Genomic DNA, 144,179 nt, shown 5'->3' with positions numbered 1-144,179 from the left:
AGACGGGGGCGAACCTGCCACTGTGAGCCCAAAGCGAAAAGGGGGACTTTTGGAGGAGTGGTTAGGGCAGGAGGTAGGCGGGATGTGGGCCGGCCAAATTTAGTCAAATTTAGTCAAAGATTGACGAGGTTGCCTTGACGGAAATTATATGTTTTGAGATAGACCAAGTCAAAATAGGTATTAATTCCGGATCAGGCCACTAAGGTGAGCAGGAGAGTGGCGGCGGGTGTGGGCAGGAGGGACTGGGCATCCCTCCTGCCATTATCATTGCTGGGGGGAACACGGTTCCACAATTCTCTAACCGTACTTATGACAGATGGCAGTTAGAGAATTGTGGGTTTAGGTGAAGGACTGGTCCCTCCCATACCTAAAAGGTCTTGTTTTAGGCATTTGAGACTTGGGCAAATTTTTGGGCTTAAAGATAGACTTAGGGCTTAAAGGTAGACGTAGTGGTGGTCTGAGCGATTAAACACCTGAACATACAGGTAGACCATTCTCAAAAAAAAAACCCCACATTTTGGACGTTTTTTTCAAGAATGAACATTTCCCTCCTGCCTACTTTGGGTGTCTAGCACCTTAGGCCAATAAGGGACTTAGATGTTTTTTTCGATTATGCCCCTCCACGATACATGCAACCATTATGTATCAAAAAATTATGAATGGGGTCCAGCCTAAAGAGGCAAATAAGAGGGACATATCCCCGAAAATGCATTTTGAGACACCGGATGCGATAAACCACAGTGAATCATTTTAGAAATACATTTGGCTATTATTTGGTTCTGGAGGAACTGACACATTTCCAGAAAGGAACGTGCTATAAAATTGCATTTTGCTCTGGTTCCTTTTTTGGCAAGTGTCCCTTAAAGTGTGGGTGGGAAGCTTCTTCTTAAAAGAATAGGTTGGCCCTTGCTAATGGAACAGCATTGTGCACACTGTGAATGCTTTAATAATCATTTTCACGACCGAGCTAAATGAATTCCAGGGTTCTCTGGGAGGAGATGACAAACCTTGTTCAGTTTCCATCCTTGTCAATAATGCTCACTTTGATTGTCACATTTAGAGGTAGCTGAAAATGTATGCTAAATCCACTTCTGTGCATTCTGTCACATCCACTTTGTTCTGAGGCCACTGGGACTTTGCCTAATAGCTTTAGAAAATGCAGGCAGGGATGAGACTGGTACGTGGTATTAACAGTAACACAGAACTAAATGTGTGCCTTTAGTTTGAAGTTTACCTAGATACTTGGACCCTTTGAAGACAATTCTGACACGCAGGCACTAACATATTCTGTCTGTACATAAATGTATAGAATAATGTCATTTATTGCGTGTATGTGAACTATTCCCTCTAAGTAGAGAATGACACGGGGACATATTTTCCCCCATCCCCACGGGAACTCATTTTCCCGTCCCGTCCCCGCAAGTTCTTTTTCTGTCTCTGCCCCATGACAGCACGCTCTGTCCTCATCTGTACAAACCTCAATCACTTTAAAATTCTAGGCTTGTGCAATTAAGGCAGCGTTTACAGGAATGGAGCAGGGGCAGCAACAGTGACAAAACTCGCACGGACAAGATGGGGAAATTGGGTCCTCCAACTGCATAGCTACCAGTAGGGGGCGGTGCTTTAATACTGTGTTTTCAATTTCTGGGGACAGGCAAGTTCCCTGGAGTTCTGCGGAGCTCCCCTATCCCTTACTATGAAATACGTGATATCCCCTACTTTCAGGTTTCCCGCTCAGCTTACAGGAAACAGTGTATATGGGTGCAAATAAGAAAATAAGAATAGCCAATGGACCATGTAGTCTAGAATCCTGTTTCCAACAGTGGCCAATCCAGGTCACAAGTACCCGGCAGAAACCCAAATAGTAGCAAAACTCCATGCTACCGATCCAGTGCAAGCAGTGATTTCACCATGTCAATCTCAGCAGACTATGGACTTTTCCTCCAGGAACTTGTTCAAACCTTTTTTTAGACCCAGCTACTTTTACCACATCCTCTGGCAACTAATTCCAAATCTTAACTATTCTTTGGGTGAAAAAAATATTTCTTCCTATTTGTTTTAAAAATATGTCTATTTAACTTTATTGAGTATCCCATGGTCTTTGTACTTTTTGAAAGAGTGAAAAATCGATACATGCTTAACGTCCAAAATTTTATCCACCTAATTTACCTAGCGAATAAATGCAAGGGGGTGTACACCTGAGTAGAGCATGGGTGAGGCTAAAACTTAAGCACAAAACTGATTGAATACTGTAAGCTAAGGGCTCCTTTTATCAAGCTGTGCTAGCGGTTTAACACGTGTAATAGCGCACGTTAAACCGCCGGCCGCGCTAGCCGCTACCCGCCTCCCCTGAGCGGGCGGTAGTTTTTTGGCCAGCGCAGGGGTTAGCGCGTGATGAAACGTCGCGCGCGTTAACCCTGCTAGCGCGGCTTGATAAAAGGAGCCCTAAATGGTTCACTGAGGCATTTAGGCGATAAATCTTATGCCAGCTCTACGGGAGATTAACGCGGGCCCCTTCAGCCAGTGGCGTACCAAGGAGGGGGCGGGGGGGCGGTGCGCCCCGGGTGCCAGCCCTGAGGGGGTGCTCCCGGCCTTGCCGTTCAGTCCCCCCCCACCCCCGAAGGACCGCTCGCCCCACTGACCTTCCTGCACCACCTGTGAAGCAGCCCGCAGCAGGATCGCGACGTCAGCGATCCCTGAGCTGCTTGGGTGCTGCTTCCTGCGCTGCAGTCCCGCCCCTCCTCTGACGTCAGAGGAGGGGCGGGACCGAGGCGCAGGAAGCAGCGCCTAAGCAGCGCAGGGATCGCTGACGTCGCGATCCTGCTGCGGCTGCTTCATAGGTGGTGCGGAGAGGCCAGGGGGGCGAGCGGTCCTTCAGGGTGGGTCATGGCATCAGGCCTTCAGGGTGGGGCGGGCGGGCAGGCAGGCAGGCAGGCTTTCAAGGGGGAGGGGGGTGACAGACAGGCAGGCAGGCCTTCAGGGGGGGGACAGGCCTACAAGGGGGTGGGACAGGCCTTCAAGGAGGGGACAGGCCTTCGGTGGGAGGGGGTGCAGGCCTTTGGGGGGGGTGCAAGCCTTTGGGGGGGGTGTAGGCCTTTGGGGGGTGTAGACCTTCAAGGGGGTGCAGGCCTTCAAGGGGGGGACAGGCCTTCAAGGGGGGGAAAGGCAGGCAGGCCTTCAAGGGGGGGGGACAGGCCTACAAGGGGGGGGACAGGCATTCGGGGGAGGTGCAGGCCTTCAAGGGGGGAACAGGCCTTCAGGTGGGGTGCAGGCCTTTGGGGGGGTGTGCAGAACTTCAAGGGGGTGCAGGCCTTCAAGGGGGGGACAAGCAGGCAGGCCTTCAAGGGGGGACATGCCTACAAGGGGGGGGACAAGCTACAAGGGGGGGACAGGCCTTCAAGGGGGGACAGACCTTTGGGGGGGTGCAGGCCTTCGGGGGGGTGCAGACCTTCAAGGGGGTGCAGGCTTTCAAGGGGGGGACAGGCCTTCAAGGGGGGAAAGGCAGGCAGGCCTTCAAGGGGGGGGACAGGCCTACAAGGGTGGGGACAGGCCTACAAGGGGGTGGGACAGGCCTTCAAGGGGGGGGGACAGGCCCTCGGGGGGGTGCAGACTTTCAAGGGGGTTCAGGCCTTCAAGGGGGAGACAGGCCTTCGGGCGGGGTGCAGGCCTTCGGGGGGGGGTTCAGGCCTTTGGGGGGGTGCAGAACTTCAAGGGGGTGCAGGCCTTCAAGGGGGGGACAGGCCTTAAAGGGGGGGACAAGCTACAAGGGGGGGGGACAGGCCTTCGGGGGTGGTGCAGGCCTTCGGGGGGGTGCGGACCTTCAAGGGGATGCAGGCCTTCAAGGGGGGACTGGCAGGCAGGCCTTCAAGGGGGGACAGGCCTACAAGGGGGGGGGACAGGCCTTCAAGGGGGGACAGGCCTACAAGGGGGTGGGACAGGCCTTCAAGGGGGGACAGTCAGACCTTTAAGGGGGGACAGGTCTTTGGGGGGACCCTGGTTTAGAAGTACACGGAGGGGAAGGGGATGTTCAAAGAGACGTGCATATGCCAAACTTTGGGGGGGGGAAGAAATAATGGGTCTGAAAATAGAGGAGAGGGAGAGAGATGATGGACCATGGGATTTAGGGAGGGAAGGAACAGAAAGGGAGATAAATTGGACACAAGGGATGGTGTGGAGGAGGGATAGAGATACTGGATAGGAGGGTAATTAGGAAAAGAAAGGGAGAGATGGTGGACTCTGGGGAAGGAGGGAGAGATGCCGGATGAAAGGGTAAGAAAAGGTGGATCTGTGGAGGGAGATGAAAAAAAGGAAAGATACCAGACTTCCTGGGAAGGGAAGGGAAATGGAAAGGGAGAACAGAGTTGGCAGATGGATGGTTAGCATGCAGAAAGAAGGAGACCCTGGCAAGCAAGTTATCAGAAGAAAACCAGAGCCTTGGACCAACAAGATTTGAAATGTAACCAGACAACAAAAGGTAGAAAAATTAATTTTATTTTCTGTTTTGTGATTATAATATGTCAGATTTGAAATGTGTATCCTGCCAGAGCTGGTGTTGGACTGCAAACGTGAGCTAGGATTTAACAGAGAGAGGAAAAGTCCTTTTTGTTTCTTTATTTATTTACACCACAGCGCCAGTGTGGTTAGGAGAAGCCAAAGGGGGTGAAAAAGCTATAAAACCCACCAGGAGTTTTGAAAAAAATCACCCAACTGGGCAGGAAAATCGAATTGAAAAACCAATTCAATAGGCTGAATCGAATCAAAATTTTTTTTCCTGAATCTGGCAGCATTAGTTTGCGCTACTGTCTTAGACTTTAGGACCTGGGATTGGAGAGAGATGGCATCCTCAGTACTTTATAATGCAAGTGAAACGAGGATTTGGTCAGACTTTTGAAGGGTCTGCAGAAAAAAAATATTGTATAGGCCGGGGACATGAGACAGCAGGAAATGGGAACTTTTCTTCCTTCTATTTTTGTGAATGGAAAGGCTGAGGATGTCAGAGAGTTCAGTTAAAATATGTGCTTTATAAGAAAATATAATAATGTGTTTTATAAAGTTTATAGCATAGCTGGCCTACCCAGTGAGGTGTTCCTAGTGGTGATGGTGGCAGCGTGTCAATGTGTTGAGAGGAAAAGGTGGTCTGGGAAATTCTGCTGAGCAAACTCCGGGCCCATTTCCACCCCCCAGTTAGTCCACTCCACTCAACTGGTTCACACACTGAGTGGGTCTTTGGGTGTTGTTTTGGGATCTCTTCCAGTGGTTTATCAGTATCTCCTTCTGGTCCAAGGAAGGAAACTTTGTTATCCTTAGCATTGACCTACAGAATATGTTTGTAACAGCGCTTCTTGTGTGGCATTAGGCTATGTAGTGATCGAAAGAAAAAAACAGACCTTTGCACATTTTTGCACTATATGGTGGGTGTATGAGGAGATTCACATTTCCTGCATAGCTAAGTCCGTGTGAAGTTCCTTTGTGCTGTATTTGACATCTAGCAAAGTCTCTGTTTGGAAGGAAAGATCTAAGCTTAAAAATGAAGTGGCCAGAAGTTATGGTAAAAGCAGATAGCTTAGCTGGTTTTAAGAAAGATTTGGACAAATTCCTGGAGGAAAAGTCCATAATCTGTTATTAAGACATGGGGGAAGTGTCTGCTTGCCCTGGATCGGTAGCATGGAATGTTGCTACTTTTTGGGTTTTGACCAGGTATTAGTGTCCTGGATTGGCTACCATGAGAATGGGCTACTGGGCATGATGGACCATTGGTCTGACCCAGTTAGGCTATTCTTATGTTATGTTCTCATCTGTAGGGGCCTTTGTTTTCACTTCTTATTTTAATGTATTTTTTTTCTGGGAACTTATCAGTGTTTTTTAGAATGGGAACAAAAATGGAAGAGAATTAATGTGTGTGGGATGAGGGGGTAACTAATTTCTTCAGCTAAATAATTTAATCCACTTCAGACAGACATAGGAGAACTCACGCACCATTCACACACCCTCCAACCAAAAACGTCAAAAGAAAAAAAACTGTTCGACAACCTCCTAGCCATTCGAGCTGCAACACTCGACCCCCAACTCTACAACCATTTGACATCGACCACAGACTGCAAAACGTTCAAAAATAAATAAAAACCCTTCTATTCAAAAAACACATAAAACTGAACTAACACAATCAGAACTGTCCCAAGCATCACCTGCAACTACTCCATATGTACTTCTGATGTCATGACAATTCAGACATAATTTATGTTATGTTATGTTTGGAATATAAGAAAATTTTCACTGCCTGTTTCTATTCTGACCATTTATTCCATTTCATGGTCATTACAAAAAATATTTTTTTACATGGGGGGGGGTGTCAAAAAATGATGGGCCCCGGGTGCCACAAACCCTAGGTATGCCACTGCCTTCAGCATTGTAATAATAAGAACCTCATCAAGCTTTGAGATCTGAGACAGCTACACATTTGACTGTTCTGTCTTTACAGAAACTACCTTTAGGAGAAACCCACAAATGCGTGCTCTCGATTGCCGGGCCACTTTTGAGAAATCAAGTTCTGGAGCAGATGTGGACAATGCAAGATACATCACAATTTAACATAGTTTTGAAATGCCATCATTTTGTTCATACAAACAACTTCAGGCTATAGACTTTATCAATAAAACTCACTCAAGGCTAAATTCGTACATATCAAAAACAGGAAGCCGTAAGATATATCACTCATAGACCTCAGTAGTGCAGGCTAGTATGAGTATCAAACTTTTTCCCATACAGCATACCTAAATCGTCATAGGTCCCATTTTTAATCTTTTTAAAATATGCTTTAAATATATTTTTCTTTAAATAGTTTGAGTAGGAAAAAATACTTTTAGAGTAAAAAAATAATACTCATCTTAGTCTATGCAGATAGGGGTCAGTAACTCCAACATAGAACTATGAGTCGCCTACACAAGGCTTTATGATGGGTTGTATCTGTAGAGGTTTTGTCAGCAGGAAGTCAGAAGTCATAATGCCACTGTACAGATCCATGGTGAGACCTCATTTGGAATATTGTGTTCAATTCTGGAGACCACATTACCGGAAAGATGTGCTGAGAATTGAGTCGGTACAGTGGATGGCCACCAGGATGGTCTCGGGGCTCAAGGATCTCCCGTATGAAGTAAGGCTGAATAAATTGCAGCTGTACTCGCTTGAGGAATGAAGAGAGAGAGGGGACATGATTGAGACATTCAAATATATCACGGGCCGTATCGAGGTGGAAGAGGATATCTTCCGTCTTATAGGACCCTCATCCACCAGAGGACATCCGCTGAAAATCAGGGGAGGGAAATTTCATGGTGACTCCAGAAAGTATTTCTTCATCATTGGAACGAACTCCCACTGCAGGTGATTGAGACAAACAGCGTGGCAGATTTTAAAAATAAATGGGATATTCACGTGGGATCTCTAATGATGTAAAGGAGGGGGTGGGTCGGCAAAATCAGGGCGAAGGGTCACTGGAGTGGGCAGACTTGATGGGCTGTGGCCCTTTTCTGCCGTCATTTTTCTATGTTTCTATGTACATTAGCAGACTCATGTTCCTCGCGTTAGGCGTGAATCTGCTAATGTAAAGGGGGATTTCCTTGATAAAGCCTTGTGTAGGCGAAACATAGTTCTATTTCGGAGTACTAACCCCTATCCGCGAAGACTAAGATGAGTATTATTTTTTTACTCTAAAAGTATTTTTTCTACTCAAACTATTTAAGGTGCAGCCTCCAGAATTGTACACAATATTCTAAATGAGGTCTCACCAAAGTCTTATACAGGGGCATCAATACCTCCTTTTTCCTACTAGCCATACCTCTCCCTATGCAACCTAGCATCCTTCTAGCGTTTGCCATCACCTTTTCAACCTGTTTGGCCATCTTAAGATCATCACATATAATCACACCCAAGTCCTGCTCTTCTGTCATGCACTTAAGCTCATCACTCCCTAATCTATACCGTTCCCTCAGGTTTTTACAGCCCAAATGCATGCATTTTTCGGTAGCTGCAATTTTGTTAGCGGTGCCTACATGTGAATGACGCACAGCTGGTACCATTTTTGAAGGCGCTGGTTGATGTAGGCTCTGTTTACAGAATCTGGGCCACAGAGAATAGACGCACATGTTCGCTACTGGATTTCTGTGCATGATCCACAAAATATCTAAACTTGGGTTTATACTCTACAAAATACAAAAGTGGTGGAAATTAAACACGTTTCAATCAAAACTCTGATCTATTCAAGACTTTTTTCCTCCTTGAATAGATCAGAGCTTTGTTTGAAGTGTGTTTGATTTCAACCATATTTGGATTTTTTTTTTTTATCTACGAGAGTGGTGGTATCTCGCCTACTGTTTGTGTGTTAAACTTGGATTCAGTGGTGTAGTGAGAGTAGGATGTGCCCGGGCTGGTGGCGCCCCCGCACCCTCTTCTCCACCCCCCTTGCTTCTTCTGCGCCTCCCACACCACACTCGTGCCCATCCCTCTCCCCCGTACCTCTTTAACCCCCCCCACACACACACACACACACACACACACACTTTTCTAAAAGCACAGAAGAGATTTTTAGCGTTGGCCGGCATGCTGAATGCTCTGCACTGCTCTGACACTCATAGGAACTTTATGACTATCGTAGCAGCGTAGAGCATTCAGCGTGCCGGCCAACGCTAAAAATCTCTTCTGTGCTTTTGTGAAAAGGGGGCAAATCTTCACCAGCACGAGCAGATTCTCTGGCCTGCTGTTCGCACTGGCACTGACTTTCCCTCTGATGTCACTTCCTGGCCTGCAACCCAGATGTGATTTCAGAGGAAGCCAGGCCAGTGTGAGCAGCAGGCCAAAGGAGTTGTTTCCGCTAGCAAAGATTCATAGAGGTATGGGACTAGAAGGGAGGGCGCAAGCGTGGCTGGAGGGATGGAGAGGTGCTGGCGCCCCCTCCCCCCATTCCCCTTTACTATGTCACTGCTCAGATTTAGACATCATATTAAAAATAACCCTCTAGATTAAAGTACACTTCCCCCTCTGAATCCGTGGTTTCAGCATCCGTGGATTCGGTTATTCAACATTTTAAACCCAAAAAAAACATTTTAATTTTTCAGGCTATTTTAAGCCCTGTAAGCCCTCCCTTAAACCTTACCTGGTGGTCTAGCGGGGTTTCAGGGCAGAAGCAATCTTCCCACACTCCTGCCCCGTGCAGATCGCCCACAGGAAATGGCTCAAGAGACTACGGGAGCTCAAGGCAGCCATTTCCTGTGAGCGATCTGCACGAGGCAGGAGCGTGGGAAGATCGCTCCTGCCTCGACAACCTGCTAGACCACCAGGCAAGGCTTAAGGGAGGGTTTACAGGGCTTAAAATAGCCGGGGGTAAGGAGCAGAACCAGCCCGAATATTATTCGCGGTTTTTTAATATTTGCAGGCTGGCTCTGTCCCTAACCCCGTGGATACAGAGGGAGAAATGTAGATTAAAGCTTTAGGTAGGATCTGTCATTCTTTGGCATTTTCCCTTGTAAAAATTTGGAATGGTCTTCCTACAGAAATTAGACTTCTTCCTTCTCTGATAATCTTTTGGAAAACTTTAAAGACTTATCTATTTCAGAAATTTTTAACTGACAAATAAGGGATCGCAATTGATGACTTCCTTATCTAATTATTCACTTTCCTTGTCCTTTTAGTCAACGTTTGTGAAACGGATCAAGCCCCCGCGCTAGCCGAAAAACTACTGCCTGCTCAAGAGGAGGCGGTAGCGGCTAGCAAGGCCGGCAGTTTAGCGCGCGGTATTAAGCGTGATAAACCGCTAATGCAGCTTCGTAAAAGGAGACCTAAGGTTTGGATTGGATTGGATGCTGCCAAAATGCTCCCTTGGAATTTCTATATTTTATGGGTATTCATGGTGTACTGAATCCTTTCTGAAATCATCATTTAGACATTGATGTTGTTTCCACATGTAAATACCAGTATTTCTCTGTCAAAATTATAAATAAGACTTCTAAAATAACCCTGGGTTACTTTAAAAATTGTAGCATATAAGCATAATAATACTCGTGCATTTTCCCATCAAAGTTCAGCTGAGATCTTTCATCAATTTCACAGGACCTACAATAAAAAGTTGCTGCAAATATCGGTATTATTTTTTTATAGTCCATGCTGAAAAGAAATCACGATAGATGTTTCTAGGCCATAATATAGCATGAGAATGCAATTTGTATTACATTTTAAAGAGATTAACAACCTAACTTGTCACTGTCTCTGTTTTGCTGTTTATTATCTTGATTGAATTTCTCTATCAAAGCGTTATCTGCATCTCAAAGGTGCCGTCCAACAGCTGAGTAGTTTCTACAGCTGTGAGAAAAGAAAATGGGGGGCAGTCAGAGAAGTGAACTGTAACTGAAATATAGCAAGGAAAATGCAAAGGAGATTAAGTGCTCATCAAGTAGGAGGGCTTAAAAGAAATGAAAAAGAAAATAAGATAACTGTGTTATAAAGGTGAAACAATGCCCGGGAAAAAAAAGACCCTAAATAAAAACAATAACAAAAAGATGAAGAGAAAGGAGGCTTCTAAGGAAAATGAATGCAAAATAAGATACTTAACCACTGGCATAGTAAGGGGAGGGGGGCAAGGGGGACAGTCCACCCCAGGCACCATTTTGGTGGGGCACCAGCTTCCATCCTCTTCTCCACCCCTGCTCCACCCCCCCCCACTATGGCGTAAACGCCCCTTCCCATGAGCTGCAACCCCAACCTGCTGCTGAACCAGCGTTGGGTCTTCCTCTGATGTCACTTCCTGGACCCACGCCTAGGAAATGACATCAGAGGAAGAGCCAACGCTGGCTCAGCAGCAGGTCGGGGTTGATGCTCGTGCTGCAAATGTTAAAGAGGCACGGGGGAAGGGAAGGGGGAAGGAGGGCATGTGGGCATGTGGAAGGAGGGGGCAGGGAAGGAGCACATGGGGGTGGGGGCGGAGAAGAGGGCGTGGAGGGGCACCACCGCCCCAGACGCCTCTCACCCTAGCTACGCCACTTTACATGACTAACAGAAAAAAAATCAAAAGCCAAATTTTGGGAGAGTCTGGCTAAGTAGGATTACTGTCTTTTGTATAAGGATTCAGAAACAAATGGCGCTCTATAAATGGCGCTTTAAGTTAGGCGGAAGAAGGCATTGTACCTCCACCTAACTTAAGTGACCCACGTCCTTAAAACCTAATTAAAAGCCCATTTAAAACAATGTAGCTGCCTACTTGCAGCTCTCGAAACAGCACCTGAATTGTGGCTATGGAGGTGTCTACCGGTGCCTAAGGCCAACACTAGAAATGCTATTAGGTGCCTCTGTAGATGCAATTCATGTGAAAGGTAGGCACCAGACATGTAGGCCTTCAAAACCCTGGCCGACATGTCTGGTGCCAACCTTTCACACAAGTCACAATTCTACAAAAGGCGCTGTCGCATGATTGACATGTGATCAGTGGCCCTTTTGTAGGCGGCCACCGATAGTGGTGCCATTTGCAGAATTTTGGATACAGATCCAGAGATTAGGCAGGCCAGTCAGTTGACTCAGTGTTGATCTGATGCTTCTAGTTGATCACCTATTTGAAACAATGGCAAGGTGCATTGTCATCTCGGAATAGGAACTGGCCTGGAAACAGCTGCTAAGCTTATGACTCCGTGTGCTTTTGCTGTATTTGATCCCACTGACCATTCCATCTCATGATATGCAGATGTCCAATGCTACTGGAAGCCATGCAGCTCCAGAACATGATCTTCGAAGGATGTTTCACAGCAAGGTTGAGGCACTCAGGCTGAATTCCTTTCCAAGAAACCTCCTCATGTAGGTGTGGACCTGGTTACCAAAGAGGCAGAAGGTGCTTTCATTGCTGAAAAGCACCTTTTCCCACATTTCATATATCCAGCTTGAATGATTCTGCTCCCACTCAATCCAGTTGCACCTTTGCACATCAGCCTTCGATGGCTTGCTGCATGCTTTGCAACCCCACAGACCAAACTGCAGGCACTCGCGATGAATTGTTGATGAGATGACATTCATCTGACAACTCACACAGTAGCTGAGGTGAGGTCAACTTGCAATTGATCAATGAAATGCATTGAAGGGGAAAGTCTTGGCGTGATGTTGATATATGTTGATGACTGGAACGAGGCTTGTCTACTACTGAGCTCTTCACTTTCATCTTTTGTACAATCTTTGCTATCGTGCTGTGACTGCAGCTGACTTTGCTGGTGATCTAGTGACACGAAAATCCTTCCTTGCTCATCACTGACACATGAACATGTTCCTCCAATGTCATGTTCCGAGTCTTGTTCATGGTTGATACAGAAAGTGTATGAAACCCAAAAAGCCTACACTTTTTATAGCTGCCCCTTTACCTAGACATCTGAACTAGGATTGGCTAATGAAAGCAGCCTCCTGATTGGTCACAAATAAAGCATGCTGATTGGACAGTTTCAATCCAGTTTTGAAGCATGATCTATAAAAGTTATAGTAGCTATGTTCTAATTTCAACAAAATTGTAAAATTAGAAACAAGTGATCTTAAAAAGTTGATTCTAATAGCCAGATGTTAACCTCATAATGTGGTAAACAGACAAATCTATTTGGTTAACAAAGAAATTAAAATAAGAGGTCAGAAAGTTGAAAGAATGCAAAATTCATAAGTGGTTCCAGACTCTTGCACACCACTGTATGTTTCACATATATTTCACATGTGCGAAGGATATCTATTTGTGATGTTCTTTTTTCACAGAAAGGTTGGTAGATGCATAGAATAGTCTCCAGGTAGAGATGGTGGAGGTCAAGATTTTTCTGTGTCTGAATTCAAGAAAGTGTGAGACGGGTATGTGAGATCTCAGAGAGAGAGGATGCTGTAGATGGACCGACTGGGCCATTTGGCCTTTATCTGCTGACATGTTTCTCCGTTTCTATGTTCTGAGTTGGATGTCCTTCCTAAAATGCCACTCCACTTGTTCAGTTTAGGCCTGCTAAATAACAGGTCTAAACAAAATAGACAGTGCTGGCACAGAGATCATATTATCCACATATTGTACTTTGCTACCTACATGGATAGCAACACTGAATGTATGAATTAGTTCAAACACTTAAATTCATATATTTGCCAAGTTGGTTGAGAATCTGGCCCACTATAATAAGCTACCAACAGAAAGGCAGTAAAGATCATACGGTTCTCAGAGAGACTGTCAGTTGACCAAATTTAAACAAGCACACAAGTGATAGAAAATCAAGCAATGGTTAATTAATATAATTTAGTGGTGTAGTGCCCTCAGTGTGATAAGGCAGCGAAGGGAGCAATACTCCTACACTTTACATCTGAGACAAGGACCAACCAGTCCCTGCCCCCACACCATCATCGGGCACTGCCGTAGTGTGTGAAAAAATCAAACCGTGAAAGTGCAAAATAAAGCACAAAACGACAACATAAATGAGGTCAATCAAACAGTCTATCAGAGAACCACCCCCAGAGAACTCTCGATCAAATCAAAGCTGACTTAGCTGGATAAAAGCAGATGATGAGGCGGTCTCCCCAAAAGCAGGGAGCTCCGCAAGATGCCAGGTCCAACCAGGCTGGTTTCGGGAAAAATCCCTTCTTCAGGAACCCAGATTACAACGCAGGAACCATCGAGCCGGCTGCTATAATAAGCAGCAGACTTTTCTTCGTAAGTTCTTAAAATTGCATAAAATTACATACTTCATAACACTTTTTTTGGAATATGGTCATCCTGGTTCTTACGTCTAGTTTATAAATGTATATTTCATACATATTCATTATGGATATCTTGAAAATCAGGCTACTTAGGGCTCCTTTTACAAAGCTGCGCTAGCGGTTTTAGCGCACGCACTAGACGCTAATGCCAGCATTGAGCTGGCGTTAAGTCCTAGCCGTGTAGTGCGGGTTTAGCGCACGCTAAAATTCTGCGTGTGCTAAAAACACTATCGCAGCTTAGTAAAAGGAGCCCTTAGGGGGCTCCTAAGGACTGAGTTGATTAATATTGGTGTTATTTTTTTCTTCAGGGCTCAGTGTGGGACAGGATTTATCCCTTTCTTCGTGAATTAGCATCCCATAATATTGGTGACAATACACCCTTATTTGAAATGCAATACAGAAAAGGACTGGGGTTAGCAGGGATGAGTTAAGAAAGCTGAAACGGATTGATTAATCCAAGCCTGAGGCACGGTGATCCACTGAGCGGTTCACGGTCCATTGCTGGCATGTGTGAGAGAAGAGAACTTCAGTGTACTTAATTCTAGCCTCCTAAAAGTAATCCCATCCCTCTGTTCTTTAAATCATGGGAAAGAGATGTTTGGCAATTTGCTTATCATTCAACAGTAATACGCTTAAGCTCTGTAAATCACTTGTCTCTGCATTAAAAGGAAAAATCTTGACCTTAATCAGGATGGCAGAAATGTTTATTCTATTTCTGCACATAGATAGCTTTGTATTTTTAATCCTGGATTTGCTATATTAAGAAAATCTGTAAAAGAAATTACAATTCTTACATTGTTGGCTTTTATTGAAAACATTCTTTAAACTAGAATAAGGATTATTGTTAATGTTAATCAATGTCTTTGTCTGAGGTACAGGACAGCAAGGAACTGAGGACTGGCAACAGTAGTGTAAAAGCATAATAATAATAATAATTTTATTTCTTGTATACCGCTATACCGTGAGATTCAAAGCGGTTTACAGTATAGATACCATAAATATGCATTAAAAATTGAAATAAATGACAAAAGGTACTTAGAAATTCCCTAACTGTCCTGAAGGCTCACAATCTAGCTAAAGTACCCAAGAAAAATAATTATTAGATAAAGCAGATAGAAAAGATAAAGATATTGTTCAAGGAAGGTTTGGATAGGTTCCTGGAGGATAAGGGGATAGAGGGGTACAGATAGAACTTGAGGTAGGTTATAGAAGTGGTCAGAAACCACTTCACAGGTCACGGACCTGGTGGGCCGCCGCGGGAGCGGACCGCTGGGCGAGATGGACCTCTGGTCTGACCCAGTGGAGGCAACTTCTTATGTTCTTATATAGATACAATATATCAGAGATTATTTATGGATATGTTACATAGGAAATTATTTATGATTACATTTCATAAGAAATAACGTTACATAGGAATTTCATAACATAATAAATTACCTTTCATGGGAAAATTAATTCTGGTTACATTGCATAAAAGCTAATAGTCAATGGAGCTCTCAGCATTTCCTTGATAGGCGGTATATAAATTCCTAATAAACTTAAACTTAAACAGTTCTGGCACTATGTAAAGTTGTGGCCCATCAGGAATAGTACTGACATTCATGCAACCCTCTGTATATAAAAGTTGTCCACCCCTGCAATAGACAGTCGATTTGAACATTTGTTTGAAAGATTTAAGTCCATCCTTAAAGCGTATTATTTTAGGCATGCCTTGTGTGCTAATTGATTTACTTTTGCTTCCTCGTGACTTGGGGCTAGATTCACTAAGCCCACCGATCAAGTCCCGACCACTTAGCGACCCCATTTACTAACCTGTGTCCCGATCATCCTCCGATCAGCGCATACAAATGAGGGGGAACGGCATTCAAATGTAGGCAGGCAGCAATTCACTATACAAATCTGGAAAACACCGACTGGGGCTAGCCGATCAACAAAAGAAATGACTGCTGGGGACCAGTCGCTCACTGCTTTCTGACTGCATCTCCTGCTCTCTGCCTGGATTCTCCTGCTGCCCTGCCCCGACTCTCCTCTCCCGCCCTGCTCTCTGCCCTGACTCGCTGCCCTGCTCTCGCCCCGAATCTCTCCTGCCGCCCTGCTCTTGCCACGAATTTCTCCTGCCATCACGAATCTCTCCTGCCACCCTGCTCTTGCCACGAATCTCTCCTGCCACCCTGCTCTTGCCACGAATCTCTCCTGCCACCACGAATCTCTCCTGCTACCCTGCTCTTGCCCGGAATCTCTCCTGCCACCACGAATCTCTCCTGCCGCCCTGCTCTTGCCACGAATCTCTCCTGCCACCACAAATCTCTCCTGCCAACCTGCTCTTGCCACGAATCTCTCCTGCCACCACAAATCTCTCCTGCTGCCCTGCTCTTGCCACGAATCTCTCCTGCTACCACGAATCTCTCCTGCTGCCCTGCTCTTGCCACAAATCTCTCCTGCCACCACAAATCTCTCCTGCCACCCTGCTCTTGCCACGAATCTCTCCTGTCACCATGAATCTCTCCTGCTACCCTGCTCTTGCCATGAATCTCTCCTGCCACCACGAATCTCTCCTGCTGCTCCGAATCTCCTCCTCTCGTCGCCCCGACTCGCCTGCCATTCCCCGCACTGCAAGCCCATGGTTTTAACCCGTGGGTTTAAAGTGGGTTAAAACCACGGGCTCATGAAGAAAAAGAAAAGTAAAAAAATAAAAGGTCGCTGCTCTGTACGCATGGGCAGACCATCTACAGATGGTCTGTTCATGTGTGGGGATCGCTATTTAGCGATCCATGCAGTCGGTTGGGGGCGTGATTCCGAGCGTCCTCATTTGCATGAGGACGCGCCGTGAATCAGTCCCCCAGACCCAGATCGTATCCGGATCAGATCAGTAGGTCCGTTTAGTGAATCTAGGCTTTGGTGCTCTGCCCTTTTGGTAGCAGCTTCCCCTATTTGTCTCTGTCTGCTGTTTCTTAAGTTGCTCATTCCCTTTTCTAAGGTATCTTAGGTAGATTTGCGCCTCTTATAATCATCCTTTGTAACCTAAGCCTCCTAATTAGTCCTTTTCCTACTATTACTACTTATCATTTCTATAACGCTGCTAAATGTACACAACACTGTACATTAAACATGTAAGAGACAGCCCCTGCTCAATAGAGCTTACAATCTAATTAAAAAGACAAACAGGACAAATAGGGATTAGTAAATTTATCACAAAGGAAATGATAAAACAGATATGGGTACTTTACAGCTGGGTACTTTCCCCTTGGTTATAGCCCCAAAGTTAATGTAAACCACTTTAGAAAATTTATATTTTTATTTACGGTATATCAAATAAAGTCTGAGGAACAATGCGAGAGGCAGACAAGATCATGGAAAAGTGCACAACCTCCTTTTTCCACAGACTTTCTTTTGCAGTGGATACTTAGTGAAAGGAAGAATAGAAAAGGAAATCACAGTTTCACAGAGTTTGGCACATGAGTCGAGTCTCGTTCAGCTGAAAGGAAACTAGAATGAGGAGGCATAGGATGAACGTGAAAGGGATTTACTCAGATGTAAACACAGAAAATACCTTTTAATGGAAAGGGTGGTGGATGCGTGGAATGGTCTCCAGGTGGAGGTGGTAATAATAATAACTTTATTCTTTTATACCGCCATAACCAAAAGTTCTAGGTAGTTTACACTAAAAAGAGCTGGACAATCAGCAAAATACAATAATACAGTAAAAAATGCAAATATTTGTAAAATAGAATTTCAATAATAAAACTCACTAAGTAATAAACTTATCGAACAAAGTGGTCTTAATTAATTTCCAAAAAGTGCAATAGGTTAACATAGCTTGCTGAATACATTTACCTAACCAAGATTGTTGCCTACCAGCTTGAAATGCCAGGGTCCTATCTAAGAAGGTCTTATATCTACACCCATTAATTTTTGGATAAGCAAATAAGTAGAAGTTTCTAGTTTCTCTTGATGGTCTATGCAACACAAAATGAGGAAAAAGGCAAGCTGGAGACAATCCCGATATCAGCTTAAAGCAGGTACAGGAAAATTTGAATAATACTCTTGTCTCCAAAGGCAGCCAATGAAGTAAACGATAATATGGACTAACATGGTCGTTCTTTTTTAAACCAAAAATCAATCGAACAGCTGTATTCTGAATTATCCTTAAGATGAAAAATGTCCCTGAATTCAAGAAAGCTCAGGACAAGTACATTGGATCTTTAAAGGAGAGGAAGGAATAGTAGAAGACATGGATAAATAGGCCATATGGTCTTTAGGGGCCAGATTCTATAAACGGACCCTAACCTAGTAATCTAATCTAATCTAAACCTTAAGTTTATATACCGCATCATCTCCATGAGAATGGAGCTCGACACAGTTTACAAGAACTTAAAATAGTGGGTAGAGAAGAAGAAAAAGGATTACATGAACTTATGTGTAGAAGGGGGGAGAGAAAGGGGGGAAGGATAGAGCTACAATTTGCTGAAAAGCCAGGTTTTCAGTTGTTTGCGGAATAACTGAAGGGAGCTCAGGTTCCGCAGCGGGGTGGTGAGGTCGTTCCAAAGACCTGTGATTTAGAAAAGCGGCTCCTACCACATATCAATGAAATTTGGGCACTGTTTGTAGAATTGCGCCTAGCAGCACCTAAATTAACTTAGGCTCCAGTAGACATCATAATCTTAGGTACAAGTTAGAGAATGACACGGTGACAAAATTCATCACCGTCACCGTCCCCACTGATAAACGCGGGAAACAATCCTGTGTCTATCTCAACCTCAGTCCTTCTACTCCAACATTCTTCAATGCAAGGCTTAAGGGTCTGTTGGTTGGGCCCATTCATACTCTTGATTCTTCCCTCTCTCCTTGAATAATGACATCGAGATGGTTTCCCGCGGTTATCCGCGGGGACGGGAACGGTGATGAACTTTGTCACCATGTCGTTCTCTAGTACCAGTATATTAAGCCAGGGTTTTCTTGGCCTAATATACCAGTGTCTAAAGGAGACGCCTACCAGTGTGTAACTCAATCCAGACCTAAACTCTGCCCCTAACCATACCTACTTGATGTGTAGGCACCAGTAAGCACTTTGGTGTAGACACCTACTGCGAGGTGGTAGGTGCCTACCTGCTAATTAATTTTTTGAATTGTTTTTCAATCAGTTTATAATGGCACTTTCAACTAACAGTGCCATTTTAAAAAAAATAAGTTAGGCCCTGCTAACTTCAGGCATCATTTATAGAATCGGGGCCTATCTGACTTTATTTTTCTGTTTCTGTCTCTATCTCTCACTCCACTGCACTGCTGCCACTACGCTTTTAAGCCCAAGTAGCACAAGGTTGCTGGGCTGGTAAATGAGGAAGATAGCAGAAGCTTGAAGAGCTGTGAAATAGCAAACGATTTCTATCACACTTCCTGCGTAATGAAAGATCAGTTTCTTTATCCAAGGCTGTGTCCTCCATGTATCACAAGCAGTTCCTGAGAAACAGCGTGGGGACACTTCCAAAATATCAATTGCATACTCAGTGTATTCTCTCATTTGCTACGTACAGTACAAATACCGCTTCTTAGGCCCATTCAGTATTTTGCTGCAAACACATCTGTAAACAGACTACATGTTGCATGCTCAGTGATAGAGACATTGCTTCTATCTTTTTCTCTTTTTTTTTGACCCAACAGAGCACTGAGGACCTTTTGACATCTTTTATTTTGTTATCAATGTGCATCTGAAAAGCTCAAATCGTGCACTCAGCACTGTTGCTCTTACCCTTCATGGACTAGCGTGGAACAATGATGACACTCAGGCGTTTATCGACTCATGTGGAATTTATTTGGCCGCAGCCATGACAGCACAATTACATCAAACTGTTATCAACTGAACATAATAATCAAGCATGAATGGTGATGACCAGTACACTGTAACCGAACTTCTGACAATGGCATAACACGCAAGGTACATCACCAGGCAACATATAACCAACCGATGATCAGGCGCACAGCATATGCCTCTCTATCCCCGCACAATGTGGGGTGCCGTACAAGCAACCCAGGCTCACCGGACCCTTCCCGTTCAAGGAGGTGTCCCCTCGTCAGCGGTACGTAGCTGTGAAGATCATGGCCTGGCCTCCCTGCCGTCCAAGCAAGGCGACGTGCCCCATGTCTTAACCACTGTAAAGATGTATGCCTTCTATCCATATGCTGTGCTTACCTGCCAGACTGGCTGCGACAGTAGTGAAGGGTGGGCGGGAGGGAAGCCGCGTCTCTCTCTCGGGATCGCCGTATCGAAAAGGCAACCTCCCTTCCGCTCACCCCTGTCCCCTATCCCCCTCCCCCACTTCTTTGTTGATTGGCCCTTCCTTCTCCTCCCTTCCCCCTCCCCCCTCCCATCCTTTCGCTCCGGCTTCGGCCGATTTGGCCGCGCTCCTCCCTAGGCGGGATCGGAGCTTGTTCTTTGAGCTTATTTTTTGAAGATAGTTGGTCAAGAATGGAAAACAGAGCCATTCGCACTATTAAGTTCTTGCACTCCGAAATACTTCAAGTCATCATGAGCTCATCCAAATGACAAAGCAACCCCGTCAGACCCTCCTGCCACGCGCGTGCCAATTCCCTTCCCCCCGTTCCTCTGTAGCGTTCCTGGCGCGAGCAACAACCTCCAAGCTGCTGTTGTGCCAGCGTCGGCTCTTCTTCTGATGTCGCGTCCTAGGCACGGGTCCAGGAAGTGATGTCAGAGGAAGAGCCGATGTTGGCACGACAGCGGCTTGGGGATTGCCGCTCGCCTCAGGAACGTTACAGAGATATGGGTGGAAGGGAAGCAGTGCACACGTGCGACAATGGGGGGGGCGGGGAAGGAGCGGGTGCCTGCACCCTCACCAAGATGGCGCCCTGAGCCCAGTCTCACCTCAAGCTCTATTCAGCAAAAAAGGTCATGAGTGCCAAGTGAAGGTGTGTGATAAACTATGGAAATATACAAGATGACCTGAAGCTAGTGAAAATAATAAAAATGGAAGGCAAAAGTGTGGTTGAGAGATGACAGGCTGTGTTTAAAAAATTGCCTTTAAGATCCTGTCTTGTAGCTGCCGTAATCCAAAAGATCTCTGGCTGTGATGTCACAGTTGCCATTTGCCATTGTCAGCCTCTATGGATTTTCTACCGACACTGCAGGTCTCATTTATTGTGTAAATTAGACAATTAAAGCAATCTGCCAACTCCTAGTCTATAGCCTTGACTGTGAGGGTTGGCAGTTGCCATGACAAGTAATTTTCGCTACTTCCAGATGGAGAAGCGGGCGGATGCTTCATTCAGTAGTAACCCACTCCACAATTCTCTGCTATCGGCTCCTGTTTAAAGAGCCATGAATTGATTGCAGGTCAACCTGTTACCAATCATTACGTCTTCCGCAAATGGTAACTTTCAAGCTCTGTCAATGTCTGGGTAACAATATCGCTGGAAAGTGGAATAAAACATGTTGGCAAGTCCTGTGTTGTGCTTTCTGTGCAATTACTTTTGAATTCTGCCACTATTTCAGCACATCTTACCTTCCAGCAGAAATCATGAGCCAGAATAGAGGCCTAAGACCTTTGCATGGTGTCACACACTCTGCAGAGGAGATATGTCAGGGACAGGGAGTGAACACTCCCGGGCTATCTAGTATCTGTCACATGCTGTACTAACAGAGTAATGCAGGCTTGATGTGGGAGGTGGTAAGTGCTCCTGTGCTAATTTTCAGGTCTCGCAAGCTAATAATAACATTAGCACACGACCTGCAAATTATGAACAAGCCCTATAAAGTACTGTGTTAATTCTGGGCTTAAAGCACTGGAAAACACTACATTACGAGGGGGTGCTGAAAAGTTCTCAGCCCAACCAAGAAGAGAAGGATGTGGATATATGGTTCAATCAATGATCTGAAACGATGTCAAAAACATAGAATTTTATTTCTGCAAATTGGCACTTAGCGAAATAAGATAACACTGTTTTCAGCTATAGTGGCAAAATAACACTCAGAATTTAGGAAGTTGGTTGGTTGGGCTGAGAACTTTTCAGCACCCCCTCAAGTATGTATTACAAGTGAAGGACAGTCAAGCTATTGTGACATCACCAATGAGGTTGGCTCTTATTGGCAGAATGAGGCATTATGACATCATAATCTCAGCTCTGGGTACCAGAGACTGAAACTTTTTATACTGTGAGGGGGTGCTGAAAAGTTCTCAGCCCAACCAAGAAGAGAAGGATGTGGATATGGTTCAATCAATGATCTGAAACGATGTCAAAAACATAGAATTTTGTTTCTGCAAATTGGCACTTAGCGAAATAAGATAACACTCCTTTCGGCTTCAGTGGCAAAATAACGTTCAGCATTTAGGAAGTTGGATGGCTGGGCTGAGAAGTTTTCAGCACCCCCTCATAAAATATACTAAGCCCAAATTTTGCTACGCTTTAGTAAAAGGGGCCCCTAGCTTTGCACCTGAGACAATGGAGAGTTAGACAGTGAGCCCACTAGGGACAGAGAAAGTATTTGTATATAATCAATGTAAACCACGTAAATTTTACCACGGGAAAAAATAAAAACAGTATATCAATAGCAAATAATCCCCTCCCCCCCCTTTTTACAAAACTGCACTAGCGTATTTAGCGCCGACCACAGCAGTAACAGCGCCGATGCTCATAGAATTCTATGAATGTCGGAGCTGTTACCGCCATGGCTGGCACTAAAAACCACTCTACGGTTTTGTAAAAAAGGGGGAGGGCTAAGTAAAATGTCAGTTATGTCAGTCCTGCTGTGGTCTTTTACTTAGCCATCATAACCATTTGACCAATTGATTAAAGTTTGAATATTCAGAATATCAGCTTTTCACTAGTGTTTTCTTTTTAAAATATTCTCTGGATTCTCTTTAGGCCATGCCTGTAAAATGTCAAATGCTGGCTTTTAAAAAGCCGCGATAGGGGCTTCTACCATGGACTGGCAAGATAAATGCTCCGAAGCGCATAGAATGCCTCTGAGCATTAGATTATTTACCTTTCTGGCCCATGGTAGAAACCTCTACCATAGCTTTGTTAAAGGAGCCCTAAATTAGGTATATAACAGGAGCTTGTGAATACTTGGCATTTTTTTTTCCTTTTTACTGCACGATTCTCTTAGGGTCCCATTTACAAAGCCATGGTTAGGATTACCAGGAGAGAGGGGATATCATAGAGATGTTTAAATACCTACGTAACATAAATGTGCATGAGTCGAGACTCATTTGAAAGGAAACTCTGCAATGAGAGGGCATAGGATAAAGTTAAGAGGTGATAGGCTCCGGAATAATCTGAGGAAATACTTTTTTACAGGAAGGGTGGTAGATGCGTGGAACAGTCTCCCGGAAGAGGTGGTGGAGACAGAGACTGTGTCTGAATTCAAGAAAGCCTGGGATAGTCACATGGGATCTTTCAGAGAGAGAAAGAGATAATGGTTACTGCGGATGGGCAGCTCTATGACCTCACAATGCAGGTGCACAGAGCCTTAGCCTATAGGAAGAGGAGATGCAAATGTTAAGAGCCTTAGCCAATAGGGAGAGGAGGAGATAGTGGATGCTGCGGATGGGGAGACTAGATGGGACATTTGGCCTTTGTCTGCCATCATGTCTCTATGTTACTAAAGTTCTATGACATCGCAATGCAGGTGTAAAGAGTCTTAGCCAATAGGGAGAGGAGGATACTGTGGATGGGCAGACTGGATAGGCCATTTGGCCTTTATCTGCCATCATGTTGCTATTTTGTATCTGGTAAAGGAAGACACGTGGCCCCACTCCGTTCCGCCCTCGGGCCTGCCCTGTTTCGCCCCTAGGTCTGCCCCCTTCTACCCCCGGTCCCGCCCTGTTCCACCTACCAACCCCAGCCTCCCACAAACTTCATCTCTTCAGGCCGGGTCTGAAATGCATCTGTGCACGTCGCGCGCATACGTGCGACGTCACCGCGTCCACACCAGACATGGCCCTGATCTTATCAGCTTTTAAAACCCAGACAAGGTGCCGGGTTTTGAAAAGTCATCCGGACGCCCAGACAGTCCTCTGAAAAGAGGACATGTCCGGACAAATCTGGACGTATGGTAAACCCTAGCCATGGTAGCGAGTGTGCTGTGGCAAAGGCACCAAAGTCCATTCAATTCCTACGGGCTTCAGTGCATTTGCCGCGGAAGACTTACTACCACAGCTTTGTAAAAGGAGCCCAAAATGCATATGAAAGAGAGTTGTGATTACCTAGTTCCTTCTAAGTGTTTTTGAAGATTTCATTTTCAGGTATATTTGCCTCTAAAACTTGAAATGTGCTCCGCAATGGAATGTGATTCCTTAGATAGCTTTAAAAAGCCAAATCTATCTCAAATATTAATATTGTTTGAGCTGAGGATAGTGCAAAGCGTTTAACTTGGAAAGTAGTTCTCCTTTGGGTCTTGCTGTAATAAAGATTTAAATTACCTCCTTAAAATTACAGAAGATATTAGAAATGTAAACCTCTGGTTGGAAAATGATTACCTGCATAGAAGACAAACGTGGTCTATGCCAGTGGTTCCCAACCCTGTCCTGGAGGACCACCAAGCCACTCGGGTTTTCAGGATAGCCCTAATGAATATGCATGGAGAAGATTTGCATACCTGGCAGATCTCTCTCATGCATATTCATTAGGGCTATCCTGAAAACCTGATTGGCCTGGTGGTCCTCCAGGAGAGGGTTGGGAACCACTGGTCGTTAGAAAGGAAAAAGCTACAGCACAAGCTAAAAATAATCAACCCAGGGGAAGAAAAAGCCTCAGAAACACATCATCCCACCCCACAACAGTGGCTCAAGGTGAAAGAAGGTCCCAGCAGTGGCGTACCTAGGGGGGGGGCGGGGGGGCGGGCCGCCCCGGGTACCAGCCCTAAGGGGGTGTTCCCGGCCTTGCCGTTCAGTCCCCCGCCACCCCCGAAGGACCGCTCGCCCCACTGACCTTTCTGCACCATCTGTGAAGCAGCCCGCAGCAGGATCGCGAAGTCAGCGTCAGCATCCCTGCGCTGCTTCCTGCGCCTCGATCCCGCCCCACCCTGAAGGCCTGATGCCCCGACCCACCCCGAAGGACCGCTCGCCCCCCTGGCCTCCCCGCACCACCTATGAACAGCCGCAGCAGGATCGCGAAGTCAGCGTCAGCATCCCTGCACTGCTTCCTGCGCCGCGATCCCGCCCCTCCTCTGACGTCAGAGGAGGGGCGGGACCGTGGCGCAGGAAGCAGCGCAGGGTTCGCTGACGCTGACTTCGCGATCCTGCTGCGGCTGTTCATAGGTGGTGCGGGGAGGCCAGGGGGGCGAGCGGTCCTTCGGGGTGGGTCGGGGCATCAGGCCTTCAGGGTGGGGCGGGCGGGCAGGCAAGCAGGCTTTCAAGGGGGAGGGGGGTGACAGGCAGGCAGGCAGGCCTTCAAGGGGGGACAGGCCTTCGGGGGGGGGGGTGCAGGCTTTCAAGGGGGGCAGGCAGGCCTTCAGGGGGGTGCAGGCCTTCGGGGGGGGGTGTAGGCCTTTGGGGGGGTGCAGACCTTCAAGGGGGTGCAGGCCTTCAAGGGGGGAAAGGCAGGCAGGCCTTCAAGGGGGGGGCAGGCCTACAAGGGGGGGGGGCAGGCCTTCAAGGGGGGGTGCAGGCCTTCAAGGGGGGTGCAGGCCTTCAAGGGGGAGACAGGCCTTCAAGGGGGAGACAGGCCTTCAAGGGGGGGAAAGGCAGGCAGGCCTTCAAGGGGGGGACAGGCCTACAAGGGGGGGGACAGGCCTACAAGGGGGGGGGCAGGCCTTCAAGGGGGGTGCAGGCCTTCAAGGGGGAGACAGGCCTTCAAGGGGGGGAAAGGCAGGCAGGCCTTCAAGGGGGGGACAGGCCTACAAGGGGGGGAGAAGCTACAAGGGGGTGGTACAAGCCTTCAAGTGGGGGACAGGCCTTCGGGGGGGGGGGGTGCAGACCTTCAAGGGAGTGCAGGCCTTCGAGGGGGGTGGTGCAGGCCTTCAAGGGGGTGCAGGCCTTCAAGGGGGGACAGGCCTTCAAGGGGGGAAAGGCAGGCAGGCAGGCCTTCAAGGGGGGACAGGCCTACAAGGGGGGGGGAGGAGAGAAGCTACAAGGGGGTGGGACAGGCCTTGAAGTGGGGGACAGGCCTTCGGGGGGTGCAGGCCTTCGGGGGTGCAGACCTTCAAGGGGGGGACAGGCAGGCAGGCCTTCAAGGGGGGGACAGGCCTACAAGGGGAAGGGACAGGCCTTCAAGGGGGGTGCAGGCCTTCAAGGTGGGACAGGCAGACCTTTAAGGGGGGGACAGGCCTTTGGGGGGGGACCATGATTTAGAAGTACACAGAGGGAAGGGGGTGTTCAAAGAGACATGCATATGCCAAACTTTGGGGGGGGAAGAAATAATGGGTCTGAAAATAGAGGAGAGGGAGAGAGATGATGGACCATGGGATTTAGGGAGGGAAGGAACAGAAAGGGAGAGAAATTGGACACAAGGGATGGTGTGGAGGAGGGATAGAGATACTGGATAGGAGGGTAATTAGGAAAAGAAACGGAGAGATGGTGGACTCTGGGATGGTGGGGAAGGAGGGAGAGATGCCGGATGAAAGGGTATTTAAGAAAAGATGGATCTGTGGAGGGAGATGAAAAAAAGGAAAGATACCAGACTTCCTGGGAAGGGAAGGGAAATGGAAAGGGAGGACAGAGTTGGCAGATGGATGGTTAGCATGCAGAAAGAAGGAGACCCTGACAAGCAAGTTATCAGAAGAAAACCAGAGCCTTGGACCAACAAAATTTGAAATATAACCAGACAACAAAAGGTAGAAAAATTAATTTTATTTTCTGTTTTGTGATTATAACATGTCAGATTTGAAATGTGTATCCTGCCAGAGCTGGTGTTGGACTGCAAACGTGAGCTAGGATTTAACAGAAAGAGGAAAAGTCCTTTTTGTTTCTTTATTTTATTTACACCACAGCGCCAGTGTGGTTAGGAGAAGCCAAAGGGGGTGAAAAAGCTATAAAACCCACCAGGAGTTTTGAAAAAAATCACCCAACTGGGCAGGAAAATCGAATTGAAAAACCAATTCAATAGGGCTGAATCGAATCAAAATTTTTTTTTCCTGTATCTGGCAGCATTAGTTTGCGCTACTGTCTTAGACTTTAGGACCTGGGATCGGGGAGAGATGGCATCCTCAGTACTTTATAATGCAAGTGAAACGAGGATTTGGTCAGACTTTTGAAGGGTCTGCAGAAAAAAAATATTGTATAGGCCGGGGACATGAGACAGCAGGAAATGGGAACTTTTCTTCCTTCTATTTTTGTGAATGGAAAGGCTGAGGATGTCAGAGAGGTCAGTTAAAATATGTGCTTTATAAGAAAATATAATAATGTGTTTTATAAAGTTTATAGCATAGCTGGCCTACCCAGTGAGGTGTTCCTAGTGGTGATGGTGGCAGCGTGTCAATGTGTTGAGAGGAAGAGGTGGTCTGGGAAATTCTGCTGAGCAAACTACGGGCCCATTTCCACCCCCCAGTTAGTCCACTCCACTCAACTGATTCACACACTGAGTGGGTCTTTGGGTGTTGTTTTGGGATCTCTTCCAGTGGTTTATCTCCTTCTGGTCCAAGGAAGGAAACTTTGTTATCCTTAGCATTGACCTACAGAATATGTTTGTAACAGCGCTGCTTGTGTGGCATTAGGCTATGTAGTGATCGAAAGAAAAAAACAGACCTTTGCACATTTTTGCACTATATGGTGGGTGTATGAGGAGATTCACATTTCCTGCACAGCTAAGTCCATGTGAAGTTACCTTGTGCTGTATTTGACATCTAGCAAGGTCTCTGTTTGAAAGGAAACATCTAAACTTAAAAATGAAGTGGCCAGAAGTTATGGTAAAAGCAGATAGTGTAGCTGGTTTTAAGAAAGATTTGGACAAATTCCTGGAGGAAAAGTCCATAATCTGTTATTAAGACATGGGGGAAGTGTCTGCTTGCCCTGGATCGGTAGCATGGAATGTTGCTACTCTTTGGGTTTTGACCAGGTATTAGTGTCCTGGATTGGCTACCATGAGAATGGGCTACTGGGCATGATGGACCATTGGTCTGACCCAGTTAGGCTATTCTTATGTTATGTTCTCATCTGTAGGGGCCTTTGTTTTCACTTCTTATTTTAATGTATTTTTTTTCTGGGAACTTATCAGTGTTTTTTATAATGGGAACAAAAATGGAAGAGAATTAATGTGTGTGGAATGGGGGGTAACTAATTTCTTCAGCTAAATAATTCAATCCACTTCAAACAGACATAGGAGAACTTGTGCACCATTCACACACCCTCCAACCAAAAACGTCAAAAGAAAAAAACTGTTCGACAACCTCCTAGCCATTCGAGCTGCAACACTCGACCCCCAACTCTACAACCAATTGATATCAACCACAGACTGCAAAACCTTCAAAAAGAAATAAAAACCCTTCTATTCAAAAAACACATAAAACCGAACTAACACAATCAGAACTGTCCCAAGCATCACCTGCAACTACTCCATATGTACTTCTAATGTCATGACAATTTAGACATAATTTATGTTATGTTATGTTTGGAATAATGGTTACATATATGAGGTTCAATAAAAGAAAATTTTCACTGCCTGTTTCTATTCTGACCATTTATTCCATTTCATGGTTATTGCAAAAAAAAAAAAAAAAAATTTTTTTTACATGGGGGGGGGGTGTCAAAAAATGATGGGCCCCGGGTGCCACATACCCTAGGTACGCCACTGGGTCCCAGGCCTCAAAGTAAAATGGTGCAGCCAAAGAAGAGGCACAGGAGATGTCTAAACCAACCTTCAGTTGCACGTGCTTTATTAAAGGCATATCCCAGGCATGTTTAACTTCGAACAGGGCATGATCTTACATTACATTACATTAGTGACTTCTATTCCGCCTGTACCTTGCAGTTCTAGGCAGATTACAACAGAAGAAAACTGGACATTTCCAGGAAAAATTACACACTAGGGGCTGGTTACATAGTTGAGTCTTGGAGGAGAGGTTACAAGATGGGTAGCGAGCAGAGGAGCAATTACAATATGAGTAGAAATCAGGAGACAACTGGCTGGTTATAGAATTATAACAATTTAGGGGCTGGTTTCGTAGTTGAAACTTTGAGGAGAAAATGCAAGATGAGTATCAATTTGAGTTATTTTGAGGGGGGGAAAGACATGGGGAGAGTTAGAAAGGAAAAAGCTACAGCACAAGCTAAAAATAATCAACCCAGGGGAGGAAAAATGCCGGTGATCTACCACCATGAAAATTAAGTTTCAAATTAAATTTTAATCCAATAAAGTTGGAGGATTTCCACCCCCCCTCCCCCCATTTTTAATGAACCTTCTATCATTTACTTGGATGTGATCAGCTGTTAAGCAAATTAAGCAAAAACAAAACAGAGAGACGAAGATCCAGTAAGAACTGTGAGGGGAAATGGAAGGTACATTTTTTCTTAAAGTTTTATTGAGTAATAACTTTCTTTAACTTTTATTGAGTAATTTGTGTTCCATTTAGGTCGAGTATTGATCCAGGCTGATCTTGCACAACCTTTAATATTTGGCTCTTGCTCATTAGTGAGACGTCTGAGCCTCCATTTCATCCACCAGCTTTCTGAAGTTGGGTGAATATTGCATGAGGACCAGTCTCAGGGAATCCTGGAGATGTTCATCTGTCATGATGGAACATTGTGTACTCTTTGCAGTGGCGTACCTAGCATATGTGACACCCGGAGCCCATCGTTTTTTGACACCCCCCCCCCCCCATCTGTACAGAAAACATGATTTTTACATTACATTAGTGATTTCTATTCCGCCTGTGCCTTGCGGTTCTAGGCGGATTACAAATTAGAAGAGATCTGGACATTACCGAGAGAATTACGTAACAATTATTACCGAGAGAATTACATAACAGTGATTCATGTACTTTACATGGTGTGGTAGAGGATTATAAATTATAAGAGATCTGGATTTTTCCGAAAGAATTTCATAGTAGAGAATCAAGTGATAACAGGGTACAGTGGAGAATATCAGTATATACTGGTTACAGAAGAAAAATTACCTAACAATGAAGGAGGAAGTTTGTTGGATACTGAAGGTAGATGCTTATTTAGGAATCAGAATATTTTTGGAAGGTAAGGTTCTAGGAGTTGACTAATGTGTTATTCACTTGAGGGAGAGCTTGTGCGAAGGGGGAGGAGATTAGTTAGTGGGGACGTGTTTTTTAAATAGAAATGTTTTCTGTTTTGATTTCTTTTCAAAACACTTTGATGTCTGTTGTTTTGATCATCAGTGTGGTGATGGTGGGGTCAATTTTCGCTGCCTGTGTCGCTAGAAGGCTATCGTATAGTTTCTTACATCGGGTACCATTGTGAGGGGGGAAGGTGAATAGGTTTTGAGTTCTCCTTGATCTGGGTGAGTGGTAGCGGTATAGGCGGTTGTTTAGATAATAGGGGGCAGTACCATGGGTTACTTTAAATAGTAGACAATAGAACTTGAATTGAGTTCTTGCTTTTATCGGAAGCCAGTGAGAGTCTACATAGGCGGGGGTGATGTGGTCAAATTTGCTGAGACAGTAGATGAGTCTGATGGCTGTGTTCTGAACGGTCTGTAGTTGTTTTATCATGTTGTTTGGGCATGGTAGGTAGAGGCTGTTGCAGTAATTTAAGGTACTAAGTGTGAGGGATTGTACAATGATCTTGTAGTGTTCTTTGGTAAAGAATTTTCTTAGGTTTCGCATGGTGAAGAAAGCTTTTTGTATGATTTTGTGTATTTGTGTTTGCATTGTGCAGCGTCTGTCTAATTGTATTCCCAGAATTTTGAGAGTGCTCTGTATAGGATATTTGATTGTGTTTACTTCCAGTTCTGTTAGTGATGGTTTTTGTTCCTTCTCTAGTAGTAGGAATTTGGTTTTCTCCGCATTCAGTTTCAGCTTATGGTTCATCATCCATTTTTCCACAGTTTCCAGTGTTGTTTTCAGGCGTCCATTGGAGATGGGGTCTTGGATGTCAAAGGGGAGGATGATGGTTATGTCATCTGCGTAGCTGAAAGAAGTTATATTTAGGGCGTCTAGGGCAGTGCCTAAGGAAGCTATGAAAGGTTGAATAGTATGGGCGATAGAGGGGATCCTTGTGGTACTCCGCAGGGGTTTGTCCAAGGGTCGGATAAAAGATCTTTTGACTTAACTCTGTATGATCTTGTTTGAAGGAATCCTTGGAACCAGTAGTGAACTTTACCTGATATTCCTATGGCATCTAGTATCTGGAGAAGTATGGGATGGTCTACTAAGTCAAATGCTGCTGAAAGATCGAGTTGGATGATTAGTAACTTGTTTCCTTTGCTGAGGTGCTGTCGGGCTATATCTAGTAAAGATACCAGTAGAGTTTCTGTGCTGTGATTAGCTCTGAAACCAGATTGAGTTGGATGCAGAATGTGGTGGTCTTCTAGGTAGTTGGATAGATATTGTGCTACTAGACCCTCTGTGAGTTTGATGTATAGTGGGATAGAAGCGATTGGTCTATAATTTGTTGGGTTGTCTATTGGGCCTTTGGGGTCTTTTAGTATGGGGGTGATTATGATTTCGCCAAGTTCCGGAGGGAACTGTCCTTCCCTGAGGGTGGTTTGCAACCATAGCGTGAGACAAGCTATGAATTTAGTGGATGCTGTGGCTAGTAAGTAAGGAGGACAGTTGTTCAAATCACAGGAGGATTTGCTGTATTTTTTATACAGCCGTTCCAGGTCTGACCATTGTGTCTTTGGGAAGTTGGTCCAGGTCCTATCTGCTGAGATGGCTTCGTCTATTGTGGGTTTTATTAGTATCTCTTCTATGATATTTTGTGAGTTGTTGAATGTGGCTCTGATTATGATGATTTTATTTTTGAAGTGGTCCGATAGTTGTGAAGCTGTCGGAGTCTGGGTTCCTTGGGTGGCGAGGAAGGGTTTGGTATCTGTGAGGTTTTTTACAATGCTGAAAAGTTTTTTGGTGTCTGGTTTTTCGGTGCCAATGAGTTTGGAGTAGTATTCTTTTCGTTTTTCTTTCAGTTTGATTTTGTATTGTTTGATTTGGGATCTCCATTCTGTTTTATTGTTGTCTTGTTTCTGTTTTTTCCATGCCCTTTCTAGTTGTCTGCATTGCCTTTTTAGGTGTAGGAGTTCGGCGTCAAACCATTTGTCTGATGGTCTGCATATTTTGTTTTTTGTTTTTAGTGGTGCTAGTTTGTTCAAAGTGGATTCACTAATGGAACGCCATGTGTTTATGAATTCCTTGGGGTTGTTTAAATCTATTGCTGGGTCTACTGTGTCCCAGAAGGTGGTAGGTTCGATTTTCTGTCTGGACTTGAAACTAGTTATGCTTGGAATAGGTTTGATGTTATTATGCACCCAGTTGATGGTGAAGGTGTACTTGTAGTGGTCGGACCATAAGGTAGGATGCCAGGAGCCGTTGATGATGTGGATGTTTTGTGTGTTGAGGTTGGGAGATGCGTAAGCGGCAATATCAAGTTGATGTCCCTTTTCATGCGTGGGTTCAGGATTGAGTATCTGGTAAGATAGGGTGTTGAGGAATGAAAGAATATCCGCTACTTGTTTGGAGGTGTGGTCTTCTAGATGGAGATTAATGTCTCCTAGGATCAGGTTATGTGTGGAAGATAGGGAATTCTGGAAGATAAATTCTTCGAGTTCTTGTTTAGAGGTGTTCCATTTTCCTGGTGTGACATAGCATAGAAGGCAGTTGAGAGTTCCTGTGAGAGAGTTGTCAGAGAGTTGGCAGGCTAGAAGGTCTAGGTGAGGGGTGGAGTGCTTGGTTAGGACTTTAATGTTGAGGTTGATTTTACAATGATTGCTAGACCTCCACCTCTTCTGTTTTCTCTGCAAACTAGCTCTAGTTTGTATCCGTTTGGGCAGAATTCAGTAATGCGAGGATCTGAGTCGGAAGTGAGCCAGGTTTCTGCTAGGAAGAGGCAGCCTAAATTATCTTTGATCAACCAATCTTTGATTAGTTCTGTCTTTGGGCTGATAGATCGTATATTCAAATATGTGCATGCAATTGATGTGAGTTTAGTGGGAGAGTGAGTAGTGTGAGTATTGATAAGTGTTCTGGATGATGTTTGAAGTTTTTGAGAGCTTGCCTTAGTTTTTGTTGGTGGTCTTTTTCCCCAAATTGCGGGAATGTTTTCGTGATTGGATGATGGACAAGGTATCAGGGTTCTGGGGGTTTGAAGTTTCCTATTGGGTTGAACCAGTCTGTGTGTTGTTATGAGGATGGGTATAGAATGAGTGTGGTATCCTGCTGTTTTCCATTTATCTATGAGAAGGGAGAGCAGTAGTAGGACTAGGCAGAATTTGGTTGTGAGTGTTGCCATTTTTTTGTGCATGGATAGGAGTGTTGTTTCTGGAGTTCTTTGCTGTGTTGGTGTTAGCTGTCTTTTTTGGAGGGCCTATGTCTGTAAGTAGGGTTCCTGTGGGAGTATTGAGAAGATGTGTGAGTGGGTGTTGGGACTTGTTCTTGGTGCTAATATATATGTTTAAACAGGATAGGGCAAGATGTCTATCAAGCAGAGAGAGTCAACAGTTAAATAAAACAAGGTATAACAACAGTTAAATATAGCCAGCAGTTAAGTATAACAAGGTATATCAAGGTATACCAACTATTAAAAATAACACGATATACTGCGGCAAGGTATACTGAACAACTATTAAAAATAACAAGGTATACTGCAGGCAAGGCAGTGCGCTGTTGAAGATCTCAAAATCAAGGAGACCCCGCTGGTTTCGGGGGGGGGGCGGACTGCCTCGTGCTCCCCCGCAGGATCGGGCTCCTCACTCTGTTTTTCCTGCCTTCCTGCTGGCTCACGTGCAGGCAAGGCAGAGCGCCGCCGAAGGTCCCAAAATCAAGGAGACCCCGCTGGTTTCGGGGGAGGGGTGGACTGCCTAGCGCTCCCCCGCAGGATCGGACTCCTCACTCTGTTTTTCCTGCCTTCCTGCTGGCTCACAGTGCAGGCAAGGCAGAGCGCCGCCGAAGGTCCCAAAATCAGGAGACCCCGCTGGTTTCGGGGGAGGGGCGGACTGCCTCGCGCTCCCCCGCAGGATCGGGCTCCTCTCTCTGCTTTTCCCGATGTAGGGCTCAAAATCCTGCAACAGTGACTTCCTGTTCCCACCTAGGAACAGGAAGTTACTGTTGCAGGAAGAGTTCTGGGGCAGGCCGAGGTTAGAAGTCTCCTCTGATGGATACAGCGCTTCGACTGCCATAACATTTAAAATAATAGCGATCGGGGGGGGGGGAGCAGGTGTGGAGAAGTCCAGAGCTGCAGGGACGGTGTTAGAGGCAGTGAGAACAGCCAGCTGTGCACCCCCCCAAGGTGTGCACCCGGGGCGGATCGCCCCCCCCTTGGTACGCCACTGACTCTTTGTCATTTTTAGATGGGAAAACGCAGATTCACACAAATAAGTTGAACCAAAACAGGAGTGTACAGCTTCACTGCATCTTCTCAAGTTGGGAAATTTGGCTCTAGGCCCTAGCTTCCAAAATGATTCTTGTTCAGCATGGGTCTTGAGAAAAATGTCATTTTTAAAGGTTAAGATTCCCGCAGGCAGGGGAAAAATACAGGCAAAGGATCAGCAGCAGCGGCAAGCCCTCGGCAGACGACCTGCCGGCACAAGCTCTCTCCTAGCAACAGGGCGAGCTGCTGGAGAGATGAAGCTAAGTGGGGCTGGTGATCTACTTCTGACCCCTCCGCGATCGACAGGTAGATCACAATCTACCTGTTGGACATGCCTGGTATATTCAATATTCAAAAACAAGTCCTTTACATACAATGTAAACATGGTCCCGAGTAAAATCCAAATTTTGGCGACTGCGTCACCTTCCTTTAAAAATGCCAAAGAGACAAAATTGACTATAGTGAAGAAACCATGCTCGAGAGCAGTGAGTAATCGGCCCCCTTACATGCAAAGTTCCACTTTCTATAACCTCCCCTAATTGGAAATTCCTATTTGGGCTAAAGGAGCCCACCCTTCCCAAGTTTCTATGGTAAGCTAGCTGAAAGGTCAGATAGGTCAAACTGCAGATGTTGTCTTTCAGGATTTCTTCAGGTTTAAAATATATAAAAATACAATTTTCAAAACCAATTCTCATGTTCAAACATCCATTCACACACATAATCAAACACATTCTCTTACACATTCGGGGCCCCAAAACATTCATAAACCATTCAATTCTTAAATACAAATCATATTCACTTTCTTCTATACCCAGCATTGGAATGCCAGGACCATCTGTTAATACTTAAGCCATGAGGTTTCATGACAATTCAGATCAAGGACACTAGAAACCCAGGCCTTTTTTAAGCAGGAAAACTTCAGTATTTTAGATAAAGAAAGATGAAAAAATGGAGTCAGATTAATACCTCTATATGATCTGGCTTAATCCAGCAAAATACATAAAGAGAATATTATTATATTTTTTCCTCTCCTGAAAGAAGCCCATTGGTTACCCATCACGCACAGTATCACTTATAAAACCTTAATGCTGGTTTTCAAAATTAAATTCTCACGTCTTTCATCTTTTCTCGACAAACTTATCATCCCTCTCTGTCCTTCTCGGACCCTAAGATCAGCAGATCAAAATTTACTGGCCGTTCCTTCCATCAAAGAATTCTACTACGCTAGGAAAATTAACTTCTCTGTAGTTGCTCCAACCTTATGGAACGCCATGCCACCTCAACTCCGTCATGAAAATCTTCTCGTTAAATTCAAGACCAAACTAAAAACATTCCTATTTCAAGATGCATATCATAACCTCTAAATACCTCCTTCCCCAAAACCAGTAAAATCTTCTCAACCACTTTTACAAAGCGACCCTATCCCTGATATCTTATCCCCCCTCCTCCCTTTCTTTTAAATTTCATTTTAATAATGTACTTATTGACCCTTCCTTCCCCTTATTACCCACAAATTCATGTAAGTTCTTGTTTATCATCTTTTAATGTTCACTCCCCCCTCATATATATATAATTATTATTTACCTTTTATTTCATTTTTTTTTAGCATTGTAAACCGGCCAGATACATGTTGATGGTCGGTATATTAAACACAATAAAACTTGAAACTTGAAACTTTTTCTGGTTTTGGCTGCAATCCATATTCAGATTTTTATTTTTGCATTTATGCACCAACTTTTCATAAGTTTCTATTGGGCGTGGCCTTAATTATCACATATGCATCTAACTAGATTTACCCAGAACCCTATGAAAGGCAGGTGTCATATGTAGAAAAATCTACAACATACTCCGCAAACATGTCTTGCACACTATCCATTCCATTACAGCATTATAGCGCCCCCTACCAGCCAGCCAGCGCCACTACTCACTTGACGGTCGGTATACCAATGGTAGCCAGCTTTCACAATTCTGCTGCCTTCGGGTGTGACCAATCCGATTGTGAACTTTAACATGGGACTCGTAAAACCCGTCTCCCTGTACGTTAAGATGCCTGAACACCTTGAGCCATTATTGTGGGGTGAGAGGGTTTGTTTCTGAGGCTTTTTCCTCCCCTGGGTTGATTATTTTAGACTTATGCTGTAGCTTTTTCCTCTACTGTGCATTGTCCTTGTGAAAGTGTTTTATATTGCTAATATTGGACTTTCACTGCATCTGTGTTATCTAGACTATGCATTATAAAGAACAGTTGCAAGGTCACTGCATCAGAGGCCCTTTTTCAGAAATTAGAAATACTGCTCAAACCTCTTTGAAAATAATTCAGGCCCCCCTTTTATGAAATCGCATTAGGCTTTTTTGCTGGCCAAAGCAGTATTAACTTTGACACTCATAGGAATTCTATGAGTGTATAAGCTTTTACCGCCGCAGCCGGCGATAAAAAGCCTAACGTGGCTTCATAAAAGAGGGAGGTTCAGTCTCACGACTCTGCTTTATTCACACAACTCGATTCGCTCAATGACTCGGCATGTACATGTTTCGACCAAACCGACCTGCATCAGGAGTCTCCAATAAAGAAGTTCAGGAAGGAATCCTCGGCGGTCATGAGAAACTTCGGTGGGGTGTGTGCTCAGATGTCCCACGGTATGTTTGGGCTCTGCGCACGCTTCCAATACACTAAAAAATAGAATGTATTTTTATTGTTCTTCTGGGGCATGTCTGGAGGCAGAGAATAAGTGTGTTCTCCGCTAATCAGTTAGTGTAGCTTCATGACCACATGCTAACCAATTAAGAGCATTAAAAATGGCTGCCAGTCACATGTCAATCATTGCAACAATTTCGTTCTAAGGTGCCTCTGTAGTCGGGATGGAGGTAACATTTTTATTTTAAAAGGGATTTTAATTTGCTTTTAAATGGCTTTACCTATTACCCCCCCCCCCCCTTTTTATCAAGCTGTGCTAGAAGTTTTAGGGTCAAACAATTTTAATAGATGCAAAAACAGCAAATACAACACCAGCGCACGCCAAAGGTGCACAGTACAAATAATAATGCATCATATACAATAATAGAACAAGCATATACAATAAAAGAGTAACATCAACCAAACTCCCTCCCCTTCCTTGTCTACATAGGGCAAGTGAGATTAATGAGGGTGGAAAGGTACTCCAAAGCCCTGTACTCTTATGAACCCCAAAAATGTAACACCACCCCTTCCCCCCACCTGAGCCACTTATCCTATCTTTGACTAATTGCCAGAACCTTCAATACTCCCCATTTCCCCTCCTCAAACCCCCTTCTCCTCCACCCCCCAATGATACTCTCCACCCCGCCCCACCAGTACTCACCATTACTCTCCCAACCCAACTAACTAACAAATTAGGACACCCATCTTAAAACCGCACTGCAACCCTTAGGATGTAAGACTTGCAGATAAGGCTCCCATATATTCAAAAACAACATCTCTCGTTTCCTAGACCCTCTGGCATCTCGCGCCTCCCAAATGACCAACTGATGCAATTGGTTCCGCCAATGGCAATATGCCGGAGGGTCCGGAACCATCCAGCACTGAAGAATACATTTCCTGGCCAGTAAACTCATCTTCCTACACACAGCTCAATGCCCCCTAGGTAAATGGCCAAAAGCCTCTGGCAAATCCAAGACAAAGTGATCTGGGTTACTGCGTAAGACTATCCCAATTAACCCTGATATATAAGAGATTATACGCCTCCAGAAGCGCTGATCTATCCCGCCTAAGTGCTGTGAAACATATTTTAAATGAAGCAGTATGAGGGCTGATATCTAGGCAAGCATTTTTGGCTCACCCTTACTTCAATGCTCACTAGGTTCCCTCCAACAAATGGCTGCCATTTATCATCTCCCTTTAATCACAGAAAGATAACAGAGTCATGCTGTCAGTGTCGTCAGTGATTTTGACCATGGGCCAATCTAAGATCCTATCTGAAAGGGGGCTATTCAAGTTTCCTGGACTATGTAGAGCCTTTTTGGCTAATTTTATAATCACAGAATGTGATCACTTTTTATTAAGCAAAGTTGACAATGCTAAAGCAATATTTCTGCAGGATTTTCTGTTCCTTTCCCCATAGACACAGAATGGAAGGAAAGGTTTAGTACAGCAGGCCCTTAGTCTAACTGAAATCAATAACCCCAGTGACTTTTAACCTCAGTTAAGTGCTGGCTAAAAAAAAGAAAACAAGCCAGATGCTTCAGATACGCAGCACTTGAAAATAATGAGGTTGGCGTTCAAAAGTTAACCTGACAAGGCTTCGCATTTTAATTAACCCGCCCCTCCTCCCCAAAAACCAGCTATTTTTTTACCTGAATTATTCAATGCCCAGCCAAAAAAAAATAACTGAACTAATTAAAAGGAGAAGGAATCTGATGTCTACTGAATAGCCCTTATATTTATCTCTATGTAGTTAAAAATAATTGGTTAAGAAGCCCTTTTGCAAAGCTGTGCTAAAACGGCCTGTACTATGACTTGCATAACAAAACATCGTGCTTCTTAACCGCGTAACCGTAAGTTCAACGCAGTTTACAAAAGATTATAAATGAAAATAACAAGAGAAATACAATAGAACCAATTGGCCAGGTATTTTGAGAAGAGATAAGTTTTCAGCTGGTTTCTAAAATGTTTATAAGAACAAGCTGTAAGCAACAACGATCGAAATTCTTTATCGTGGGAAGCTGCCTGAAATGTATGTTCAAGAAATTTCCTGCTTTTACAACCCTGAACAGATGGAAAAATGAACAGGGCATGAGATCTTCTACTATACTCAAAAAGATGCTTTAAGAAATCTGTCGGCCATATAGAACGGAGCAGTACCATACACGACCTTATAGCAGAGACAACCCAATTTAAACAAAACACGAGCTTCCATCGGGAACCAATGCAACTCACGGTAGAACGGTGTCACATGGTCACACTTCTTCAGGCCATAGATCAGTCTGACCGCCGTATTCTGAATCAATCTAAGTCTGGACATGTCAGGTAAACAATGTTGCAATAATCAAGGAAACTCAGCAACAGTGATTGAACCAGAAGTCTGAAAGCAGAAAACTAAAAATATGGTCCTATGTGGGTTTCCCATGTGCTGAGGCCACTTTTAGCACAGCCATAAAACAGTTGCATTTTTAGTTTCCTGTATTAATGGCCGCATGCTAATTTCCCTATTAGCATATGGCCATTAGCACGGGAGCCCTTACCATCCCCTACTTTCTAGAATCAGTGGTTCTTAAACCTGTCCTGGGAGACCCTCAGCCAGTCAGGTTTTCAAGATATCCCTAATGAATATGCATGAGTGAGACCTTAGCTAGGACTGCAGCAGAACGTGACTTAGGAGTGATCATTAGTGAAGACATGAAAACTGCCAATCAAGTGGAGAAAGCTTTATCCAAGGCTAGACAAATGATGGGTTGTATCCGTAGAAGTTTCGTCAGCCGGAAGCCCGAAGTCATAATGCTGTTGTACAGATCCATGGTGCTGAGAGCTGAATTGGTTCAGCGAATGGCCACCAGGATGGTCTCAGGACTCAAGGATCTCCCGTATGAGGAAAGGCTGAGTAAATTGCAGCTATACTCACTCGAGGAATGTAGAGAGAGGGGAGACATGATTGAGACGTTCAAATATATCACGGGCCGTATCGAGGTGGAAGATGATATCTTTTTTCTTAAAGGATCCATGGCCACAAGAGGGCATCCGCTGAAAATCAGGGGCGGGAAATTTCATGGTTGATCATTGGAATGAATTTCCACTGCAGGTAATTGAGGCCAGCAGTGTGACAGATTTTAAGAAAAAATGGGATAAGCATGTGGGATCTCTTAGGGGAAGAAGTTAGGGGGGGTGGATCATTAGAGTGGGCAGACTCAATGGGCCGTGTCCCTTTTCTGCCGTCATTTTCTATGTTTCTATGAGTGCCTATAAAGTAAGTAGTAGGCGGGCAAATTTATCTCATGTATATTCATTATTTATATACTTTTAAACATATTATTTTGTGAAAACTTTTTTATTCATAAATATTTCATCCATATCTAATCTATTTATATGAATCTTAAACAGCAACTCACTATCAGGTTAAAACATTAACCAAGTAAAAATAGGAACCCTATCATCCATGCACCCACTAATCATATAGGGCTCCTTTTACAAAGGTGCGTTAGGGCCTTAAAGCGCGGAATAGCGTGCGCTAGACCATAACGCCAGCATTGAGCTGGCGTTAGTTCTAGAAGCGTAGCACGGGTTTAGCGCGGCGGTGGCTCCTCTCATGATCCCCACCTGCGTCGGAAGTCCGACGCAGGCGGGGATCGTGAGAGGAGCCACCGCCGTATCTTTCAACTAAAAAATGCAATACGGCAGGGAGCAGGCCAGACCGAAAAACAGAACCGTAAGCCGCGCATGCGCACTTCCTATGGGTCGCTACAGCTCACGGAAAAGCGGCACACGCATAGGAAGTGCACATGCGCGGCTTACTGTTTTATTATATTAGATAAATATCCCTCAACAAAATCACAATTATCATATCCTTGAAAATACCTCCATTTATCATGAAGCAGCAGCATGGGAGAATTCATCTGCAGTATCTTTACAAGCCACTCCCACTTGATTATTTATACCTCCCTACCAATAAACCCAAATCATCCCTCCACGTGATTGTAATTACACTAATCTCCCTTATAAAGAATTCCACTCCACCTCCTTATTGGGCTCCTTGGTTCTATTATATTCCACTGATAAATTAATCGCTGTTCTTTTCTTCACAAAATTTCTGAAATATCCCCTCCTCTGACAATTTAATCTGAATCAAAACCACAAACCGCAAATCATCCATTTCATGCCGTTCCTCTACCCAATGTCTGACCAATGGGGCCTCAGTTTTAACCAATCGTAAATTGCTCAAATGCTGAGCGATACGATACTTTGGACTCCTTTTACTAAGGTGCACTACCGTTTTTAGCACACGCAGCAGATTAGCGTGCTACGCGGCTAGAACTAACGTCAACTCAGTGCTGGCATTAGCGTCTAGCATGCACGGCATTGTAGCGTGTGCTATTCCGCGCGTTAAAGCCCTAACGCAGCTTAGTGAAAGGAGCCCTTTATCGTACATTTGGTTTGCCCAATTTACCACAATTTATCACAAGGGCACACTATGCCATACATCACCTGAGTTGTATTGCAATCTGTATATGCTGTTAAATGAAACTGTTTTCCACTTACAGGAATCGTCACTGTCACCTTCCAATACAAATTTACAATAAACACAACCTGAACACCTAAAATGGTTAAAACTGAGGCCCCATTTTTTTAAAAAAAAACCACTTCCAAAAGAAAAACACACAAAAAAGCCATCGAGATGTAGGAGAGGCCAGCATTTTTAGTAGACTGGCCACATAGACATCCCAGCAGAGGACACCTTAGGTGGCATGACAGTGAACTTCACATAGAAAGTCTCAGGTACGCATCTCAACATAACCCCATTATAGTGTATGGGGAGCCCTTCAAAACCTACCCAAAACCTACTGGACCCAACTGTGTACCTCACCAATAGTCCTTATGCCTGCAGGTGTCACCTATATGTAGGTATAGTGGGATTAGGTTGGGGTTTGAAAGGCTCACATATTCCACCATAAGTGTTGTAGTTAGAGTTGGGTATGGACCTGAGTCCCCATCTCTATGGTTGACTACACCACCCACTAGGCTACTTCAGGAACATGCTTGCTGCTCTGTAGCACTGGGAATAACACCTGAAGCTATCATACAGGCAGGTGCGTACTGTTTCATTCAACTCTTTGGGGGTGGGAGGGGGGTCAGTGACCACTGGATGAGTGTAGGGGGGGTCATGCCTTCATCTCTCCAGTGGTCATCTGGTCAGTTTGGACACCTTTTTGACACTTATTTGTTGTTAAAACAGGTTTAGCCCCAAATATCCAAATTATCCTGGACAATGTTTGACTATTGTAGAAAACTCATAAGCCTTCTCTAATTCCACATAAAGCAGGTCTCCAACATGCCCCCTTGAGATTTAGATGTACTGCAGACAACCACCATAGAAACAGTGGTCTCAAACTCAATCCCTTTGCAGGGCCACATTTTGGATTTGTAGGTACTTGGAGGGCCTCAGAAAAAAAATAGTTAACATCTTATTCAAGAAATGACAATTTTACATGAGGTAAAACTCTTCATAGTTTATAAATCTTTCCTTTTGGCTAAGTCTTAACAATAATATTGTAATTTATAGCTAAAGAGACATATGATCAAGAAACTGTTTTATTTTACTTTTGTGATTCTGATAAACATAACAGGGCCTCAAAATAGTACCTGGCGGGCCGCATGTGGCCCCTGGGCTGCGAGGTTGAGACCACTGGTCTAGAACATGGGTTTTTGAAAATAGCGAATTGGAAGGTGTTTGGCGAGAAAAACATCCATTTATGCCATATTTTGGATGTTTTTTTTTTCTTTTTTTGAAAATGAGCCCCCATAGTCATGTTAGTCCTCTCTTTATTACTGAACACTGGCCTATAGAATTCCACACAAAATCCTGGCCTTATTACATCAAATACAGTCCTCCGGTTTTTCATCATTTTTGTCATTATCTTATTCCACAGGCCCCTTCAAGGACCCTTTGCTCTTCACCACAGCACCTCATTATTGTTCCCCCTTTCTGCCATGTATACCTTGAAAATAAAGGACCTCATGATTCAGTGTGGTTCCTCCTACACTCTGGAACAGGGGTGCCCAATACGTCGATCGCGATCGACCGGTAGTTCAGGAAGGCAACGTGAGTCGATCGCAGAGCCCATCCCGGGCTCCGTGATAGACTCGTGTTGCCGTCCCGATCTACCAAGCCTATCAATCTTCCTCTCAAAGACGCCAATGCCAGGCATCCACTTTAGGCTGTTTTTGTCATTTCGGGGGGGGGGGGGGGGCATGGCGGTGTGGCGGCAGCAGCAGCAGCAGCCTGAAAAGAAATCATCCTGGCCCGGGTCGGTGTCATGCTCCGGAACTTCTACCTCTTCTAGCAGCCCTATCCCTTCTACCTGCTTCCGGCCACACCCCCTGCTCCGCGGCTCTCTTCGGCAACTCAGCAGCAGCGATTGACACAAGCTTCTGACATCGGGGCCTACCCTCTGCGAGTCCCGCTTGTTTCAACTTCCTTTTTCCACAAAGGCAGGACTCGTAGAGGGAAGGCCTCGATGTCGGCAGCCTGTCTTGATCACTGCTGCTGACGAGTTGCTGAAGAGAGCCGCGGAGCAGGGGGTGTTGCCGGGTGCAGGTAGAAGGGAGAGGGCCAGATGCAGAACTCGTGGGTGAGGGAGGGGAAGAGAGAGAGAAAGAGAGAGGGGAGGGAAACAAAAGGAAATATTTCATACTGGGCTGGGCCGGAGTAGAGGGAGGTGGAAAGATTCTGGCTACAGGATGCATTAACAAAGGAAAAGGGGGGAAAGCTGAAAATGGAGATAGTGACACAAAGGGTAAGCAGGACCTACTGAATAAGGATAGAGATACAGAGGGGACATGAAGAGGAGGTGAAATAGAAGTAATGCTGAAAAAGTGGGGGGGGGGGAGATAAAGACATTGAAAGGGCAAATGGTGAACATGGGGTAAAGACAAGGACAAAGACAAAATGAAGATTCTGAAAAAGTGGTGAGATAGGAATATAGGTGAGATGGACACAAAGAAGGGGGATGCTGGAAAATAGGTGGAATGGTAATTCTGACAGACACAGAAGGGATGGGGCTCAGGCTGGATGGAATGGGGAGAAATGCTTTGTTGGCCCGGAACTTCCTCTCCTACGTCAGAATTGACGTCAGGGAGCGGAATGCTGGTCAGTGCGACGCTTCTGCAGGGAAAGCTTGGGACGGCGGTGGCTTGTGGGCTGTTCCCCGATGGCGGTGGCAGCAAACTGAGTGGCTTGGGGGAGGGCACGGAGAAAGAAAGAAAGGGGGCAGATTAGGGAGACAGAAAGAAGGGGGAACAGGGAGACAGAAAGAAAAAGTTGGGGGAGAGAATGAGGTCTGGAGGAGAGGAAACATACAGGAGGCTGAAAGAAAGGAAGAAAGATTGGATGCGCAGTCAGAAGAAGAAAGTGCAACCAGAGACTCATGAAATCACCAAACAACAAAGGTAGGAAAAATGATTTTATTTTCAATTTAGTGATCAAAATGTGTCTGTTTTGAGAATTTATATCTGCTGTCTATATTTTGCACTATGGCTCCCTTTTACTAAACCGCAATAACGTTTTTTAGCGCAGGGAGCCTATGAGCATTGAGAGCAGTGTGAGGCATTCGGCGTAACTCCCTGTGCTAAAACCTACTATCGTGGTTTAGTAAAAAGGGAGGGGGTATATTTGTCTATTTTTGTATTTTGTTACTGAGGTGACATTGCATAGAGTCATCTGCCGTGACCTCTTTGAAAAATCCCGAAATATGAATAATTAACATTTTCTCTGCCTTTCATTGTGCTTTGTGGTTTTTTTAAAAATTTTATTGTTGGTAGATCATTTTGACTTAGTCATTATAAAAGTAGCTCACAAGCCCATAAAGTGTGGGCACCCCTGCTCTAGAACAATGTCCCCTGTACCTTATTTAAAACATGTTTCTTTCCTCAGGACTTCTCATCTGCTTCATGGGATTATCCTCAAAAATACCTTATCTGTGTCTCCACCACTGATTGTGTTGATGACATGCGGGAAAAACAAGTGCAGAACCGGATTAGACTGCCTGCAGTTTGTGACCCCTCTCCCCCCCCATCTTGCTTTTCCTTATCATGAATTGTAAACTCTAGTTCTTAGACTCAATTTAATACTGATCCCTTTATTCTTTTAAGTGAATTGGTAATCCCCTTAGCTTTTTATTGGATTGGCAGTACTGTATATAAAATAAACTGAACTTCAACTTGAACTACAGATTCAAAACATAATGATTTCTTCACGTCAATCTTAGATCTGTAAAGTAATAATCAGAACTACGATTGGTCAGCCGCCATATTCATCTCCTTTATAGTGTTTATAACATGAAAATCTAATATACTTACTGCCTAGATGCTTTATCAAGTGTCGCTGAGCGTGTTTGGAACTACAGTATTATCAATCAAGTGTACACAGAAAAGATGAAAGCTTTAGCGACACGTGTGACTCATCGGCTTGGCGAAACTGTCAATCGCGCCAAATAGCAAATGAGCATTTCCCAAATATCTGACTGGAGACAAGCAGGGAGAGGTCATCAAGAATAACCTGGGATCATAAAAAGAGGAAAAAAAAAGATTATGGGGTCCTTTTAGTAAGGTGTGCTAACCAATTTAGCACGCGCTAAAGATTAGCGCATGCTAAAAGCTAAGGCATCCATTATATTCTATGGGTGCCTTAGCATTTAGCATATGCTGATTTTTAGCACACGCTGAATCGGCTTTTCTGCCTTAATAAAAGAACCCCTATATTTTCAACTTCTTAATTCAAAACAGTAGAAATATTGATTTAAATAATTTGAGAGGGGGGTGAATTTTGATTAGGTTATTCTTCTGTTTGATTAGGTTATTCTTTGGAGTGCTGATATTTAAATAAAATGGTCTTATTGACTATTCAAGGTAATAAGTCCAAAACTGAAATCATTCTGGTGAATATTCAGCATGTTTTTTGAATGCTGGCAATCACTAGCTAAGTTAGACCTGGATATTCAAGGCCGGGCCATGTCCGAACACCAGCATTGGACATCTGAGTCTGACTGGACAGCTGCTAGAGCTTATGTGGGTCTCAATCACTATTTAGTCAGGGCCTGATAAGATACTTTGGGGGGGGGGGGGTTCCTAGCTGAATATCAGCATGTCAGTTTCTTCTGCCTCCTTTCATGCTACTGATCCTCAAAGATAAGTAGTGGCTTTCCTCAGGAATTTCTCCAGAAATTTGTCCAAACCTTTTTTAGGCCCAGCTATATTAACTTCATTCACCAATGAGTTCCAGGGGTTTAACCACACTCTATTGTTATAGTCTCCTATTTGAACTTCATGGAGAGGGGTATTTTTGATGGGACGTCTAAGTCTGAATTTGGACGTTTTGGGAAAGACATCCAGAAATCCAGTAGAGAAAACGTTCATCCTCAAAACAGCAAGATGTCTTATCTTTTTTGTTTTGTTTTGTTTTTTTGAGAATGACCTATGTCAACGTTTTGATCCTTAGTACATCTATCTTTTGTGGCCATTCTCAAATATAAAGACGTCCACATGAAAAAAGCACAAAAGTTTTCCACCAGGCAGCCTGCATTCTTAGCAAACTGTTCAAACAGTAGGTAAGAAGCTTGGAATCTTGCCACCTTTGCCATTGTTGGAAGCAGGATACTGAGCTGGACTGACCTTTGGTGTGACACAGTATTAAAATTATTATTCTCTCTCTTTCTTTATACATAAAGCTTGGATGTAGAGTTTTATATGTGGCTGTATGTGTTCTTTATACCCAGCAGCACTGACTCCAACTATAGCACTATGGAATATACAGTATTACTAGTTTGAAACAGACCCAGAACGTTTTACTCAATTGACCTTCTTTTTATACATCTACAGTAAAACCTTGGATTGCAAGTAACTTGGCTTGCAAGAGTTTTGCAAGACAAGCAAAACATTTTATTAAATTTTAACTTGATATACAAGCAATGTTTTGCAATGCAAGTACATACAGTATACACACATCACAACTGAGCCATGGTTCTTCCCTCTCTGACGATGTGGGAGTGTAGTGACTGTTCTAAACAAGCAAAGTCATTCAATACGAGTACATACAGTATACATGCATCACATCATCACGACTGGTTCTTTTCTCTCTGACGCTGCAGGAGTATAGTGATTGTTCTAAATAAGCGAGGTCTTGCACTACAAGTGCGTATAGTATTTTGTATTAAAGTTTTTGGGTTATGGAACGAATCGTCTGAGTTTCCATTATTTCTTATGGGGAAATTAGCTTTGATATACGAGTGCTTTGGATTACATGCCTGCTTCTGGAATGAATTATGCTCGCAAACCAAGGTTTGACTGTATTATTTACTGGGATTTATTAACCCCCCTTTATGAAAAGATTCGCCCTAGGCAGTGTACAGCAAGTACAATTTAACATCAAGCTTACAATAGCGTAACAGCAGTAAAAAGATCAAATATAAACATAGGGCTCCTTTTACAAAGGTGCGCTAGCGTTTTTAGCACATGCACCGGATTAGCGCGTGCTATCCAAAAAACTACCGCCTGCTCAAGAGGAGGCGGTAGCGGCTAGTGCGAGTGGCACTTTAGCGTGCATTGTTCTGCGCGTTAAGGCCCTAACGCGCCTTTGTAAAAGGAGCCCCTAAATACAATGAATGAGGTAAACTCAAAATCTGCACATTGAAACGTAATTAAAGATCTGCTATGAAACAGATTTAGTTACAGTGTGTGTAGCAAGCAAGTCCTGGCGCACAATGAATGAGTAGTCACTCATCCTATGTATTAAAGGTTTGGGAGAACAGCCAGGCTTTCACTTGCTCCTTGAAGTAGAGGTACTCTGGAGTTAGACGTAGCCCCTCTGGGAGTAAACTCCAGAGCGTAGGGGCTACTCTTTAGAAGGCTTACTGGCGGGTATCACATCGTACAATACCTTCTGATGCGGGTACAGATAATGATGCTCCACGAGAGGGCTTTAGAGGTCTTAAAGGCAATTATGGGTTAGAACATAAGAATTGCCGCTGTTGGGTCAGACCAGTGGTCCATCGTGCCCAGCTGTCTGTTCACGCAGCAGCCCCCAGGTCAAAGACCAGTACCCTAACTGAGACTAGCCCTACCAGCGCACTTCTTGTTCAGCAGGAACCTGTCCAACCCTGTCTTGAATCCCTGGAGGGTGCTCTCCCCTACGACAGACATCCGTAAGAGCGTTCCAGTTTTCCACCACTCTCTGGGTGAAAAAGAACTTGCTTACGTTTGTACGGAATCTATCCCCTTTCAACTTTAGAGAGTGCCCTCTCGTTCTCCCTACCTTGGAGAAGGTGAACAACCTGTCCTTATCTACTAAGTCTATCCCCTTAAGTACCTTGAATGTTTCGATCATGTCCCCTCTCAATCTCCTCTGTTAGAAGGAGAAGAGGCCCAGTTTCTGGCTTACACTTCCGGCGCCTCTCTTTGATAAGAATCACATCTATAGAGACTAAGGTCATTTCTGGCATAAACTAGGCCTACTTTGACCCTATACGCTCTTAAGTGTCTCTGTAGATGCAATTACAGCATCCTTTTTTTGCAGGTGTCTCCAGGCACCTACATTTTTCAAATCACTTTTTCATTGGTTTTAGATGGCACAGTCAATTACCATGCCAATTAACACCAGTTAAAACAATTAAGTTAGACAATAGTAGGGTACCTATCGCCACCTAACCAACGGCGCAGTTTTGAGAATTTGGGCCATACTGTAGACATGTCTAATTTATACTATTAAATATGTATGATGCTAGTATTTAGATTTTCTTTCATTGCAATTGAAGAAGCTAGAATAGCAATTAATGTTGTTGTTGTTTTTTTAATGCCTGCCTAAAGCTGGTGGCGAGGAGGGATGTTACATTTTTTTCTATGTTGTTTTTTATTACTCCTTTCCATTATTCTTCTGCTAGTAGAGTCAGCTAATCCTTGATACAGCGTGACAGGCTTTTAAGTTCAGTCTCCTTCACTTTATGCTCAGGAATGAAATAAAATACTTTTTTGTAGGATTCATGTCTTCTCTCTGTGGTGTATGTCCCAAATATCAGGAGCACATCCCCATAATAATTATTTTCTTCCCTGACAAGGCAGAAGATTGTAAACATCCAGAGAACATCTACACCTGTTACACGGTGAGAAGTAATACCTGCGTCTGTGCATCACGTATCTCTTGAGCCCTGATGATTTCCAGGCACACTGTGAATCTTGGTTCAGATCTATTTCATTTTCTTTCCGGGCTGCTTGCGAATTTCTGGTTTTCTGGCACATTTTAGCAAATCCATTTCTTTTTGTCACACAGTTGCTCTTTTCTGTCAGCTGTGCACAAGATACGCCTGCCGCGGCGTGCTTGGGTCAGTAAATAGAGCCAACGGTTTTGCTGACAAGAAGCGCCACAGATATCCAATTAAAAAACGAAACAAACAAGATCTCGTTCAGAAATCTTATCACATTTTTTAGAGACACTCACCAGTATCTCTTTTTCTTTTTTTTTTCCCAATTATCTTTATTAGCAATTGCAAAAGGGAACATACAATCAAAAGGAAATCAAATAGAAACAGTACAAACAAGCATGTATCACAGCAGGAGGCAGAACATACCAACAAGAAGACAGAGAACTGTAAAACCGTTTGAAATGCCAAGGTGACAAAAACTTCCAATTAGTTAACTCATCAAAGCTTAGTTACCACCACCAATGTTATAACCTTTCACACCATGTTCCTCAGAATGCCACACAAGTGATAGTGTGGTGGCCGTCCTCATAGGAACCTTGTACGGTGTAGCTTTTTCAATAAATAAACCAATAATTTCATTTGGATGTGCTAAAGTCTTTAGTCATCTCTGTTTATAGTCATTTATAAAGTGCCAGTGCTCCTATTTAAATAGATAGTCTTAACTACCAAATGTATATGCAAAAATGCCACTTAGCCTCAATTGAGGCAGAGTTAGGCTAAGTGGCATTTCTGGACGGCCACCACACTTTCACTTTGTGTGGCATTCTGAGGAACATGGTGTGAAAGGTTATAACATTGGTGGTGGTAACTAAGCTTTGATGAGTTAACTAATTGGAAGTTTTTGTGCATTATTGGAGATCGTGAGTTTTCAAAAGGTGACAAAAAGGCAGTATAAAAGTCTCCATTCCCTTTCCCTATCTTTAGACACCAGCATTAATGCTAGCTCAGTGGCTGGTGTAAATGCATGTGCTCAACCACTGGTTGTTAGGTGTGTAACTGATAGTAGCCCATGTGCGCAAGTGCTAGGGATGCCCCTGGCCTTCCCACACCCCTCTTGCAGTTGGGTGCTTTAGACTTTGAACACACAATTTGTAGAATGCTGATGAAGGGCAATGGCAAGCTTAACTGCTAATTAACATGAATTATAGCCAATTATTGGTTGTGAATGCTAATTAAAAAATTAAGTTATCCCTGTAACTGACATTAGTCTATAACAGGGGTGGACAACTCCGGTCTTCGAGGGCCGGAATCCAGTCGGGTTTTCAGGATTTCCCCAATGCATATGCATTGAAAGCAAATAGAACTCATGCATATGCATTGGGGAAATCCTGAAAACCCGACTGGATTCCGGCCCTCGAGGACCAGTTGCCCACCCCCGGTCTATAAGTTGTGTGACAACTTTGCATGCTAAGCAATAAAATTGGGCCTGCAAGATTATGGAATTGGGAAAATGATTGTGCAGGAGGGGGAAAATTAAGAACTACAGAGGGAATAAAGGGGGGGGGGGGGGGGAGTTAAAGAGAGAAAAAGAACAGATTAGGAGAATGTAAGAGGATAGGGAGAAATGATACATAATAAGAACATAAGCAATGCCTCTGCTGGGTCAGACCAGAGGTCCATCGCGCCCAGCAGTCCGCTCACGCGGCGGCCCATCTTGTCCAGGACCTGTATAGTAGTTCTCTATCTATACCCTTCAATCCCCTTTTCCTTTGGAAAATCATCCAATCCCTTCTTGAACCCCAATCACACCCTCTGGAAGTACGTTCCAGGTGTCCACCACTCTTTGGGTGAAGAAGAACTTCCTAGAATTGGTTCTGAATCTGTCCCCACTTAATTTTTCCAAATGCTCTCTCGTTCTTGTAGTTTTCGAAAGCTTAAAGAATCTGTCCCTCTCCACTTTCTCTATGCCCTTCATGATCTTGTAAGTCTCTATCATGTCCTCTCTAAACCTCCGTTTCTCCAGGGAGAAGAGCCCCAGTCTCTCTAATCTTTCAGCATATAAAAGGTTTTCCATACCCTTTATCAGTCATGTCGCTCTCCTCTGCACCCTCTCGAGTATCGCCATATCCTTCTAATAATAATAATAATAGAAATGATAAATAGTAGTAATAGTGTAAGGAGACGAGAACAGAGTCAGGTTGGGATGAGAGAGTGTGGTATAGATAAACTGATGGGGGAGAAAGGGAGATTGATGGGAGACTCAAGAGCAATGTAAGGAAATTTTTCTTTACGGAGAGGGTGGTGGATGCCTGGAATGCGATACCAAGAGAGGTGGGGGGAGATGAAAATGGTGACAGTTCAAAAACACATGGGATGAACACAGAGGATCGAGAATCAGAAAATAATAGTAAATATTGAAGAGCTAAGGCCAGGATTGGGCAGACTTGCACGGTCTGTGTCTGTATATGGTCGTTTGGTAGAGGATGGGCTGGGGAGGGCTTCAATGGCTGGGAGGGTGTAGATGGACTGGAGTGAGCTTTGACGGAGACTTCAGTAGTTGGAGCCTAAGAACAGTACCGGGCAGAGCTTTGAATTCTTGCCCAGAAATAGCTAAGGAGAAGAAGTTAAAAAAAAAAAAAAACACAAATTTTTAAATTGAATCAGGTTGGGCAGACTAGATGGACCATTCGGGTCTTTATCTGCCGTCATCTACTATGTTACTATGACTTGCTGAGGAGAGGGGTGGTATGGATGAGCTGAAAGAAAAGAAAGAGAGAGCATGTGGTAAGGAGATGCAGCAGGGGGAGAAGAGGAGAGACTGCTGGGTATGGATTGGAGGTTACAGAAAAGAACGCTGGCGAGACTTTGATTTAGCCACAGGTCTTCCCCATGTCTACATTCGCTTTTTCACTCTTGCCATTTAGCCACATTCTCAAACTGCCATGCTTTCTAGAGGATGTGCCAAAACAAGACTTGCCTTTGTTTTATTAATAATAATAACTTTATTTATATCCCGTCATACCTTTTCAGTTCAAACGGTATACAGCAGTGGATAAGTACAGAGTAGATATTGAACCTTTTCAGTTCTAGACAGTATATAATATTGGATGGTTAAAAAGTGGGATTGTGAGAAAAGGTATCGAAATAGGTAAGGGGGCAAGGAGTAGAGGGAAGGAGAGAGAGAGGTGGATGCAGAGGGGGAGGAAAGGGCGAGAGAAGTGGGAAGTGAGGGGTGGAGGGGTGTTAAGAATGGGTCAGGGGCTTGGAGGATCAGACAAATTTGTCAAATAAATGGGTTTTCAGTGCTCCTCGGAGAGCTTGGTATGTTGGGGAATTCAAGAGGAGATTTAGGGTGTTGTTCCAAATGCCTGCCTGGAAGGATAATGTTCTATCAAGGAATCTTTTGTAGTGGCAGCTCTTGGGAGTTGGGAATGAGAATTCATATGGTTTTATTTCATGTTTCTTTTCCACAAATTTCTATTTTTGCACAGATTCTATGGGCGGTGGAATTCATCAATGTATGCTGCTGTTAAGATGGGTTATTTTACCACAAGTCAAGCGATTTTAGCACTGGGTCCCATTTTATCCAATGAGACCTTGCACTAAAATAGCACAACTTGTGGTAAAAATAACCTATTTTAACAATAGCATGCATCGATGAACCCCCCACCCCCATGTGTGCAAGAATATTTTGCATGTGCAAATCAATTGGTCTAATTGCATACAAAAGATTTACACCCATATTAACTGAGGGCTCCTTTTACTAAAGAGCACTAGACGTTTTTAGCACGGGACAGCGAGGTAAATGCTCTGACGCTCCTAGAATTCCTAGGAGCGTCAGAAGACTTACCTCGCCGGCGCACCCTAAAACCTCTAGCGCCATTTAGTAAAAACCAGTGTGAAAACGCACTTGTGAATGCACATCAAGGTTTATTAAAAATTTCTTATACCGCTTAATCTAAAATTCAAAGCCGTGTACAATAAAATCTATTATCAGCATGAAAACAGAAGATTAAAACAGAAGATTAAAAACAAAACTTATCATTACTGGTGATTGGTCAGTGAAAACAAAAATACATACACCAGACAAACAAACTAAAACAAGAGGAAAAAGGTAGGAAGTACAATAAGTAAAGAAAAGAACAATTAAGGAAAGAGCAACAAGGAGAGGGATAACCTGAAAAACAACAATGGGATTATTGCCCTTACGAGGGCAGTTATATATCAAACGCGTCTAAGAATAGGAAAGTTCTCAATTTTATCTTAAAAGGGCCTACGGAAGTTTCTTCCCTGATGTAATTAGGAATGGAATTCCAAAGGGAAGGTGCAAAATTATTGGATCTTGAAGTGTTAATCTATTTTAAGGATGGAATGTCAAGGAGATTTTGAGCTGCAGAGCGGAGAGATCTGGATGGGCCGTATGGAATACGGAGTTTATCGATCTCATCTGGCTGGTTATTTAATCGGGTTTTGAAGGTTAAGAGGAGGGTTTTGTAACTAATTCGGTGCTCGCTGGGTAGCCAATATGCCTTATGCAGAAGGGGGGGTCGAGGGAGTTTTTGTTGGGCTGATAAGTACAGTGCCTCCAATCGTTTTCAAAAGTTGGCTCCCATGGTCAGGGAAATATACACATTTATGTAACTTTTTTTTTTTTTTTTTTTTTTAAACAACCTATACTGAATATGTTAAAGGGAATTACTGTAGCTTATAGCAGGATGTCTAAAAGCTTCATATGTGCCAGCTACTAATTGAAGTTCTGCTCACCTGAATGCAAAAATGGAAATAGAAAAGTGACTGCAGAGGATGATCAGTAAGATAATGGGAACCAAAGAACAGTTATCCGATGCCGTCTGAAAAGCTACATTGTCTGTCTAATGTTCTTTAGAAAAGAGGAGATTAAGATGCAAGTGAAGCAACCTATATGCAATTCTAAAGGGAATGGAGGAGATTGATGCAGGGAATTATTTAAAATACTGTTAAATTCAAGGGCAAATGAGAACACAAACACGGAGGGGAATTTTATAGTAGGGTTTCACCGTACTTGCACAATTTTTAAAATGTGTCTATTTTATTCCTACTTTATGCTAAATGATGGCAGATAACTACTACTATTTATCATTTCTATAGCACTGAAAGGCGTGCGCATACAATAGACAATCCCTGCTCAGAAGAGCTAACAATCTAATTTGACAGACAGGACATCTCAGGGGTAGGGAGATTGTGGTAGAAGAAATGATACAGTGGGTCTAGGTATCTGACAGCAGTGAGTGGGAGTTAAGAGTTGAAAGCGGTTTCAAAAGAGTGGTCCTGTAGCTTGGATTTGAATACTGCTAGGGATGGAGCATGACATATTGATTCAGACAGCCTGTTCCAGGCATAAGGTGCAGCAAGAAAGAAGGGACGGCGTCTGGAGTTGGCAGTGGAAGAGAAGGGTACAGATAAGAAGGGCCTGCCCGATGAATGGAGTTCATGGGGAGGATCATAGGGGGGAGATAAGTGAGATGGGGAGATAAGTTGAATAAGTGAGGGGCGCGATAAGTGAGGGGGGAGATAAGTTGAATGGGGAGTATCATAGGGGGGAGATAAGTGAAGAGAGATATTGGGGGGCTTCCGATAAAGACCCAAATGGTTCATCCAGTCTGCCCAAATATACACTCTCTATAATTTAATGATTTAATTTAAATTATAAAGACAAATTCAGAATTTCACACACTATATGACAAAAACTTAGCTGCCCTTTTACTAAAAAAAAAAAAGTTTGACCATACGTAGGTCGAGTCACTAGCATCTAGACTATTGGGGTGGGTCAGTGGAGTGGGCAGACTTGATGGGCTACAGCCCTTTTCTGCCGTCATCTTTCTATGTTTCTATGTTTCTAAAGCCCTTTTTACATGCAACTCCATTGGCTCCCTTTTAAAGCTAGAGTCATTTTTAAATTCAGCTGCATTTGTTATAAAGCACTCTTTGGATTACCACCATCATACTTATCCTCCCAATTAAATCTATTCGCATCAAGCAAGAACACAAGAAACTCAGGCATGTTCAAGTACCCTACTCCGAAAGCCTGCCTTTTTAAAAGTTTTTTAGACAAAACTCTAGCCTTTCAAGTGGGGAGAATGAACTCTTGGATGTGTTCTCTTATTGCCCACTCCCAATCTTGCTATGAGTTTAGAAAAATCACTGAAATTTCTATCTGTTTGGTAAATCTATGCGATGACTTTGCTTTGTATCACTCTACATCAGGGGTGTCAAAGTCCCTCCTCAAGGGCCGCAATCCAGTCGGGTTTTCAGGATTTCCCCAATGAACACGCCTGAGATCTATTTGCATGCACTGCTTTCATTGTATGCTAATAGATCTCATGCATATTCATTGAGGAAATCCTGAAAACCCATCTAGATTGCGGCCCTCGAGGAGGGACTTTGACACCCCTGCTCTACATTGTATCATGTTGTATTTTATTGTATTGTATGGCATTGTATTCAATTGATTTCTACTGTATCTTGCAACTTCACTGATATGCCTCAGTTCTTTTGTTGTGAACCGCTCGGAACTTCTGGTTGGGCGGTATATAAAAAATAAAATTATTATTATTAAAATAAACTAAAATCTAGATTTAATGCATTGTTAGGAGGATTTAACTGTGTGCTAATGCACCAATGTTTCGGTGGGGGGGGGTGTTCCCTCTACTTTTTAGACATTAATATAATCATCATTGTGCAGTTCCTGTAGGCTATTAATGCAGGACCACACACTGCCTCTTATCTAGGATGCACTGCTCCCATAGTAACACTGCCATAGCTAGTTACGGTGCGCTATGTTTTCAAGTTTTTATTAAGCATTGATATACTGCTTTAGAGGAATATAATAAATATGTAAAGGGATTACATCAAATACAGGACACACAGCGGGTGGAAGGTACAGCTCACACTTGCAAACATTTCAACAGGTACATGGGGGGTGGGGAACAGTGATGCCACCGCCCTGGGCTCCAACCTCCCTTACTATGCCACTGATACTTCCCCGCCTCTTCTTCACCTGCTTGAACCACCCTTTCTTCCTCCAGATACTTCCGTATCTTTCTTTCTTCTAAGTTCATTTTATCCTCTCACATCTGTACTGTAAGAAACAGCTGCTTCCTATAGCGATGTGTTTACCATACTGGGGGCCCTCATAGTCTTAAAAATGATGTGATTTCCTCATTCTAATTCTTTGGAAGTTGCTGGTTGGACTTCACCTCATCTGTCTTGCTGGACTGTTTTGGGACTTTTGGGGGAGTTTGGGGGTCTTTTGGGGGGAGTTTTTGTTTGTTTTATTTAAATTGTTTTGTTTTTATTTCTTTTTTCTTATAATTTTTAATTGATATAATTAATATTTTTTATTATTGAATTTTGCTATATCTTTACTATTTAATAATTGTTACTCAGGTACTTTAACTAGATTGTGAGTCTTTGGGATGGATAGGGAAGTTCTAAGTACCTAATTTTATTTTATTGTAACCCATTCTGGGCTCCTGGGAGGACGGGCTATAAAAATGGACAAATAAATAGCCCCATGGCTTCAAGAATAACATTGATTCCAGTTTGATGGAAGGCTACAGGGAATTCAGGGAAGAAAATATAGCTTATAAGATTATATTTCAGATGAGTCATTTGGGCTGTTGAAGTGCATTTCCTAAATTGTACATAAATGATATCCTAATGTAATTTCAGTCATTTCTGATGGGCCAGTTAGATAAAGCTTAATTGTGCTTCATGTCATAGCAAAACAAGATGAGACTCATGAGCTGCTTCTTTCCATACCTATAATTTCTATCCATTTAAGGTGTATCTCATTCAACAAATACCTCTAAACAAGTAGTTCTCAATCCAGACCTCAGGATATACCGAGCTAGTCAAATTTTTAGGCTACCAAAAATGAATACTCAGAAGATATACAGTTCCCTCTCCGAATCTGCAGTTTCAGTACCCGCAAATTTGGTTATTCGTGATTTTTTTAAAAAAACAACAAAACTCTGCATCAGACCTTCCGCAGACCTTACTTGGTGGCCAAGCAGCAACGCAGCGCAGGATCGATTGTCCTACACTCCTGTCCCGTGCAGAGCCATCATCAAAATGGCTGCCGTGAGTTCCTGTTGTAGTCTCTGCACGGGGCGGGAGCATAGGACGATCAATCCTGCCCTGCTTGCCGCTGGACTACCAGGTAAGGCCTGGGGAAGGTCCGGGACTCAGGAGGGAGGCAGGAGTGGGTCAGAGCCGGCCCTAAAAATTATCCGTGATTTTTCAATATTCACAGACCAGCTCTGCCCTTAGCCCCTCCGAATATTGAGGTTCTGCTGTATTTGTATATATTTGTCTCCCTTGTATGCAGATCCATCTCATTAATATTAGGAGGAATTTAGCCCTAGAAGCCCTAAAATGTCTATAATTTTTTTTTTTAATACTGTAAAATGCCTACATTAAATGTGGAAAAATTAAACAAGAACCTGTTTATATTATATTTCTAGATTTAGCATATATAGCTTCTTTTACAAAGCCATGGTAGCAATGCTGCTAAGGTAAATACTCCGAAGCCCATAGGAAATGAATGGGCTTTGGGCATTTTCTGTGGCAACATCATAGTAACATAGTAGATGACGGCAGATAAAGACCCGAATGGTCCATCCAGTCTGCCCAACCTGATTCAATTTAAATTTTTATTATTTTTTTTTTTTTCTTCTTAGCTATTTCTGGGCGAGAATCCAAAGCTTTTCCCGGTACTGTGCTTGGGTTCCAACTGCCGAAATCTCTGTTAAGACTTACTCCAGCCCATCTACACCCTCCCAGCCATTGAAGCCCTCATTATCGCAGCTGTGTAAAAGGGCCCATAAAAAAGAAAACCTTCTTCATATTTGCTGGGTTTTTTTCCTATGTGCATATACCGTTCATGCTCTGCGTTTTACTGGGACAATACATTTTATTGATGGACAGTAGTACAGAATGAGTGCATTTCAAACAATGTCTAATAGAATGCATGACCACAAATCTAGGTACAATCCAGTGTGTTTCTCTAGCATCATTTGGCTCTAAAGTGTATCATTTGGGTCCTAAAGTGTATCATATACAAGTCTTTCGCTTATGCCCCGCACCGCTTAGGAGCTCACAAAGTTTGCTCAGTTGTTCACCAACACTGTTGATTCTAGTTGCTATCCATCAGGTTTCCTTGTATATGATACACTTTAGGAACCCTGAGGAAGGAGTGTTTTCTTCGAAATACGGACCATGTCGGTTCCGGGTTCATCAACCCTTTTGGATACAAACTGTTTTATGACTATATTTATTTTTGGGATTGTTTATTAAAGACTTGGCGTCTTGTACACCATTACTGCAGTTTTTGCTTTTGCTCTTCGATTCGATATTTTACTGCAGTTCTGTTAGACAATACAATGAAACCTTCCACCCAATGTGTGGGGGCAGCCAAAAAAGCAAACAAGATGCAATGAATTATTTAAAAAGGGATGGTTAACAAGACTAAGAATGTTATAATACCTCTGTATCGCTCAATGGTGTGACCTCACCTGGAGTATTCTGTTCAGGTCTGATCTCTTTATCTCAAGAAAGGATATAGCAGAACTAGAAATGCTTCAAAGAAGAGTGACCAAGAAGATAAAAGGGATGGAACTCCTCTCGTATGAAGAAAGACTAAAAAGGTTAAGGCTATTTAGCTTGGAAAAGAGACAGCTGAGGGAAGATATGATTGAAGTCTACAAAATCCTGCATGGTGTAGAACAGGTTCAAGTGGATCAGTGTTTTACTCCATCAAAAATTACAGACTAGGGGACACTCAATGAAGTTATAGGGGAATAGTTTTAAAACTAATAGGAGGAAATATTTTTTCACTCAGAAAATAAAGCTCTGGAAGGTGTTGCCAGAGGTTATGGTAAGAGTGGATAGCATTTCCGGTACTAGTGACCTGGATTGGCTACCGTAAGGATGGACTACTGGGCTAGATGGACCATTGGTCTGACCCACAAAGGCTATTCTTATGTTGTTAAGACCCACAGAGACAGGAATAGAAAGTGCCAGGTTTTGAAAAGCCGTCCAGACCCCCGGACATGTCCTCAAAAAGGAGAACATGTCCAGGGAAATCTGGACATCTGGTAAACCTACCCAGAACCAGTTTGGAAACCAATGCAGTAGGAACTTTGAGCACTGCCTGCCCAGCATCTAACATAGAAACATAAAAACATGACGGCAGATAAAGGCCAAATGGCCCATCCAGTCTCCCCATCTGCAGCATCCACTATCTCCTCCTCACCCTATTGGCTAAGGCTCTTAACATTTGCATCTCCTCTTCCTACAGGCTAAGGCTCTGTGCACCTGCATTGTGAGGTCATAGAACTGCCCATCCACAGTAACCATTATCTTTTTCTCTCTCTGAGAGATCCCACGTGCCTATCCCAGGCCCTTTTGAATTCAGACACAATCTCTGTTTCTACCACCTCTTCCAGGAGACTATTCCGCGCATCTACTACCCTTTCCGGAGCCTATCACCTCTTAACTTAGTCCTATGCCCTCTCATTGCAGAGTTTCCTTTCAAATTAAAGAGACTTGGAGGAAGTGACGTCACCGATGCGAACGGGAGCTTGATCTGAGAGCTCCGTTCGGGCCCGGCGATAAACTATCGAATTCGCTGAGTAAAACGAGTAAAAATTCTTTTTCGGGCGACGGTGTGGAGGGAGAGAGACACAAAGATCCCATGGCAACGCGCAAAAAATTGCCGCTAGAGAAAACCGGCCAGCGCACATTGGAGCAGGCGCTGAGCCGGACGGCACGTGGAGGAGTGGGCCTAGAAACCAGCAGCGGCGAGGCGGCGCACCTGAGTGGGGCTCTAGCGGCGGTAGCGGACATGCTGACTGAGCCGGTCCCGGAATGCTCCCCCGCGGAATCGCTCACGAAAAGTGACATGCAACGCTGGATCTCGGAAGTTAAAGCCGAGATTTCGGCTGTGGCGGTGCAGGTCCGAGAGGCGGTGCAGGAGTTACGCACAGACCTGGTGGAAGTGGGCACACGAGTGGAAGTTATGGAAATGCGTATGGATAATTGCGAGGAGAATGTGACCGGAGTGCAGCGCTCCTTGGAAAGTGCTGCTGCGGACCATCAGCTTCTTTTGGATAAGGTGGAGGACCTGGAGAACCGCACTCGGCGTAATAACCTGCGGGTGCGGGGTCTCCCTGACCTACCGGAATATAAAGATGTACAGGTTACCATTACTGCCTTACTCCGCTGGTTGCTACAGAATGACACCCTGGAGCCGGGTCTTGAGCGTGCCCGTCGAGCGCTGGGGCCACGCACCTCTGACCACCTTCAGAGCTTCGTGCTTAAAGAACAGATCTTCCGTCGAGCCAGAGAGTTGGGTACCGTGACCTGGGAAGGACATCGGCTGGAGTTCTATCAGGACCTGGAGGCTGGCATGCTCCAGAAGCGCCGGACGTTCCGTGAAGTGACTAAGGCTCTGCAGCATAGTAATTTGCGCTATCGTTGGACTTTTCTGTTTGGAGTGGTCATCACCATTAATGGAGTACATACTAGAGTTGCCACGGTTCGTGAAGCTCGGACCCTGCTGCAGCGAGCAGGTATTGAAGTTCCTGAAGAACCTGCTCCCCCTCTTAGTGCAGAGTCCATTCGAGGGGGACTTTCTGCTGCCTCCAGATGGCAACGAGCGGGTCGTGGCTCCCGGAGTGGGAGGGGAGGTCGTGGAGGGGGACCTTTACTTCAAGCTGTTGCTTCATCTTCGAGTGGTCTTCCTTGATGGTGGACTGACACCTTTTGCCTTAATGCACATTCCTTCCTCTACTATCCTGGGGGATATACCTCTTGGTGGGGCACTCTCCACCCCTGATGACTGTGCTCCTGAGTTCTGGTTGTGGTTTGGAGCTTCAGGGGGACTCGTGTGGACTGGGCAAGATATGGGGGGTGGGGAGGTATGGTGATGTGGGGAGGCCTGATGGAGCAGTGGGAGAGGTGGGGGGGGGAGAAGATGTTGAGTTGCTGTTGTGCTGTGGGGCTGGTGTGTTTGAGTCTGAGATTGTAGTGTTTGTTACTTTGATAGTTAATGTTTGGTTGTGGGATTCTGTGACAAGGGCTTCGGGGATTGTTATCTTCCTTGTATGTTGGTGAGAGATCTATGGACTCTCACATGGGAACTAGGGGGGAGGGGGGAGGAGGGGGGGAAGGGGGATACAGGGAGGCCAATGTTTGGGTAGGGTCTGCATCTAGTTGGTGGATTTTAAAATATGGGTGGGTTTAGGTTGGTCTCTTACAATGTCCGGGGTCTTAACTCTCCCAATAAGAGAAGGGCTTTCTATAGGGAATTGATCCGCTTGAAAGCCATTTGCTTTCAACCCATGAATATCTAGTCCGGGATTCCCGCTTTCCCCAGTCCTTTTGGGCCTCTAAGGTGGGCACGTCTAAGAGGGGTGGGGTGGGGATTCTACTACGTAAGGGGCTTCGGAGCGAAGTACAACGGGTAGTCAGGGATCCTCAGGGAAGGTATATTATGCTGGAAATTCTTATTGAGGGGTGTTTATATTCCATGGTTAATGTCTATGCCCCCAATGAGGGCCAGGGGGCCTTCTTTCGAGATCTGGTGCCTCGAATTCTTAGGTTTAAGGGGGGTGCCTTGGTTTTGGGTGGGGATTTTAATCTTACTGTTACCCCACGTTTGGATAATTCAGGGAGGGCAGATCATTATGGGGGGAGGAAGCGTAAGATGCTGAAGGAGGCGCTGACCGCTCTGAATGTGGTGGATGGGTGGCGCTGGCTACATCCTCTAGACAGGGATTACACGTATTTTTCGGGGTTGCACTCCACTTACTCAAGAATAGATGCTGTATTTGTGGAAAGGGGATTGCTCAGTCGGGTGGAGTCGGCGGGAATAGAGTCAATTACGTGGTCGGATCATGCCTCTGTTTGGACCAGGTTCCGTGGGGAGGGGGGTAGTTCGGGCCGGAAATTTTGGCGTTTTAATGACAGTCTCCTTGATGACCCAGAAGTTGTAGTACAGATTGAGGGGTGGTTACGGGAATATTTGGAGTTGAACTTGGAATGCGGGGCCTCGTAGGAGGCGGTTTGGGAGGGTTTGAAGGCTACCCTAAGGGGCAGATTGATTGCTTTGGCCTCTGCTCGGCAGCGTGCACGTAGGGCGGAGGCAGCGGCCTTGATACATACTATTGGGAGTTTGCAGAGTCTCCATAAGCGCCGACCTTGGGATATGATGCTGCGTGGCCGTTTGTTTCAGGCGCGTCGTGATCTCCAGGCGTTGGATCTGGAGCACTTGCGCTTCAATCTACAGCTACTGCAACAGAGATACTTCGAGTTCTCTAATAAGGCTAGCAGATTGGTAGCCCATCGTTTGAAAGTACGACAGACGCGCAATCAAATTTTGTCTGTTCGGGCGGCCTCTGGAGAGTTATTGCGTAAAGATGATGATATTCGAGCTCGTTTTGTAGAGTTTTACTCACACCTCTTTTCTCCGGAAGGGGCCGGGTCCGCGCATGATATCGACAGTTATTTAGCTTCGGCGGAGCTTCCTAGGATTGCGCTGGCGGATGTGGCCCGGTTGGATCGTTCCCTTACGTTGATCGAGGCTCGGGGCGCTCTGCGCTCAATGAAACTGGGCAAGTCGCCTGGGATGGATGGCTTTACAGTTCGCTATTATAAGCGGTTTCAGGATTTGTTATTACCTCCCCTGCTTGGCTTTCTTAATTCTATGGAGGGTGACTGTGCGCTTCCGTTTTTTATGCGCTTGGCTGGAGTTACAGTATTAGCTAAGGAGGGGAAGGATCCCCTGCATTGTGCATCCTATCGACCGATATCTTTGTTGGGGGTGGATACGAAGATCTTTACGCGGATTTTAGCGGACAGACTGATGAGCTGGATTCCTAGATTGATACATCCTGATCAATCGGGCTTTGTGGTGGGGAGACAGGTGGGGGATAATACACGTCGGGTTTGTAATTTGTTCGAGAGGGCTAGGGGTGGTGGTCGGGAAGCGGTATTCTTGTCGGTCGATGCCGAAAATCTTTTGACAGGGTTTCCTGGCCTTTTTTGTTTCGAGTTTTAGATTCTGTTGGTTTGGGATCTCGTATGCAGGAATGGATTCGCATCCTCTACACCAGTCCTGTGGGATGTATTAAGGTGAATGGGGGTTATTCTGATACTTTTTCTTTGGGCAGGGGGACGAGGCAGGGGTGTCCTCTTTTTCCGCTCCTCTTTGCATTGACAGTGGAACCTCTGGCACAGAGGGTGCGGATGAATCGGGATGTCAGGGGAATAACGGTACCGGGCAGTAGCTATAAGTTGTCTCTGTTTGCGGATGATCTTCTCTTCACGGTGGAGGATCCTGAGACCTCCCTGTGAGCTATCTTGCGGGAACTGGAGGAGTTCGGAAGGGTGTCGGGGTTTCGTGTTAATGTTGGGAAATCCGAGCTACTTAATGTTAATTTACCCCTGGATAGAGTGAATTATCTTCAGGCACGGTTTCCGTTTCGTTGGGTACAACAGTCTATGCGCTATCTTGGGGTTTATTTTGGCCCACCGGGAACGGGGATCTATGATCTTAATTTTCCCCCACTTTTTCGACGTATCCAGCGGGATTTGACAAGCTGGAAGGATCAATTTTTTTCTTGGTTAGGACGGGTGGAAATAGTGAAAATGATGATTTTGCCTCGTCTTCTGTTCTTATTCCAGGTGTTGCCTCTCTGGGTGAATAGGCGCATATTGGAGGGGGTGCAGCGGCACATTTTTGCTTTTATTTGGGCCAGTCGGAGGCCTCGTGTGAGTAGGTCGGTTATGTGCTTGGGTAGGAGCGATGGGGGTTTGGCTGTCCCTAATGTGGTGAAATATTATCAGGCTGCACAGTTGCGAGCCCTGTTGGAGTGGCAAGCGCAAGACCCGAAGCCGTGGGTGGAGCTTGAACAACGCATATCCGCTGGGGTGCCCCTGTTGCATCAGCCCTGGGTGCCTGAGAGGATTCGGCCCGAGCGAGTCCTATCATCAGTAGATACAGCCCTGCGGGTCTGGAATATGACCCGGAGAAGTTTGTTGCTGGGTAAGCGCCATTCTTGGTATACGCCGCTGCGTCATAATGTGGCCTTTGAGCCTGGTCGGGGAGAGGGTGTGTTTGCTAGGTGGGAGTCTCGTGGCTTGGTGTGTGTGGGTCAATTGTGGGATCCATTCTTGGGCAGTATTAGGTCTTTTGCTGAACTACAGGGCCGTTATGATCTTCTGGCTCGGGATCTGTTTCCCTACTTACAGGCTGTTCACTACTTGCGGCCTCGGGGGCCCTACGGGACTTACAGGCGGGTAAGACCCCCTTTGAGTTGTTGCTGGGCCCGACTCTCCGGAAGGGTGCTTTGTCTGCTATAAATCGGTGCCTTAATAGTTGGGGGGTTCGGCCCTTGCCTTATATGTTGGCTTGGGAAGGGGATTGGGAATCAGCTATCTCTTTAGATACTTGGGGCGACATCTGGAGAGAAGTTGCTTCGGCGGGCATTGCAGCATTGGTGGTTGAAAATGGGTATAAAGTTCTATTCCGGTGGTATTATACTCCTCAGGTTCTGGCTCGATGGCGTGGGGGGACGAGTGCTTCTTGTTGGAGGGGATGTGGGGAGGTGGGAACCTATATGCATATGTGGTGGTATTGTGGGAGGGTGAGCGATTTCTGGGTTGAGGTGTTCTCTCGAGTTTCCCGGATTCTCACTGTGCAGGTTCCGGTGGACTGGAGACATGCCCTGTTATTTTGGCACCAATTGGATCTTGATTGGGGTGACTCTTTATTTTGTAAGTTAGCCTTCACTGCTGCCCGGTTGGCCCTAGCATCTTTGTGGAATCAGGGGCAATCCCCCACTTGGCATATGGTGGAACAGCGCTTAATTACCTGGCAGCTCCTTTATCAGTTAACGGCTTTAAGACATGGCAAACATCATGGCTATGCTCATATTTGGCGTAGATTTCGGGCTTCTATAGGGATTGGTGGGAGGGGGGGTTGGATTGGATGTTTAATTAGGAGTGTGGGACAGGACGAGACCCTATGATAACTGTTTTTGAAGGTGAGGTTGGGAGATCCTTTACCCAAAAGGGTGGTGTGTGCATTGTGCTTTATCCCTGGGGGGGGGGGGGGGGTGGGAGGGGGGATTTTGCTGTGGTTTTGCTGGATTTGTGGTTGGTTTTTGACATGTTGGGGGTTATAACTACTGTTTCATTTGTTGTCTGCACTGTTGATTTTTCCTTTGTGCTTTGCTGAAGCTGTGTATCATTGCTGTATACTTATGTATATTTTTCAATAAAAGCTTTCATTTGAAAAAAAAAAAAAATTAAAGAGACTTGACTCATACACATTTACATTAGTAGGTACTTAAACATCTCTATCATATCTCCCCTCTCCCATCCTTCCTCCAAAGTATATAAATTGAGATCTTTAAGTCTGTCCCCATACTCCTTATCACGAAGACCACACACCATTTTAGAAGCCTTCCTCTGGACCGACTCCATCCTTTTTATATCTTTTTGAAGGTGTGACCCCCAGAATTGTACACAGTATTCTAAATGAGGTCTCACTAGAGTCATCAATACCTCCTTTTTCCTACTGGCTATACCTCTCCCTATGCAACCTAGCATCCTTCTAGCTTTCGCCGTCACCTTTTCAACCTGTTTGGCCACATTAAGATCATCACATACAATCACACCCAAGTCCCGCTCTTCCGTTGTGCACATAAGTTCTTCACCCCCTCTGGTTTTTGCAGCCCAAATGCATGACCTTGCATTTATTAGCATTAAATTTTAGCTACCAAATTTCAGACCATTGTTCAAGCTTCGTCAGGTCTTTCTTCAAGTTATTCACACCATCTGGCGTGTCTACTCTATTGCAGATTTTGGTATCATCTGCAAAGAGGCAAATCTTACCCAACAACCCTTCAGCAATATCAAAGCTGACTGAACCAGCAACAAATTGAATCCAGGCTTTTTCACGTGGCCCTGCCCCTGAGTCACCAGGTCAACCCCCTATTTCTCTTCATTTTCTCCTCTTCTCCTTCTGTCATTCTGACATTTCTCTCTCTCTCTCTCTCTGCTTTTCTCTGAATTGATTGCTACAAAACTTCCCTGAAATGCTTAGTGCAGCAGTCAAAATGACTCCATTTCCACTTCAAACTGCTTCCTACCAGCTGATGACTTTTCTAGTGCATATAATCAGATCTTGATGTCTGCTCTGGAGTAGGTGATGCATTTTTGTTATTTGAGTGCAATCGCTAATAAGCATATAGTTCAGTTATTATTTAGCACGTCCGCCAACAGCTTTTGTGCTTAAATGAATCAGTTCCGTGTCTTGGTAATATATTTCTAAATACGCACCATTTCCTGGCAGTCAATGTTTTTGTATGGAATTCTATTTTACTACTTATCATTTCTACAGCGCTGCTAGATGTATCCTGTATGAAAGCTTTAGAGATCAATAGAAATGAGCTCAGAATGGTTTACATGAATTTATTCAGGTACTCAAGCATTTTTTCCTATATGTCCAGGGGGCTCACAATCTCTTTAATGTACCTGGGGCAATGGGATGGATTAAGTGACTTGCCCAGGGTCACAAGGAGCAGCATGGGTTTGAACCCACAACCCCAGGGTGCTGAGGCTGAAGCTTTAACCACTGCACCACTCTAGAAATCAAAATCTAGTAAAGGTGAGCCCAGTATAGGACAATCAAGCTATTGTGACATCACTGATGAGGTTGGCTCTTAGGCACTGGTGGAATGAGGCATTATGATGTCACAATACCAGCTGGTTATCAAAGGCTGAAGCTTTCACACTATTTATTTAATTTTCTATACTGTTTTCCCAGGGGAGCTCAGAACTTTTACATGAATTTATTCAGGTACTCAATAATTTTTCCCTGTCTGTCCCAGTGCGCTCACAATCTATCTAATGTACCTGGGGCAATGGGGGGGGGGGGATTAAGTGACTTGCCCAGGGTCACAAGGAGCAGTGTGGTTTTGTACCCACAACGGAATAGTGAAAGATGTATATCAACAGTATCAAAACATGTACTTCAACAAGTTGATAGTAAGAAATCTACCTTAAAGGAGGAAAAGATCTCAGATTTACCACATAGGGAACATACATGTTTTCTCCCTATAATATAATATTGTGGCATATGATTTCTTTCATTGATCAAAAACCTCCTGTGAAAAGTGCTAATTTATTTATTTTTATATCCTTTTTTTTTACTTTTAATCTATTAAATCTTTAACCAAAACGTAGAGTAAGTCTCATTCTACGTTTTGGTTAAAGATTTAATAGATTAAAAGACAAAAAAAAAGGATATAAAAATAAATAAATTAGCACTTTTCACAGGAGGTTTTTGATCAATGAAAGAAACCATATGCCTCAATATTATAGGGAGAAAACATATATGTTCCCTATGTGGTAAATCTGAGATCTTTTCCTCCTTTAAGGTAGATTTCTTACTATCAACTTGTTGAAGTACATGTTTTGTACCCACAACCTTAGAGTGCTGAGTCTGTAGTTTTAACCACTACCACAAAATGTGAAAAAATGTGTTAACCATGCTTCTACAGATCCTCACAAAGTTAACTTAATCGATTAGTGCCTAAAGTGAAGGAAAGATCTCAGATGACCACCCCAAGGATCATATTTCTATTCTACTTTGGATATTTGGTGGCAGAGGTTATTGTTCATTGATCAAAACCTTCACTCTCAAATGACTGTATATTTTAGCATTCTTATTCAAATTTTCTCTGCTACTCAATTAATAATTACAGGATCGGAGGCAACATGGATTCACTAGAGGTAGGTCTTGTCAGACAAATCTGATCAATTTCATTGATAGGGTGACCAGAGAATTGGATAGAGGATGTGTGCTAGATGTGGTGTATTTAGATTTTAGCAAAGCCTTTGACAGTGTTCCACACAGACATCTAATAAATAAACTGAGTGCCCTCAGGATGGGTCCCAAAGTGACAGACTGGGTCAAGAACTGGTTGAGTGGAAAGCAACAGAGGGTAGTGATCAATGGAGATCGCTCTGAGGAAAGGGATGTTACCAGTGGTGTGCCTCAAGGTTCTGTTCTTGGGCCTGTTCTTTTTAACATTTTTCTAAACGAAATTGCTGAAGGGTTGTCAGGTAAGATTTGCCTCTTTGCAGATGATTCCAAAATCTGCAATAAAGTAGATATGCCGAATGGTGTGAATAACATGAAGAAAGACCTGGCGAAGCTTGAAGAATGGTCTGAAATTTGGCAGCTAAAATTTAATGCTAATAAATGCAAGGCCATGCATTTGGGCTGCAAAAACCAGAGGGAACGGTACAGATTAGGGAGTGAAGAGCTTATATGCACGACAGGAGAGCAGGACTTGGGTGTGATTGTATGTGAGATCTTAATGTGGCTAAACAGGTCGAAAAGGTGACGGCGAGAGCTAGAAGGATGCTAGGTTGCATAGGAAGAGGTATGGCTAGTAGGAAAAAGGAGCTATTGATGCCCCTGTATAAGACTTCAGTGAGACCTCATTTAGAATATTGTGTACAATTCTGGAGGCCTCACCTTCAAAAAGATATAAAAAGGATGGAGTCAGTCCAGAGGAAGGCTACTAAAATGGTATGTGGTCTTCATCATAAGGCATATGGGGGGACAGACTTAAATATCTCAATCTGTATACTTTGGAGGAAAGGCAGGAGAGGGGAGATATGATAGAGACTTTTAAATACCTACATAATGTAAATGTGCATGAGTTGAGTCTCTTTAATTTGAAAGGAAACTGCAATGAGAGGGCATAGGATGAAGTTAAGAGGTGATAGGCTCCGGAGTAATCTGAGGAAATATTTTTTCTACAAAAAGGGTGGTAGATGCGTGGAACAGTCTCCCAGAAGAGGTGGTGGAGACAGAGACTGTGTCTGAATTCAAAAGGGCCTGGGATAGGCACGTGGGATCTCTCGGAGAGAGAAAGAGATAATGGTTACTGCAGATGGGCAACTCTATGACCTCACAATGCAGGTGCAAAGAGCCTTAGCCTATAGGAAGATGAGATGCAAATGTTAAGAACCTTAGCCAATAGGGAGAGGAGGAGATAATGGTTACTGCAGATGGGCAGACTAGATGGGCCATTTGGCCTTTATCTGCCATCATGTTTCTATGTTTATCATCATATAAATCACAAAACGTGACTTAACTTGTGTTTAAAGTTGCAGTATATGAAGCCAGAACTGCATACACCGTTTAAACAAGAACGACAAAAGCCTTAACTGGTACTTATTCCAAACATCCTCCGGCGGGAACCCGTTTCGCCAAAGTTTATTGGCTTCCTCAGGGCTTTCATGTCGGGCTGCACTTCCAGCGTTTCAGGCAACTCTCATTACTGCAGTATAAATCAAGGTCAGAGAGAGTCTGTAACAGCTTCTTGAAAAGAACTGGGGGGTTATTCCTGTTTTTCATTCTACCTATCTTTACTGAAGCACCATAGCTGTTTCCATAGGTTCCTAACTCGTTTAGTGCTCGGTGCCTCCACCTGGGGAAAAGAAGTGTTAACAGGTAAATTCATCTTTACTTCCCCCCCAAAAAAAATAAAAATAAAAACATTTTTTTTTTTTTTAAAGCTGTGAACAAGGTTGGCTAATAAATTAAACTGATGTATTTACACTATGTATATGTACATAGGCCTAATTGTAAGACAAATTGTCAGGAATAGCTTTCAACAATTTCAATACTTCCACACAAACCAATACTTGTGAATATTTACTTGTAAACCGTTCTGAGCTACTGGGAGGACGGGATAAAAATCTAAATAAATAAAATAAATAAATAATTTAACAGTATTTATATACTATTCAGATATTCAAGCCCTTTGGTTATAGTCTCTTGATCCTTTAACTCTCAGTTCAGTTTCAGCATTTCCAAAGCCCTTTGTGTCTCTCTCAGTTCTGATTGACAATCCTGTGGTTATATGCGCCTCCTAAGTTTCTTGGCTTAGTCACTAAGTAGGCATGGCTGTGTACCTAGAACCCTACTTTCAAATCCCTCCTCGCCCAGTCACCAAGTTCTTACCCAATCCATGGAAGCTCTTAGGGGTAGGTGGGTGCTGTCCTTCTGGTGGTTATTTCTTAGCTCTGAGGACCCTAATCCCCCCCCAAGAGTGCTCTGCCTCCATCACTAGTCTCCAGGGAACCTTCTCCCTTGTTGGACTGCTGGTGCTGATCGCACCCCAGTAGTCTGGCACCTATGTTGGGCTACTATTGCTAATCCACACTCTAGTAGCTTTCCCCTCTTTCTAGAAAAGCCTCTGAGGTAGCTCCCTGCTGGTGTCCTGGGTACTAGCCTTAGAAACATAGAAACATAGAAAGATGACGGCAGAAAAGGGCCACTGCCCATCAAGTCTGCCCACTCCATTTACCCACCCTATTAAGTCTGAGTGCTAATGACTTAGTTCCTTAACTCGACCGTCGCAGGGATCCCACGTGGATGTCCCATTTATTCTTAAAGTCGAGCACACTGGTGGCCTTGATCACCTGCACCGGAAGTTTGTTCCAGTGATCTATCACCCTTTCTGTGAAGAAATACTTCCTGAAGTCACCACTAAATTTCCCTCCTCTGAGTTTGAGCGGGTGCCCCCTTGTGACCGAGGGTCCCTTGGGAAAGAATATATCGTTTTCTACCTCTACACGACCTGTGACGTACTTGAATGTCTCGATCATGTCACCCCTTTCCCTGCGCTCCTCTAGGGTATAGAGTTGCAGCTTGCCCAGTCTTTCTTCGTATGAGAGACCCTTGAGTCCAGCGACCTTCCTAGTGGCCATCCGTTGGACCGATTCAGCTCGAAGCACATCTTTCCGGTAATGTGGCCTCCAGAATTGCACACAGTATTCCAGATGAGGTCTCACCATGGTTCTGTAGAGTGGCATTATGACTTCAGGTTTGCGGCTGACGAAGCTTCTATTGATACATCCCATCATTTGTCTTGCCTTGGATGAGGCCTTCTCTACTTGTTTGGCAGCCTTCATGTCTGCGCTGATGATCACTCCCAAGTCCCGTTCTTCTGAAGTCTTAGCTAGTGTTTCTCCATTCAAGGTGTATGTTCTGCATGGATTTCTGCTACCGAGATGCATGACCTTACACTTCTTAGCGTTGAAGCCCAGCTGCCATGTTGAGGACCAGTTTTCCAATGTGATCAGATCCTGCATCATACTATCTTTGAGATTGCTTTCACCTACTATATTACACAGTTTGGCGTCGTCGGCAAACAGTGCTACTTTACCCTGTAGTCCTCGGGTCAAGTCCCTTATGAATATGTTGAAAAGGGATGGTCCCAGGACTGAGCCCTGCGGCACTCCGCTAGTCACTTCCGATGTCTCAGAGAGGGTGCCATTGACCACCACCCTCTGAAGTCTTCCACTCAGCCACTCCTTGACCCATGTAGTTAGTTTCTCACCTAACCCCATTGATTTCATCTTGTTTAATAGTCTACGGTGTGGGACACTGTCAAAGGCTTTACTGAAATCCAAGTACACTATGTCCAGAGACTCTCCCAAGTCCAGCTTTCCTGTCACCCAGTCAAAGAAGCTGATAAGATTGGACTGGCATGACCTGCCCCTAGTGAATCCATGTTGGCAGGGATCCCTCAGATTCCCCTCATCCAGTATTGTGTCTAGTTTGCCTTTAAGTAGGGTTTCCATGAGTTTACACACTATTGATGTGAGGCTCACTGGTCTGTAATTCGCAGCCTCTGCTCTGCAACCCTTCTTGTGTAGAGGAACAACGTTGGCAGTTTTCCAGTCTAGGGGGACTCTCCCCGTTCTCAGGGAGAGATTGAAGAGTACGGCTAACGGTTCCGCCAAAATATCGCATAGCTCTCTGAGCACTCTTGGGTGCAAATTGTCCGGTCCCATGGCTTTGTTCACCTTGAGTCCTGACAATTCTCTGTAAACATCAGCTGGTGTGAACTCAAAATTCTGAAATGGGTCTTCCATGCTTTGCTTTGCTTCCAGCTGTGGCCCTTGTCCCGGCGCCTCGCATGTAAAGACTGAACAGAAGTAATCATTCAGTATTTTGGCTTTATCGGAATCTGTTTCCGCATAATTCCCGTTTGGCGTTCTAAGGCGTACTATCCCGTTTGCGTTCTTTTTCCTGTCGCTAATGTATCTGAAGAAAGATTTGTCCCCTTTCTTAATGTTCTTCGCTAGAGTTTCTTCCGTTCGAAGTTTGGCCTCCCTGACTGCTGTTTTGACCGCTGCAGACTTTGTCCTGTATTCAATGGTAGCTTCTTTTTCCCCTGTGCGTTTGTATGAGAGAAATGCTTTTTTTTTCTCCTTGACTAGGTACGAGACCTCATCTGTGAACCATTGGGGTTTCTTTTTCCTTTGTTGTTTGGTTACCGATTTTATGTAGCGGATAGTTGCCTCATGAAGGATCGATTTCAAGGTTGACCACATAGCTTCCACATTATCAGTCACTTTTTGAACCTGCAGTGTCTGATAGATGAAATCTCCCATGCGTGTGAAGTCGGTGCCCCGGAAATTGAGTACCCTTGTTTTTGTTTGTGATCTAGGGAAGCCTTTCTTAAGGTTAAACCATACCATGTTATGGTCACTGGTGGCTAGCGTTTCTCCCACCGAGACCTCCGAGACGCTTTCCCCGTTCGTAAGTACCAGGTCCAGGATGGCCTGGGCCCTTGTGGGCTCTAGTACCAGTTGTTTGAGCCATACTCCCTTCATGGACGTTAATATCCTTCTGCTATCACAAGTTGTTGCTGAGAGTGTGTTCCAGTCTACATCAGACATGTTGAAGTCTCCTAACAGAACTACGTCCCCCCGTAAGGTGATATTCTCCATGTCTTCAATTAATTCTGTGTCTTTGTCCTCCGATTGTCTTGGGGGTCTGTATACCACACCAAGGTATAGGCATTTTTCTCCGCCTCTGGCCAGGTTTACCCAGATGGATTCCCCAGGGCTCGGCAACCACCAGTACCAGGGCTCCCTCTGTTCTTCTCGGTCCTCAGGAACCGATGATGCCTCTGCAGGCACTTTTCTTCTACCCTCAGCTGTTACCAAAGGTCACCTGCCTTGAGCCCAGCTCCCATGGGCTGCTGGTCTTCTGCCCTGAGCTCTCTTCTCCTAAGGGCTGCTGATATATTTCTTCAAGAGTGTCTCTAGTAGTACATTTCTGCTGGTATACAGCATACCAGCTCTAAAAAGAGCTCTGTGTCAGCCAGTGAAGAGTTTTGAGCTACCTCCCAAATTAATATAATGCACAGATATGATTCTATACAGTGCAAACTCATAGATTCAAGACTCTGTTATCCTTCCCATTTCTTCTCCCTCTTTTGAACTCGTGGGGAGTAGATATTCACTTCTGTTATTCTGATTCAGCTCTGCTCAGTACATATCCCCTCATTCATTTGAGCCCACAAGCTTTATGCTTATTCTTTATATAACCTCTTAAAATGCATAACATTTCACCCAAGTGTCTAGATATTCATCCCTCAGTGCATGATTTGCAAATGGAGTAACCTACCGCCTCTGTGTACTCAGCCATGTGACTTTCATAAATCAGATATAATTCTTCTACAGTTAGATAAGTGGCAGGCAGAAACCCCTTTTCAGTTTAACACAGACAGATAATTGCTGGTTTCAAACCCACTGTTCACAAACACCTCTTTCCAAGCTCTGTCAGAAACCCACTCCCATGAAGGGTTTCATTTATTTATTTATTATTTCAGATTTATTAACTTGTAGCATGATATTATATGTTACCACACCCCGTACACAGAGTGGTCTCTCTTTGTGCTGCCTGCCACACTCCGTACACCAAGTGGTCTCTCTCTCCCCCCCCCCCCCCTTTTTCTTCCTTTCTTTCAAGGTTTAAGTATTTTATATATAGTAATTGCATCCTTAGTAGACTGTGTGCTTTTATTCCCAATTAGTATATTTAAGTTTGCTTGAAATGATTTCCAACTGGGATTCTGAAAAGTTTGGAGTCCAGCCCTACCCCCCAGCCATGTTGTCCAGGTACTGTGCTAGAAGGCGGGGCATGGTTGGGTGTGGCAGAAAAAGGACTGAGCCAGTTTGCCTTCAAACAGTGTTAAGTAAAAGGACAAAAGACATGGGCAGACAAATGCAGCTAAGGTGAATACACAAAAGCATGGCTGAAGCAAATCTCATCATGACCTCACTGAGATAAAGACTGCCCTGCTCTGTAATGCACTGATATATGATTGGATGTGAAATAGAGACTGCCTCTGAGTTTTGATGCATCCTGGGAATCCTCTCCACATCTATAAAGCATGGGTACCATGTGGGGTTCATTCTCTTTGCTCTTCTTGTTCCTGGATCATCATGTGCTGTTCTGCAAACATGTGCTCGGCCTTCTAAGGACTTTTCAACCAGCATGTGTGAGTAACTTTGAACCTTTAATCTTAGAGATAAATTTTGTTTGTGTATGTTTATTAATTCTTTGCTTAAAGATCCTATCTGTAAACTGCTTCTACCGGCTTGGTTGTACAGTGGTGCCTCACACAACGAACTTAATTGGTTCCAGCAGCAAGTTTGTTATGCGAAAAGTTCGTTATGTGAAACGCGTTTTCCCATAACAATACATGTTAAAAAAAATAATTCGTTCTGCAGCATAAAATATGCTAAGATGACATAAAAAAGATAAATTTGTCAAAATGGTGAAAATGGTGGTCTTGCTGAGGCCAAACTCTTTGACGAGGTCACACTGTTTTACCCCACATTCACTCCTTCTAATTATTTCCCGTTTCATTTCAACAGAAATCACCTTCCTGCTTTTTTTAGAAGCCATGATATATAAAAAATATTGAGTTTATCTTAAAAGGACGACTGTATACAGTGAGAGAGGGCAGTTAAGCGCATTGACTAACGACTGCCTGCGCGGAAGGATGCAATACATCGGCAGCTCGGGCGACTTCGTTGTGTGAAACGAAGTTCGTTGTGTGAAACGAAGTTCATTGTGTGAAACGAAGTTCGTTGTGTGAAGTTCGTTGTGTGAAACGAAGTTCGTTGTGTGAAACGAAGTTCGTTGTGTGAAGTTCGTTGTGTGAAACGAAGTTCGTTGTGTGAATCAAGACATGAAGTTCGTTGTGTGCAGCGTTCGTTGTGCGAGGCGTTCGTTATGCGAGGCACCACTGTAATTGTATACCTACTTGATTAAATTTTTAGTTTGCTTATAAATGTTCTGAGTCTTAGTTCTTGAATACGCATTTATATATGTATTTAATTATTACAGAGCTGTTTTAATCAAGCGAGATAACTTCCCCCCCCCCCATTAATATTTCTTTATAAAATATATTCCCTTCCATGAGAGTGATATATTTTATTGGTGGAGATTAATAATAATAATTTTTATGACAAACTGACTTTTCTTTAAAAAAAATTATTTATTAATTTTCAAAATTACAACAGTGCAATACAACCAATGCAACTCATAGTAATACAATAAAAGCACATTCATCTTTCTCATGTTCATAATCATCCATTCCCCCCCACCCATCTACCCAAACAATTATCATTCTAAATGATAATTGATTGATGGTTAGGTATTTCTTATAAAGTTTATACCTATTATGTTGTTACATATTGATTTATTTTTTATTTATGATACAATATTTGAAAATATATGAATTTTTTGGATTAGGAAGTTTGGTTAATTGGCAATGGGGAGGCTTGGCGGTTATTAATCCAATGCTTGCATCCAAGTGTTTGAATTATTTTAGGGAGGGAGGGGAGGTTTGGGTTGGGGAAGGGTGGTCCTGGATATGTATAGAATTATTATTATGCAGTCAGCTTATTTATGAGAATATATATTTTGTTAAAAATGCATTTTACGTTATTCTCTTTAAATGTCAATGGGCTTAACCACCCCATTAAGAGGGAAAAAAACACTTCATTTCCTAAAGCAACAAGAAGCAGATATATATTATGAAAAGGATTTTGGTCCCAATTCCTGCCCCATACTTTCTCTGTCTCTGTCATTTGGAAGTCAGGTACCTGGGGACACATCTTAAAGACCAGAAATCGTCTTTCAAAACATGTCCAAAGTTTATTATGAGTTTCACATCTTTTATACGAATCAGGTTTGTCAGCATGTGTCAGCATGTGACGTAAATACAAACCATATATGGAAGGTCACATGAAACTTTAAACACATCAGCATTTTTCCTATCTGGAGATTGAAGTCCACAGAGGGTCAGAAAAAGCCTTAACCAGCAGAGCTTCTAATCTAAATCTGTCTGTAAATACATCTTAACAAAACAATTGAATTCACTTCACAACAACTCTGTTTAAACATTCATGTCCTTATACCGTCTTCAAAGAAGGGAAAGATAAACAGGGCCTACCTTTGCATCTTTAAACAACATATGCCTAAGGACACTTACTAAAGTTCTGATACGTGTCCGTTCAATTCCCCTCTTACGTCATGTAAATGACGTCATAAATACACAGCATGAGCTGGAAGGGAGTGATACTCTAGATATGTCTCTCAAGGAGGGGTTTTTTAGGAGCTGTAATACGAATAACACAGTACATGAGCAGTCAAGACAAGAGTGCAAATAATAAGAGATTATAACAATTACCCAACCCTGCATTCAACTAAAGTGCTGATCCCAAGAATTAGATAAATCAGAGTTACATTTGAACTCAGCAAAGAGGTCTGCTAATTTCTGAATGTCCATAGGAGGACCTATATTGTCAGAAAGAAAAGTACAACAGCATAAAATACTGAGGAGAATTTAACAGAATTCTCAGCTAGAATCATATCTAGGGCCATATGATTTTGAGAACCATCTGAGAAGTGGAGCCTAATTGATCAGTAATACCTTGCAAGGCGTCCCTAGAATAGTTCACAAAGCGTTGCTGATTATAATAATTTTAACTAATCCGATCAACATTCTTATTAATAGTAATAAAGGGAATAAGGAACTCAAACCCAGCCTTAACCTGAGCTCGGGCCTTAAATTCATCTGGGACCCCTCTTGGGACCCTTATAGCATCTTATGTATACATGTGATCAGATTTATATCAAGACAAATAAAAGGAAAAACCATGTGAATAGGAAGGATGCCTATCAGAAAAAATATGCAGAAGCATAGTAACCTTAACTAAAGTGCACTGGCCTATCCACTGGCTGGGTAGCTTAACAGGGAGCCAAAAGTCTCCATAAAGCCAGTAAATACCAAATCTGATGCAGCAACAATAGGGCATACCTATGAGCCAAGACAGAACAATAACCTGGGGGTAAATTCTCTACAAAACTACCCTGTGTCAGATTAGAAACATGACATGTGTAATTGCCCTTATAGATGGTAACGGCAATATCAAGCTTTTGCTGTCCTGGCAACAAAGGGTATTTAGAACACTACAGTGCACAAAGAGGATAGGTAAAATTAGAGGAGATACTGATAAATAACCCAAAAAAGCATGGTTGGATACCAGGAGGGAGGTCCAGAGGTACGGTTCCTAGATGGGGTCTAGCTTGAGCACATATGTAACAATTACTCTTATTATGTTGATCAGCAGTGAATTTCATCCATTCTAACCAAAGGTTACGTTCTGAAAACCCTACCTCAACAGCCACAATATCTTCAAAAGTGGGATTGGCAATAGCCATCATGTCAGTAAGTTTATTGAATGTAGGGGCCAGTGGGTTAGTATTTTTTGGGGCCCCCACAAAATGGCGGGAGAAGATGAGTGGAGGTAGATAGATCCCGTAAGAAAACTGATGGGTCGGATAGCTAGACCCACCCTTAAACCACATGTCCATAATGTACATACCTTCATCAGTAGGTCTAGGGTTGTCAATAGTAAGAGAAAGCTTAATAATTTGTGCAGGAACACTTTTCCTATAACAGTGTCCAACCTTATGAAAGGTCATACAAGTAAGCAGTGATTTACCATTTTGGTCCACTGTTTTTCAGGGTATTTTCTAGTTTATAAGCCCAGTCAGTATCAATATTCCACCCTACCACTCCCCAGAATGTACACTTAACCCCCCAACGTGAGTCAGTAACATATATATATATATGTCTTTAGTTTTATGAATCTCTGAGGACCAATGGCACAGCCTTGGGATATCAATTGATGAACAGTCCACAATGTCACAGGAGAAGGTGGCAACTTGCACACTGCTGGAATTATACCATAAGGTAGCATACTGTCGGTCTTTTCTGGATTCCAATTGAAGGACAGCCTTTGCGAGGGAGTAGTCCAGCTTGACGTCGTGTTCGCAAAGAGGTGTCGGGGGTGCTGTTTACAGCAGGAGTGTCATTTACAGATGGGTATGGGCAGAAAGTGTCGTGGACCCAGAACACATCATCCCTGTAGACCCAGTTAGAAATGATCCATATAGGGAGACAACTAGCAGCAGCGGTGCCAGTAAGAGAATGATAAAGTTGGTAGAATGCTGCAATGAAATCATCATGTTGTTACACTGGAGGAGGTGAAATCTGCGCAGGGAAGACTTGCTTCTGGGGTTTTAGGTTAACCCTCTTCAAGCGACTTGCGTGGATCCAAACAGGAAACTCCTCAGTGAGTGCAGCGGGCCTGGTCACAGCGATCACAGTAGTGGGAAGGCCAAAGGGGAAATCCGTCTGCTTCCGAACCTTGGAAAGCTGCTGGATAATCACCAGGCTGGAAAAAATGGGTAGGAATCTGTGGAGAGAAAGGAGAAGTGCAAGACACGTTTCTTTGAACAAGCCCTAATATTTCAATTAGCTTTTAGATGTATTCCTCCTGTATCAAGGGAAAATCTACCCATGGGGCGGGGAAAGGTCATCCCGTGAGAATCTCAAAGGGAGAGCAGCCAGATGTCTGTGCATACAGAAAGAGATACTTGAAAAGAGATGCTTGGAAAGCATTCCAAATATCATTCAGCAGCTGTACTCCAATGTGATCCAAATAAGAGATAGAAAACAAGAGAAACCATGTTGCCTGTACTGAATGTGGCAACATGTAACAATACCAATTCATGTACTTGATATAGCTATTGCAAAAGAGAGACAATACTCACTTACTTAAGGTTCTTAATTGAACAATCCAAAAAGATATGTTTTTGCGTGCTTCATATAACTATTATGCACTTCAGAGAGACCATACTGATGTACTGAATGTATTCAGAAATGTATGGATCATATGTAGGGAACACCACGAAATAAATGCTGTATAAAATAAAGCTTTTTCTTATAACCCCTAACTAAACTATATTCAGAATATAAAAGCTAAAAGTAAAAGAACATTGCGCAGTTAGGCTAGTAAGAAGTGGAAAAAGAGCTCTAAAAATGGCCAATGTTATGTATCCTGGGGTACCCACTAAACTAAAACAAGTAGACATGACACATACAAAACATAAAGTTTTAAGCGTGGAGCTATTACTCCATCTGTCAAGTGTGCAGGACTGAATTTAACTCTGCAAATAAACACATTGATATAAAAAAACCAAAACTACAAATAATGTATATCATAACCATCTCATATTTAGAAAAAGGCATAAAGCTAATGTCTCTTTGGAGCGTCTCTATCTCTGCAGTGATAAAGAGGACCCATGGAAAACATTAGAAATATCTGTGCCAAAACTGATCTGGGATGGCTATGTATAAATCCGGAAAAAACATTTTAAATTAGCAACATCCTAATTTCAGCTAAAACAATAGAAAGGAATTGTATTTTCCAATTTATTTTCAATTCACAACCGTGCCAGTTGTAATTATCGAACTATATATATCTGTATCAAGGAGCAAAAGGTCAAGAATGAAAATATCACTAGCAAGAAGTTAAAATGTCGAACGAGCACTACGATAACCAATACCATGATATTGGGCAATGAATAAGGAAGAGCTAGCAGCTGGTATCCAGGGTTTCCCCTCTTTGCACCAAAGTCCGTCCAAAAGGGCGGCTTTGGGCACCTGCCAAACGCCAGGCATCAAATTCAGAAGAAGCTGTGAAAAAAGAGAGGAAGAGAATCCTGTTTACCCGTGAGACCCAAAAGCCCATTTAAAAGAAGGGCTTGTACATCGTGAAAAGTATGAAGGGTAATGGGGTGACTTAGGGTCAGAGAAGTAACCATCTCTACCACCATAGCACAAGCAGCCAGGGCTTTCTTGAACAGGAGTGACTATAAAAAAAAGGCAACAGAGCGTAACTTACCGCCATGTTCTCCCTTCATGGTGTTACAATAGTCCCAAACAAAGAGATAAAACATGTGGGCATAAGCAGGAAAACCCAAACTTGAGCTAGAAACCAAAGCACATCTTAAATGTCCAACATTTCATAAGTCCATCTGATAAGAGCAGTCATTTCAGAAACCAGGGTCTGTCTCAAAATCTGGTCATAGAAGGAACAAGCAGAGATCCATTGGCGGCAGTGACCAATCATAGCAAGAAAAGTAAGCATGTCTTTCTTGGTAGCTGGGCGGGGCAGACCCAGAATAGCAGCAATGCAGAAAGTGCAGATTTTCCTCTGACCATGAGACAGGACAAAACCCAGGTATTTCACTTCAGATGTACACCAGTGCAGTTTATTTCGTGACACCTTGTGACCACACACAGACAACCATTATAAAAGGTGCAAACTATCAGCCTGACAGGTCTCCTGAATTATGGAACACAAAAAGTTGTACAAAATGAGAATAGGACCATGAGGGGCAGTGCATGACTTGTAGAATAGCCCGAAGGACATTCCACACTAGGTATACTGTTGCTTAAAGGTGAAGGCAGCCTCACCAAAGGGACTAAAAATAAAACATTCTTTAGGACAATGACAGAAAAAAATCATTGGCTGCCGGTGGAATGGTGGAAGAAACATAAGTGCAATGAGAATTACCAAAACACGAAACAGGGAATGCCATCAGCTTTGACAACAAGAGCGATGGGCGTATTATAAGAAGAGATGGTGGTTTTGATAATGCCGGAGAAAAGTCAAGAGACAAGCAGTGGAATCTCACCTTACTGCTTGATAAAACCAAGAATGAGTAACTTCAAAGAAGCACTATAGGGGGTCAGTGGAAGCTCAAACAGAGAAGTCTGGGGGAAGGGACAAAATAGTGCTTGTGTACAAACTACAAGGGAAAGATCTTAGACTGATTCAAACAGCGCTTTCAATTCATTCCACATAACAGCATGTCCTACCTCAGTATTAAACATTGGTGACACAGAAAGATGGGAGCTAAAGGAAAAATGTCATACACACACACAGCCGTACAAGTCTCATTTGTCTAGGAGTAACCTAAGTGCCTTATGACTCATTACAAAGCCCAATATAACAATGCAAAAATATTCGCTTATCTTACCTTATAAGCGAGGTACAGGAAACAAACTGACTTTTCATGAAGAGATATACCCAGAGCAGTTTAAATTTGTTGAATAGTAAGTAGTCAGGTGCTCTCTAATTATTTTCCTTGCAGTCTCACAATCTACCTGTGGCCCCTGAGGCAATGGAGTGTTGGGTGACTTGCCCTGAGTCGCAAGGAGAAGTCTGGGATCAAACTCACAACTTCAGGCTGCCGAGGCAGCAACTCTGACCACTAGGCCACCTCCTCCACTCCCATGTTTCACATTCACATTCCTATTTACTAGCCCTGGCTGAGTTTCTTTATAGTGCCTCAGATCTAGTAATAAACTGCCAGGCAACATCCTTGTATATCAGTCATAATCAGTTATGCATGGTCGACATCAATTACAGTAAGTACCACGCAATGTACCTACATTCAAAGTCACGACCTTCAGCATCTCACAGGTAACAAACATCTGGAAGGTCTCCAGCACTGCAATGCTACAAAAGCTTTTTATCTGCAGAATAAGTCTTAATTCTTTCCCTGCGTTCATTTAGTAACCAAATTAAACTGCAGAAAAGCAATTTCCTTGCAACTTAAAACCAATCTTTTTTGTTGCTGTTGTCTCTTGCTCTTTTTTTTTTGGTTCGGTCTTTGCATGCTTAGACTTCACATTCTGTAGAGACAGACAAGAAATAGAGGGAAAACAAATAGCAATTGAGCTGTAATTCCAGTGTGAGGTTCCAGTGAGATCATAAAGGCTTAGTCCTCTCTGTGAAGTCATTGAAGTCCCTAGGTGGAAGACAGGCTTCTCGGTTTTGATATTTTTTACACTCCGCATGTTCATACAATAAATGATGTGGTAACTGAAATCTCTATAAGCGCTGGCTTTAGTCTCTGCAAGAGACACTCAATTTTCTTGGCAGAAACTTTCAGCTTTGAAAGTAATCCCCTTTTTATGGTAGGTGTGGAATGTCAGACTTTAAGATAACCACAAAAGAAGGATTAGAAAGAGTGGTGCCTTAGCTGATTTCCTCCGAGAATAGGAAGCTAGCAAGAAAGTTTGCAGGCACTCTGACTAGGCTGTTTGTTGAGCAAACCCCTCTGAATTACGAGCAGCTACGCAAGCCCTTCCAGTCGGGTTTGATAGGTTGCACGTCTGCTCCAGGTGCATCCAGGACTAAGCCCAGAGAAAATATGATGTGTTCATGGAAAATGATGTGTTCCATATGAAATACAAGTATTAAGGGATAAACAACAGCTATCGCCCCAGATTCTCAAAGAGTATTTGTACAGTAGCTCCTTGAATATGTTTTGACAATCCTGGATGTACTATAATAACTTTGGGGTATTAAAAAGAAAAAAAAAGGTCATCAATTTGTCAAATCATCAATAATTTAAAGGCAGTTTAATGCACCACCTTTCCATTGGTGAAAATGGTTGTGTCTAAACAGGCGTGGCTCCCAGGTGTAAGTAGTATTCTATAAACTGTGCCTAACTTTATACACCATTATTAGAATAGTGCTTAAATGGGTGGGGGGCTAGCACTGATTTTTTTTAGGAGCAATATATAGAATCCAGACCTTACATGCAGGTACTTTTTCTCTGTCTCTAGTGAACTCACAGTCTAAGAGGATTTTTTTGTACCTTGGGTAAAGGAAGGTTAAGTGACTTACCCAAGGTCACAAAGGAGCTGCAGTGGGACTCAAACCCAGATCCTGCTGCACTAACCATTAGGCAACTCCACCACACCCGGTGGTGTAATAAGAAAGGGGTAGGGGGGGCAGTGGGGGCGCCGCCACCTCTCCGCCCTTTTCTGCCACACCACTCATGAGATTCCAGGTGTGCCACGGCAGACTGAGGAGGAAGAGAGGCCCCTGCCTGCTGACTTCCCTACACGGTACAGCGCCAGCGCTGCCCGATTCGCCAAAGGCCTGCATGCTTCCCCCTTCTCTCTAGCGTCCTCCAGCTCCCCCCTTGGCGATCGCATCAGAGGGAATGTGCTATCGATGTGGAGAGCGGCCTGCGAGGTTCACTACAACTGACCGGTGAACCTCAGCAGGCTGCTTTGTTGAAGAGGAGCAGCGGCGGTGGCAATGGTTCGTGCCGGTGGGCCAAAGACACCAGGAACCATGGATGGAGGGAGGGTAAAAACAGGAGGGGGGAAACAGAAGGGAGCCACGGAGCAGTCAGGTATGGCACAACAGGGGAGCAGGGGGAGAGGGAAAGGAGGTTGCTTTGGGGGAGGGGTGAGCTGGGGGCAGACAGTAATCATGAGGGGGGAAACAGAAGGGGGCCACGGAGCAGGCAGGCATGACACAATAGGGGGCCAGGGGAGAAGGAAAGGGGACTGCTTTGGGGGGAGGTGTGTGCTGAGGGCAGACAGCAATCATGGGGGGGACAGAAGGGGGCCACGGAGCAGGCAGGCATGACACAACAGGGGGAGAGGGAAAGGGGCTGCTTTGGTGGGAGGGATGTGCTGGGGGGCAGACAGCAATCATGCTTTGCTCTGGGAGGGAGGGGGGAAACAGAAGGGGGCCACAGAGAGACAGGCATGCATGGTGCAACAGAGAAAATACAGGCGGGCAGGCAGGGAGACAGACAGACAGCATCCAGGGAGAGAGAAAGACAAAGAAAAAAACCAGACAGACAGACCTCTATTCTAGCACCCATTAATATAATGGTCTTAAACACTAGTATATCAATAAACAGGTCACAAAGGATGAAACTACAAGGGGCTTATTTCATTTTTTACTAGTCGCAGAAGTATAAATTATCAGCATTCAGCAGCAGCTCTTGACACGTAATAAGAAATGAAAATAACTTGTATCTTCCAAGCGTCATGACAGATAGTAAACTAAAACATAGGCTGTATTAAATTTGATGACAGGATGATGTATTGGGACAACTCTGCACATTAGTTATTTGTATAGATTACACAGCAAATTGACTTGGAATAGAAAGACCAAATTTACATGTCTCGAAAGAGAGAAAAATGCATGTCTTTCTTCTTTCCTTCTCCCTGAAATCTTCAACTTGTCCAGATACATAAGGAAATAGATATACAAGAGCGAAAAGAAATAGTCTTGCCAATGTAAGCAACTCAAAGTGCTGCAAATAGCAGGCTTCCCCTTTCTCTATTGCAGTGTCTCTCAAACTTTCTCGAGCCGGGGCACACTAAAGGCAGTGGGCGTGGCATGAGGCACCCAGAAGTGCGCGGACGTCACCATGATGACATCACGCGTATGCATGACATCATCACGTCAACATCCATACATGTGCAGAGGTCCTCCAGATGGGCCCTGAGATGCCAGTAGGGAGTGCCAGCAGGGAAGAGGGCCGGAGAGAAGGAGAGGCACTGTTGCCAGCTGATTGCCTATAGCAGTGTTTCTCAACTACTTCAAGCTAAGTGCCCCCTAAGACTAACAAATATCAACTGAGTACCCCAACCACAGACCTCCCAAGGCTCACCCAAGCTCTGCCCCAGATCCCATCGCCTTTACTAATTGTAATGCAATTTTTTCCATTCATTTTTCATATACACACAATATACGCAACATATATAAATTCTCAAAACTGACACATTTCAATCACTATATTGAAAATAGAATAATTTTACCAACTGGTGATCCTCTGCAGGCTGCTGTAAATTAGCTTTAAAGGTGAGACCGGGAGGCCAGGGGAGGAAGCCGTAGGATGCTAGAGAGAAGGGGGAAACATGCAGGCCTTTGGCGAATCGGGCAGCACTGGCACTGTACCGCATAGGGAAGTCAGCTGACAGGTGCCTCTCTTCCTACTCAGTGGGCCACGGCACACTTGGAATCTCAGGAGGCAAACAGTTTGAGATATACTGCTCTATTGGAACAGTCAGGTATGAGATGGACTGCACCTGAGCGCAGCGGGAACAAGACTTCTAGCAAACAACGTCAAGAGAGGAATAGAACAGGCTGTAAACTAAGAGGAAGGGAAAAGCCAACAGTCGACCTAGTGTCGACGATTCGGAAGAAGGTATCCCGTGAAGATACTAAGGGGAAAAAAGGCTGGGAAGAAACAAGGGACGAATTACAGGACTCAACTAACCCAGAAGAGGAGGTTAGAAAGATTGTAGCAAAAGAGAAGACACTAAAGACCGAAGCACAGAGAAAGAAAAATGAAGATAACAAAATGCCAGGATCTAAATTGCATATATACTAATGCAAGGAGCCTAAGAAACAAAATGGGGGAACTAGAAGCCGTGGCTAATGCAGAGGACATAGACATCATTGGAATCTCTGAAACATGGTGGAATGAGGAAAGCAAATGGGATACAGCGCTGCCGGGGTACAAGCTCTATCGCCAGGACAGGTCAGGACAGAAAGGAGGTGGAATAGCCCTATACATAAAAGAAAGCATACAATCGACAAGAATAGACACAGCGGAGACGACCAACAAGCTGGAATCGCTATGGGTTAAAATATCGGGTAGGAAAGGACATGAAATAAAGATGGGCCTATACTATCTTCCACCCAGGCAAACCGGAGATATCGATAAAGAAATGGAAGCTGAGATGAAGCGAGAATGCAAAAGCGGTTACACGGTTATTATGGGAGACTTCAACTACCCCAGGATAGACTGGAGTCTTGGAAGCTCAAAATGCACTAGGGAGACAGAATTCCTGGAGGCTACACAAGATTGTTTCATGGAGCAGCTTGTTAGAGAATCGACAGGAGGAAATGCCACTCTGGATCTAATTCTAAATGTGTTAATGGGACCTGCAAAGGAAGTGGAAGTAATGGGACCATTGGGAAACAGCGATCATAATATGATCAAGTTCAAGGTTGAAGTAGGAATACCGAAAGGAAAGAGAACCATAGCGACAACTTTCAACTTCAGGAAAGGAAACTATGAAGCAATGAGGGAAATGGTAAGGAAGAAACTTAGGCATACTTCCAAGAAATGCCAAACGGTAGAACATGCCTGGTCTTTTTTCAAGGACACGGTGAGTGAGGCGTAAAATCTGTACATCCCCAGATTCAGAAGAGGGTGCAAAAAGAGTCGAACAAAAGATCCGGTATGGATCACTAAAATAGTGAAGGAAGCGATAGGCAATAAGAAAAATTCATTCAGGAAATGGAAAAAGGACAAAACTGAGGAGAACTGGAAAGAGCACAGGAAGTATCAAAAAGAATGTCACCATGTGGTTCGAAAATCCAAAAGAGAGTATGAAGAGAGGCTAGCCAGGGAGGCACAAAATTTCAAACTGTTCTTCAGATATGTTAAAGGGAAACAGCTGGCTAGGGAGGATATGGGATCGCTGGACGATGGAGACAGGAAGGGAGTAGTGAAGGAGGAGAAAGAAGTCGCGGAAAGACTTAACATGTTCTTTTTGTCTGTATTTACAAACGAAGACACAACCAACATACCGGAACCTGAGCAATTCTTCAATGGAAATCAAGCAGAAAAATTAACATCCGTGGAAGTGAGCCTTGAAGATGTGCGCAGACAGATAGAAAAACTAAAAACTGACAAATCCCCGGGTCCGGACGGAATCCATCCAAGGGTTCTGAAAGAATTAAAGGAGGAGATAGAGGAACTACTGTAGCAAATTTGCAATATATCCCTGAAAACAGGAGTGGTTCCGGAGGATTGGAAGATAGTCAATGTCACACCCATCTTTAAAAAGGGATCAAGAGGTGACCCGGGAAACTACAGACCGGTGAGTCTCACCTCGTTTCCGGGGAAAATGGCGGAAGCACTGATAAAAGAAAACATCGATGAACATTTGGAAAGAAACAAACTTCTGAAAACAAGCCAACATGGTTTCTGCATGGGGAGATCGTGCCTAACTAACTTATTGCACTTCGAAGAAATTAACAAATAGATGGACAGAGGAGACCCCATAGACATCATATACCTGGATTTCCAAAAAGCCTTTGACAAGGTGCCTCATGAGCGTCTACTCCGGAAACTGAAGAACCATGGGGTGGACGAAGACGTACATAGATGGATCAGAAACTGGTTGGCGGGTAGGAAACAGAGGGTAGGGGTGAAGGGCCACTACTCGGATTGGAGGAGGGTCACGAGTGGTGTTCCGCAGGGCTCGGTGCTCAGACCGCTGCTATTTAATATATTCATAAATGATCTAGAAACAGGGACAAAGTGTGAGATAATAAAATTTGCGGATGACACCAAACTATTTAGTGGAGCTCGGACTAAAGAGGACTGCGAAGAATTGCAAAGGGACTTGAACAAACTAGGGGAATGGGCGACGAGATGGCAGATGAAGTTCAATGTTCAAAAATGTAAAGTATTGCATAAGGGAAGCAGAAACCCGAGGTACAACTATACAATGGGAGGGATGTTAGTGAATGAGAGTACCCAAGAAAGGGACTTGGGGATAATGGTGGACATGACAATGAAGCCGATGGCACAGTGCGCAGCGGCCGCTAAGAGAGCGAATAGAATACTAGGTATAATCAAGAAGAGTATTACAACCAAGACGAAAGAAGTTATCCTGCTGTTGTATCGGACGATGGTGCGCCCGCATCTGGAATATTGCATCCAATATTGGTCGCTGTACCTTAAGAAGGATATGGCATTACTCGAGAGGGTTCAGAGGAGAGCAGCACGTCTGATAAAAGGGATGGAAAACCTTTCATATGCTGAGAGATTGGAGAAACTGGGTCTCTTTTCCCTGGAGAAGAGGAGACTTAGAGGGGATATGATAGAGACTTATAAGATCATGAGGGGCATAGAGAGAGTGGAGAGGGACAGATTCTTCAAACTTTCAAAAAATAAAAGAACAAGAGGGCATTCGGAAAAGCTGAAAGGGGACAGATTCAAAACAAATGCTAGGAAGTTCTTCTTTATCCAGCGTGTGGTGGACACCTGGAATGCGCTTCCAGAGGACGTAATAGGGCAGAGTATGGTATTGGGGTTTAAGAAAGGATTGGACAATTTCCTGCTGGAAAGAGGGATAGAAGGGTATAAATAGAGAATCACTGCACAGGTCCTGGACCTTTTGGGCCACTGCATGAGCGGGCTGCTGGGCGTGATGGACCTCAGGTCTGACCCAGCAGAGGCATTGCTTATGTTCTTATGGACTTGGTTAAGAGAGTCATTGGATAGTTATATGAATACACAGGCAAGGTGTGTGTGGATATAGGATGTTTCTGAATGTGTGCAAGTGTGTATCTGAGGCTCTGTGAGGGGGTGTTTAGGAGGTTATCTAGAAGAAGGTTATAGTACTTCTGAGGGGAGATGTAGAGATGGATGGATGGAGGGTTTTCTGAGACTGTGGAGACATCTGGGCAGGTGGGGATATGGGAGACCATAGGTGTCTGAAGCATAGGCTTATAGTAAAGAGTATGTGACGTGGGAGCCTGTGGGGCGGGGATATGGAAGGAATGTCTAGTTAGAAGGGTGTCTGTTCAGGGAGCATGTAAGGAAGGTAATGTATATGGGGCAGGGAACGATTGTTTCATGTCGTTTGTTTTGCCTTAGGTGGCCAGACGATGAAAATTGCCTTGGCTGGCTAGGTGCAAGCCACTGAACGTTGCCCCAGATATTCAATGCTGGGGCCAGATACGACCCCAGCATTCAATATCCAGGATGGCTGTAGCCCAAAGGAGGTAGCCAGGCTGCTTCCCGTGGGTTGAATATCGGGCCTTTTCAGGCCTTTACCTGAACGTCTTCAAGCATATCCTTAAAGGTAAACCTGAGGTTGCTCTATTAAAGAGAGACTCCAAATCGTTAATCCAAAATACATTTAATAACAATCCAAAATACATTTAATAACAATCAACAAGTCACTTGCAATAATTAAGCTAGATCAGGATTCTGTCCGTACAGAATGAGTCGGCAAAGTGTAACTTAATTCTCTCTCAGAGACAGTTGTTAACGGCTAAAAAAGAGATACTCACGCACCGTTTCCAAAGACGGCAGTTACATCAATGGGCAAAATAGATCTCACAGTCCGTATATCAATCACTAACACACACTCAGGAGAAAACACTATCACCTTTTAATTTAGTTGATGTCTACAGAAAGCATCATTTAACAAACTGTGATTATTTTATCTATTTGGCAATTCTAATCTAATTTATTCAAGAATAGATTATTAGGGGTTTTTTGTATAAGTCTTTTCCATGCTGTTAATTTTAGTACAATTGAGCACATCAATATTTATGACAATACTTCAGTCAGTCTTCAGCTGAACGACCTACTGCAGAAGAGCCCTACTTGTCAGTGGTAAATTAATAGGCAATTATTAACTAATCATCTATTTATGGAACGACTGTAAGCAGTTTGGGTGGATTATATGAGTCGTATTCAGTTGAATTATAATACTAATACACATTTTCTATCACTTGGGACACAGCAAAGAAAGTCCTTCATAAGACAAAGTTTTACAATTTTTGCCCAGTTTAAAAGACAAAGGCCCCCTTTTATCAAGCCGCGGTAGAGTATTTTAGGGTGGACCAGCAAGAAAAATGCTCCAACGCCCAAAGGAATTAAATGAGCGTCAGAGCATTTACATCGCTGGCCTATGCTACAATGCTTTACCATGGCAATATATTGGGAGATCTCTTATCTGCAGTTCAAACTAGCTAAGTTGGAACTTTCTTATCAAACATATAGGAAGGAGTCTATATTTAGGAGATTATTAAGGGTTAAATGGAGACTAGAAACTATGGAATCTACTAAAATTGCTTACTATTTGGATCTGACTAAGGAATCCTTTTATGAGCATGCTATCACATGGTTTTCTTCCTATCTTTCCTATCACACCTTTAGCGTTTGCTGTGGTGGATAACCTTCATCGCCATCCTGCTGTCGGTCGGTGTACTTCAGGGCTCTGTCTTGGGACCACTTCTTTTTTCATAGTACATGACAGCAGATAAAGACCTGAACAGTCCATTCAGTTTGCCGTGTAATTACATACATTACAATTTCATGATTAAATTCTCTTGTTTCTTTCTTTATTTCTGGGCCGTAGGCCTTAGAAATCCACCCGGTACTGTCCTTAGGTTCCAACAATTGAAGTTGCCGTTGAAGCTCACTCCAGCCAATCCAAATCATCTCCTTTGTGGGATTCAGACCGTGAAAGTTTGCCCATTCATATTCTAAATAGAGATCCTCTGTGTTCATCCCATGTTCATTTGAATTCTGTCACTGGTTTCCTCTCCACCACCTCCCTCAGGAGGGCAATAGTAACATAGTAAACGACAGCAGATAAAGACCTACCCATCTTATCTTGGTGCTCTTATCTCTTCCCATGGCTTTCAGTATCGTCTCTATGCCTTGAAAACCTACATTTGGGGGGGTTCCTACCTCTTCTGAAGCTGCGATTCTATAAACAGTGCCGTTGCATGTTTGACACTCAATCAGCGGCCGCTTTTAAGGCGGCCATTGGCAACAGTGTCGTTTATAGCAGTGGTTCCCAACGCTGTCCTGAAGGACCACCAGCCAGTCAGGTTTTCAGGCTAGCCCTAATGAATATGCATGGGGGCAGTTTGCATGCTTGAAACCTCCATTAGATGCGAATCTCTCTCATGCATATTCATTAGGGCTGTCCCAAAAACCTGACTGGCTGGTGGTCCTCCAGGACAGGGTTGGGAGCCAGTGGTTTATAGAATCCGGGCCTCATTGCCTGCACCAGCCCAGGTGCACAGTTACAGAATTATCCCCAATGTGTCTTTATGAAATAGCAGCTAAGTAGGCGCTTAGGCCCAAATTCTGTAACCAGCGCCTAAAGGTAGGCACCTATTTCGGAGGCGCCCAACTAGATAGGCGCCTATCTAAATTGAAGAACAAGCTCAATTAAGCTTTTTAATCAGCCCTGATTGAAACGTAGGCGCCTATCAAGAATCAAGAAAGCGTGATTCTTTAACAAGGCGTCATGCATATTCACTGGGAAAATCCTGAACACCTGACTGGGTTGTGGACCTCAAGGACCGACATTGAACACCCCTGGTCTATGGGAAGATTTATCCATATTTTGCATATGTGACCAAGCTGCCACTATACAGTTTTTTGTGACTCTTTGTTTTTCCCTCTATTTTTACCATGGACCCCTGTCGAAGGTTTGTCCGAAACACGGACCGTGTCGGGTCCCCTGATTGGTAAAAGGGTTTGCATATATATCTTTTTGTCACAAATAAATCTTGCCTACGTCTTGTACAGATCTGCAGTTTTGTCTTGTTTGCTCCCGGTTGTTTTTGACTGCAGTTTAGGTTGGAACTTTTCTTTTTGTTTTATTACAAGGCGTCTCTAAACATTTAGGCGGCCTTCAAAAAAATAGGCGCTATGCATGTTAGGTGTGGACATGGCTACGTGTTAGGCGCCTTGTTACAGAATCGCTGCTCTTAAGCGTGCTTAAGCACTCGCATGGGCGCCTAACTTTTAGTTGTGCCTAGAGCTGGCCTATTTATTGGGTGCCTCCAAAATAGGTGCCCAAATAGGTGCCACTCAGTACGAATCACTAAACAGCACCCAATTTTACTTGAATCACGCTGAATGGTGCCTATATCGGCCCCTAACTTTTTGGCGCTTCTTATAGAATTTGCCCTTTACTCTCTTAAACCAGGCACCAGCCCATTTTTTTAATTTTTTGAAATGATGTAACCGTGGCTTGTTTCTCTTCTGTCTCCTGTGAAGTTCAACTTTTTGTTTTAAAGAGTTTGTGTTAACCTCCCCTGTAAGTATATTTTTTTTATTTTCTTTTTAAACCATATTTTAATGTAAACCGTTTAGGGCTGCTAAAAGCAGTATATCAAGCAAAATTAAACTTGAACTTGAAACCATGGGCTCCTTTTATCAAGGCGCGCTACAGGGGTTAGCGTGTCGGACATTTCATCACGCACTCACCCCCGCGGCAGCCTAAAATCCTAACGCCTCGTCAATGGAGGCGTTAGGTACTACCGCGCCTTTGTAAAAGAACCCCCATGTTATAAACTTATCTTCCACATTTCTCCCCACACTTACGCTTCATGGTTTTCAGTTTCTTCACTAATTTTGGAACAACTTTACTCCAAAATATTAGCCCTCTAGCAACAGTCTCTATATCTTCCAAATTCCCATTATACTCGCAATTAGAGGCTTTCCCTCCAACTTCACCCATCTTGGCAACAAAACTCTTTACTGTGAGTAAAATGGCAATAAGTAGGAAGTGTAAGTGAAAGTAAAACAACAAGAAAGTTGACCCTGGTTCCTCCACAAAGGGAACACGAACAAAAAACAAAAAACTTGTGGAGGGTTGATGTCCAAGATGAAGGCCTTATTAGAACAAATAAATAATCCACATAAAAATGTCTAGGGCCTAAACCACTGTAAACATATGGACCCAACATGGACTGTGTTTCAACACTATTGTCTTCTTCAGGGGTTCTATAAGCAGGCTTGTGGATTAAATAAAAGTGAAAAATCTCTGCATTGATGAGATGTGTTCAACAGCGAAGGTGAATAAACACATCTCATCTCCTGGGTCAGGTGGTGGAGATGAAAACGGTGACGGAGTTCAAAAAAGCGTGGGATGAACACAGATGATCTAGAATCAGAAAGTAATAGTAAATATTGAAGAACTAAGGCCATTACTGGGCAGACTTGCAAGGTCTGTGTCTGTATATGGCCATTTGATGGAGGATGGGCTGGGGAGGGCTTCAATGGCTGGGAGGGTGTAGATGGACTGGAGTGAGCTTTGATGGAGACTTCAGTAGTTGGAACCTAAAAACAGTATTGGGCAGAACTTTGGATTCCTGCCCAGAAATAGCTAAGAAGAAGAAGGAAAAAAAAAACCCCAACAAATTTTTAGATTGAATCAAGTTGAGCAGATTAGATGGACCATTCAGGTCTTTATCTGCCATCATCTACTATGTTACTATCATAACGCAATAGCATGGCAGAGCAGATCTCTGGGTGCCTTGATCATACTTTTCCTCAACCGGAAACAGCTACTCAATGAATATGTATAAGATAGATTTGCATCCGCTGCTTCCATTATATCTATCCCATGATAATTCTTTGTGGATATCCTGAAAACCAAAGAAACTGGGTAGATCTTGTTTCTTTGGCGGATATACTCACCAAATACACTAAAATGCTTACAGTACCTAAGCATGGTAGCCGCAGCTCAAGGGCATCTGGAAGTGCACGGGCATCGACACAATGACATCATGTGCATGTGTGACATCATTAGGTTGGCGTTCGCACATGCATGAAGGTCCTCCAGATGGGGCCCTGAGCCACCAGTGGGGGAGGGAGTGCTGGAAGGGAAGAGGCATGGAGATAAGGAGAGGCGCTGGTGCCGGCTGACTGCCTACAGCAGGGGTAGGGAACTCCGGTCCTCGAGAGACGTATTCCAGTCGGGTTTTCAAGATTTCCCTAATGAATATGCATTGAAAGCAGTGCATGCAAATAGATCTCATTGGGGAAATCCTGAAAACCCGACTGGAATACGGCTCTCGAGGACCAGAGTTCCCTACCCCTGGCCTACAGGATATGCCTTTTGCCACGAGAGGCACATCCTGTGGGCAGTTAGCTGACACCTCTCCTCCTCCCCGGCGTCTCGCGGCACAAGTGGAATCTCAGGCCACTGATACACTGAATTAGATTAACAAAGAGTACATGATAATTCACAAACGACTTTAAAAAAATCACTTCTCAGTTCAGAAATAATGAAGCTGCACCTTTAAGCAAAAGAAAACAATTATGAATGAGCACGCCCAAAATGTATTTCTGATTCTCCTTTTTGTAAGCAAGGGTTTTCTTTTTCAGCTGATGGGAAACTGCATGAGTGCATGAAAGAAGCAGCATTTCTATCAAGAGTTATCAGTCATTCTTGTATACTGCAGCTGCTTTGAAAGCCAAAGTGCAAAGGCATTTATATGTGAGATAAGCTCATTCTCCAGAACAAATTAATGTGAGACTGTGAATTAAATGGCATGTCTTTCGGACAGCTAATTAGCTGTGTGCTGCTCAATTAAGCTTTCAAAGGACACGTTGTATTTCTTGATAGAGCTAAAGAACTCACTTTTCAAGGCTCTTTCTGTTCTGGATGATGGTTTTTATACAATAGCTTATGATTCCCAACTAAAACAAAAAAAAAAAAAAAAATAGTGGCTGGAAACAAAGAGGAGAAATGAAAGATGAGAGTAAGAAGTCTTTTAGCTACAGTGTTCAAATTACCATGCAGTAATTGCAAAGCTCGGCCATGCAGGTACTACATAGAAAAGACCTTTACCGTGTGTTAAGTGCATTGACCGATGGCATGTATACACTCGCCGCCTCCTATTGAGGTGACATTAAATCAGGGGTAGGCAATTCCGGTCCTTGAGAGCCAGGTCAGGTTTTCAGGATATTCACAATAAATATGCATGAGATAGACTTGCATCTCAAGGAGACAGTGCATGCAAATCCATCAGGACCAGGACCCTTAATGCCCCTTCTAGACCAGGACTCTTAATGCCCCTTCTTTATCTACCAACACCTCTCCCCCCCTTCTGAACTACCCTCCCCCGACCCATTCTCCCCTACTTCTACTTCGTTGTTCACAACTTTGAACAATTTGGTATTGAACCGCTTGTAACTCTGTTTAATTGATGTGAACCGCCTAGAACTCTTCTGGGTATGGCGGTATACAAAAATAAAGTTATTATTATTATTATTATCTCATACATATTCATTGTGGATATCCTGAAAACCTGACCTGGCTCTCGAGGACCGGAATTGCCTACCCCTGCATTAAATGATCTATGCTATCTGCAACAGACATAAAAAAGGAAATAAACACAACCTTACAAAGGTAACCCAGATCAGAAGGAGCAGGCTGAGATAAATGACCCTCCAAAAGAGCCAGAGGAGAATTAATCATGATTTATTAATTAACAATCAGAGAGAGCTCTCAATGTCCATCATACAATGATATAACTCTACACAGGGCCATGTTTCAGCACTCAAACACCTGCATCAGGAGTTGTGATCTATACATGTAAATAAAAGAAGTATATTGTAAATCAGTGGTTCCCAACAGCGGCGCTACCACCTACCGGTGGGCACTGAGAATCTAAGTGGGGCATTTTGAGGGAGCGTTGAGGATCAGCCGCCGCCTCTTGAGCCCCATGCGAATCCATGGCCACTGACGGCAGCACTGTCGTCTTGATTTCGATTCTTCAACTTTTGACGCATCAGCTTTTTGCCGCCACGGCAACGTTCTCACCAAGTTCTGCTCCGAAGCTTCTCCTCTGACGCAAGCCGCCCAGGCAGAAACAGGAAGTGCTTCAGAGGAGAAGCTTTAGGGTAGTCACGCGGGACTTGGTGAGAATATTGCTGCGTCCGGACACCTCAGAAAGAGAAAACTATGAAGAGCGCCCGCGAAGGTGAGGGGAAGGGAGGAAGGTGGCCCGATGAGTAGAAGCGATTGAGTGGCGCTGAAAGGAAGTGGAGGGAGAAGGGGGTAAGGGTAACAGATGCCACCAGCAAATTTCCCTGTCCTGCCCCACCCGGCTACTTTTTCATGCCACCTGGTTGGAAAATAATTTCTGGGGAGAACACTGAAGTAAGTAATAATTTAATTTTTCATCTATCTTCAACTTTTACATACGTGATGATGGAGATTAATATCTCTGAAATATATTGTATTTATTACAATACTAGTGTTTTAGCCCATTACATTCATTACAGTAACGGGTGCTAGAATAGCCCCACCTATACCCTTGCCCTGACTCTGACCCCACCCATGCCCTGCCTCTATCATGCCCGGACCCTGCCTCCCACTGATCCCAGTCTCACCACCTCACCTTTCACCATTTCCTTTGTACCCTTTTGGCCCTCATAGATCCTCCATTGCATTTATCACCTGATAGGGTCTTTACTTACCCGAGACGGCAGCAGCAGTCCTGACATACCAACCTTTCCTCCCTCAGTGCCCCAAAGCAGCAGTGGTCCTACCATTTCCATCTCTCCCATTTCCCCTTTCACACCCTCTACCATCTCTCTCTGACCCTGTTTTACCCCTTTTGCCATCTTTCCCTTTCCTGTCCCCCTCTGTCCTTCCCCAAGACCATCTCTCTCTCCTGCCCCCTCCACACTCCCTGGAAGTCTATCTCTCCCTATCCCCTACCATCTCTCCTGGTTCCCCTAGTAGCTCCTCTGTCCTTCTCATCCATCTGTCTCTGTCTCTCTCTCATTTTCCCACTTGAGTCCAACATCTCTCCCTTCTCTTACTCCCTCCCCTGAATCCATCACCTCCTGCCTCTGCGGAGCTCTCGCAGCTCCTCCTCGTCCTCCTCCAGCCAGGCTTCAGCCATCTACACTGGCTCCGGGCTCGGCCACCGCGGCCTGCAGCCACCGACAGATGCCGTGGCCTGCAGCTACCGACAGCCGCCGTGGCATGCAGCCGCCGACAGCTGCGGCGGCCGACATCTGCCTCGGGGGAGAGAGAGAGAGAGAGATTCTCGTGTGCGCCATGAAAGGGTGTACGGGGGGGGGAGGGGGCCATGACGGTGGCGAACGACGGCTGTGAAGTTACAGTGAGGGAGGGAGGGAATAGAAGGGCGTATACGCACTCTTGCCCGCGGGGCCCTACAGCTCACGGAAAACGGAACACGCAGGTGGGAGTGCGCATGCGCGCTTAGGGTTTTATTATCTTAGATTTCCGTACATATGGATCTCTCTCGTAATACTCATTATCAATATTGTTATTATCTTCTAATAAAATAATTTTAAAAATTTGTCCTTGTTTTTCAATATATAGTATGTACAATATAGTTTACCCAAGGGGGCGCTATCGAATCATTCGCTGAAAAAATGGGCTCTGATTCAAAAAAGGTTGAGCATCTACGGTGTAAATAATTTTGAGCTGTATTAACACATAAAATAAATAAATGAACATAACATTAAGAATAAAACCTGAATACAGGCCTACATTTACAATACCTGGAGTCCTTCCTGAATTGCGGCCAGTGGCGCTTAGTGATGCTGAAATCCGGTGCCACCCTCTAACCATGCCCACTTCCAGGCTGCAGCATCACTATGCGCCGCTAACCGCCAGGGTCCTAGGCGCTGGTCCAGGAGGCGATGTAAGGTAGCCTTTGGACTTGCCCCACGATATCTTGTTGACAGATTTGATAATCACAGAAACTATCTCCACAAGTTTCCTGCAACAACTTAATTAAATAAATGAATAAATAAATAACTACAAAATTACTGGATAAAGTGCACAACGTGCTTTCAAAGTGCTATGAAAATATCGTGAAGTACTCAGTCACCAACCAAAAAGTGCATTAGTGCCATCAAATGTACCAGCTTAGGTTGAAATGAGGGACCATCTTTGCACTTCAAAGTCCCTCTTGCTGCCTTCCACAAAACAATAAATATACTGTACTATAATGTAAAAAAACATTTTTGTTACTTATCTGCTCAAAACAGACAGCATTCAGAATTGGAGGCAGGTCAATAGCCATGGTACAACATTGAAATCAATTCATTCGATTCATAATAATGTAAATGCTTTAAACAACCCCCGTGTTCTATTAAAAGCTGGCCTCTCTGCGACTCGAGTTTCGCAATAGCATCGTCAGGAAGGGGGCACTACAAGAAATAAAAAAACGTGAGCTATGAGCTCTAACTCTTTAAGTCAAAACTTATAAATTTTTCTATCATAGCAATCTTATATTGATTCTCTGTCATAACGATTTTAATCTGTGTCAGTCTGAATGAAAAAATCAGTACATCAAACAGAAATATATGTAATATATTGTAATATGTAATATGTAATATATGTTCAATACTGGTCGCCGTACCTCAGGAAGGACATGGCGATACTCGAGGGAGTGCAGAGGAGGGCGACTAAACTGATAAAAGGTATGGAAAATTTTGCATACGCCGACAGGTTAAAAATGCTGGGGCTGTTCTCCCTGGAGAAGAGGAGACTTAGAGGGGACATGATAGAAACCTTCAAGATCCTTAAGGGCATAGAGAAAGTGAATAAGGATAGATTCTTCAAACTGTGGGGAGCCACAAGAACTAGGGGTCACTCGGAGAAATTGAAAGGGGACAGATTTAGAACAAATGCTAGGAAGTTCTTTTTTACTCAGAGGGTGGTGGACACATGGAATGCGCTTCCGGAGGATGTGATAGGCCAGAACTCTGTACAGGGGTTCAAGGAGGGTTTAGATAGGTTCCTGGAGGATAGGGGGATTGAAGGGTACAGATATAACTTGAGGTAGGTTATAGAAGTGGACAGAAACCACTTCACAGGTCGCAGACCTGATGGGCCGCCGCGTGAGCGGACCGCTGGGCGAGATGGACCTCGGTCTGACCCAGTGGAGGCAACTTCTTATGTTCTTATGTTCTTATGTAATAAACTTATTAATGCGGCCAGAAGAACCGAAAAAACCTCAAAGGGAGGAATATAAGCAGAGTGGAGAGACGCCAATAGAAACTGGGTTGATATAAGAGCTCTGGCTAAGGCACATCACATAGAACGATAATACCTTCAACAACCTATCACAGAGGAAAATTCCTAAACCCGCCCCAATTATTTCAAACTGACCTATCACAGTTGGAACCATTCTATTTCCTTGATATTCTGTCACAGAAGAATAATAGAAAATCACATGCTTTATTTGCGTTTCCTTCAGTTAAGAGCTGCAAAAGTACGAAATATCATGAACATACTCTCGCTTATCGGGCAGCATATCATGACAAAGATTTCCGATCACTCTTAGCCAGCTCCGTTTCATATGAGCACTTTAGAAAGTTGCTGAAAACTTTTCTCTTTTCTAAATTTCTGACAAATTAGTTAGTTCTGTACTCTTTATAAAATTATTTGTTTTTTTTCTTCATTAGTATAATCTTTTGTAAACCGCATTAGAACTTACGGTTATGCGGTCTTGAAATTTGTTGTTATGTTATGGCAACTATTTTTTTTATAATGAGGTTTTAATTGGATTTTAATGGCGCAACCAATTATTGTACCACTTAAACCCAATTAAGTTATGTGGCGCTAGGGTGGATACTGCCGCCTAACTTTCCGCGGTTGTAGTAGAATCTGGCCCTTAGAGCTCCTATGTTAGCCAGGGCATGTTGTGAGACATCTTCAGCCCTATTTAAACATGGATTCTTTTGGGACTTTGGTTCAGTCGCTTGTATTTTATAGCCATACTATGGTAACAGCATTTGTGTGGGCCTTATGGGAAAACTCTCTCCTAGGCCAGGGGTAGGCAATTCCGGTCCTCGAGAGCCGGAGCAAAGTCAGGTTTTCAGAATATACACAATAATTATGCAAGAGATAGATTTGCATCTCAAGGAGGCAGTGCATGCAAATCTATCTCGTACATATTCATTGTGGGTATCCTGAAAACCTGGCTCTGGCTCTGGCTCTCGAGGACCGGAATTGCCTACCCCTGTCCTAGGCTCCAGGTGCTTCAGAATTTGACAGCAAGGATGGTTCTTAGTTGTTTCAGCAGATTCCTAGTCTACAGACTTTACATTGGCTCCAAGTTAACCTTCTGCTTCACTTTAAAATTATTTGTTTAGTTCTTAGAGTGGTTACTACTAATAATAATTATTTCTATAGCACTACCAGATGTACGCAGCACTGTACAGAGTCACAAAGAAGACAGTCCCTGCTTAAAAGAGCTTAAAATCTTAACAGCCAAGACAGACAAACAGTATGTCAGGGATACAGTTATGAGGAATGGTTAATCTGCTGGCTGGGTTGGAGGGCAGAGGGGACTACAGGACAATCAAGCCATTGTGACATCACTGATGAGTTTGGCTCTTATTGGTAGAATGAGGCATTATGACATCACAATCTCAGCTCTGGTTACCAGAGACAGAAACTTTTCACACTACTACTATTAATTATTTCTATAGCAGTACCAGAAGCACACAACGCTGTACAGAGTCACAAAGAAGACAGTCCCTGCTCAAAAGAGCTTACAATCTTAATAGCCAAGACAGACAAACAGGATGTCATGGATACAGTTAAGGGGAGCGGTTAATCTGCTGGCTGGATTGGAGGGCAGAGTGGAGTACAGGACAATCAAGCCATTGTGACATCACTGATGAGTTTGGCTCTTATTGGTGGAATGAGGCATTTTGACATCACAATTTCAGCTCTGGTTACCAGAGACAGAAACTTTTCACACTACTACTATGAATTATTTTTATAGCAGTACCAGACGCATACAACGCTGTACAGAGTCACAAAGAAGACAGTCCCTGCTCAAAAGAGCTTACAATCTTAACAGCCAAGACAGACAAACAGGATGTCATGGATACAGTTAAGGGGAGCAGTTAATCTGCTGGCTGGGTTGGAGGGCAGAGGAGTGGGGTTATGGATTGAAGGCTATATTAAAAAGGTGGGTTTTCAGCCTGCTTTTAAGCAAGGTAAAGGGCTTGGCGGTCAAACTAGGGTAATTAGTGGTTAAAGGGACAATCCCTTGTTATCTTGGAAACAAGACAGCCAGGTATAGGGTCCTTTTACTAAAGGGAGATAAGTGCTTGTGCACGCTTACCCCATATTAAACAGGCTTACAATGGGACATGTGCTGCCGTCCCGTGATAATATTGCCTACTTGCACATGTACACTATACACTACAATAATTTCTCCTAATTTTCTTTTAGGGGGTACGCTCAGGGGTGGAGAGCGGGCATGACAGTGCTAATCAGGTAGCGCATGAGGCATTGCTACTCACTAATTAATTAGCATGGCATTAGCATGTGGGTCATTAACACCTATAACATAGGTGTCGGTAAGGGCTCTTACGGTAATTTTAATGGCCACACACCAATGATGAGATTAGCACGTGGCCATTAATTGGGAAAATGGAAATGTCAGCCAGTTTCTGGCCACAGTACCAGCGACCTTAGCGCGCAGGAATGACATGCATGAGCGGCACGCTAAGGCAATTTTTGCTGGTGCTTTAATAAAAGGACCCCTTGAGTGTCCACTCTCAGGTGGAACTGGTTACGCTGCCTTACTTTAGGAAGATAGAATAACCCCTTGTTTTACTAAGGTGCGCTAACCGATTAGCGCACACTCATCAAACTAGTACATGCTAAACGCTAACCTATCCATAGACTAACATGTGCATGCACCTTAGTAAAACAGGGCCTAAGCTTGCTTATGCTCTTGGTAGGTCCAACGCAATGGAATTCTTCTACCTTTGGATATTAGATTGGAAGAAAATTAGCAGGTTTTAGAAAGAAGTTAAAGACATTTTAGTTCCTGAGTAGATGATGTGACAGTATACTAGTTTTAGAATGATAAACCAGATTAATACGTTGTGGTGTAAAGGGTCATTTAACTGGATATTTAGATATACAGTGGAACCTTGGTTTAAGAGCATAATTCATTCCAGAAGCATGTTCGTAAACCAAATTACTCGTATATCAAAGCGAGTTTCCCCATAGGAAGCAAGGGAAACTCGCTTGATTCGTTCCACCTCCCCCCCCCCCAGCCACCGGCACTGCTCCACCCCACCCCACCCCACCACATCCCCAAAAGACCCCCACCCCCAAGGCCACTGGTGTGCTTCCACATCCCCCCCCCCGTGAAGCGGCATCGCCCCCCCCCCCCCGCAAATGCTGCCTCCCTGCAAACTGGCATAGCCCCCCTCGCGAACGGCCGCCCCTCTCCCACGTGAATTGGCATCCCCTGCACACCCAAACTGAAAGCTTACCCCCCATCTGGCACCGGCACGCAGCACCAACCCACAGGAGGTGCCGATGCCCAAAGATCTTGCCTCTTGCCTCTCTCCGAGATTCTTGGATAGAACAAGAGCCAGAAAGCCTTCCAGCAAGAGGCAGGAACTTCGGGCACCGGCACCTCCTGTGGGTTGGTGCTGCGTGCCGGTGCCAGATGGGGGGTAAGCTTTCAGTTTGGGTGGGGGATGCCGGTTCACACGGGGGGGGATGGTGTTCGCACAGAGGGCGATGCTGGTTCACGGGGGGTGGGGGGGGTGGTGGTGGCATTTGTGGGCAAGGGGGGCAATGCCATTTCACGGGTGAGGGGACTCGCAAATCGAGTCAATGCTCGGTTTGTGAGTCTCAGTTTGCGAAAATGTTTTGCTAGTCTTGCAAAACACTCACATACCACGTTACTCACAAACCAAGGTTTGACTGTATGTATATATTTCTAACCTCCCTTTTGTGTCCCCGGTAACCAAGATAGTGTTCGCGTAATTTAATTTATTATCTTGATAAGGTGCATGTTTTTCATCCCAGACAACTGAGCTACCCCCCCATTCAAAACATGAAAACAGCTATTGCTGCTTTAGGGACCCTTTTGCTAAGCCGCATTAAAAACATGTCTTCTTCACCCACTTATAGATCTCAAGGACATTTTGTGACATTCCAGCACTGCTGCTGGCTTGTCACAGGCTCAAGGCAGGAAAAGTAAGAGCTCAGCAGTTAAAAGAGTCTCACCAGGTGTTTGGCCCTGGTTCACAAATAGGCCTGTCTGCCTAGCCAAGTTCAGGCATGCCAGGATCTAGCCACTAGCAACATAATCCCTTGTCCCCTTTTGACTCTTTTTAAACAGCCTAGAACCAATCACATAACACCTTCCAGAGTGTTAGGGAAAGCTCAGGCATATTTCCCTTTGAATAAAACTAGTAATTTACTGACCAGCCTGAAGGGGAGCCAGAGAGAGCCTTGGCCCATTCTAGCAATATCTAGGTGTGGTGGGGTTTCTCTAGAGCAGTGGTTCTTAACCTTGTTGGAGGTACTGAACCCCACCAGTTTCATATGCGTGTTCACCGAACCCTTCTTTATTCCCTTAGTTTTGCCGGAGCTAGACTAGAATTACTCAACTTGGCATTGCAAATCATGCAATTAGGACGCTGACTCCCATCACGTTCCGTTATACATGTGAATCCATATTGTACATATTCGTCCGACCACTTTCGTATTTTGCTCGACATAGTTAGTAAGGGATTAAAATATTAAGATAGGTATCACACGACGTACCATCACAACAGTTACAATTCGACTACTGTGCGCATCAAATCCCCTGCAGCACAGATAGGCCAAGCGATGTTGCGTGATCACCTGCAGCCAATTATGGACAAGCGGGGCGTATCATCACGAATCATAAGCGCTTCGGTCACGTTCAATCATCTATCAGTTAAATCACAAATTTTGATCAGGAATTGATTGATGTATATAAGGCGTTAGTTACAGATTGATAGATCAAGAAACCGAGTACACGATCAGTCTTGATCAAAATCACTGAATAACTGATAGATGATTGAACGTGACCGAAGTTATATGAGTCGGAGGTGTGTTTTGACCTCCGCCGAACCCGCGAGACTGACTCACTGAACCCCTGGGGTTCGGTCGAACCCAGGTTAAGAACCACTACTCTAGAGATAAAAAGGAGTTCCTCTCTGAGCAGAGGAGGAGACAGTGAAGAAACCAGTTTCTGGAGAGAGGTACACAGGAGCCTGGGAACTTGCCTGATGGTGGAGCCCAGCTGACCCCTAGTGAGGCTTGGGAAATGCTTAAGCTGGAGGAGGATTTTCACAGGCCAGAACTGGAGCTGATTAATACATCAGAAGGTAAAGAGGAGTTCATTTCTGAGAATGAGATTCCAGGACAAATGGAGGTCTGCTAACAGTGCTCAGTCTAGTCTAGCTGTCTAAAGGGTGCTATATTAAAAAGGACTTACCTGTTGGGTTTTTTTTTAAGTTTAAACCAGGAAGTGAACTGTTCTGGAGTAACCACCTATAGGTGCTAGAGGTGGGAAAGTTCCTTTTTGAACAGTGTTTTTCCAGCAACCATAGGGAATCAAGAACTGTTTTGAACTGTGCAAGAAGCCTATTCTTTTTGCTGCAAAAGATTTTGTTGTTTAATGTTTGTCTCTCCTTTTTGAGAACTGGAAGGAACAATGAAATAAGCTTATGGGACATTACTGTGTACTAATTTTGGATTATTTGTTTTCTTTTTCCATCAGAAGCAACCGCAAACTAGTTTTCTTTATCTACCTGAGAGTTTGGGAGAAAGCCTTGAAACAGCTGTGGCTTTACTCAAGCCAAGGCGTGGCAACTCTCCTGCTGTGAAAAGCCTGTGGAACCCAGAGCATTGTTGTGGTGTGCTTAAAGCATTTTGTTGTAGTGAAAGTTTGTATTTACCAGTTGCTTATTGTTTTGCTTTTGTGTTTTGTCTTTTTGTGCTTTATTTTTCTGGAAAATATTTTGTTTTGTCTTGAAAAACCTAGAAAATAGATCATTATTTTGGCATTCAAGCCATTTTGACTCAAGTTGTGTTCTGTCCTGTGCGCTAGATGTCATCCTTGTTCAGTGCTGTGGGGATTTTCTGAGCCAAGCACCCCCTGTAGGGCTATCCCATATTGGCAGCACGCCTCAGAAAAATTTATGCCACCTAGCCAGGTGGGCCGCAACTGTTCTATGGACTCTGGCTAGCGACAATTTACTCCTTCTTGCAAGCTTAAACATCTTTCGTGTTTAAACTATAGCATGGTGGAACTGGACCGAAAGGGAGATGTTTAATTATACAATATTAAATTAATTTTTTATTTGTTGTGCATATAAGAAAAAGAAAAGACCTCATAGGGTACAACAGACTGAATATGTTCAATCTGTTGTACCCTGTGGGGTCTTTTCTTTTTCCTATATAGATTAAACTAAACCTTAAGTTTATATACCGCATCCTCTCTACGGAAGTGGAGCTCGGCACGGTTTACAAGAACTTAAAATATAAGAAGAGAAAGGAAAAGGTTTACATGAGTTTATATATAGAATGGAAGAGTAAGGGGGAACATAGAATTACATGTTAGAGAAGAGCCAAGTTTTCAGTTGCTTGTGGAATAGTTGGAGAGAGCCCAGGTTCCGCAACGGGATAGTAAGGTCGTTCCAGAGACCTGTGATTTTGAAGAGAAGAGATTTTCCCAGTTTACTTGTATAGAGAATACTGCGTAGAGAGGGGAAGGATAGTTTATATCTTTGGGCGGGTCTGGTGGAGTCAGGACTCGAGGAGTTAAAGGATAGTGGGATTAGGGGAGGAAGGATGCCGTGAATGATCTTAAAAGCCAGGCAGGAGCATTTGAAATGGATTTTGGAAATCACTGGGAGCCAGTGAAGATTGGACAGGAGTGGGGAGACATAGTCAGATTTGCGTTTTGCAAAGATCAACTTGGCTGCAGTATTCTGGATAAGCTGGAGTCTTTGAAGACTTTTTTTTGTTAGGCATAAGTAAATGGCATTGCAGTAGTCAAGTTTGGAGAGGATGATGGATTGCACGAGGACGGCGAAATGTTTTTGGCGAAAGTAGGATCTTACTTTCCTCAGCATGTGGAGGCTGAAAAAGCATGATTTTGCCAAGGAGATGACAACAAATAAAAAATGAATTTAATATCGTATAATTAAACATCTCCCTATCGGTCCAGTTCCACTTTGATTAGCTATTCTACAATATATATATATTTGAGTGGATCCGATTACTCCTATTTTGGGTTCGGTCATAGCCCCATTATTACAAACGACCGTATATTTTGCTCCATAAGACGCACTTTTTTTCCACCCAAAAGTGGGTGGAAATGTCGGTGTGTCTTATGCAGCGAAGATATAAATTTTTAAACCCCTCCCCCAGGTTGGGCCTTTTAAAAACACCCAGTACCTTTTTTTAACCCTCATCCCTTTTTGAAACACCCTGTCCCGTACCTCTTCAAATCTCCCCCATTGCCTGGTGGTCCAGCAGTGCATCGGTTGGCAGGCATGAGCCTTCCACCTGTCTGCCTGGGCCAGCGCCGCCCTCTAAATAGTGCCTTCAGTTCTTGCGAGAACTGAAGGCACCATTCAGAGTGCAGCGCTGGCCCAAGCAGGCGAGCAGAAAGATTTCACCTGCCAGCCAACACACTGCTGGACCACCAGGCAATGGGGGAGATTTGAAAAGGTATGGAACAAGGGGTGTTTTAAAAAGGGATGGGGGTTAAAAAAGGTTTTTTTTAAAAAATTTGTTTAATTGTTCTGCATACTGGAGGTTGCTCCCTGCTCTAGGAGGGGGTGGGGGTTCATGCTGTGGTATTCTTGATTATTGTTCCAGTTTTGTATGGGACTTGTTTCTGTTTTGGGCTATGCCCTGTTTATAATTTATTTTGGAAACCAATAAAAATTGTTGTACCATAAAAAAGGGAGGGGGGATTAAAAAAGGTACCTGGGGGGGGGGGCAGGTTACAGGGCAGTGCAGTGGGACAGGGTATAGAGCCTAGCAAGGAATGTAGGGTTGGGTGCAGAGCCAAGCAAGGAGAATTTGGTTCAGAATGTTTTTTTTCTTGTTTTCCTCCTCTAAATCTAGGGTGCGTCTTATGGTCAGGTGTGTCTTATGGAGCAAAAAAATATGGTAAATGCAATTTGAATATTTACTTTTTAATAAGCTACTTTTCATTGGTGATTTATTGCCAGCAGAATAAAATTCATGGTTCTCATTTTAATTTTCCAAGGAATGGGGTTTTTGTTTTAGCATGAGTTCTTATTCTCCCTCTGGATCTCTAAAGTTGAATAAACTTCAGCTGCTAGCAATACCTGCTCCTTCAAAGATCTGCTTTGAAACCGCACGTTGCTCTGTCTTCATCTTCTATTCAATGTAAATTTGCAGGCACTATTGTTATGTATAATTCTTCAAGCTATAACTGGAATAAAAACCTTAGGCCTGAATGAGGGTAAACATTTCAAAGACGGCAAACAAATCCATTTGCATGTTTGAAGTAAATATGCAAATCTGCATAATGGAGGGAAATTATCTTTTTTTATGTTCAGCTTCTGCACCAAGGAAGCTTGCTGTGCTATTATGTTTTATGTCAATGTGATTGTTTGCAATAATATGTATCTTATCTCTTCGCTATGAAAACTGGTGAAGACCCACTGAAATTCAGCAAATAGACTTGGACATTAGCCTTGAAACTAGCTGCTCACCCCAGCTTCCTCTCTGTCACTATCACACTGCCTCTCAATACCCCTTCTTGTCCCCACCACCCCATCTTTCTCTCTATCTCTCTCACTGTCTATCCTTCTTCTCCACCCTCAGTAATCCCACCCTCTCTCTCATTCCCCTTTCCTAGTTATCAGCAGTGGCCTCTCTATCTTTCTCATAATCACCCCTGCCAGTGCAGTTAACAGATAAAAGATACTAACCATAGGTAGTACGATCATAATAAATTCATCAAAATATTTACCAAACAAGTGGGTTTTCAGCAATTTTTTTTCCAAAGACTAGGTAAGAGGTTGAGATTGATATATAAGCATTAACTCGTTTGCCCCACACAGCTGCCAAATATGCTAAAGTTTTACTAAGAAATCGTTCGTAGACGCATCTCTTTACAGATGGAAAAATCAAAAAGTCGTATCGCATGCAAGTGTTTAATAGTAGCAATCTTGAAGCAGTCTAAAAGATCTCTGCATTCTTTCTCTTAGTGAGAATTGGGATCTCTGCCATGTGTGTTCACAGCAGGCACTCGGGTCTAGACCGGTCTTTGCCAGCGGGAACCTCTGTTGTCTTCTGTAGCAGGGTTGTTTTTAATGCTTCTAAAAGTATATAGGCAGAGTGGAGGCAGTATTAGTACAGTGTCGAAAGGAATTAGCCCAAGTAATTCATTCGTAAATCCCTTGGGCTGAAAACGTCCCTCAACTTAGTATGTGCACAGATACTACCAGTGGCATAGCAAGGGGGAGGTCAGACTGCCCCCAGACACCGTCTCGTAGGGGGAACCTCTTCTCTCTGCCTACCCGCCTCGTCAACATCTTTGCTGGCAGTGGGCAGCATCTCTAAGCCGTTGCTCGCTCCGGCTTCAGCTTTCCTTCTGACTGCACTTCCTGGTTGTGGAACCAGGAAGTGATGTAAGAGCACTTTATTCTTCATATCCAGATATCTTTATGAGAATCACCAATACTACAATCAGTACAGAAATATAGAGTAATTTCTTATACTCTATATATGCCTTTGTGTAATAAACTTCTCCCATGATCCTCAGAAGCATCACCTCGGACTCCACCATGTTATTGTCCCAGGGTTTAAGTGCCTCTTCCTCACTGGATCTACTTCCTGCTATTATAATTTATTAAATAAATAAATAACCCTTAGCGTTATATGTAGTCTTCCTTTCAAGGTTAGCAGTGCCAACATGTTTCACCCGAATGTTTTATCAAGGCCACTCATCCTTTCTCAACGCTTAGCACCACTCCATCAGGCCATGACAATGAAGTAGTGGAGTCCGAGGTGGTGCTTCTGAGGATCGTGGGGTGGGAGAAGCCTATTATATAAGGGCATATATAAATTATAAGAAATTACTCTATATCTGTACACCTATATATGTAGGCACGAGCACTTAGCCTTGGAACTGCTGTAAATGCACGCAACTAGATTTGGGAGATATGATGGGACAAAAGCGCACGAGACAAATGCATACCGACATTTGAGAGCGGACAATTGAGCGCAAGACTTCAGCATGCTGCTCTAAAAGCTTATTTTAAAGGGCTCCGACAGGGGGTGTGGGAGGGAACCTCCTCACTTAATACTGATCGCACTGCCGTGTTGGGGGGGTGTAACCCCCCACATTAACTTTTTACCTATTTTTTTGGCGAAAAGTTAAGTTTTCTGTATAATGGGGGGGTTACAACCCCCCCAAACCACCCCCAATGGCAGAGCCAACACTATTAAGTACCCGTCAGAGCCCTTTAAAACAGTGGTTCCTAACCCTGTCCTGGAGGACCACCAGGCCATTGGGTTTTCAGGATAGCCCTAATGAATATGCGTGGAGCAGATTTGCATGCCTGGCACCTCCATTATATGCAGATCTCTCTCATGCATATTCATTAGGACTAGCCTGAAAACCCGACTGGCCTGGTGGTCCTCCAGGACAGGGTTGGGAACCACTGCTTTAAAAATAAGCTTTTAGAGCGGCGTGCTGAAGCCTTGCGCTCAATTGTCTGCTCTCAAATGTCGGCGCGTATTTCTCTCGCGCGCTTACGACTGTGAACCGTATGCAAGTGTGCGCTTCAAACAGATGGATGTCCACCTACAAAGTACATGCTATCAAAGATGCCTACCTACTTATAAAAGAGTGTACAGTTATTCTCAAATACATGCATATATTCATAAACCAAAAGATCTAACACATAAAGAGTAAACAGAATCGTACTATTTTTCTAGCAATTTTAGTCCAATTCTTCCTATGAGCCTCAGTTCTGCAAAATTCCCAACCAGTGTAAATGGTTAAACGTTAGGAGATATTCTGCCCGGGCCATTTTTATCTTGTGCATTAAAAAAAAAAAAGAAGAAGTTATTTTTCAGAAGACTTTTGGTTGCGTCCTACAGCAATGCATTCCTGTTCATAATTCTTACACATCTGTGAATTTTGAAGAAGAAAGGCCTGGCATCGTGATTTTCGAGGCTTCTCTATAATTGCATACTTAATCTTTGTGATTTTCTCTGTCATTTACTATTTTGGTTCAAAATACACAGAAAGCAAGGGTAAAATACAAACACAGCATTGTTAATACTTGAACAGATTGGTAGCAGATACTCTAGTTGGGCGGATCAATCTGGTGGGGGGTTGATATAACTGGACGATTGAAAGTTATTGGGTTAGTGTGAGCAAGGGTTAGAGGTGTTCCCGTGGGCCCACAGCTGAACACAATCATAAAGGTAAAACAAAAATATTAAACAGGATAAAGCCTGATATTTCACAGGTTCAAGATTGAAGGATTAAAGTCTCTTTAGATTCAGCGAAGTCTGAATTTGGACCTGTGGCTGACAGACTCCACCCGTAGGTTACAGCAGGGATCTCAAAGTCCCTCCTTGAGGGCTGCAATCCAGTTGGGTTTTCAGGATTTCCCCAATGAATATGTATTGAAAGCAGTGCATGCACATAGATCTCATGCATATTCATTGGGGAAATCCTGAAAACCCGACTGGAATATGGCTCTCGAGGACCGGAGTTCCCTACCCTTGGTCTAAAGCAGGGATCTCAAAGTCCCTCCTTGAGGGCCGCAATCCAGTCGGGTTTTCAGGATTTCCCCAATGAATATGCATTGAAAGCAGTGCATGCACATAGATCTCATGCATATTCATTGGGGAAATCCTGAAAACCCGACTGGATTGCGGCCCTCAAGGAGGGACTTTGAGACCCCTGGGTTACAGCCTCTCTCAGGTAGTCTGGCTCCAGCCATAGTCTCTCTCTCTCTCAACAGTACTAAATCAAGAATTCACTTACATCAGCCAAGTTATGGTAGTTACACATAGGGTTACCAGATTTTCCCGAAGGAAAATCCGGATCCATGGCCACACCCCCAGATCTGCCCAGTTCTGCTTGTGTCACGCCCTGTTCCGCCCCCCCCCCCCAGCCATGCCACCAGACGGCATCCACGCATGTGCGGACATGGCACAATTAGGTCACCACATTGCATCCACGCATGCGCGGAAGCCCCTTCCCGACGCGATTTTGACGGGACGCTTTTCAAAACCCGGAGAAAGTGCCGGGTTTTGAAAAGCCGTCCAGACCCCCAGACATGTCCTTGAGAAGAAGGACATGTCCGGGAAAATCCGGACTCTGGTAACCCTAGTTGCACATAGTTGGAGAAGGCACACGATGGGGATCCACTTCTTCCTTCCCTAGGCCTCACTAACCCAACTCTGGCCCTGCCTTTTATACTTTCTGGCAGCTATCTTCCTGACTCCAACCCATCCCCTTTTGGTGGGAATATAAAGCTCAACGTAGTTCTGACTTGGTGAGGGACTATTCTTAGGGGAAAGGGGCAGTGTCCTATAGACTCCCTCACAGTAATGTTTTGGAGATCTTGAAGACCCCCATCATTCACCATCGGTGATCCACTTCTCTGTTTCTGACTTTATTTATAATGCTAAATTATTTTGCTTATTACTATGAAGGGAATGAGACAGTGGTCTTTCTATCTTGAAGAACATTACCTAGTAACATAGTAACATAGTAACATAGTAACATAGTAGATGACGGCAGATAAAGACCCGAATGGTCCATCCAGTCTGCCCAACCTGATTCAATTTAAATTTTTTTTTTTTTTCTTCTTCTTAGCTATTTCTGGGCGAGAATCCAAAGCTTTACCCGGTACTGTGCTTGAGTTCCAACTGCCAAAATCTCTGTTAAGACTTACTCCAGCCCATCTACACCCTCCCAGCCATTGAAGCCCTCCCCAGCCCATCCTCCACCAAACGGCCATATACAGACACAGACCGTGCAAGTCTGCCCAGTAACTGGCCTAGTTCAATATTTAATATTATTTTCTGATTCTAAATCTTCTGTGTTCATCCCACGCTTCTTTGAACTCAGTCACAGTTTTACTCTCCACCACCTCTCTCGGGAGCGCATTCCAGGCATCCACCACCCTCTCCGTAAAGTAGAATTTCCTAACATTGCCCCTGAATCTACCACCCCTCAACCTCAAATTATGTCCTCTGGTTTTACCATTTTCCTTTCTCTGGAAAAGATTTTGTTCTACGTTAATACCCTTTAAGTATTTGAACGTCTGAATCATATCTCCCCTGTCTCTCCTTTCCTCTAGGGTATACATATTCAGGTTTTCCAGTCTCTCCTCATACGTCTTCTGGCGCAAGCCTCCTATCATTTTCGTCGCCCTCCTCTGGACCGCCTCAAGTCTTCTTATGTCTTTCGCCAGATACGGTCTCCAAAACTGAACACAATACTCCAAGTGGGGCCTCACCAATGACCTGTACAGGGGCATCAACACCTTCTTCCTTCTACTGACTACGCCTCTCTTTATACAGCCCAGAATCCTTCTGGCAGCAGCCACTGCCTTATCACACTGTTTTTTCGCCTTTAGATCTTCGGACACTATCACCCCAAGGTCCCTCTCTCCGTCCGTGCATATCAGCTTCTCTCCTCCCAGCATATACGGTTCCTTCCTATTATTAATCCCCAAATGCATTACTCTGCATTTCTTTGCATTGAATTTTAGTTGCCAGGCATTAGACCATTCCTCTAACTTTTGCAGATCCTTTTTCATATTATCCCCTCCCTCTTCGGTGTCTACTCTGTTACAAATCTTGGTATCATCTGCAAAAAGGCACACTTTTCCTTCTAGCCCTTCAGCAATGTCACTTACATACATATTGAACAGGATTGGCCCCAGCACCGAACCCTGAGGGACTCCACTAGTCACCTTTCCTTCCTTCGAGCGACTTCCATTAACCACCACCCTCTGGCGTCTGTCCGATAGCCAGTTTCTGACCCAGTTCACCACTTTGGGTCCTAACTTCAGCCCTTCAAGTTTGTTCAACAGCCTCCTATGAGGAACTGTATCAAAGGCTTTGCTGAAATCCAAGTAAATTACATCTAGCATATGTCCTTGATCCAGCTCTCTGGTCACCCAATCAAAAAATTCAATCAGGTTCGTTTGGCACGATTTACCTTTTGTAAAGCCATGTTGCCTCGGATCCTGTAACCCATTAGATTCAAGGAAATACACTATCCTTTCTTTCAGCAACACTTCCATTATTTTTCCAACAACTGAAGTGAGGCTCACCGGCCTGTAGTTTCCTGCTAGGCAAATCATTATTTTCTGATTTTGTTATCTTATTGTTTGTTCTATCCTCTTTCTGCTAGTGTTCTCAGGTATAATGATTTCTGATTAATGGAGGGTTGAATATGTCAACTCAATTCTGTCTTTACTATGAGCCAGGATCAATTTGTTTGACTTTTGTAGAGAACATGGCACAATCAATTGAATCTTCCTGCAGCTGCTACTACCTCACAATTAAATATTACACAGAGCTGTACAAATACACATTAGACATAGTTCTTGCCTCATGGAGTTCAGTCTAATTGAGACATGCAAGCATGAAAAATAATTGTCTAGCATTCACTTGACTATTACAATGCAAATGTTTGCTTTCTGAGGGCCACAATCAAGAGTCAGGGTTTTTTTTTTTTGTATCAAAGCAATCTCTAAAAGGTGTATTTGCCGAATTAACTTGAATGGGAGCAAAAAGCATCCATTCAGCAAAGCCATTGCAGGCACAAGACAGAAAATGTAGAGCCTGGGGCAAGCAACAGACACAGATAAATCTCCTGACTGCCTACACTGCATATGTAAACGGAACTGTTTATATAAAATTTATGATGGGAAATGTAAATGCGCTCCCATGTTATTTAAACAACTTAGTCAGTATTGACTTCAAAAACTGAGCATAGCATTTAAATTTATACCCAGTCAGCACTGGGCCATCCCTACATACCAGCACTGAATGACCCAGTATAAAAAGACAGCTAGAAATTATCTTGAATAGCCTTACTGGGTCATACCAATGGTCCATCAAGCCCAATAGCTCGTCCTCACAGTGGCCAATCCAGATCCCTAGTACCTGGCCAAAACCCAAAGAGTAGCAACATTCCATGCTACCAATCCAGGGCAAGCAGAGGCTTCCCCCAAGTCTTAATAACAGACTATGGACTTTTCCTCCAGGAATTTGTCCAAATCTTTCTTAAAACTAGCTATGCCATCTTTTCTTACCACAACCTCTGGCAATGCATTCCAGAGCTTAACTATTCTCTGAATGAAAAAAAATATGTCTTCCTACTGGTTTTAAAAAAATTATTTCCCTGTAACTTCATTGAGTTTTCCCTAGTCTTTGTAATTTTTGATGGAGTGAAAAATCGAGCCACTTGTACCTGTTCTACTCCACTCAGGATTTTGTAGACTTCAGCCTCTCTTTTCCAAGCTGAAGAGCCCTAACCTTTTTAGTCTTTCCTCAAACAGGAGGAGTTCCATCCCCTTTATCACCTTTTCTAGTGCTGCTATATCTTTCTTGAGATAAGGAGACTAGAATTGAACACAAAACTCCAGGTGAGGTGGCACCATGGAGCGATACAGAGACATTATAACATTTTTAGTCTTGTTAACCATCCCTTTTTTAATAATTTCTAGCATCTTGTTTGCTTTTTGGCCACCTCACACATTGGGCGGAAGGTTTCATTGTATTGTCTACAATGACACCTTTTCTTGGGCACTAACCCCCAAGGTGGACCCACGTATCCGGTAACTGCAATTCGGGTTATTCTTCCCAATGTGCATCACTTTGCATTTGTCCACATTAAATTTCATCTGCCACTTGGACCCCCAGACTTCCAATTTCCTAAGGTCCGCCTGCAATTTTTCACACTCTGCATGCTTTTTAACAACTTTGAACAGTTTAGTGTCATCTGCAAATTTAATCGCCTCATTTACTCTCCTCCATTGAGAAAAATGACCATTTAACCTTACCCTCTGTTTTCTATCCGATAACCAATTCCTAATCCGCAACTGAACTTTGCCACTTATCCCATGAGTCTTTAATTTTCTCAGGAGCCTCTCATGAGGAACTTTGTCAACAGCTTTCTGAAAATTTAGTGTAGTGTTTCTCAACTCGGTCTTGAAGTACTCCTTTGCCAGTCAGGTTTTCAGGATATCCACAATGAATTTGCATGAAGGAAATGTGCAAATAATGGAGGCAGTGTATGCAAATCAAGTTTATGCAAATTCATTGTGGATATCATGACAACCTGACTGGCAAGGGGGTACTCCAGGACCGAGTTGAGAAACACTGCACTTCATCATCCAGCTCAGTGGTTCCCAACCCTGTCCTGGAGGACCACCAGGCCAATCGGGTTTTCAGGCTAGCCCTAATGAATATGCATGGAGCAGATTTGCATGCCTGTCACTTCTATTATATGCAAATCTCTCTCATGCATATTCATTAGGGCTAGCCTGAAAACCCGATTGGCCTGGTGATCCTCCAGGACAGGGTTGGGAACCACTGATCCAGCTCACAATAAATTAGATTTCTCACTCAAAGCTTCTCCATATATTCTTCCAGCCTTGAGCATGTGACTATGAGGTTTTAAGGCAGCCACCTTCAGGCAGAGCTATCCAGCTTCATATTAGCTATATGCTGACATTACCACACTTCCTTAAAATAGTAGAGGGAACATTTTTAAGGGAATTTTTTTTTTCTCTGGTCAATAAGCTACAAATGAGTGGCTTGCCTCTGAAATGTTTTCTGTCTTTTTTTTTTTATTAGATGGCCCCTGTAGCCCTTAACAGTTTGCTTGTTTTCATCTGTATCTCCTCCTAGATGTTGAAACTGAAAGGTTTATATAGCTAACAGACAGCTCCAGGTCATCAGTGGCAATATCAACCTGTTCTGGTTTTACTTTCACTGCATGCAATGAGGGTAAAACCAGGACTGGCTCATCCTGTCCCTGAATTATCTTAATCGATCAGGCAGATTTGCTTTTTATAGCATTAATTCAATCCCAGCTGCAGTTCATACCAGGGCATGACTCCAAGTGGCTCTTCTTATGATTTTACTCCCAGTTTATATTGTTTTTTTATGGCTGTGTCAAAACTATGTTTGTGTATATATGACCAAGGTAAGGTACTCTGCTTATATGTGCAGCTGAAATCCAGTTTTCCCAGTAAGAGATGTATTGGTATTTTAGGGACTGGTGTAATATTTGCAAAGCTTCCTTTTTGCTTCAGAGCTGGTAACAGGGACATGGCTACTGTATAGGTGGAGCCATGAATAGTCCCCCACCCCCAAAGATTGGCCCATTATGAATACTGCGTCTTTGGGGGGGGTTGGGAGGGGGAACACCCTAATACACACATCCCCCCCAGAGGGAACACGAGCATTTATAAGTATAGTGGGGGGGTTCGCTCCCCCCCCCACACCCTCATAACGCTACTGGTAAGCGTAAAAGCACTCAAAATGGCGGCACGCAGTCATCCTGCACGCGGTATTGGTGCGCCAATGACCTGCGCACAATTGACATGCCACCCATCTTTTTGCTAGGGGGAAAAAAACACAGCATGGTTTCCTTGGAAATATTAGTGCACCAATGTCCAACGTCACTTTGACCACAGTTCTTAAGAATGTCTGATTTTTCTAATGCTGAAAAAATTAAATGCAGGCAGTTCTGCTCTGGTGCACAATAATTACTTCTTTCCAGAATTTCCTAGGATCTGTGATTTAGCGTAGAGCGCATGTGACCACACTCCTAAGCATTTATCTCTCAACCGTTGTAGCTGTGGTTCACTGGAGGTTAGAGTAAAAATGAATAGGTGAATTACAGAAACATATGGGAGTGCTGAAAAGGTCTCAGCCCAACCAACCAACTTCCTAAATTCTCAGCGTTATTTTGACACTGCAGCTGAAAAGAGTGTTATCTTATTTTGTTAAGTGCCAATTTGCAGAAACAAAATTCTATGTTTTGACATTGTTTCAGATCATTAGTTGAACCATATCCACATCCTTCTCTTCTTGGTTGGGCTGAGAACTTTTCAACACCCATCCATAGTGTGAAGAGTTTCAGTCTTTGGTAACCAGAGCTGAGATTGTGATGTCATAATGCCTCATTCCACCAATAAGAGCCATCCTCATCAGTGATGTCACAATGGCTTGATTGTCCTATACGTGGCTCACTTTATTATACCTCCTTTATTACATACGAGTTGCTGAAAAGTTCTCAGCCCATCCAACCAACTTCCTAAATCCTGAGTGTTATTTTGCCACTGTAGCTGAAAAGAGTGTTAACTTATTTCATTAAGTGCCAATTTGCAGAAACGAAGTTCTATATTTTGACATTGTTTCAGATCATTGCTCGAACCATATCCATATAACTTTTCTATACATCTGGATGTAAAGATGACAAGTACCTGGCAGGATCCAGAAGATTAAAATAAATTTCATGCCTCCAAGAATAAGCAGTGGCTTTTCTCCAAGTCCACTGTAATAATGGTTTATGGCCTTTTTTTTTTCAGGAAATTGTCCAAATATTTTTTAAACCCAGCTGTGCTGATTGCTTTTACCATGTTCTCTGGCATAAAAAATTCCACAGCATAATTATACATTGAGGCGTTGGCCATGTGTCAATAACGCTTGGGCGATGTTTAAAGAATCGCAGCTCACTTAGGCACTGATGATGTAGGCCAGGGTTTTACTGGCCTACATTGCACATGCCTGTGTTCTTTTGAGAATCATGTCTAACGGTGCCTAAGGTCATCTCTGCCCCTAACTACGCATACTTTGACCTTAGGCGCCATTAGACAGCTTGCTTTAGATGCCATTATGACCCCTACTCGTGTACTTTTTAGTAAGTTTTTAATTGTTTTTTTTAACGGTGCAGTCGATTACTGTGCCAATTAATGCCAATTAAAACAATTACATTAGGTGGTGGTAGGATGCCTACTGCCGCTTAACTTACGGCGCCGTTTACAGAATCAGATCCTGAGTGAGGAAAGTTTTTTTCTCCAATCGGTTCTAAATGAAGCTGCAGGAAAAAAGACTCAGAAGGAACATGAGAGGATGCATTTTCATTGAGAGGGTGATAAATGCATGCAACAGCTTATCAGCAGAGATAGCAACAGCCATTACCATGACAGAATTTAATCACGCTTAGGTCAAGCAGAATGCAGTGTTCTGGGCAGATGGAGGTAACATGCGGAAGAAATGAGAGGAAGCTTAAGTTTTTACTCAGTCATATGAAACTTCACAGGGCCAAAATGGAAAACTATACAGATGGTGGCATTGACATTACATTACATTACATTAGTGACTTCTATTCCGCTTGTACCTTGCGGTTCTAAGCGGATTACATTGGAAGATAACTGGACATTTCCAGGAAGTTACATTACATTGGAAGATATCTGGACATTTCCAGGAAGTTACATTACATTGGAAGATATCTGGACATTTCCAGGAAGTTACATTACATTGGAAGATAACTGGACATTTCCAGGAAGTTACATTACATTGGAAGATAACTGGACATTTCCAGGAAGTTACATTACATTGGAAGATAACTGGACATTTCCAGGAAGTTACATTACATTGGAAGATATCTGGACATTTCCAGGAAGTTACATTACATTGGAAGATATCTGGACATTTCCAGGAAGTTACATTACATTGTAGGTAGTTGGTTTCCAGTTACATAATGAGGTTTCAGGTTATATTTTGTGACATAGAGAAGTTACCAACTGGATGGGTTTCAAGTTATATTTAGTGACACAGAGAGGAAGTTACTAGAGGGGTGTGTAGTTCGCGGGAAATTTGCAGAGGGTATAGGAGGAGGGGGAGGTTAGGTTAACTGAATATGTTTTTTGAATAGTAGTGTTTTTATTTCTTTTTGGAATGCTTTAAAGTCTGTTGTTGCGGAGGGGTCAAGTTTTGTTGCTTTCGTTGCTAGGAGGCTGTCGTATGTTTTTTTTACCTTTGAGAGGTGGGTAGGAGAATGGGGTCTGGGTTCTCCTTATTCTGGGTGAAAGGTTTCAATTTAGGCGGTTGTTTAGGTAGGTGGGTGCAGTTCCGTTTAATATTTTGCATAATAGACAGTATAATTTGAATTGGATTCTGGCTCGTATAGGACGGTAGCCAGTGAGTCTAGGTAGGCATTGGTGATGTGGTCAAATTTTCCGAGTCAATAGATTAGTCTGAGAGCTGCGTTCTGAACGGACTCCCAGAAGGCAGGCATAACCCACAAGGAGCAACCAAGGTAACAACTCTAGCATCAATTAAGAGGGCCTCTGTTTAAGCTGAGATCTGATAACATGAGCCTGACAGGTAAAAAAAAGGGGGGGGGGGCTACCAGATGTCCGGATTTCCTCAGACATGTCCTCCTGGATGGCTTATCAAAACCCGGCACTTTGTCTGAGTTCTGAAAAGTCCCCTCCCCCCCAATTGTGCCGGGCAAGAGGGCATCTGCGCATGTGCGGATGTCAAGTAATGATATCACATGCACGAACGCGTGCATGTGATGTCATCACATTGTATCCATGCATGTGCGGATGCCCTCCTGCAAGCAGCGGGGGCGGGGCTAGGGCGTAACGGGGCGGGGATGGGTGGGCCTGGGGGGCAGGTCTAGGGGTCTGGATTGTAATGGGGGGTTAGTTAAGAGAAAAAAAGGAGAATTTGGATTCAGGAAAGATATGAAACTGGTTGCTGTAATGTATGTAGGGTGGAGAAAGTAGTAAAGGAAAGAAAGAGTTAAAGGAGGACTTCGAACTAGAGAGTTGCGCGGGGACAGAAATCCCACCCATCCCCGCCTGTCCCCACCAATATCCTCTCCGTCCCCACCCGTCCCCGCCAAGATCCTCTCCATCCCCACCCGTCCCCGTCAGGATCTTCTCCGGCCCCACCCGGCCCCGCCAGGATCCTCTCCGTCCCCACCCGTCCCCGCCAGGATTCTCTCCTTCCCCACCCGTCCCCGCCAGGATCCTCTCCGTCCCCACCCGTCCCCGCCAGGATCCTCTCCGTCCCCACCCATCCCCGCAAGGAGTTACCTCCATCCCTGCCCGTCCCAATAAAAAGCAGCAATTACTTCTGACAGGATCATCAATTCCACAGTTTCTTTTGTGTTTGCGCTGCTGTTTTCCTTGTGGAATCTCTTTGGTGGAACCCTTTTTTAGTTTTCTGTTCAGGTAATTTACTTATAAACCCCCTCTTTTACTAAGGCTGACGTGTCCATTATATTATATGGACGAACCCTGCTTCCAAAGCCTTCCATCCCCATGGGAGTCCCGTTGGCTAGAGGGGGATCCCCGTGGGAGTCCCGTGGGCCAGAGGGGGGTCCCCGTGGGAGTCCCGTGGGTTAGGGGTGATTCTCGCAGGACCCCTGCAGGACCCACGGGATTCCCGTGATCCCCGTTCCCGTGCAGACCTCTACTTCGAACCAGGAAGGGTTTGGGGATTGGAGGATGAGCTGTGGTAAAAGTAAGGGAAAATGGGGATTGGTAGTGGGTTGTGAAGAAGAGGAGCTAGGAGGGGAAAGTGCCAGGATTTGGGTAGGAAGGGACGTTTTGGGGGGAAGCAGTGGGGAGAATGCTGTCCCACCAGGCCTGCCCCCTTTTGCGTGGGAGGTGAGTTAGGTTGGGTTCTTTGCGGTCGCAGTAGGTGGAGAAGAAACGGTGGGAAGGGAAGCAGGTCAGTTACATTATTTAACATGATATTTGGGGTTCTTTGGTGATTGTTAAGCGGTTACTCATTTGCCATGAGACAGAGTATGACCTTGTGCTACCGCAAATCTTGTGTTTTGGGATGACTAGAGTTAAAGATTGTTTAGTAGACCGCTTGTGTGGCACCGCCCAGCTGTTAAAGAAGCAATTTGTGTTTGAAGTATGATTTGTAATTTCTTGTGGTTAAGTTATGTTGTAATAAAGCTGCAGCCAATGTTTTGCCACTAACAGTTTTGAAATTAATTTTGGAGAGTGACTGAAGTATGAAAGGCGAATGGAAATTTGTGAGTACCAATGTTAACACAAAGTGGATTATGAGAAAGTTTGATTATAAAATAAGGGAGAGGGGGCTTGGTGATCTTAGCCACAGCAACGAGTATAGTTCTGGTAACTGGATGATGCTAAAATTTGATGGTAAAATACAGGCGTGGGTCTTAATGCTGGATTAAGTGTAGACATGGCAAAATGTGACTTTATCCAAGCAATAGTCTGCAAGTCATCTGACTTCTCAGTTGACAGAAAATATCCTTAACAGAGTATGACAGGATTAACTAAGCAGATCTGAGCATTAGGGATTATCTGAAAAGGAATGGAGAGCAAAACTGAGGATATATTTATACCTCTTTAAAAGTCCCTGGTGCATCTACAGTTCTACACCATGAGTAGTGTGTGCAGTTCAGCTGCCCCATCCCAAAACTACAATTACGAAGGGGGCCGAAGAGTTCTCAGCCCAACCAACCAACTTCCCAAATTCTCAGTGCTATTTTGCCACTGCATCTGAAAAGAGTGTTATCTTATTTTGCTAAATGCCAATTTGCAGGAACAAAATTCTGTATGTTGACATTCAGATCATCGATTAAACATAGAAATGTAGAAATAGACAGCAGATAAGGGCCACGGCCCATCTAGTCTGTCCACTCCAATGACTCTCCCCTACCTATCTCTGTGAATAGATCCCACATGACCTTTGACCTATCCCATTTGACCTTAAAATCAGGCACGCTGCTAGCCTCAATGACCTGAAGTGGAAGACTATTCCAGCGATCAACCACCCTTTCAGTGAAAAAGAATTTCCTGGTGTCACCGTGCAGTTTCCCACCCCTGATTTTCCACGGATGCCCCTTTGTTGCCGTGGGACCCTTGAAAAAGAAGATATCTTCTTCCACCTCGATGCGGCCCATGAGATACTTGAACGTCTTGAACCATATCCACGTCATTCTTTTCTTGGTTGGACTGGGAACTTTTCAGCACCCCCTCATAGTGTGAAGAGTTTCAGTGTCTGGTAGCCAGAACTGAGATTGTGATGTCATAATGCCTCATTCCACCAATAAGAACCAGCCTCATCAGCGATGTCACAATGGCTCACTTTTATTACATATGAGGGGGTGCTGAAAAGTTCTCAGCCCAACAAACCAACTTCCTAAATTCTGAGCCTTATTTTGCCACTGTAGCTGAAAAGAGTATTATTTTATTCCATTAAGTGCCAATTTTCAGAAACAAAATTCTATGTTTTGACATGATTTCAGATCATTGATTGAACCATATCCATGTCATTCCCTTCTTGGTTGGGCTGAGAACTTTTCAGCATCGTCGCATAGAAAAGGTTGAGCAAAGAGTGACAAAAAATGATAAAGGGATGAGAGCACTATCCTTTCAAAGATAGGCTAAACCAGGGGTGGGCAATGAGGGCCGCAATCCTGTCGGGTTTTTAGGAGTTCCCCAATGAATATGCATGAGATCCATTTGCGTACAATGGGAGGCAGTGCATGCAAATAGATCTCATGCGTATTCATTGGGGAAATCCTGAAAACCCGATTGGATTCCGGCCCTCAAGGACCGGAGTTGCCCATGTCTGGTCTAGTTAGATTGGTGGAATGTTTTCTGCACCTGCAGATCCTATTAAATTATTAGACGTTGATTTGATTCCAGTTAAGACATTTCGCTATCTAGGAATCCTTTTTGACAGTAAACTCTCCTTTGAATAGGTATTAGACATATTCATTCAGTCAGTAAGACTAAGGATTTTGACTCCATTCATACATTAATTCATGCCTTTGTAATATCAAGGTTAGATTATTGTAATTGAATATAGTGTGGAATCAATGCAGCACTGGTACGTAGCTTACAGACAATAGAAAATTCAGCAGCTAGGCTTCTATTCAAGGCTAAAGTTTATGATCACATCACTCCTTTGTTTGATAAGTTTATACTGGTTGCCTATACATAGATTATTTATTTATATGTAATTTTTCTATACTTCTTAAGAACTAAATGGTTCACATGAGTTAAAACAAACAATAATTGTGACAAACTAAAATCTTAAATTCAACAGGGGTCTTTTCTTTTCCAAAGAACTGTTAAGTCCTAAGAATGTGGTGACAAATAATTGGTTTTTTAGCTGTTTCTTGAATTGTAACCATTCCATATACCTCAACACATACATAACTGTCGGTTGACTCTCACCAAAAATGGCTCATTATGATTCAACAAACTTCACCTATACACTCCAGTTATATGTTCGCTGGGTACAATGCCAACTATGGCCCAACCCTTGTGCCAGAAAATCAACTAATGAACTCTTCTGCTATGGAAAAAGGGGAAAAGGCCTCAGAAGACACGGGGCAAATCTTTGCACTGGAGCTATGTGGGAGCAAAGTATTCTCAACAGCTCGGCCAATGATAAAAGTGTTTGGCGGGGGGGAGGGGGGAGCTGTTGAGAATACAGTACTCCCCCGATATTCACAGGGGACCTCACCAATCAGGAGCTGCTTTGACACGCAGCTCCTGATCCTGATTGGTAAGGCCCAACTTTAGTACAGGAAGAGGCGGTCGGAGCATACAGCAAATGATTTCCTTCACTTTCCGACGCTCCAGCTGCTCTCTCCTGCCCAATCATTCGTGGTCAGAAAATCCCTGAATGACCGGGACCGCGAACAGCGAACTGCGAATGACCGGAGGAACACTGTACTTTGCTCCTGTTCATAGTGAGTGGGAGTACTTTTGATCTGTATGTTCTGACTGACAATGTAATATGAATTGTATGTATCAGTGAGTTCATAAAGAGAGAGAAGGTAGGCATGTATCTGTAAGAATGTCTGGAATGTGAATGAGGTATGTGTGAGATAGGAAAGTTAGTTGTGTGTGTAGAGTGGGATGACAAAAGATGATGGTTGTGAAAAAGTGTGGTGGGGGATTGTATGTTATTCTGTGTTTATATAAAGGTCTCTTGTGGGTCTCTAAAAGAAGCATGGTATGTGATGGAACTCTTGGGATGTTTGATTGGGGTTTGGGGTGGATATCTTGTGTGGTGTGATGTGAAAAGTCTGGATATATGTCTAGCAATATTCTCACTTTTTCCATTCCATCCCCCACTTCCCTTCCTTCTCCTCCTTATATTCTTCTGCTTTCCCTCTTCCACTCCCCTGCCCCTCATACTCTCTCCCTCTCCTTTATCCCTTTCTCTTCCAATCCCCATTCCTGTTATACTCTTCCCCTCCCTTTACATTATTCTATTTCCCTCTCCCATTCCCCTTCCTCTTCATACTTTGTCCTCCTCCTTACATTCTTACACATCCTTCCCCTCCCCTCTCTCCCATACTTCCCCTTCCTCCTCTCTCCTTCCCCTTCATACTGTCCCCCCTTTATATTCACCCTCTTGCTCTTCCCTCTCCTAGGAATTTTTAAATCTTTTTTTCACACATCACCTGCAATTGCAATGGGCTGGCTTCTTGGTATCCAGTGTTTCAGTCTTCATTGCACATGCAGCTGCAGTAGGCCAACCCCTCCGGTGTTTAAGGACTTGGATACTCTGCAGCTTACTTCTCAACTTTCAGGTCCAGCATGCACTGTTCCCTCTAAGCTGATCAGGAGTTCTCAAACTACATTGCTGCCAGTGCTTCAATACTGTGTTCTTTCAATGATAGGAACAGGCAGGTTCCCTGGAGACCTGCAGAGTTTGTGTGTCCCTCACTATTAAAAATGTGATAGTGAAACAGCACCACCTACTGGCAGTGGAGGAAACAGTTCCAGCAGGCCACTTTCACTTTGCAATTAATTATCTTTCCTGTCGTGGAGCTTGACCTCCTTGCCACCACACCAATATTTTCTGGCTCCTACATTCCTTTGCACATAATTGTGTATGCACTTGTGCAAACCTATGCAGAAAGACAGATAAGCAGGCAGACTGACCCTCCTCAATAGGTGTTATTACTATTGCCAAACATTCCTAAAAATATGTTGTATAGTGCTGGGCTTTCTGAATTTAACAGACCAAATGAGCTAACAAAATCTCCTGGCAAATCAGCATAGTGTCTTTCTCATAAAGTGACTTCTTATGCAAGATGGCATTCTTTCATTGTTGATCTGACTGATAGGATGTGACATTAGGCAATCAATGTCACTGATGTATAAAGTGGGTTAAAGGGATATGACAGCTATATAGGTGCCTGTCAGGTTTCATATTGCATGCTCTATCTGAGTAGGCACATCAGTGATTCTGAGGTTATAATGGGTGATCAGCTGGTATCCAGTGATCACCACATGGTGTAGAGAGGGCTCATTCAAAAGTGTTCTAGACCAGTGGTTCTCAACCCTGTCCTAGGAGACCCCCAGCCAGTCGGGTTTTCAAGATATCCCTAAAGAATATGCATGAGAGAGATTTACATACCTGTCACTTCCCTTATATGCAGATCTCTCTCATGCATATTCATTAGGGATATCTTTCAGTTGATATTCAAAAAAATGGCGCTTTAAACCAAGCATTCCAGTTGGCTCCTGAAGAAGCCTCGCAGTTTGGTGAAACAGAGGCCCCGTTGAGCAAATAACGCTGGCGATGCAGTGGCATCTCAGATGAGATAAGTGCTTAGGAATTTGAATTTGAGTTGTTCATGAGGCACGCTTTAAAAAAAAAACTTTAAAAAGTTTATCTCAGAGTTTTTGAACTAATGATAGCAATATGACCGAACACTCGTTTTCCCACAATGGTGCAGTAGCTTAAAAAAGGTCTCTGAAGTCCTTTCTCCTATTACTATTGTGCTATAGAAGGGGTGTAATTAGAGATTCAATTTGTTCGGTTTGCACCTATAGTTGCACTTCACTTTGGTGACTTGTCCAGCGTCACAAGGAGCTTCAGTGGGAATCAACCCCAGTTCCCCAGGTTCCCTCTACGGTCCATCAAGTTTGCCCAACAAGATAGACTCATAGCATACGGTATGATGTGATACTACAAATGCATACTTGAATTGAGTATTTACATTTTGACAATTATTCACCAAGTGGTTTATGGAGTAGCACTCTGGTATTTGAAGCGAGTTTTGAAGAACTATTTACCATCTCGCTCTTTGTGATCCCAGTCAGTAATGAGGTCATCTCTTCCATCTGTCCATGAGATACACTATATGAAAACGTGGGTGACGGCAATTTCAGTTATGGAATGCCTTATCAGGTTCTTTAAGACTTTGCGAAAATCTAAAATCTTTCAAAGCATCGTTAAAGACTTATTTGTTTGTTAAGGTGTTCCATTAGAATGGAGGATTCTTTGCAGCAGATTTGGATGACAGAATATTAATAATAATAATAATAATTTTATTTCTTATATACCGCTAAAGCCATAGTAGTTCGAGGCGGTTTACAACGAAGAAGGGCTGGACAATCAGCGAAAATGGTACAATGGTACAATCAGAGAAAATAGGTGGCTGAGAAAAATGGTACAAACAGAGAAAAAAAAATGGAACAATCAGCGAACAGTGGTACAATTGGTGAAGAATGGTACAATCAGCGAAGATAGGTACAATCATGGCAAAAAATGGTACAGGGAAGAAGGTCAAGACAATTAGAGAAGGACTGCCATTTTTTGATGATTTGTAGCTTGTGAATTATTAATGTTTTATTGTAATCTGCTTAGGTTTTAAGCAGAATAGAAATTTTTAAAATAAATTAATTTGTTCTTTGCTATTTTCAGGGCACAGACCATGGAAGTCTGCCCAGCACTGGCCTTGCTCACCAATTTCTGAAGTTGCCATCGAAATACCACCCCATTTCAGCTACGATCAGGGCGCAGACCACATAAGTCTGCCCAGCACTGGCTTTGCTTCCCAATTGCTGGAGTTTCTATCTAATCACCGCTAAGTTTCTTTGGTTCCATTTTTTCCTTACAGGATTCCTTTGTGTTTATCTCATGCATTTTTAAATTCTGTTACTACTTTCATCTCCACCACCTCCCACACTATGGTAATCTTTAAGCATGACTAGCCTATGGTTAGTGTAGTAACCTGGGGAACTGGGTTCAATTCCCACCACAGCTCCTTGTGATGCTGGGCAAGTTGCTCAACTCTCAATTACCACAGGTACAAAATAAGTCCCCGTATAGAATATGTAAATCACTTTCATTGTAACCACAGAAAGGTGGTATATCAAGTCTCCTTTCCTCCATGCATATAAATATGGTTTCAGTGCTACACAGGCTAAAACTGGTACAAGGGTATCTTGAAAAATTCCCCAACCAACTTCCTAAATTCTGAGCATTATTTTGCTACTGTAGCTGAAAAGAGTGTTGTCTTATTTCATTAAGTGCCAAGTTGCAGAAACAAAATTCTATGTTTGAACATTGTGTGAAGAGTTTCAGTATCTGGTACCCAGAGCTCAGACTGTTCACCCTCTCCAAGGTAGGGAGAACGAGAGGGCACTCTCTAAAGTTGAAAGGGGATAGATTCAGTACGAACGTAAGGAAGTTCTTCTTCACCCAGAGAGTGGTAGAAAACTGGAACGCTGTTCCGGAGGCTGTTATAGGGGAAAACACCCTCCAGGGATTCAAATAGGGGAAACACCCTCCAGGGATTCAAGACAAAGTTGGACAAGTTCCTGCTAAACTGGGAAGTACACAGGTTAGGCTGGACTCATTTTAGAGCACTGGTATTTGACCTGGGGACCGCCGTGTGAGCGGACTGCTGGGCACGATGGACCACTGGTCTGACCCAGCAGCGGCAATTCTTATGTTCTTATGTTCTCATTCCACCAATAAGAGTCAACCTCATCAGAGATGGCACAATGGTTTGATTGTCCTATAATAATAATAATAATAATAATAATAATTTTATTCTTATATACCGCCATACCCGGTGAGTTCTAGGCGGTTTACATCAATTAAGGTAGTATCTGCGTAGAGACGCAGATTTACAACAATTATATCAGATGTGAACAAGTTTTAACAATTTTACAGATATAAACAAGTTACAACAATTTTATCAGATATAAACAAGTTTTAACCAAACTTGACAGAGGATGACGGGAGGTAGTGGAAGCTAGGGAAGAGAGAAGCTATTATGTGGGAGGAGAAGAGCGGGGGGCGAAGTGGTAGGATATGTGGGGGGAGGGGGGTCGTTAAGGGTCTTGTTTGCTGAATAGGTGGGTTTTGAGTGATTTGAGTACACTTCTCCCTCCGTATTCACTGTGATAGGGGATTAAGAGACCCGCAAATACAGAAAACCCGTAAATAACGTTTTCATGTTATTTGCTGTTTTCTATCAAAAACCATCATGAATCTGGTGACACCACGAATAACATGGTGGGAGACCTGGCCTGTTCCTGAAGGAGAGGCAAAGCACGGTGAAGAAAGAGCTGGGAATCGTCAATTTTCTCTGCAAACGCTTGGAATCAGCGATTTCTCTATGCAATCTGACGTCATTTGGGGGGGAGGGGCCAGCAAGCTAAAAAACGTGAATAATCGAAACCGCGATTGCTGAAACCACGAATACAGAGGGAGGAGTGTACTTGGCTCACTTTTATTACATATGAGGGGGTGCTGAAAAGTTCTCAGCCTAACCAAAAACCATCCTAAATCCTGAGCATTATTTTGCTAAAAAGAGTGTTATCTTATTTCGTTAAGTGTCAATTTGCAGGAACAAAATTCTATGTTTTGACATTGTTTCCGATGATTGATTGAACCGTATCCACGTCATTCTCTTCTTGGTTGGGCTGAGAACTTTTCTGCACCCCCCCCCCCCTTGTACATGTACAATGTGCCTAGAATACTGAGTACAGAAAGCATTGATACCAGGACCCTGATTAGCTTAATATATGCAGACTTGATAGCAGAGTCTGGTTATCTTCATTTATCCTCCTGGCAGAAAGAACAAGTTCTAAAGACATTATTTTACATAATAGGGGTGCTTTAGATATCCGAGACAGGCTGCCATCGCAGTTTTGTGCTACAATTTTTATGAGGGGGAAAAAAAAAAAAAAAAGCAATACTTGACTGGAAATTGATTTTCAGACAATATTCATGTCCTTATAACTCAGTAATACAAATCTTCCTCAGTGAAGACTGTTCGGCTCTCCTGATGCTATCTGTGTTTCCATCCAAAGCACATTAACTATGCAAGGACTATCGCCTTGAATCTTTGCTCAGTTAATCAGCGATAAAGAGTTTGCCAGTACCTGATTTTTACCCATGTGTCACTGCTGTAATCAATTCAATTTGCTAACCTCCAAAAGTTCCCTGCAACTGCCTTCACCTTTTGTGAGATGATAATGAAGCCCTATTGTTAGTGGTAAGCATAATGGATTTTTCTGTAATTGGTAAATGACAAGGGAAAGAAGGATCACCAAGGGTTAACAATGAGAAAACCACGGTCTCAGTAATTGAGCCAAGTAAGTTCTCCATAGTTGAGGCATATAAGGGCGATTGAAATGACTAACTTCTTTCATAAGAGACTTAAAAATTTATGTCCCCACCCAGGTTTTCTGGAGCTGGATTTGACTTCTTGTAGGCCCTGCCTTTCCTTCTGCCAGGATTTAATTGTCCACGCTTTCTTCATATTAATATTTCATGCCAATGGATGGCAGAGGAAAGTTCGGCTCTTTATAGAGGTACTTGAAGATTAAAAAATCAATTACTCATTTCTAAGTGGTTTGGAAAAAAAACAAAAAAAAACCCGAGGCTATTTCTCAATTTTCATTTCTTTGCGTGTCCTTCTCAAAAGGCCTTGAGGAAGTCGGGCCTTGGGGAAAATCTCTCTGAACAAACAGGTTTATTTAGCAAAAGATTTCTGGTTGCCAGGGTGGTGAAGAAATAGGAGCCAATGAAAAATTGTAGGGGCTGATATTCAAAGGCATTTATTCTATTCTTTATATCTTGTAACTTGCCTAATCCCTAATACAGTGAAACCTTGGTTTGCGAGCATAATTCGTTCCAGAAGCATTGCTTGTAATCCAAAGCACTCGTATATCAAAGTGAATTTCCCCTTAGGAAATAATAGAAACTCAGACGATTCGTTCCACAACCCAAAAACTTTAATACAAAATACTATACCTCACACATTTAGAACAGTCACTGCACTCCCGCAGCGTCAGAGAGAGAAGAACCATCGGCTCAGTTGTGATGTGTGTATACTGTATGTACTTGTATTGCAAGACATTGCTTGTATATCAAGTTAAAATTTAATCAAATGTTTTGCTTGTCTTGCAAAACACTTGCAAACCAAGTTACTTGCAATCCAAGGTTTTACTGTATTAGGTTCTAAGTGACATGCAAAATCTTAAGGGGCCCTTTTACCAATTTGCAGCAAGCACTAATGCATACTTACTACAGCTTAAAATGGTGTTCCGTGGGCGTGCAGAGGCGTCGCATATGCTACCCACATGCTAAAAATATATTTTATATTTTAGCCAAGGGGGCACGTCAAGGGGCAAGGAGTAGGTGTTTCTGCACCAATCAGTTAGTGCAGTTACTGTACATTACCGCACACTAAGGAGCACTCCCAATATAAGAGAACCAGGAGAATCATATGTAACCTACCCAAAGAGAATCAACCATGGTAGGGTCACCATATGGCTCCAGAAAAAGGAGGAAAAGATCTCAGAACACCACATTGGGAAACATATATCGTCCTCCTACAATCTTTCAGTGGTGATGGGTCTCTTTCATAGATCAAAAACCTCCACTCTAACCTTTTCTTAATTAAACTTTTTAACGCTTATTTAAACTTTTTGTACGGTTATATGCAATTGGTGAGTTTTGTGAATAAATTATGGAGATCGGGTCTTTCATTTGGAGTTTGTGATACAATTCTTACTTTTTTCAATCAATGTGAAGATTTGCCAATTTCAGTATCTTTATTGCATAAGTGGTGGTGGAATTTACTTCCAAATTGCACATATGATAAATTTTTACTAAATTGGAGTGAGGAGTTAGGGACTCAGATATTGCTTCTTGATTATAGTCAAGCAATGAATAGATTACCTAAAATTATTACGGGTTTTGTATGGAGGGAATGTACATATAGAATGATACACAGGGCCTATTTCTCACAAGTACAAGCTTTCCATGCGGGATTGGTAAGTTCTCCAATTTATACTAAATGTGATAAAGATCTAACACATTATCTCATGCTTTATGGCAATGTCCTTTAATTAAGTCTTTCTGGTCTGCCATCCTATTATACTTGGGTTCATTATGGGTTAGTCCTGTTGTGGGATCTCCAAGGGGAGTACTTTTTGGTAAGGCAGCTGCTTGTGGGGTATATGGTCAAGGGAGATGTCTTTTATTTCAGAAAGCATGTAGGATAGGTCTTAAATGTATTATGCAATATTGGTTACAGACAGAGCCTCCAAGTTTTTGGCATTGGAGGAATCAATTACATCATTTACTTTTATTTGAGGTTTGGGAAGTTTGTAGATCTCTTAGACGAACTCGTCTTTTTTATGAAAACTTGGGACCCATATATTCAAAAACTTTCACCTAGAGCAAGAAGTTTAATTCTTAATGAATTACATTGAAGCTATGGTTGTCTTAATTGCATTCCAAAACCTGGATGTTTTTGTCACCTTTTATCCTGGGAGGGAAGGGAAAATGGGATGGGAGGAAGGGGGAATGGGATGGAGGGAGGGGGGAAGGGGAGGAAGGGAGAGTGAGAAGGGAGGGGGTGATAATGGGGGTCTATGGTTTATCATATAAAATGTTTGGAGGAATGATAGTATTTTATGATAATATTTTATAGATTACTAGTCTTATAGCCCGTTACATTAACGGGTGCTAGAATATATGTGTGTGTGTCTCTCTTTATTTTTTTTTCTCTCTCCTTAGCTGCTTCCTTTTGCCTTGGTCTGGCATACTTTCCTCCTTCCCTCCAAGCCATTCTCTCCCCCTCTGCTCCCTTTCCTCCTTTAACTACTTCATTGGTCAGCAGCAGCATTCACAATTCATTGCTGTTGCTAGTTTCAGGTCTTTCTCTCTGGCCGGTCCTGTCTTCATGAAAACAGGAATTAGGCAGGACCGGCCAGAGAGGAAGGCCTGAAGCCGGCAACAGCAGCGAATTGTAGACGCTGCTGCTGCCTGAAGCACCCGAGGCAGACGCTTCTCTCCCCTCCCAGCCCAACCCTCGCTGACTCTGCGACCCTCCCAGCAAGATGACTTTAATATCAAACCTCCCTCCAGCGTTGGCAGCCACAGCACGCTAAACAGGCTGCTTCGGTTTTCTTCTGCCGTTGAGTCTCTCTGTCGCGTCATTGATGAAGTCATCAGTGACGCGGCAGAGGGACTCAACTGCAGGAGAAAGTCCGAAGCAGCCTGTTTAGCGTGATGCGGCTGCCAACGCTGGAGGTAGGTTTGTGGCGGTATGTGCACAACCGGTATGTCCCTCCCCCTCCAGTACGTGTGCAGCACTTTGCGCGGCGCATCCTCCCACGATCCTGGGTCGGCCACAGCGCTCCAGTGTGGGCCCTAACCGCGCATCCGCTCTCCTGCCTGTCACGGACCTATGATCGGCTGGTGACGTATTAGCCACAGACCTACAGCGCACGGAACACGCAAATAGAAGTGCGCATGCGCGGCTAGCTCTTTCTTATATTAGATATGGAGTGGAATTTTAAATTTATGAAATTATTTGTAAGGAATATCTTTATTTATTATATGAATGTATTTTCATTTTGTTCCTTCAATTAAAATGTTTGAACATAAACTTTAAAAAAAAATTTTTTGTTAAATTATTAGCTTATCAGCTACAAGTGTATATCCAATAGCACCAATAAATCATTGTGCACTTATAAGCCTAAATTGCTTTGCAGAGACTAGCCCAAGGGATCCAGCTACTTCTCTGGTAACACCTCAGAGTTTGTAGAGAAACATTTCAATACTATATACTCAAACACATCCCTTGCATAAATCAAAAACCAAAAAACAAACCACATATTTAGTGCTTCAGGCTCCATAAGCTATAGATAGCAGTTGCCCGAATTCAATATCCAACGGGACCCATTTCACCACAATCAGCTTCAGTTTTAGGCTGCTTTGAAAACCAAAAAGATGTTAGAGCAACAGACAGTAAGAACAACCAGTTAAAAAACCAACGTGGCGTTCTGAGATCTTTTCTTCCACTTAGGCATTAGAGAAACTGGGCCTCTTCTCCCTCGAACAGAGGAGATTGAGAGGGGACATGATCAAAACATTCAACTTAGTAGATCAACTTAGTAGATAAGGACAGGTTGTTCGCCCTCTCCAAGGCAGGGAGAACGAGAGGACACTCTCTAAAGTTAAAAGGGGATAGATTCCATACAAACGTAAGGAAGTTCTTCTTCACCCAGAGAGTGGTAGAAAACTGGAATGCTCTTCCGGAGTCTGTCAGAGGGGAAAACACCCTCCAGGGATTCAAGACAAAGTTAGACAAGTTCCTTCTGAACCAGAACGTACCCAGGTAGGGCTAGTCTCAGATAGGGCGCTGGTCTTTGACCAGAGGGCTGCCGCGTGAGCCACTGGTGGACCACTGGTCTGACCCAGCAGCGGCAATTCTTATGTTCTTATCTATTGTCAACCTATTGAGGTACTTGATAAATTAAGTTGACATACATCTTTCACTGATCTTTTATTTATCCATCCAGAAAAAGGAGGACAGATTGAGAAATCTGGGTTATACTTCCATTGCTTTCAATAGAAGTAAAGCCCAGAGTTCTCAATGTATCCACTTTTTTCTGAAGCCATATGATAACCCTAAACCAGTGTCTCACAAACCTTTTTCAGCCACAGCACGCTAAACTCGGGGCCGTGTCTAGAGGGCCTCAGATCACGTGCAGACGTTGACCGATGATATCACATGTGTGTGCGTGATGTTATCATGTCAATGTCCACACATGTTCAGCGGCCCTCCAGACAAGGCTCTGAGCTTGGGGATTTCCACATCTTGGACAAACGGCCAGGTTTTGGAAATTCGTCCATCTGGTAACCTTAAAATTCCAGTACACCAGGGGGGGGGGGCAGAGAGGAGGAGAGGCACCGGCGCTGGTACCAGCAGTGACAGATACCTATTTCTCATGGCACACCTGGAATCTTGCCGCGGCACACAGTTTGTGATACTTCTAAACCATGGAGACTAAGGGCTCCTTTTACTAAGCCATGCTAGCGGTTTTAACACACACACACACCGGATTAGCGCATGCTATAGCACGCGCTAGCCGAAAATCTACTGCCTGCTCAAAAGGAGGCGGTAGCAGCTAGCGCACATGGCAAATTAGCGCGCTAGTCTGCGCATTAAGGCCCTAGCGCGGCTTTGTAAAAGGAGTCTCAGTGCCCCGACCTTTTCTGAAATCACACTGGAAAGTAGCAAGACCATTATGATCCTCCAGGAAATCTCACAGCTATTATAATCAAGTTTCAAGTTTATTATAGAATTTGATTAATCGCCTATTCCAAATTCTAGGCGATGTACAAAGTTAGGGGAGTTAGGGGAAACAAACGTAACTAACAAAAAAAACTAAATCTACTAAACATAATAAAAAACCAACTTATACAAACATAATAAAACACAAGGAAAGGCTAGGAAGGAAATACAATTGATTATAAAGAAAAACAATTAAGGTTAAAAACAATAGGAAAGGGAAAGAGAAAACTATCAAAAGATATAAAGATAAAATGAGAGTCATAAGCAATTCATTTAGTCATTGAATGCATCTTTAAAAAGAAAACCCTTGAGTTTGCTCAATAATTTTTTCTACGGGAGGAAGATTAGAGATTAGTCAGTTTCTTTGCAAATGAGCATGCCACTGCCTGCATAAGGAATACTATTAGACAGTTCAAAATCTAATAGATGCTGGCACTGCCATCTGGACATAAGGACATCTGTTGTTCTTTTGTCCTTTGATACTTAACTTTTGGAAGTCAATATGGGGACAGATTCATCTCATACTGGAATCAACAATCCCTTTGATGTATGTGTGGAACATTGCTGCATATTAAATCCCCCATGGACCAATATAAATGCCGGCTTTTCTTAATTATGACTGGGGTAGCTATGCCGATGGTAATTCAAAACTGGAAAAATCATGAGCGTCTAAATTTTCCTTTTTGGTGGGCCAATCTATGGTCCAGCTATAGATATGAAAAAATGAATGCTGACATATTGGGACATAGTGGTTTGTTTAAACTGGTTTGGGGTCCGTTGACGTCTTTTGTTACTTCACTGTAGTTATCTTTGGTTCTTGTTAGTTTCCATACACATCCAGGAGGGAGGGGGATACTTCTATCTTAGTTGGGTCCTTTGGGAATATGCATCCAGGGTGGGTGGGAGGAGGGTGGGATTAAATTATTATTACATATTTAAATCATTGAGAGGATGGGTGAGTGGGGGGGGGGGAGGGAAATGGTTGTTTTATGTATATGTGTAAGATGAATGTGCTTTTATTGATATATTATATATTGTTATATTTGTATTTTGCACTGTTAATATGTGGAAAATCAATAAAGAATTAAAAAAAAAGGAATTCTGAAAAAACCCCATTAATGACAAAGGTGGATACGTGCCCCCCTACCCCCCACCCCCCTATTACATAGATATATAGCATTACATTATATGCTGTAAATAAATGATTTTTTTTTTAAAAAAAAAGCAAAAAAAAAAAAAAGACAGAAGTCAAACCTACAATCAGTAGATGTTAACTGACCCTTAACATCATCTGAAATCAAATAATCATACTATGCTTAGGGAACCTTCATTGCATGCTCAGAAGTATCTGCACAGAATTTTCCAATAACCTAATTTTCTCAGAGAAAATAACTTGCTAATGCCTTTCAGTCAGGGCAATCAATAGATAACCCTGCAATTATTTATCAATCTAATCTTACAAAGTCCTGTAAAACTTATGAGCACCATGTAACAAGTCTTGTATTTTACTTGTTCTTCACTTGGTTTGACACAAGCTCTGCAGTTGTTCAGTTGTTAATGAGCCCAGCGGGAAGACTAATTACTGATACGCCTAGAATGGCTCATATCTCGTCAGTTCTGAAACAACTCCACTGGTCACAAATTAAACAAAGAGTACAGTATAAAGTTATGACCTTGATCCACATAGAGATCGGCACCAGCTTGGTTTGGTGCTTTGTGGGAGATCTATAGATCCGGTAAGATGCTGAGATTAACAGTGATTAAGGAAGGAAGTGTACGATATATATTTTCAAAATCAAGAGCGCTCTGTATTGCTGGGGTACATCTATGGAATAATTTACCTGGACATCTAAGATTGTGTATGAATTGTACTTAGTAACATAGCAGATAAAGACCTGAACGGTTCATCCAGTCTGCCCATAAGTTATACTCATTAAAATTACATGATTAGATTAACTTGTCTCTTCTTTGATATTTCTGGGCCGTAGTCTGTAAAATCTGGTATTGTCCTAGGTTCCAAATGCTGAAGTTGCCGTCCAAGCTTACTCCAGCCTATCCAACTATCCTGTTGTTTGCAGAACATCTACCGTAAAGTCTGGATGGTAACATCCTTCTGTTCCATATTAGCGGAGTTCACATTAATGCCCACCCCAGCCCATCCTACACCGAAACACCATATATGGAACACAGACCATGCAGGTCTGTCCAATATCAGCCTTAGTTCTTTATTTTACATCTTTCATTTTCTAATTAGAGATCCTCTATTTTTATCCCACCCTTTTTTGAATTCCATCACCATTTCCCCTCTATCACTTCCCTCAGGAGGGCATTCCAGGCATCTACCACCCTCTCCGTGAAGAATTTCCTAACATTATCTTCCTCCCCGTAACTTCAAATTATGCCCTCTAGTTTTACCATTTTTTCTTCTCTGGAAAAGATTTGGTTCTATATTAATGCCTTTCAAGTATTTAAATGTCTGTATCATATCTCCCATGTCCTTCCTCTCCTCCAGAGTATACATATTTAGGTCTTCCAGTCTCTTCTCATACTTCTTTTGGTTCAAACCTCTTACCATTTTCATTGCCTTCCTCTGCTTCAAGTATTTTTATATCCTTCACCAGAAGCTTATAAAGACACAACTCTTTGTTGATGCCTATTTGTAATGAGGCTAATATCATTCTAACTGCTTTGACATATTGTCACCCTAGAAAATGAGATATTAGAGAATGTTGGTCTTTTACGTTAATACTAGTCTTTAAGCCCGTTACATTAACAGGTGCTAGAATAGATGTGTGTGTGTGTGTGTCTTTCTTTCTTTCTTTCTCTCTCCTTGGCCGCTTTCTGTCTGTCTTTCTTTCTTTCTGTCTCTCTCTCTTTCCTCAGCTGTCTACCACCACCCCTTGCCTGCTGCCCCTTGTCCAGCAGCACCCCTTCTCCCTTCCTTTTATTTCCCCCCTGTCCAGCAGCACCTCTTACCTGATCCCCCTGTCCAGCTGTAGGCCTTCTCCTTTCCCTGCTCCCCCTGTCCAGCATCCGCTAGCCCGGGCAGCCTTGGGGCTTTTGCTAGGCCGGCCTACCTCGCATTATCGAAGTGGGCCGGCCTAGCAAATGCCCCGCGGCTGCTGCGTTTGCTGGTCCGAGGATGAGAAGAGGCATCCCGGCAGCGGCAGCGCTGGAGTCAAACCGCCACTGCCACTGAAATTGCTGCACGCGCCGCAAGCCGCCCAAAGGTAGCCCTGGCACCTCCAATCAAATTTGGCACGGAGGCACACAGCACGGTGGCAGAGATCACAAAACCCTAAGTGCACATGCGCGCTTAGGGTTTTATTATAGAGGATATTTTATGGTAAATTTTTTATGTGCGTTTGCTGCTGAAAGCTGCTTAGATATTAAGTGGTCTATACAGGTTTTAAATAAATAAGTAATCACCAACCAATGTTTCTTCTTAATTGTCTCTATTATGGCTTGATATGTCTTTTTGGAGATAACTTTTTCATACCTTAGCCACAATTTAAAATCCTCAGGTGGGGAGTGAGGATATAGGAGGGCTGGCCAACAAAGATTGGGGATTTCATTTGGAAATCCCCATGGTCTAGATTTTGCCCCTGCTGCAAGCTTGATGCAAGGTTCCTGAATACTAAACCACCTGCAGTGCTGGCTGGCATCACATTCTCAAATGGAAATGCCACGGAGAGTTTACCTTTAAAAAGTGATTTGCGAGCCCATGAGGGCTAAGTACCCATGTGCCTTCAAGCATTGCATAGGGTTACAAAATTGACTTATAAATTGGTCAAATCACTTTAGATCTGTGTCTTGCTCAGCTTAAAAGGAAGGAGTAGACTGCATCCATATAACCTGTTCCAATGAATAGGACAATTAGCTTAACTGTAAACAGACTTCTGTAGATATTAGGCACAATATTATTTATTTATTGGTATTTACATCAATAATTGCAAATCCTTGGGAATCCCCACCCTATTGTGAGAAATGGTGTGTCTTCGCAGGCTTCTTTCACAGCAAAGATGAATTTTCTCTCTTCACAAATACCATAACAGACTTACACCCTCTCTCTCCCTCCTAGTACAGGGGAAGAGGATATCAATAAAATATATCACACGCTGAACATGCCCCCCCCCCCCTTTACAAAGCCGTGGTAGTGGCTGCCAGATGGCAAACGCTCCAACACCCATTAAATCCCTAGGGGTGTCGGAGCGATTACCATGGCTTTGTAAAAGGAGCCCAAAATTAGATATCTTAAAACGTGTGGAAGGGCATTTTCGAAAGGATATTCAAGTCCCCCCCCAAAAAATCCATTTCAGGTCATCCAAAAGAACCATCCATCTAAAAGGCTTACACGAACAGGGAAGACAAAAATATTTCCTATTCAAAAATGCATGACAAAAATGTTTTTGCATTGTGAACAGCCATTTTCCAAAATGAAACAACTAACCTATGAATAGCAAAAAAAAAACCCAGAGACAAGAATGTCTGTCTGGCAATATTTGTACTAAAAATGGCCACAAAGGTGACCCTGAAGAGCAGAACAACCTACTAGTCAGTGTAGTGGATTTCAAAAAGACACCCAGGTACAAACCCCACCTTAACTCCTTTATTATAAGAACATAGGAATAGCCTTACTAGGTCAGACCAATGGTCCATCAAGCCCAGTAGCCCGTTCTCATAGTGGCCAATCCAGGTTCTAGTACCTGGCCAACCCCTCACCCCCCCCCCCCCCTCCCGCCCCGGAACATAATAAAATGTACTGTACACCACTGCAATAGCTTTCAAGCCTGCAGATGTCTCCTATATGTAGGTATAGTAGTCTGAGAGATTCAGGGCTTTTCCTTCACTAAGATTGCAGTTATTCCACAGGGCAGCAGGGGGTGCAGGCAAATCAAGGAAAACTACATGTCCCAGAATGCCCTGAGCTTTGCAGCTCAGTGTAGAAATCCATTAGGAAAGGGATACAGCCCTGCTGAGTCAGAGGGATGGGACTCAGGCAGGGAGGAGTACTTCTTCCCCTATCTAGAATCCTTAGGAGAGGACCCAGGGGAAGAGACTTCCCAGAGAAGTAGTCCCAACATACTTCTTGCATTCTGCTTGGCTGAGGTAAGTCAAATTTCTTGTACTAATTATATGTGAGCCTTGTTCTAAGCTCTGGCTAAGACAAGACCTCACTACCTGTTTTGAGGAAGACTGTTTGCAGTCTTGTGTTTGGGTCATGGCAGTACCGGCTCCGGGCTCAGCACAGGAGTTTTGTTTGTCAAGCCAAGAGACTATTCCTATGTGCCTGATTCAGGGAGTTTATTTGAATCAATAAAGAACTTTTTGGCACTATTGCAGCTTGTGTTTATGTGTTTGGGTGAATGTGCACAGGGTTATGTGCCTATACCCATTGCATTATTCCTTTTGCCAGAAAATCCCCAACCCTGAGATGTCCTGTCTGTCCAAATTAGATTGTAAGCTCTTCTGAGCAGGGACAGTCTATTGAATGTTAAATGTACAGTGCTGTGTATGCCTTTCAGTGCTATAGAAATGATAAATAGTAGTAGTAGTAGTTTCCAGAAAAACCTATTTGATTGTATTTGGAGGGCTCATAATTTCCACCAAATCAGAATTAGTTAGAATGGGATTTGGATCAGGATCCACTGCACTGACCACTAGGCTACTCCTGGGAGCTACTTGCTGCTCTGTTGAGTTTGCCCTTATAATTTAAGGTTACCATATGGCTCCAGAAAAAGGAGGATGGATTGAGACATCTGGATTTTACTTCCATTGCTTTCAATGGAAGTAAAACCTGGATGTCCCGATCCGTCCTCCTTTTTCCGGAGCCATGTGGCAACCCTACCCGTATTACCTGAAGCTCTCACACAGCCTGGTATTCTCTTTCAGTTTCGCTTCTTAGGGGGTTGGGACAGGGGTAGCAACCAGTGGGAGATATATGAGGGGTCATGCCTTAACCCTTTTAGTGCCCTGATGCTCAATCAAAGCGCCTTTTTGAAACTTGGGTGTGACTGAAACGGGTCTAACTTTGGATGCCCTTCTTTGTTGACTTGGACCTTTGCTTTAAGTCTGCCATATTTCTTCTTTAATGTATAACATTTTATTGAAGGAATCAAGTAAATATACAATAATATAATGCAAAGAGATATTCATTACAATTAGATTCACAATTGTGATATTTCCATACATATTTCTATCATTCCTCCAAAATATATTTCCATATGACCATTCTTTTTATTTCCAATTTATAATATTGTATTGAAGGAATTAAGCAAATATACAATAATAATCAAAGAAATTCCATTATCAATATTTCACAATTCAGATATTTCCATACATATTACTATCATCCCTCAAAAAAAATTTCCATTTGACCTATTCCATCCTACTCCATCCTGTTCCTTCCTCCCTCCCGAATGCCCTCACTCCACTCCTCCCCCAGCCCTGCCCTGTTCTGCTTCCAGCTGCACCCTGTTCCAGCTGTGCCTCCACATGGACCTCCAGTCTCCTTCCTTGAGCGGGGGGCTGCGTCTGGAGGGTCTCTCCGCACGAGCTCAGGGACTTCCAAAACCCAAATGGAACTACCAGGTTTTGGAAATCCTTCTGGGTCACCAGATGTCCAGATTTCCACGGACACGGCCTCCTTTTGAGGACATGTCCGGGGGTCCGGATGGCTTTTCAAAACCCGGCAGGGAGGAAGTCCGCGCATGTGCGACCGTCACGCTTGCGCAGACTTCATGCCCAAGAGCAGGCAGTGGGGGGCGGGGCTAGGACGGGGTGCACATGCCTAGGGGCGGGACTAGTGGCCAAGATTTTCCGAAAGGAAAATTTGGCAACCCTACTCCTGGGCACCCAGACCGTCCTCTAAAAAGAGGACATGTCTGGGTTTTCCTGGACATCTCGTAACCCTACCTTTCTTCCCATTTGATTATTGCTGTTAGAAATCCTAAACCTGGGCTCTCCCTAGTCTACCCTAAGCATGTTCACAGCACACCCCCTTGCTATTTGTACAAACTAGTATATAGCATTCTAATTCTGAGAAGAAAAAGCACTGAGCAAGTTTAAAAGTCTCCTAAAGAGCTGGCTATTCAAGGACGCTTTCCAATAGATTTGTTATAACCTATAACAACTTCAGGAAGACGATCTAATAGAATTAAGCGGGTACCTGTCCCCCAATCTTCTGTGTCTTGACCCTCCCCTGATTTTATTTTTATTTTTATTTCTTTTAGAACTGTATTTATGTCAATTGCTGTCAACCGCTTCCCTCCTTACATGTATTAATGTATTAGTAGTGAATGTTATGTTTGTTGGTTTTTAAAATTTTATTCAATTTTTGAACTTATGTAAATCGCATTGGATTTGGACTATGCGAAGTAATCAAAAAAATGAAATAAACTTGAAAACTTTCCAAAACCGCTGTTTAAACATTTTCAATGGACCTTTCTTTTGGCCCTTTTGAGACATCCATCTGCTTTGAAAATAGGCTCATGGAATGAAGCATCAAGAGGTTCCCAAATCTCCGGTACTGAGAAGCTAATATCGGGCTCTTTCTCACCAAAACTATTTATTATTTGGGAACAAATGTCAAATGTATTACCTTGATGATTACTAGCCAATAAATGGTGTTTGAGGAGTAATGTTTGAATACTTTATTAGAAGAAGAACTGATAGATACCAAGATAAATATGAAAACTTTTTTTTCAGCGTCAAACACTGATTTATTCTTTTTTTAGGAAAAAACTATTAAATATATACACTTTATGCAAATATGGAGTTTCTTAGGAGCATTAAAATGTAAATAGAAAACTTCTTTCATTTTATGCTATGCTCTATAGAAAGCGGGTCACCTTTTTGTTTTGGGGGGGGGTTTTCAGTGTAATGGCTTATAGATGTTCTCTTTATTTTTTTAATTGGTAATTCATTAATGTGAATTCTGAAAGCCTAACCAAAAATATATATGTAAATGCAGTGGCGTACCAAGGGGGGGGCTGGGGTGTGGTCCGCCCCAGGTGCAAGGCCCGAGGGGGTGTTCAGCTGGCCACTTACCGGGGAATAGGCTGCTGCCGGGGAAAGAAAGAAGCCGGCGCCAAATTCTCCCTCCCTGCTGCTTCTCTTCCCCGAGCCGAGCAACTCTAGCCGTCCGACGTCAATTCTGACGTCGGAGAGGACGTTCTGGGCCAGCCAATCGCTGCCTGGCAGCCAGAGTTGGTCAGCCCATGGGAAAAGAAGGAGGGCGAATTCGGCGCCGGCCTGTTTCCGATGGCCAGTGGCAGCCTTTCCCCGGCGGTGGTGGCAGCATGGTGGTGGTAGCGGCGGTGGCATGGGGGAGAGAAGGGCGAAAGAAAAAAAGGGGGGGAGCCAGGGAGCCAGAAAGAAAGCAAGGGGGGGGGACAGGGATCCTGAAAGAAAGAAAGGGGGCAGGGTGAAAGAAAGAAAAAAAAATGGGGCATGGAGAAAGAGAGAGAAAGACAGACATACAGAAAGAAAGGGGGCATGGAGAAAGAAAGAAAAAAGGGGACAGGCTGAAACAAAGAAAAAGTTGGGGGGTTAATAAAAAGGGAGGGGGTATATTTGTCTATTTTTGTATAGTTGTTACTGAGGTGACATTGCATAAAGTCATCTGCCTTGACCTCTTTGAAAACCCGCGAATATAAATGATAATTAACATTTTCTCTGTGTACAATGTGCTTGTGTTTTTAAAATTTTATTATTGGTAGATCATTTTGACTTGGCCACGAAGGTAACGGGGAGGGAGGGAGGGGAGCTGCTGAAAGACATCTAGTAATCCTTGCAGGCTTGACTGCAGGGAATTATTTTTGTAAAATCATATTTTGTTATGTGACTGGCATTATTTAGACTTTAATTTCTATGAATGAATAGAATGAAAATGATATAAAATTACTTGCTTTTTTTTATGTGCGTGCGCTGAAGGAAAGTGGAGAGAGAGTGGGCTGAGGACGCTGAAGGGAAATGGGGAAGAGAGAGTGGGGAGAAGAAGCTGATTTATAAATTGACAATTGTACAGAATATTGTTTCTTTTTATACTTTAATATAATAAGTTCATTATAAAACAATTCAAGGCTTGTTTGGATGGAATCAGGTGGTTTGTGGCGATGAGGACCGAGCTTACGGGGATTACTCCAATAAAATGGTATTTTCACATTTCTCATTATTTGTTTTATTTTTATTTGTTAATTTGTAAAGTGGTGATTGTTATGTATCAGTTTTTTAAATTTACATCTACTGTCTTTATATTTTGCACAGTATTAGAGGACATGTATTACTGTTTTTGTGGTGTTGCATTGTATGCAGAGTCTGGTTTCTTGGCAGTTCAGTTTAACTTTTGTCTACATATTTCTATTTTTAGTTTGTGATTATTCCATATTGGGCAAAGGTGTATCTGTCTGTGTGTATGAAAGGGACATGGCTTTCTGATAGCATCGACTGTACTGGATCAATTGACTGTGCAGGATCTGGTTTGTTTAGTTTTACAATGTATGTGTTGGTGTTCTAGTGCTCACTGCAGTGTTTAAGATGCTGCTTTTTCCTAGGTACACTCTTGTTGTGCGATATGTAGATTGTTACTAAAAATCATATTTTTCATATAGATGTGGGGGGTGTCAAAAATGATGGGCCCCGGGTGTCACATATGCTAGGTACGCCACTGTGTAAATGTAAGGTTTTTTATTTACACAAGTACAGAGAAACATTGCACTATTGCTTTTCTGTACTATCCTTCCTTTCTAATGATTCAACTTCATTCCCAGTCCTTGAGGACCACCAACAGGTCAAATTTTAGCATACCTCTAATGAATATCCATGTCCACTTTGCATGTCCACTGTCTCCATTGTATGCAAACCCCTATGTGGCATAAATGCACAAGAGTCGATCTGTTCAGGTCTCATGGCAAGAAATAATTTCCTTCGTTCTTGAGTTTGTCTGGTGTTCTCTGGAAATATCCAGACCTTTTTTTTTTTTTACCACAAAATGTTACCTGGGAATTTCTAAAGAACATTCTGAAGACAGCATTAACGTCCTGTTCAAGTACAAAGGATACCAATATAGTGGTTTCTTTGGGTGCTTCATTTCTGCTCTCCTATCCTTGTAAATGTATGATAAAATATTTGGGGATAAAATATGTGTTCTTCTCCCCAGAACAACTAAGGGTATTTATTGATATG

Source organism: Geotrypetes seraphini, chromosome 5, assembly GCF_902459505.1.
Source record: "Geotrypetes seraphini chromosome 5, aGeoSer1.1, whole genome shotgun sequence".
Classification (NCBI taxonomy): domain Eukaryota; kingdom Metazoa; phylum Chordata; class Amphibia; order Gymnophiona; family Dermophiidae; genus Geotrypetes; species Geotrypetes seraphini.
The sequence above is the reverse complement of the archived record's forward strand: the minus strand, read 5'-3'. Positions refer to the sequence as shown.